The following is a 144,179-nucleotide window of genomic DNA, read 5'->3' on the forward strand; positions in this document are numbered from 1 at the left end:
AAGGCTCTGTGACTCTGAATTAAATAATCTCTTCAGTATGCTCCGCTGTCTTGCCCGGAGGCAAATTCTGTGGAAGAACGAAATGATATTCGTTAGCAGGAGAAATGAGAAATGGTCTTAGCCAACTCCGTGTGTAAAGGAAACATGGGAGATTGACTATAGGCAGCAATGGAGACTGATATTATCCCCATAGATTTACCCATATCACTTGGGAGCCCATTATTTTTCTAGTTGGACTTAGGCAATTTATCTTTTATATACCTAAAAATTTGATATCCTAGTATTTCCCTAAAATAAACAGTGGCTCTTAACCTTGGAATTCTCATGAGCTTTATGGACTGTCTCCCAAGGAAAATGTATATGTGCACATAGGACTCCCCTTTAAAATCACCCAGATCCTCCCCTCCTCTCCCACCCCATCTCTAAGGTCAAGAAATATTTCTCTAGATATGTGACTTTACAAGTTGCCCTGAATTTCTGGGCTGCAGACAATCTGTATAGTCTAGGAGTTGTTCAACCTGTACGCCATCAATTTTTCTATGTTCTAGTCTGTCCGTAGCTGCTTTGATGGTAAATCATTCATTGGAGAGTCATATGGATTTTCCTTCTATCCAACACCAAATATCTGGCTATATGATGCTAACAATTTCTCTGTTTTTCCTATTGCTGTGTCTCTAAAAGTCTAGAATAGTACTTGGCACAATTATATGAGGTAATCTATATATTTTGTTTTTTGCATTCAATATATATTTCTGAAAATTGTTGTGTGTAAAAATGTTTGGAAATTAATCACATAAATGCAGTTGGACAACTTGTTCTTAAAGGGAGTTTATAATTTCTCCATTATATATACCACTATAGATTTTTGGTATATAAACTTTACCAAGCTAAGGAAGCTTTCTTCTAGTCCTAATTTTCTAAGAGTTGTTGTTTTAAAATTACAAATAGATGTTGGATTTTTATCAAGGGTTTAGACATTGACTGAGGTAATTTCATTGTTTTTCTCAAACAGTTTATTAATGTAGTGAATTACATTGATAAAATTTCTAAGAATAAACCATCTTTGCCTTACTATGACAAATCCTACTTTATTATGGTGCATTATTACTGTTATATCATCATCGTACACTATTTCTTAATACACTGTTGAATTCAGCAAACTAATATTTTATTTAGGATTTTTGAATCTATGATCACAAATTAAATGGGCCTGTAATTTTCTTTTTTTTCTTCTTCTTCTTCCTAAAGCCCTCCAGTACATAGTGGTATATTCTAGTTGTGCGTCCTTCTGGTTGTGCTTGGTTAAGGGGACATGGCCAGTGAGTGGCAGAGTCTTGATGGGAGCCCACCTCTCCCATGACTGAGCTAGGCATGATGGATGTGCCTCTGTTTCCAGTGGACACTTCTCGGTGTGGCCTGAGGCCTTGTGACACTGTTACTTGCCAGGCCACTGACAGCATGGGGCCCTCCATGTCCTACGGTCCAGAGGCTTTGGGGTGAGGGCTCATAACCCAGCCAGGATGTTTCTCTGCAAGACCTGCCCTCAAATCAACAACCCATTAGAGACAGTAATTCATGACTTTTTTTGTGTGTGAGTAAGACTGTTGCTGAGCTAACATCTGTTGCCAATCTTCCTCTTTTTGCTCTGAGGAAGACTGTTGCTGAGCTAACATCTGTGCCAATCTTCCTCTTCTTTGTGTGGGATGCTGCCAATGTCCACGCCCGGGATCCAAACCTGCAAACCCAGGGCTGCTGAAGCAGAACGCGCAAACTTGACCGCTACATCACTGGGCCAGCTCCAGTAATTCATTACTTAATTAAATGAACTTTTATTGAGGGTCAGGTATGCTCCAGGTCCTGTATGAGGCACTGGGGAGACAAAGGCTACACCTCCTTGAGGAACCTACAGAGTCATGCAACAATTTACCATCATACAATGAACAAAGTGCTCCAGGAGCTGGGAGAAGGGGACTAATATTTTCTGGGCTAGAAGGTTTGGTGGGTCAGAACATTTTTCACCACAAAAAGGTGCTATTTGAGCTGGATCTTGAAAAATGAAGAGACGATTTTCAGGTGAGGAACTGGGGTAAAGGAACCCAGCAAGAGAAGACAGTAAGGTCAAAGGCAAGGAATTGGGTGGATGTGCAGAGTGGTGCTTAGAACGCATTGAGGAACAAAGGTGAGGGGGCACAGGGGGCGATGAGGCTGGAAAGGTAAGCAAGGACCAGATTGTGAGGGGCTTTCTGTGCTACCAGGTCTGTGGCTGAAGGGAGGAGGGGAAGGCTTTTTAAGGTAGAGAATGGATTTGATCTAGATTGTGTAAGATGGCTCTGAGGCAGTGTGGAGAACAGAGCAGCAAGACTCCAGACCTGCCCCAGGGGGCGTGAATCAGGTGGTCTTGACCCCAAACCGATTGGGTCGTTGGGGCCTGAGCATGTGGATTTCAGATACACAGTGGCAGAAAGCTGCCAAACCTGTAAGAGGTCACTGGCCTAACACCCCATATAATCAGGTGGTGAACCCCATTTCGTTTCCCTTGAGAAGCTTCGTGTTAACAGATGGATGGGCTCTAGGAGAGAGGCCTGTGCGTAAAGTGCCTGCAAGGCCCCTTTGAGTAACTACCTCAGTTGAAGAGCTTGAGTGTCTTCTCCTTTCTTCCCCGACTGAGTTGGCCTCTTCCTCCATGGGTATGTGTACCGTCAGAACCAGAGTCCCCATATTTAAGCATGATTAAGCTGTGCCATTTTGGTAGTAGCTGGGGGGCAAGGGGAGGGGCTAACGTGTTTTAAAATGGAATAAACAGACAAGCAATATTAAAAGAATGAGGAGTTGTTTAGTGAGGCTTGAAGAGACTACAGGTGTTTCCTCCTGTGTTGAGAACCAGTGACCCCTGGGAATCACATTTCCCGTTGAGCGGGGCCCACGGCGGACTGAGTCCTGCTGACACCCTGGTGGTGTAGAAGCCTGAATGGGTGCCATAGAAAACCCAGAGTTTTCCAGGGAGCCTTTTGACTCCTCACTGGTGTGGAGAGGTGCAAGACTTGACCCACATGCTCACACAGTTCACACTCACACACACTTTCACACTCACCATGCATCATATCACACTCTTGTGGCCACGTCCGAATGATTGCGAACTTCTGTGCTATGTTGTTGTTCAGATCCAGCTGGCTGGCTCTGCGAGCGAAGCTGTCTGCAGCCGGTGGGCCTCTGAGGGTGCGCACAGTGGGGTGACAGGCAGACTTGTGAAGAAAAAGTGCACGGGCGCCTGAGGTGGGAGGATGTGATGACGCTGTGCCCCCACACAGCGGGAACTTGGGCCTTTAAAAAGCTGAGGAAACAGCCTCTGAGCAAGCAGTGGCTACACTGGAGGAAAGCACACCCAGGTCTCACATTAAAGAAGCCAAACTGTCTGCTTCAAAGAGAAAAGGCAACATCCTGTCACAGGCCATGCTCTGGCAAAAACGTAAGTGGTTCGGCCGTGGCTGTCAGAGCCATGTAAGCACTGGTAGGGGCTGGGAGTTCACCGCTCAGCCTGTAACCGGGGAGTTGGTGGCAGTGATGGGGGCAACGGGGGCCTGGGTTCCCAGGCAGGAGAGTGAGGAGGGGTGAGGTGGGCGAGATGGAGCCTGGTGGAGAAACCAGCCTGTCAGAGGTGATGCTGATTTTCCAGGCTGGAGGGGAACGAACTAGTGTTCCAAGGTGGGACAGCTCATCGCATCTCCGCTGCAGAGGATGAATCACTGTGGTGAAGAAAAGGCAGTTTATGATTCACAAAACAAAAGCAAATGTGATATTGGTTTTGGGCTGGGAGGGGAAAGGTGTGGAGTTCTTTACATGAGTGGCTTTATTTTTATAAACAGCTACTCTTTAGCCTGTGGTTCAATTCTGTGGGCCTGTTTCTGCCAAAGGTGTGTTTTGTTTCTGTGAATGCGTTGGGACAATGTGGAAACTTGGCTTCATCAAGCATGTCTTCACTTGCTTCACTGTCTTTCCTCTTGTCATTCTTTTTCCCATTCCGTGGCAAGGCTTGTGTGTCCCAGGGCAGGGGGGCAGTGGGTTTACTTTTAACCTTAATGTGTATCCCTGGGCTTGGATGGAACTACTGTGTACTTTATTTTCCACTATGTGGGACCGGAGACTCGTGTTATTAATAATTGAAGTCATACAGAGATTATCTACAACATTCCTTTCTTGAAATAACAAAGTCAACTTAATGGTCTCATGAGAGTTGAACCTTATTGGGGCTCAGTTCTGTACTTCCTCAAGAAAGAAGCATTACCAAAAAATTGCTCTGTCTGTCTTTTTAAAGGTGCTTAGGTCTTTAAAACGCCTTTTAATTAATTCCGGCACCCCCGACTTCAAGCAAATGTAATATAAGAGAATCTAGATTTACAGTAAATGACAAATTAGGGAGTGTTTATTTTACAGAAGGATATTCTATTGGAGCCCTTAAAGTTCTGAAAGTATACCTTCATTAATTACAACAAACTTACAATCACTTTATCACCAATTCATTGTTTCCTTTAGTTCTTGTGTAAATTCTCTGGAACCGAGCTTGTTAATGTGTAATGTGGAGAAGTGATTTCAAAATTTCTCAGATTGTGGAGTCTCACCATTGCTTGACGTTGACAAGATGCAACTTTTTTTCAATAAGAAGAAATAAACTTTAATCCAGTCTTGGGAGTTATGGAGTCCTTCCAAGATAATTAAGGACAGTCCAGTATGGGTGGTGTGCAATGCTACCTGAAGGAGAATAGAGCAAGACCCCCACCTGTGGGAGACAATGGCGCCAGCCCTGTGGGAGTGCTATGTGGCTGAGGGCAGGTGGGCATTCATGTCTTTACTGGAAGCTGTTGAGCGTTCATATGCTCTTACACTTAGAGCTAAATCAGTGGGTTTTATATGAGTCCCTGGAGGGATTTATACCTTGGTTCCTACCTGTTCAGAGCAAGTCACTTAACTTTTTAAAAAATCTTTAGGTTTCTGATATGTAAAAGGAGTAAAAATAATGCCCACTCCACCCAGCTACCCTTAGTAAGCCGAGATGCCACTGAAATGATGTTGATTGCCCTGGTTTTGCTTTGGTGTCTGAGAAATGGGTTGCTTCCCTGAATTCATGAGCCGCCATATTTCCCCTTCTTGGTTTTGCACTACAATTTTTCCTTCTTTAATTCCTCCTAAGAGATTAGCAGTTTCTTTAAAGGACATGCTGGAGGCATGTTTCCTGCTCATACCCTGGAGGTCAGTTAGGTGCAGCAAAACTCCATCCTTGGGGAAACCACACTGTAAGTCCATCAATGGAATAACTGGGGTTAACTGGTTCTACATATTCAGATGCACACAATCAAAATTCTCTTTAATTGTCCTTTAGTACCTTAAAGGAATTTAGGAAAAGCCCCAGGCACTGGACCCATCCCTTTACCCTGGATCCAAGTAAAGGCCCATGTCTAGGGCACAGAGGGCACTCGAGTGACTAAACTCTGTGGGAAAACTAGTAAAAACAGGGCAGCATCGTCAGCCCACTTAGAAGCACCTGATGGAAGGGCAGGGTTTGAAATCAGACACCAAGAGTGCTGAGAAGGCACTTTCTTTTTTCAGAAAACACCCTCGAGGCATGAGCTGAAATGACTGTACTCTGGGGTTCTGGAAAGGGTTAAGAAAACATTCACTTTGTAAATGTTGCCTCCTCCCTCCCTGGCCCATGACCCCTGTTTGTGGACTAAATGTGAACATGGGCTTTGGCTCAGATCAGCTCAGAACTGCCGGCACATGAAAGTGGGAATCTTCAAGCCCCAACCACGGATTCCAGATTTGCTTGAACGGCTGATCAGATAGAGAAGCCACTTCACCTGCAGATTGTCTCCCTGGGTTCTGCCCTTAGTCCTGCAGGTCCCACGTGGATGTAAAGAACTAACATCCACCCCAACAAGAGAAAGCCTTGTTAAGGTTAACGGTGCAGTAGAAACAGCAGGAGCGATGGAGTAAGATAGATCTGAGTTTGAAAGTTGGCTTTGCAACTTAATTATTTAATCTTATCATGCTCTTAAAAATCTAGAAAATGGGGGTTCTAATGCCTGTCTTACAATGTTTTTGTCAGAGCCAAAGTAGAGAACGTAGGTGGTGTCAATAAGTCTCCTGATAGCGGTAAAAGAGTACCTTCCCTCCTGTAACACCTCCCGTGGGCCCACCTTGAGGGATCAGGGTTATGTGAAATTCCTTCCTGTTTATCCTTTCCCACACTTTGATTAGAATAGTTAAAAAGACACAATCAAGATATTATCGAGTGACAGGATCTTACCAACAGTTTTCCAAGGGTCTAAATCAGGGGTCTTTAAACTATAACTTAAGTGCCAAATCAGTCCTGTCACCTGTTTTTATAAGTAAAATTTTATTGGAGCATAGCCATGTCTGTTTGTTTACAATTGTCTGGGGCTGCTTTTGCTACAGCGGAAGAGTTGAGTAGGTGCCACAGAAACCATATGGCCTGCAGAGCCTGAAATATTTACTAACCAGCCCTTTATGGAAAAAGTTTGCTGATCTCTGGTCTAAAATGATTTGATTTGTACTTTAGGTGTTCATTTCTTAGGTTACTCAGTATCCTGGGGGTCCACAATACCAACACCAAAGGGAGATAAAGCTTGCAGTCAATTGATTAAATGATATACACAAGGCAAAAATTTGATTTGACTTCTTCCTTAAAAGCAATGAGAATGTGTGTAATAAACTCAACACGACTTGTTAGAAAATGAATGAACAACTGCTTTTTATTGTTATTTGTGTTAGGGAAAGATCAGCATGACAACCAAAGGCAGGCTTGACTGATTTTCTTTGAATGGCTAGTTGCCTTGATGTCCCATAGACTTGGCCTTGGTGTGTCTTTGCTGTTGTGCCTAAGGCGGCACCTTAGGAACAGGAAATAGTTATTATCAAGTTATTGCTTTCAGATAACTGGAAGAGAGCAGAGATTCACCAAACAGATAAATTAGGTTCTCAAAATTCTCATTAACACAGAACTCTGGATTTACTCCAGGGTTCCACTATATAGTCAAGCTTTTTAGAGCAGTCAAAAATGCACTTAAAGATAAGGAAAACTTGTAACATACATATTATTTTTGGAACTCTATCTCCTACCTAAATTCAGGGAAACTTATAACAAGAAGTAACTTAGCTCTGTGGACTGCCTCTAATGTTCTCTTCTGTGTTATAACCTTTGCTTACTTAATAAGCACCTTTAATTCTTACCAAGTTTGTCTATAGGATAAGTGGTTCTTGTTGATAAGGACCAGTAGAATCCAAAAGAAAGACACAAATTCATGTGCACAGAAGGAGGTGAAAGAAGTGACACACATCTACTAAGCCACAGGTTCATTGGTAAAAGAGCAGATGATTTTCAAGGTGGACACTTCCTTCTCCCTAAAGAGAAATGCCAACTTTGTCTCCCTTTATACCCAAAAAGTTTCTGAGTCAGAGGTTTTGAAATCCCTCTTCCAGTTCAGATCTGCAAATGTGTTCTGTTGTGAGGAACAAAAAGAACCAAGATAGTCTGCACTTAGTAGCTAAATATCTGGACATTTCATTCACTTAGAAGTTCTTTAAATTTTTGCTTTTAAACTTTCCCATTACAAAGTAAAGGTATTAGGGTTTTTTCCCCCTCTGACTTCTTTCTAAAGAAGTTTATTTTCCTACTAATAAAGATGTCCACAAATTTCTCACTTTGAGCCAACCAAACCAAAGTTGGCTAATGGATTATGATCATTAACATGGTTTTCACTTTTATGAAATACTTAGCAATATTCTAGTTTTCTCATTTTTGCAGAATAACTGCTTGATAAAAGTGGCCTGCCTGGGATGGAGAGGCCTTCCCTGAAACCTTGTTGTCCTGGTTGTATGACGCTATGGACAGAGCATTGTTCTTGCAGGCAAGAGACATGGATTCTACTTTCCAATTTACGGGTAATTAGGTATGGGGCCTAAGGCAAGCCACCTAACCACTCTGGGTCTTAAGTGTTTTGGCTGTAAAATGGGACTTGCCTTTTCCTGGCTAAGGACAAGGAGACTGAACTTGACTGAAGTCCTTTTCCAGCTCTAATTGCTGAGCTTTCATGAGTGCTTATAAAACATAAATACATGTTTTCAGACATGAGTCCTTAATTTAACAGAAGAGATTTTTGCATCTGCCTTGAGCAGTGCTTTTCAACCTTGGCTACACATTGGAACACTCTGGGAGATTTAAGAAATGCTGATGCCTAGGTTCCAACCCAGAGGTTGGTTGTCATTAAATTGCCCTGGGTATTAGACTTTCAAATGCTTCCCAGGTGATTCTAATGCGCAGTGAAGGTGAAAACTTGGAGATTGAAAGGTATATTTGAAATTGAAGGTATATTGAAATCCCAACATGCCTTGGGATATTACATTATTATGAACAGAACATGTTTAATCCTTTTCATAGGGATAAATATCAACTATGGGGTATTGGGTACATGTTTGGTGCCATGCATTGAACCAAATGTTCTGTTGAATTAGTTTGGATTAAATTTGGTTGCTAGTGAAGAGATCTGAAACAACATGGATTTAAATAAGACTGTTATATGTTCTCTCATGTACAGGAAGTCCATAGTAGGCTGTGCAGGACTGTGTGGATGTTCTACAGAGCCACAACATTCTAGGCTACTTCTGTCTTTCTGGTCTGCTGTCCTTGGCATATGGCTTTTGTCCTCAAGGCTGCTTCATAGTTGTCACTGTAGCTGCAGCCATCACATCTGTGTTTTGGACAGGGAAGAAGAAGAAAAGGAACAGGCAAAAAGAACGTGCCTCTCTGTCATTGCCCCTCCCCGCAACACACAACTTCTGACGACATCTAATGGCCACTCCTATCTGCAAGGCAGAATAGTGTGATTGTTGGGCACGTTGCCATGGCCCCATAGCGTAGGGATTGTTAGTAAAGAAGGAGAGGGCAGCTGTTGGGCATGGCAACCACCAGTCTGCCATACTTTGAATGTATTATCTCATTTAATCCTCATAAAAACTCCATGAGGTAGATTCTGTGTTAAGCTCCATATCAGAGATGAGAAAACTGAAGCTTAAAGATTAGGTTATTAATTCAGCCACACAGCTAACGCCATCTGAACCAGACTTTGAATATTGTCTTGCTAAGCTGTCTTGTTCTTGTCTCCCTGCCACAGGGCTTGTCTCACTCACAGGGCTTCGGAGGATGCTCTTGGTGAAAGCACAGGCCTTCCATGTTAGATGAAGGACCGGTGGCAAAACGAAATGCACCAGCTGGCAGATGTTTATTCAAACCTTGAAAACTCATGTTTGATGCATGTGTTTCAGCTTACTGATTGAAAACAAGGTCTTTGCTTTCTTGCTATTCCTCCTCCACTGGGCTCTTTGAAGATATTTTAGCTGCAATGGAAGGCTCAAAGGGGAGAGAGGGACCTAGAATCTCCCCAAAATAACCAGCCTATCTGTTTTCTGGGCAGTACTAATCGAGAGCTCTGTATGTCAGCCTGTGCTGGGGGCCAAGGCTTCTGCCTCCTCGGCACTTCCTTCGTTCTGAACTGTCGAGACTTTGGAAGAGTCAGGCTATCCCTTCACCTGTGTGTGTTTGTGTGTGTGTGTATGTGTGTAGGTAAGTAGGTAGGGGTGTGGAAGGCAAGATATGGAGAGCAGGGTTTTATTTTGAATTAGAGTGACATCTCTATTCTTTCTTTGCCTTTAGTGGTTTAAAGCTTAGCCTCTGGGGCAGGCAGATCTGAATTTGAATCCTATATTTCTACTTCCCTGGCTGTATGATGCTAGCAATTCTCTTTGCCTTGCTCTGCTGCCATTTCCTTATGCATACGATGGGAACGTAGTTCTTACTTCACAGAGTTGTGGAATGTGTTTACTACTGTGCTTGACATTAACTCAACACTCAGTAAATATTAGTTACTATTATTATTTTCCCGCTCTGTCTCACTCTACCTCTGAGGACAAAGGTTATGCAGCTAATTTTAGATTACAAATGGTATGGCCTCTGAGTTCTGCATTTCTGGTGAAATAGCAGGACATACATTTCCAGTCACGTAACTCATGGTTGGTTTGTGATCGGGGCTAATGCTGATGGTTAAGCTGGCCATTCTATGACCAAACTTGGAGCTTGGGCTACAATTTCCTACCAACCTCCTAAGGTGGGATGGCAGCAGCCTTGTAGTGACGGGCAAGCTTGTATTTGTTTTTTTAATTCACAAGATTGGATTGAGATGTTTATAACCTAGCTGTGGGGAATGACACTTGAGTATGCAAGAAATAGCGCAAATGATACCGAAAACTGAAACAGCAATGTGCTGCCTCCTTTTCTTAGTAATGGTTTCATTGGTATCACTTTCTGGGAAGAGCAGGTAGCCAAAGAATTATAAACCAGAGTCATTCTAAGACCAGGTGTGGGGACCAAAATGGATTTGACCATACTTAAGAAAAGCTGAATTACTTTTTAATCCTCTAGAAAGAACCGTAAATTTAATTGGAAGAGAGAAGAGTACAAAGATTGTTATAATTTTCCAGGACTGAGAAATACTGGGGAGATAGAAAAGAAAGGAAAAAAGAGAGACAAGCGAGTTGAAAATAGGAGCAAATTTTAAGGCTAGATGAAAGCAACACTAATTCAAGAAAGAAAGGTATAGAAGAAAAATCAACCATCCATTTATCATCTCACGCATGCATGCATTCATCCAGTTATGGAATTATTTACAGCTAGGGAAATCAACCAATGAAATCAATTATCTCCAGTAGGAGGGAGGAGAAGATGGAATCAGAGAAGCTGTCATGGAACATATGGCATTAGCTGTGGATCCTCAAGAATAAATTACAATCAGACTTTTTGCTTAGATCCTGGGGGATGAAGATGCATCTAAAGAAATAAAATGAGTACTTGGAGGAAAATCCAAGGATATCTAGGCTTATGTCTACAACATTTTTGTTAAAAATTCCTTTATTCAAACCAAATCTACTGCAGAACTGCAATACAAAAATAAAAATGGAGCAGTTCGGGAAGGCTATCCATAGCTCTGATTGCTCATTCACCCCCAGAACCTTGACTTCCTTCCCTTTATTGGTAGCTACAGATGCCTTCATTGTATTTCATGGTTCTTTAGATCACAGCTTGACAACTCTGACTTGTACAAATCCTCTACTCCTTCAGCAAGATCCCTGATTGCTAGTCAGAGGTCCTTGGTTTAAATACTTCCAGGGTAAGGGACCTCACTCCTAGAGAAAAGTGAGTCATTGTGTAGCATGTCGTATTGGACCCCATGAAGATCTGAAGCTGTGAAGGTCATGTTTTCAGCCTACGTGGGTATCTTGTGAATAAGAAAGAGGGTACATTTCTCAAAGATTGACCTAATAGTGACTTCTTTCCTTTGCTTGATATTCTAACAACTTCTCTAGTGTCCGTCACAAGGGGCTCCCCCCACATCTTGAGGCCATTGATTAGTAAACCAGAGACTTAGCGAAAAAAAGCTCATCTTGACTGGCAGTTATATCTCACATCACAAATCAATTATCAGGGCTACTTTCACTCATGTAGGCTGTACCGCAGACCACTGTGAGCACTGGGGCTTCGAAAGTTGGATTTGACTCCAAAAGCACACTGATGTTGGGTCTAAAGAGTACTTCCTCCAAGGAAGTGGTCCACACCTGAGGGTCTCAGGAAAAGTTTATTTCTTTTATAAGAATCTCTTTGGTCTTGAAAATCTTAAACTAGATATTGCTTAAGTAAACTAAAAACAGATTTTCTCTCCTCCAGCTGCCTAACCATAGGCTTTCCCTGTTCTAAATCAGACTGGCAATTCTAGATTCAGGCTATGGGTTTTGATCTAATAAGGAAAGATGTCTCCTCACTCAGGTGCTGCCTTCCTATAGAATTTGGATGGGCACCTTGGGTTGGTTCATCCCCTGATATGTTCTTGTGCTCTCACATTTCCATCCTATATGCAATAGGTGCTCCTAGGTTCCCAGCCCTTTGAAGAAATATCCATGACTATGGCCTTAGTCGTGGCTGTGTCCCTGTCCTTTTGAGGGGCCACATCTGAGCTCAGGACAAGGCCATGCCATCCTACTCTGCCTGCCACTCAAAAATCTTCAAGGTGCTCTTTCCTGGGGTTATCCTTTAAAAACTCAAGTCTGCCACAAACCTAATCCTCTGATGGCTTCTGAAGAAAGAAGCTCTTCTGCTTAGCTGATGGTATCTCTCTATACAAGGCCAATACCAGGATTTTGATGTCTCTTGTCCAGGCTTGTTCTGTTTGCAAGTGAGGTCTTTGATCAGTCCCTGCAGCACGATTGGTTTCCCTGTCTATTAGACAGGGCTGTCCCGACACTTGGGGACACCGTGGGATGACTTCCAGCAGCACAAGGAAGGCAGATTGAGATGGTCCTTGCCAGCAGCAGAGGGTCCTGAGTGTATTGAGGATAGAGAGGATAGAGACATTCAGTATTAGGATGCAGCAGGACAGGGAGAAAGAAGGACCAAGGGCTACTTCTCTGATGAGTGACAGGCTATGGATTGTTGGCTGAGATCAAAGCAGAGACAGCCAATTGTTGAGCATCTATTACATACTAGATGCTTAACTGTGTTAATTTCATATGTTCTTCACGATAATCCCATGAAATGGATATTATTATTCTCATATTGCAAATGGGGAAACTCAGGCACACACAGGTTAAGTGATTTGCCACAGTGATAACCTACATAGTAGGCTTTCCAAACTAGGTCTGTTTGAGTTCCAAAGTACACCACACGACTTCTCAATGCCAAGGATTTTAGGATTCAGATTGCATCTGAAGCCTCAGGTAATCCTGAGGCTTCAGAGCGGGAACACTTCAGGCTGGAGCTTGGTGGGTGAGAGTGGGCTGTGGTAAATGGGTTCTGAGGGTAGTTGTAGCCTGACTCAAAAGCACCTGAATCTCAGGAAGGTAGATTTGAGATTCAGTATAGAAACTATGAAGCCAGCTGATTTCCATCTTAGAATCAGAGTTCCTAGAACTAGTCTTCCCCTGGTGGGCTAATAAGCCAAAATAGGATAGATGAAACATCTTTGAGGTTCATCCAGGGTCCCTAGGCTGGGGAAGAACCCGGAACATCTGGGGCTACTTTGTATGTCTTGGGCAAGGCTTACATTCATGGTGTGGGCTGAGCCTGACCCTAGAGCCGTCTCTGCCTTGGGGACAGAACAATCATGGCTCTGGCCACTGTCCTCTTTATACAGCCCCTATAGACTGGGGCCCCAGCTCGCTGCTCATTCAAGCCCTGCTGAATCCAGCAGAGGTGGAAATCAGCCAAATAAGCCAGAACACATCAACTATGAGGCAGATGCTGCTCTGTCACAGTTTGTAATTCTACATTTGCTTGTTCAATTATTTGATTAAGTCTATATTCCCTACTAGACTAGACAGGAAGCTGCATGGTGGCAGCAACCTGGTTTACTCTGTTCAGCAAGTACTTGTTCAATGAATGCTCTGTTTGGGGTCTCCTAGTCTTGTCCCCTATGCTGTGACATGGTGTATCTGAGCTGGAAGCTCTTTCTGCTCTGGTGACCCCAGTTTCTGTAAAAGGCGGGCAGATGCAGCTGGTTTCTCAGGTGGACCTATCCACTGTCATTTCAGCCGAAAATACCAAAAATAAAACTTTGCGGGGAATTGTTTAGGTCTCTCAGTTCTCGTCACTCCTCATGTGAGCAGACTGCTGGTAAACTTCTCATGGACTTCTCTCCTCTCTCGGTTGGGAAACACCATTTCTTGGGGGAATTGGCAGTCAAGAGAGATGGGACCAGGGTGCTCCAAGCCCAAACTCCAACTGGAGGAAGGAGAGTTAGAACTGGGCAGTCATTTGATGCCTGACCTCCAGTGTTACCAAGAGAAATAAACAGGACTTGCCCAGGCAAGGAGGAGACAGATGGTGAGGCAGAAATGGACTGCATTTGGAATCAGAGGTCCCGGGTTTAGTTTAGTTTAGTTTAGTTGATGGGTTTAGTTGATGACACTGATATTTATAAGAACAGTCCTTGGGCAAGTCACTTCACTTCTTTGAGCATCACCTTCCTCATCAGTGAAAAGGAGGTGAACTTCTGTCTGTTTCAGAAGTTGTTGTGAAGCCTCACATGAAATCATTTGTGTCAAAGGCTTTGTGAGTCACAGAACATCATGCAAAGGTGACCTTAGTTATTTCTGAGTTCCTGGGGGTTAAGGTTGTGACCAGGAAAGACATGGATCTTTGGCACACATTCAATCAATACACCTGAGTCTCCACAAAGAAGAGGCATTACACTGACACTGTCTCTGGGAGTAGAGAGTGGAATCCGAGAACCGTCCACACTCGGCTTGTTCTGCAGGAGGTTTGGAGGGAGGATGGATGTGTGGTAGGAAAGGTGCTGAGAGCATCTGTGGGAAGGATCCCTCAGCAGTAGGGCTTGCGAGGGAAGAGTCTGAAGGCTCTGGTTCTAGAGGCCTTCTAGCTGACCCTGCCCAAGGTCATGGGGCAGGACATACAGAACTTTTGGGACAGTCCAGGTAATCCTGAGGCTTCAGAGCGGGAACACTTCAGGCTGGAGCTTGGTGGGTGAGAGTGGGCTGTGGTAAATGGGTTCTTTATTTAACCTTATGTAATTTGAGAGGAGTGTGATTGCCCTGGGTATGCATGCCAGGCTGGCTGGAGCTTCCTTTAAGTAGGGATCACTCAGCTCCTAGACCCCTTTGGTCTGGGGCTTCGTGGTTCTAAGGACTGAACAACCCTCTGCAGTCACCCTAAATGTACTTGAGGAGTTCCCCTGGCTCTTCTTGATCAGGATGTTCCCTCCTGGTCCCTTTGGCCTGCCTAGGTCTGGGGAAATTCTAAGTGACTGTGGCCCTCCTTTGATCTTTCCCTGTGGACATGCCTATGGTTGATGAGTGAGCTCTGTGGGGACTGATGGGAATATGCCTCTTAGAATGGAGACAGGGAGGAGAAATGTCACTGATTGTTCCCTTGCCTTCTCTAACCGGACCAGAGAACATGGGGTCAGCCGCCATCTTTGAGATCTCTTGGTAGAGACATCCCAATCTATATATGAAGACATCATGACTTATTCCTTTTTGGCTGCCCCCAGCAGCCTTACAAGCAACATCAAATTGTAATTCAGTTGAGATTCCACTTTCTCATAACTTCTGAACACCTTCTTTAAAGTCAATTTTTTGTCTATTTATCTGTTTCTCCTCTGCCCTGGATGTTATCCAAATTGCTAGAATATATGAGTGATGTGTTGATATTTCCTGGCTACAAGATCCTCTCCGTTCAAACATTAGTGAATAGAAAGCCCACATTTACATGCATATGAAATCTCTTTGTTGGCGTACATCAAAAAAAAAAAAAAAAAAGTAAACTACAATCTAGTGTAAATTGGGCCGGGAAAGCCTTTCCATAGCGTGTCAAGTCCAATCTTTGGCCAAAGCCCAAGTTCTTTCTTCCTGTTTGGAAAAAAATCAACCATTGTCCATGAATGGAAAGAACAAATTTGAAAACTTTGACTCAGACCTTCACCGTAAGAAGAACACTCGCATCAGTGTTTAGGTTAAGGATGTGAATAATCCTTTAGCCAACCTGAGCTAAACTTTCCCAGGAGTCCTCAGCTGTCTTAGGCCGAGAAGGCAAACAACCTTCTTTACATTAAAGTAGAAAGTGTCAGCAACTTTTGTGACTTTGTTTTCAGTTAGAAGCTAGGGTAAGTTTATTGGCCCTAGGCTTGAATTCCTATTGTTGAATTATTTGTTTTTGGTTTTGCTACAAGTAAGGAGAAAATTATTTGTATTTCTCCTTAGTGGGGTTTTCTTTTTCAATAATGTCAAAGATTCAGCAGCCAAAGAGAATCACTTACTGTGGTTTTGTGGAGTAATCAATAGTGTGTCACATGTCCTTCTGGGCTAGGAAGGTTTTATTTTTCAAAATGGCCTTGCATGGCTGCAGCTTCTAGGTCCAACGAGTCAGTGGTAAATGGAAAGCACTCTCAGAGAGTTTCGACTGTCAGGATGGGTGGGCTGAGTTCTTATTCCTGGCTCCCTGGTGATGGAAGTGTGGGCTCATCCGGGATCCCATCTGGCCCTTAGAGCAGCAATCCCAACTTTTGTCCAACTTACTGCCTGGCCCTGGAGGCTCATGGGAGATCTGTAATAGGACAGTGGCTGGGAGAAGAGTCTTCATTCAAGAACATCTTGGAGAGCGTTCCAGGGAACAGTCATCTGGAGAGACCTCTCTTAAAGTTGCCCAGAGGAGAAGTTACAGTGACCACTGCCCGGGTGTTGGTTAGGAGGGACCTACCTCCTTGGCTGAGTAGCTTTCTCACTGTGGCGTGAATGTGGTTTGCATGGGGTTATTAAATAAACAAGTGATGACAATTTTGCATATTTCCTCGGTGATGCTTATTATACCTTTATCAAGGAATTGGAGGGCCATGTTTATTTAAATCAGTAGACTCCATGTGTTCCCTAAGCTTGGGGCAAAGCAAGCACAATGCCCACATGCGGCCAGAGCACTGTCTGAGGTGACCAGACGGCTTGAATCTGTCATGGTCTGTGCTCTCCAGCAGAACAGCAGCTGCGCGACTCTTATTTTTGTGATGCGGAGCATGTCTGGTTGTGTGGCAGGCGGAACTGAAATGTCCTCTGCTGACTTTTTATACCTTCAGATTTTTTCATTGCTCATTTTGGAAAAGGGAAGCCCTCACTGGGGCCAAATTTGTAGGTTTTTCTGTAAGTGAGTTTTGTTTTTTCCCAACCCCATTGGTGACTGACTTCCAGGGGTATGGAAAAACAATATGGCTGAACTTCTCAGTCTGAAAAAGGAGATTCCAATGAAGGCCAAGAGGCTGGTGTTTAGGTCGAAAGATTTTTCTCAGTGACGGACACTTGGATGCCCACAGGAGACGAAAAGGGCCTTCAGACCACAGGATAAATGGTGAGAAAGCTTCGGGCTTTGAGGGCATGCTGCCCGGAGCTGCAATTTGATCAAGGGGTTATTAAAATCTCTGGCCAAAGGGTGTAGTGGTTAAGTTCATGTGCTCTGCTTCAGCAGCCCAGGGTTGGTGGGTTTGGGTTCTGGGTGCAGGCCCACATACTGCTCATCAAGCCATGCTGTGGCGGCATCCCACATATAAAATAGAGGAAGATTGGCACAGATGTTAGCTCAGGGACAATCTTGCTGAAGCAAAAAGAGGAAGATTGGCAACAGATGTTAGCTCAGGGCCAACCTTCCTCACTAAAAAAAAAAAAAATCTCTGACCAACTCTACTTTGGGAAATGGGGCTTTCATCTTCTCTGCTTGTGTATTATTATTTCCTTCAACTGTTTTGTTTTCTTTGGTTATTCTTCTATTTATTATTCTTTTAAGAAATTATTTTAATAATTTAAAATTTTTTCTTTTAAATATTCCAGTTCAGTCACTTTAAAGCTAGCTCATTTTAGGGATCCAGGAGCCCCAAGGTGAAACAGTCAGGATTTCAGACAAACTTCTTTTCCTCTTCCAGATTTGTATGTGTGGGCTCTTTTCCCATGCTGGTGGCAGGAGGGAGTACAGTGTTTACTGTGGGATTAGTAATGTTTATTGTTGCTTCACAAAGGTTGGTGTGAAAGGCACCAAGTGCAAGTGCTCACCTTGCAAGTGCACTTGGCCGTTAGGCTCCTTTGGGAATTGTCCTGAGGCTTCAGAGTCTGATATTTCACGGGCACTTTGCAAAGACACTATCAGAAGCACCCTCACTCTCGCTTAGTCACCTGGAGTCAGTTACAGGATTCCTTGGCAGCTGGTTGTGGACTGGACTCGTGGGTGGGCAGTCAGGAGATCCTTGGGAGATTTGGGAGTTTTGTGACTGCAAGAGGAAGAGGTGGGGACTTAGAAACTGCTTTCCATATGGTCGTTGTGCCAGGGCACACCTATTGACACTGTGAGTTCCGAGGAAGTCCAGACAGTGGAGGGTGATACCCTCTGCTCACAGCACCTCCCCCAGCCCTCTGTTCACTGATTCGAAAACAACAGGAGGCAGGAAGCCCTCGCTTGACAAGACCCTGGAAATGCCCAGCTGGCCTCTTTGCAGTCAAGTGTTCGATGTGTCCACTTCCCGAGGATGGGGAGTCCTCTGGGCCCTTCCCCAGAAATGCACATGCACATCAGAGCAGGATTAGCCATATACAGGTCTTTGATCTGGTCTGAGACGTGTGCATGTGGGATTAAGCCTTTCTTGTCCCCAACTTATTTAAAACTGTGACCAAAGTGCTTACACCCCCAAATAACTCTGTCCCCCGAGTTTCTGCCAAGTGCACAATGCCTCAGGCTGCTCTTTGTGCCTAAAAATAGCTGGAAACCCAACCGAAGAAAAGCGTAGGCTGAGTAATATGGGTGTGAACTAAGCTGATGTGGCCATGGGTGACCCTGAGAACGAGGGAGCAGAGTGTGAGAGGACAGGTGCCCTTGTTTCTCTGCCATATCAGGTCACCCCTGGGGTCTGTGGTCAACACTGGACATCGTCCATTATAAGGGGAAGTGGCAAATGGAACTTGTGCAGGAGTGAGTCTCTTAGAAGGAAGGTTAGAGGGATTCAAACATGTCATTAAGAAGTGGCTGAAGGAACAGGATGTTCATTCACTCTACAGGGGACCTGGTATCTGTCTTCAGACGCTAAAAAGGGATGCTACTGCTAGTACTACTAATAACATTACTTCACATTTATTCACTGCTTATCAGTGCAAGCTCTGTTTTAAGCATTTACATGTAATTCTCAAATTACCCTACCAGGTACCTACCATTATGATCATCATTTTTTAGATGAGAAAGATGTAAGTGGACTATGAATTGTGAGTTTCATTAGAAGGAAATGCAAGGAAAAATGGTGCTTATAACCATGAGGTAGGTCCAGTAGGAGGAAGAGCTTTCTGACATTACAGCTCTCCAGAGAAAGGTGGAAGTGGGTGGAAAATAACATGTATTGAACATCTACCATATGCTGGATGTGGCTTTGGGAGCTTCTCATGTATTATCTCAGTTAATCCTCACAACAATTGTGTGAGACAGGAATTATTATCCCCATTTTACAGATGAGGAAATTGAGGCCCAGGAATGTTAGATAAAGCGTCTGAGAGCTTTCCACCAGTAAGTGACAGCCCAGACTTGAATACAGGTATTTTGGCTCTCAAGTCCATTGTCATTGTTGCTTAAGCAAAGGTGATGTGCACAGGTGGTCCTGGGGCACAGGTACCTGGCTGGATCTCTGCTGTATACTTCTGTTTCAGCCTGAATTTCACAAGTTGTAACTGTTTTATTGCTTGTCTCTCCCCCAAGGCTGCAAGACGCACACGGGCAGGGGCCACATCTATCTCGTTCAGTGCTGTATTCCTAGGGCCCGGGGATATTTGAAAGAATGAATGAATACCAGTAGAGATCTCTTGTTATGACAGCAGAAGTTAAAAAGAGGATAATTAATCTCCTATTGGGATTTTAGAGGGAGATTCTTATATTAGATCTGGGATGAATTATCAGTGGTTCTAATCCCAATGGAGCTTCAGAATCACCTGAGGGATTTTTATAAACATAGATTCCTAGGCCTCCATCAGACCCCCAGAATCAGCTGGGAGCAGGGCCTGGGTATCTGTATTTGCATCACTCCCTGGTCCATTTTGCTACTTGGCCAGGCCAGGAAGCCCCTGCGGGTGCATCTGAGTCTGGGGTTCTCTGACTCTGCGGCATGTCTTCCTGGGGCTCTTGGATACCTTCTCCCTCTTCCTGCTCCTCTCTCTGCCTGATGGTCTTCGAGGGCAGGCTGTGTGTTTGCCCGGAGCATGGATGGAGGTCTGGTGCAGAGTGAGGCATAGGTTCTTATCAGCTGGGTATTTGCTGAGCAAAGTCCAGCCAGGGCAGCACTGCAGATCCGGGTTTAATAGATACCCAGGCTTCCAGGCTTTTGATTCAGAGCCCAGGTCCCTGGGGCCCTTATCGGTGGATGACAATGGACTCCCTGTGTGAGTCCTAAGGGCCAGTGCTACTCGCCTCTCTTGGCTGACCCTGACCTGCCCTTCAGGGGCCCAGGGCCCCAGGCCATGAGCTGTCTGGGTGGGCAGATTGTCTGCCCGGTCATGGCTGCTTTTGGCTTGCTCTCCTGGCCAGGAAGAGCCCTGTGTTCCAGCTTGGTGCTTTGGTTTCCTGGCTTTGATGACAAAAGGCAGAGGGAACCTTCTCTCAGCAGCAAGCCTGGACACCCTCTGGCCCCAGGGCACATGGATCACGCTAGGTATTTGCCTGTGTCTTGGGAGCCACAAAGAACCTGGGAACCATTCTCTGCAGCCCATTCTAAAGGTCCGGGAGAGGTAAAGGGAAGATGGATGGCAGCGCATTTTAAACAATCATCCAACCAATTAATCAACAAATAACTTACTGAGCTTATTATGAACATGCTATGTGGGAAGATACAGAGAAATAGGGTACAATATCTCACCTTGAGAAGTTTGTAATCCAATTAGGGGCATATGAAATTTACTCCAAAAAGGATTACTAGTTATTATATAGCAGACTACACAATTTTTGAATGCTTACTCTGTAGCTGATTTTATACTAAGCATATACTGCACTTCCTATTTACCACGTCAGCGACTCCTTACAACATGCCTTTGATAACAAGATGCAGGTTAAGAGGCACAGAGAGGTTTAGTAACTTGCCCAGAATTGCACAGCAAGAGTGTGGCAGGGGCAGGTTTTGAGGCCTGTGCCATCTGACTCAGAGTGCACGCTCTTACGCCATTCTCTACTGCCCCCTGTGATGAACACTAACCAGATGTGGAAGTGTTTGAGATGTTGTAGGAGGAATCAAATGCTGTGGCTGCAGTGGTCAAGGCCCAGGAGGGTTGCACTAGTCTCGGATCAGGAAGAATCAAGAGGTTGAGAATAGTGAGAGGGAAGCCTGACTATGGGAAATCTCAAATGAGATGAGAAGGTCAGACATGCAAGGAACATGGAGGGAAGTCTAGATAGAGCTTCTGGCCAGAGTCAGGATGTTCATAGCGGTTAGTGTGCAAAGTGGTTGGAAAAATGGGTTGAGATCACAGTGTGGGGGACTTTCACTTCTAGACTAGATGTGGGTATTAACCGTCTGGGTGAAGGGGAGCCATAGAAGGTTTGAGGCAGGAAGAGTGGCAATACTGGGAGAAATAGTTTAGGAAGTCTCATGTGTTCCTCCGTGTCCAGGCACAGCTTAGGTGAGTAGGCAGACCCCTAAGGAGACGGGGTTCATTGGGGTGGGGGCTTGTCTGAGAAGGGAAATGAGCACCAGTGACATTGCTTTTCACAGCTACAGCTCCAGAGCAAGCCCCGGCCCAACCCCGGCCGTACCAGGGTGTCCGTGTGAAGGAGCCAGTGAAGGAGCTGCTGAGGAGGAAACGTGGTCATGCCAGCAGTGGGACGGCGGTTGCACCTACTGCGGTGAGGGGGCCACTGTGGCCAGAGAGTGTGTGCGTGTGTGGCAGGGAGGGTGGCCCAAGGGGTCAGATAGGATGTACTTCCTTGCTCCATGGGATACCTATTGAGGGTATGAAGGCAACACGTTGCCATGGTGTGGCTGCTGGGGAATGGACCTAGGGTAGAGCAAGTCAATGGTCCGGTGAAGTGGGGTGAGTGATATGGGCTGGCCGGCTTGGCCCACTGAACAAAGCTATGGCCAGGGCCTGGGAAGCAAGTGACTCACACATTCTGGTGTGAGTTGGGGGTTCCCCATGGGAAGAGGACAATGCCAGTTCCCCAAGTGCACAGCCTCCTTGCTAAATGGAAACACGAATCCCTCAAAAATGTAGGTGGTGATAGTTGGGACCTGGGCTGGGTGTTTCGTTCTAACAAGGGAGATTCCCACTATGCTCTCCTGCCCTGGGGCCCTCTGGGCTAGTTTCCTACAGAGGGCTAGTTGGACATGGCTGAACACTGATCCTGGTCTTCTCTTCTCCCCTCTAGGTGGTGCTGCCCCACCAGCCTCTGGCGACCTACACCACAGTGGGTAAGAGCCCCCACAGCCCTGGCCTCCTCCAGGCCCCTCATCTGGGTGACACTCACAGCTCTGTGATTCCCTTCTTCCCACAGGTCCTTCCTGCCTTGACATGGAGGTCTCTGCTTCCACAGTGACAGAGGAGGGGGCCCTGTGTACCGGTTGGCTCTCCCAGCCTGCCCCGGCCACCCTCCAGCCCCTAGCCCCATGGACGCCCTACACTGAGTATGTGTCCCATGAAGCTGTCAGCTGCCCCTACTCAGCTGACATGTATGTGCAGCCCGTGTGCCCAAGCTACACGGTTGTGGGACCCTCCTCCGTGCTGACCTATGCCTCCCAGCCGCTCATCACTAATGTCACGGTATGTCACACAAAGGCAATGCTGCGCCATCCCACGCTGAGGGCACCCTGTAGACTCTGGGCTGACTTCCTGACCCCTGACCCTCCTTGCTATCGCTATTCCCGGGATAATTGGGTCATCTAAACCCACCCCGTCCTCCAGGGAGGCCCGCTTTTTTCCCATTGACCTAAAATATCTTCCACAAAGAAGGCCTCGGGACTCCCTTGTCCTGCCTCATGCTCCTCAGGCTTGGGATGTTTTCCTGCCTCTCTCCCCCACCACCCTAAAAGCAGTGAGTCCTGGTTACGAGTCTGAGTTTTTAGTGAATGGGTTACCAGGTGAGATCTGCGTGGAGTTTTGGGCCAGAGACTGTTTCCTTTCTATTCAGATAACTTAGGGGTTGATCGTTCACTAAACAATGGGATATTCCAGAAGATTTTTAGGCTGAGAAACAGGCGACACAACTTTTCAGAAAACTACTTTTGATAGGGTCACACCCACCTGCAGGGCAACTTTTTGAGTTCTGCCTCTAGTGTCAGATTGCCTGCGTTCAAATCCCCACCCTTTCATTTACTAGCTGTGTGACCCTGGGATGAATGACTTAATTTCTCTGAGCCTCAGTGTCCTCATCTATAAAACGAGAATATTAACGAGGGAGCTGATGTCAGGAACAAATGGGGTGATGCATGTAGAGGGCTTAGTATAGTTCCTGGCATACAGAAACCACTCAATAAACATTAGTTATATTGTCTCAAAGTCAACCAACGACATTAACCAAGGGCTGCCTTCAAGTGTCAGATGGGAGAGGAAGGGTCTGCTCCCTCAGGAATGGAGGAAGGAGGAGAAATAGTTTCATGTGAATGGCACTTGTTTGACCAAAGGAGTGGGAATCCTCCAAGTGTTCAGAGGAGAAAAGGCACAGCTGATCCAGCTCCGTCCAAGGAAAACTGTGCAAGGTAGGGTTAGCGTCTCATGAGTTGCTGCAGAGCCGACCCTTGATGCCGACCCTTGATGGTGGAGCTTGCGTTGGCTCCCCATGTCCCCTCCGTTTCCATCAAGGGTCCAGTGTCATCATGATGCACCTGCCCTTCAAGCACCATTCAGGCATGGCCTGCAGGAGCCCTCCCACCCGGTGCCCACCCGGCTACCCGGGCAAACCAGCTGTAGGGCCTGGATGATGGTAGATAGGAAGGAGTTAATGCAACACCTCTCCCAGGCAACTCATTTCCATATCAGGGAGCCTGGGGTGGGGGTGGGGGTGGGGTGAGGGTGGACACAATGGTTCCCAACCATTTCAATCCCAAGAATTCCTTTTGTTATTTATCCTTACATCATTCCCACCTTCTGCTTTGAAAGGTTCTGTGTATCAAACAAACTGTATTTATTAAGAAATAATTTATTTGTTTTGCCATTTTGTAAATTAACTCATCAAAGCTGGCTAGAGCCACCAATCGGCACTCCTGATCAGCAGGAGATAAGATTATGGCTGGGCTCATACAATTCTACCCCTGAGCAAAGAAACCTGCAGTTGCACTTGACCTGCACAGGTGTAGGACTTGAGAAAGTAAGATTTCCACTTGGAGTTTTGAAGTATTAGAGATGATAAGGCTTTGTTGGGAGGCTGAAAGGCCTCTGAGACCCTTTCCACCTCCATCATTCGGTAGAAAAATGCTCTGAAGCCTTGCTACTCCAACTGTGGTCCCTGGATTAGCCACACTGGCATCACCTGGGATCTGATCTGACATGCAGAATCCCAGGCCCCAGCCCAGACCCCCTGTCCCAGAATCTGCCCTGCAACAAGATCCTCAGGAGATTGAAATAAACCCTTACCTAAACGACTCTAATGGTTTACTCTCAAGACACAGTGGCAACTGGAGAAAGATATGATGGGGGAGGTAGGGGCCGTAGGGGAAGATTTTTGTCCACTCTTACATCATTCCATTCAAGGAAGAGTCTTCCTCTTCCACCTGCTTCCTCTGCTGTGGAATATAGTAAGAATCCAGGCCCTGCCTCTTTTGTAGGCTTGACCTCAGGTTTGTAGGGGGGTCACTGCGCAGGTGTGTATTGTTTGAAGAGCACCTGAGAGAATGGCCCTGATCTTTGGAGGTCCCTGGGACGCCCTTGGGGACCCAACTCAGAGACAGGAGGATGAGGACCTGGAAGGTTCCGGGCAGCTGTAGGAAAAGCCAAGTTCACTAACAAAGCAGGGCTTCCCCAGCCTCCAGGTGTGGCCTAGCCTCCCTGTGCTGATCACCAGCAGGGCAGGAGGCAGGTGAGTGGAGCTATGTTGGCCCAAGTGGACCTCAGGATTTTGAAGCTGCTGTGTGGAGCCAGGACTCTCTTTGTGTCTGGGCAGGAAGCGGCCACATTTCTGATCCAGCTACTGTGCTATGAGACAGGCTTGCTGTCAGTCCTATTTGTAGCCTATGTTATAGGTGAGACAATGGAGGCTTGGGGAAGCAGCTTGAGCAAGGACATATAGCTAGTGAGTGACAGAGTCAGGGATACAGCTGAAGTGTGTCTGGGTTCTCCCTTGGGGAAGACTTTGAGCAGGTGGTCGGGGAGCCCTCTGGCATGAGACAGCAGGAAAGGGCCAAGTTGAGGGGGGAATAGAGGTTCCCACGAGGACACAGATGGGCAGTGGATACCGCAGGGATGCTAACGCTCGATCCTGTGTCTTCCCCATCACAGACGAGAAGTGCTGGCACGCCCACAGTGGGACCCCAACTGGAGGGCCCAGAGCACCAGGCACCCCTCACCTATTTCCCGTGGCCTCAGCCTCTGTCCACATTGCCCACCTCCACTCTGCAGTACCAGCCTCCGGCCCCAGCCCTGCCTGGACCCCAGTTTGTCCAGCTGCCCATCTCTATCCCTGAGCCAGTCCTTCCGGACATGGAAGACCCCAGGAGAGCCATCAGTTCCCTGACCATCGACAAGCTGCTTTTGGAGGAGGAGGATAGCGATGCCTACGCGCTCAACCACACGCTTTCCGTGGAAGGCTTTTAGGGCTGGCTCCCACCACAGAATCCTGTTCCCTGAAACTGGGGTTTAAAAATGAGCCTGGATTGAGCCTCTGGTTCATGTTTGTTTGGAGTAGCCATTTCATAACTACACTTTCTATGCAAAACTAGAATTGTAGACTTTCCTTCCTTCCTTCCTCCTTTGACCCCTCCCTCCCTCCCGCTCCCTCCTTTCTTTCCTCCCTTCCTTCCTCTTCCTTTCTCGTTTCTTGTTTAATTTCTGTTCTTTTGGGGAGGGAATTATAGGGATATTAGAAATAATATTGATACCAAGTGGTGACAAATCTGTGGCCCAGGTGCTTTCATTTCTGCCACGTTTCGTTCCTGGAGAAGGTCCCTTCTCTCCAGAGCCCACTGCTTCGTGGGAGCCAGTGGTCCTGCTGAGCCATCTTCAGGCCAGTGATGCCCTGCCCTCTGTCATTTAGAGATGTGTAGGGTGCCCTGCGGGAAGACTGGCCCTGCCAGCACCTCCAAGGGCAGACTTAGTGCCAGAGTCCTTGAGCTGTCAGTTCTCACAGTTTCTCCTTTGTTTGCTGTTCTCAGAGCCAGCCAGATTTACAGTCTAGGCAGCTGAGTCTCAAGGCCTGGGGCTCAGCAAGGTGGTGGGTGGGGGAGAAAAAGGAACATCAGAGAGGGCAATGGTGGGGTCAGAGGGACAGAGGAGCAATGGGAACACGGCATGTGTATATATGGTGGGGATGGGGTGGGAAAGTTTGGGTTTTCTGGGGAGAGCAGGAAGGCTGAGGAATGGTGGAATGGTTTAGCTCCAGATCACTTGGTTACTAAAGAGGAGAATAAACTTAAGAAAAATATGACTTTAATAGGTGGTTTTGCTGCTCTCCTTGAGGATACTTGCAAGGAAAGACGAACTTTTGTAAATAGGATCATTGCTGTGTCTGACCGCTTCTTCCCATGTCTGGATCCTCTGTGATGCTGTGTGTAGGCCAAGATCTTCAGAAGCCCAGTGGTGACTGGGTCCTTGCTTAGTGCTGTCACATGTACTTCTTTAGTGTCTTAAAAACCTCCATAAGCCATGATTATGTGGAACCAATTCCTCTTCCTCAAGCGCCATCCATGCTGGAGGCTTCTAGAGCCTCAGACAAAAGTACCATTAGCTTTCATTTCAATGTTTATTTTTTTGCTGGAGAAACTTCAGATTTGCAGGAGCCTGAGCACAGTGGTCACCATCAGTGCTTAGCTCCTGACAGTGGTGTGTGCTTTGAGAACTGGCACATCTGTCTGCTAATGACACCACTGCCACTAGTAGGCAGACACAGTAGTTGATGGAATCCACCTAGATGTCATGGACTTTTCTGGGAAATGATCATTTCTTTGACATTGATGGTCAAATAATGGTTTCTTAGCCATTATAAATAAAAACTGGAGAAAGTTGCCTTTTTTGGATTTTTTCTGCTTTGGATTTATTTTGACTCAAATTTCTCAGTATCTGTCTAAAATCCCAATACAAATATCTTATTTTTATTGACTTAATTTTTAGATTTAAAATCTTAAGAAAAGATTTTAGGTATAAATTTACATCTTCGTTGGTGGCAGTGATGAAGAGGCAAGGGTGAGGAGATCTCAGACTTGTTTGATTAAAAGCCCTGGTTTCCTATAAGAAATACTATGCAAGAGTTTCAGCTTACTATATGAAGATATGAGAGAATGCAAAAGCCACCTCCATAAGGGAGTTTAAGCTGGCAACACCCAGCAAATAAATAAAGTACTTTAAGTATTTGCTAAGATTTAAATGGTGTCTTTTCTTCTTATCTTGAGACAAAATGTCTTGGTATTCCCTCTAGAGATCTTCCTGTTTTTTTCTGCTAAGATGGAAACATTTTCAATAAAGATTTGCCCAGACTTTTCTGTGCCGAAGTGTTTTATTTCTTATCAAATTAATCCCCACCAGCTTGCATCCCATGTCAGGCAGTGTCCTTATAGGAAGGGCTTACACTGGTCTTGTTGATTTTGCAACTTGATCTGCTGCAGGAGAAGATAAAACCAGCCCCACTAGGCCTGCATCCAGTTCTCCTAAGCAGAACACATGAGGCCAGTAGGCTTGGTCTCCAGGAGAGCAGGGAGCTGAGGAGAGAAAGGAATTCTTTTTAACCCTATTGCTCATCCAGTTATTCTTGTTACGTGAGTAAATTTTTATGATGCTAGGTGTCCAGAGATGAGTTCAACCATTGGCGTTTCTATCAGTCAGAACCCAGCGATACGTAACACGATGCCGAACACTATGCCCACAAGAAGCCATCTCTTAGACATCACAATGAAATGGAAATTCAAGAAGTCAGCTGGTCACCTTTAACCCCAGTCCCTGGAGGGAGTAACAGTTTGGAGGGGTCTCCTCTTCCTAGTGGTTTTCTGAGTTACTGAGAGTGTCTGAGCCCACTGCCTTCCTTGTTGATCTTTACTGGGATAATTGTTTTTTTATGCTCCACCCTGTTCTGCCATATGTCTTGCTTCCATATTTTTGGAGATAATAGTATGCTCAATTATTTAGCTCACCTTAGATTATCACCACCCTTGTTTTTTTTTTTAAAAAAAATTGTCTATGTAGATCATAATCCAGAAAAAAGACACGGAAAGAAAGGGATTTAAGGGTTTTTCCCCCCAGCTTTATTGATACTCAACTGTAGGGGAAGATCTTTTAAAAATGTACTTTGCATGACTCACCCTTTTTTGTGATGGAATTGTGAACCACTTGATCAGCAATGTGAAGAGTGTGGCCAGCTCAGTGTAGATTGGTTCTTTACAAGATTCTGATCCATGAGGCTGTCCATTTCCAGTATGAAACAGGGGAGCAAGGAGAAGATGAGCTATGTGGCAAGATGAAGAAGGTGGGCATCTATAAAATGATGAAATCACCGACCAAGTGGCTCAAATCCTTTGAATATTTGTCTACACTCATCTCTAGTAGAGGTTTGAAGACATATTCTAAAGCTAAACATGAATTTCTTGAAATCAGAAATCATAGATAACTTATTTTGTAGTAACTTACTTTATTTGTGAGTCAAATACATGGCACTCGACAATTCCTTATTGAATTGAATTAATTTGGGAGATTCTTTTATTACGTTCCATTTAGGAAATATTGATACAGATAATTGCTGCTGATTATAGTGAAGTCTCCTTTATTAGACTTATAGACACATGACGCTTCTTGTTTTTTCTGAACGCTTGGGTACAAATTTCCATAAGCTAGTGTTCTTAATCTGTTTGTCAGTTTTTCCATGTACAGCCATGGCTAATGTGGAAGGGTTAAAAAATTTTTTAATTAAGATTTAAAAAAAATTTTGGTAAGAACACTTAACATGAGGTCTTCCCTCTTAACGTATCCTTAAATACAGAGTACATTACTGTTGTCTATAGGTACAGTGTTGTATATCAGATCTCTAGACTTCTTCTTATGTAACTTAAATGTCATACCCATTGAGTGGCAGGTTCCTCTAGCCCCTGGCAACCGCCATTCTATCCTTTGCTTCTATGACCTTGACTATTTTAGATACCTGGACTATTTTAGATACCTGGAAAATTTTTAAACAAGCTAAAAAATCCTGCTTCTACTTAAAAAAAAAAAGGTGTGAAGACAAGAGAGTTTTTATAGGTGACATGCATTTCAACATTGTCATTAGCAACAGTATCGCATGATGACAGAAACATTCCTAAACATCTAGATGAGGTATCTAAGTGGATCTAAGTGGAATCATGCAGCACTTGTTCTTCTGTGAATGGCTTATTTCACTTAGCATAATGTCCTCATCGGATAAAGAAAATATGTTATATATGTACAATGGAATATTATTCAGCCTTTAAAAAGGAAATCCTGCAATTTGTGACAACATCGATGAACATTGAGAAGGGTTCATTCATTCAGAGAATATGTGTTATTGAGTGCCAACTCTGGGCTAGGCAGGCATCGTGAATTATTACAGATTTCTGCTTTGAAACAGTTTTCTAGCTCAGTGATCTCCTTTCAGTATGATTGTCCATTCTTATGCATGTATATTTAGTTATTTATAAATTGTATCCCTGAGCTGTTCTATGAATACAACATCTGTTATTAAACAATCACAATAACAGAAACTTAAAAGATGTAGTAAACATAAAATAGATAATATTTAACCATTTATTAATGATATAAAAGGGCTTTTGACCTCATTAACTATAAATAATATTTAGAAGGAGAAACGTTATTGAACATGTCTAAGTGCTTTTAAAAATCTTTGTGATATACAGTTAGATGTGGGTCTAAATTCAGTTGGTTTCAGTACTTGGTTTGAATGGATGTCACGGCTGAAAAAGATACCACATAAAGATATTTAGATCCAAATAAAAATAGTATACCATTGGCAGTGCCAAGTAAATTACAAAAATCCTTTCAGAAGTCCTTCTGTCAATCACACAAAGGTTTTATTTTTAAATTTGGCTAGTAAATTTCCATCTTAGCTGATGTCAACTAGTCTTGCAAACTCATTGAAAGTCTTGCCTTTTTATATTTTTAACACACTGAGTTAAAACCACTCAAATTCTTTATTTGGAAAATTTTTAAACAAGCTAAAAAATCCTACTTCTACTTAAAAAAAAGGTGTGAAGACAAGAGAGTTTTTATAGGTGGCATACATTTAAACATTGCCATTAGCAACAGTATCGTATAATGACAGAAACATTCCTAAACATCTACTAAACTTCCTCTTTCTAAATGGTTTCCCCATTTCATGAGTTTCTAAAAGCATCATCAAAATGTCATCTTTACCTTGATGGGCCAGATTAAATGTAAATTGTGTTTGTTATTAAAAAAATTCTTCAGGGGTGCCGGCCCCAGGGCCAAGTGGTTAAGTTCACGCGCTCTGCTTTGGCGGCCCAGGGTTTTGACGGTTTGGATCCTGGGCGTGGACACGGCACCGCTCATCAAGCCATGCTGAGGCCACATGCCACAACTAGGAGGACCTACAACTAAAATACACAACTATGTAGTGGGGGAATTTAGGGAGTAAATAAAGCAGAGAAAAAAAAGATTGGCAACAGTTGTTAGCTCAGGTGTCAATCTAAAAAAAAAAAAATTTGCAGGTAGCATATTTTGGATAGTCAACTTATCAACTAAAAAAAATCAGCAAGTTTACTATTTTAAAAAATCTATAATTCATTTTTAAATCTTTTTTTTTTCTTCTTTTCCTCAAAGCCCCCCCGCCCCCCCCCAGTACACAGTTGTATATTCTAGTTGTAGGTCCTTCTGGTTGTGCTCTGTGGGACACTGCCTCAACACGACCTGATGAGCAGTGCTGGGTCTGCGCCCAGGATCCGAAACAGTGAAACTCTGGGCCAACAAAGCAGAGCACACAAACATAACCACTTGGTCACTGGGCCGGCCCCTATAATTCATTTTTTTTAAAAATATTTTTTATTTTTCCTTTTTCTCCCCAAAGCCCCCAGGCACATAGTTGTATATTATTCGTTTTAGTTGTGGGTCCTTCCAGTTGTGGCATGCGGGACACTGCCCGGGCACAGCCTGGTGAGCGGTGCCATGTCCACCCCCAGGATCCAAATCAGCGAAACCCTGGGCTGCTGAAGTGGACCGCAGGAACCCAAACCCTCGGCCACGGGGCCCGCCCCTATAATTCATTTTTAAGTTTGACAGTTCTTTGTAGCCTTTGCCATGAGACAATCAGTGATTCTCTCTGTGGTGTAAAAGAGTCTAATATCGATATAAAGATTGTATCACTGAAAGGTGTTGCGTCCATAATGTCAATCACACTGTAATCATCCGTAAACCTCAGTATGTTACAATATGATGAAAGTGAATGAACTGAGCGAGGGCACCACCATCATCCCTCCTCCCATGCATAACTTCCTCTTGTCCCTGGGGACACTCTCAGAACCATGGGTCCCACATACTGAGTGGGGCCCCAACATTAGTCCACATTGGGGTGACAATTCATCCTGGTTTGCCTGGGATGGTCCTGGATTTAGCATTGAAAGTCCTGAGTTCCAGGAAATCCTCCAGTCTGCGGCAAACTGGGACATTTGGTCACCCCAGTCCACTTATTAAATACAAGTAGCTCTTCTGTTCTTTTTGTCTCGTTTTTTCCTTATAAATTAGTAGTTTCTTTCTGTACCCTACAGGATCGTTTCATGCGAAACCTAGGATACATGCACCCCACTTTGGAGCTTGTATTGGAGATGTTTGCTTGCTGGAGTTCTCACTAAAAGCTCCTTTGGGGACCACAGGAGGGAAGCTGGCTCTGGTCTGAAGAACCCTGCCACAAGGTGTGTGAGGTCTAGGAATATCAGTGGTCCTTCCAGGGAGTGATCCTGGTCTTTCCCATTGAAATAAGAGACGGAGCAGCGTGGGACACATCGTCATTACGCGCTCCCTTAAAACTAAAATCAAGTTCTGGCAAACGGTTTTTTTTTTTTTATTCAGCCTGGTCCTAAAGGGACACTTGGATTAACATGACAATGTCAAATCAGCTGGGAAAATCCTAAGAGGAAGCACATTTTTCATAAGGTCAAGGTGCCAGCTTCTTCCACTCAGTTCAGTTAGGTGGGAAACCATCTAACAGCTGTTCTCCAACTAGACTGCACGTTAGAATCACTTGGGGAATTAAAAAATTCCTGTGTTCAGATGGAGACTTAGACCAACTAAAATAGAATTGCTGATAGAGGGAACTAGGGGTCAGGAGTTTTTAAAGCTTTGCTCCAAGTGATTCCAATGTGCAGCCACAGCTGAGAGCCAGGTCTCATGTACCCTTCTGCCTCCAGTGGCTTTGGGATTATTGTCATGTCTGAATGCTGAAAAAGAGGTCTCAGATGTAACTTGTGTGTGGCACATAGAACTGATGCTGTTCTATTTAATTTGAGTTGTTTTCCAATCGAACCAGGCAGCGTTACAGTATTGCATAATCTTTTCCTTAGAGAGGGAAAGCCCAGTGGTCTTAGCTTTAGGAGGACTATAGGAGGACTCTATAGGAGGACTCTAGAGTGGATAGACTCAGTTGAGAAATAGCAGCTTAAGTCATTTTAAATGTCTATTATCTGACACCCAAGAATTTTCTTTTAATGTGTGTAGACCCACAAGCAAATGCAGGAACAAAACATAAAGGGAATAGCAGGGCATTTGGAGTCTTCTCCTCCTTGTCTCACCTGTGTACTTTAAACTTCAGTAATGGATTGACATATTCAAATATTGCATGGGTTGCGCCAGTGGAAAAGATAATGGAGCCAGCAGCTATGGTAGAATCCCACGTTTAAGCCTTTGCTTCTGATCAGCTCGGGGACCTCCCTGAGCAGAGGGCTTCATGACATTCAAGCCACACCAAACTGTAAAGAATGAACCATGTAGGACTAAAAAATCTGCTTATCCCAATGATAAGGTATAACTAAGCTTTGACTAATGTCCCTTTTTGATGTCTTAGAATTCTACCTATTTCAGTGGAGACAGATTTTGGCATCTGCAGTGACTCAGGAGGACCTGAGAAAGCAGAGGACTCAGAGCCTGGGAGCCTAAGGAAGGTTGTCACTAACTTCTGGTAAACGAGAATGGAGACTTTGCTTCATTTACCACAGGCAATAAATAGCATTTATGTGCTGGGTACTGTGCTACCAGTATTCAAAGAAAAGTCAGGCATAGCCCTTATCACAAGAAACTCAGAGTTAGTGGAGCAAATGAAGGTTATAATATGGTTAAATAAGAAGAGTGGTAAATACAGACACAGGTGCTTTATGTATCTCACATTGACTAATGAAGATGTTACCAGTATCTCATTTAATCCTCACAAAAAGCAGACAAGGAATGTGCCATTTTAATTCCCATTTATAGAGAGGTGAAACAGACTTAAAGAGGTTAAATAACCTGTCCAAATTCACATAGTCAGTAAATGGCCATGCGGGGTTCAAACCCAGCATGTTCAATGTCCTCTCTTTTAATCATTTTGTCGTACAGCCAACGTTATTGGTGACATCTGGATGGCTTCTACTTTTATTTTAAAAGGCTTAACCCCAGTTCACATCAATTCATCATGCAAGTATTTATTGTCTACCCTGTGCCAGACACTATTGCTGAAGATAACTGGATGGCTGGAATGTCCCCACCTGGAGTACCCTAGATTGCAGTAACTCAAGGGTGTACATATTGGGAGAATCCATTCCAAAGGGAGCAGAGAGGGAGAGGTGGATGTGAAGGTTTCATGGCTGTGCCCGAGGATACCCAGTCAGCCCTGGATCCAGAACGAATGTTCAGAGAGAAGGGTGACATTTTAGACCAGCCTGCTGGTTGCTCTGTGACCCTGAGATCTAGAATCTAGATGGTTAGAGTATTTCCCTTCAAAGTCATGTATGCTCTCTGGAAGCCCCATGGTATCCTAAACTTTCATCTCACAGTGCTGATTATCGATATGCTAATTTCAAACACTGTGGTTTTTGCTACTAAATGAGGTAATGTCATTTTGGACCTGCAGTATACACACAGTATAGATAGATAAATGAGTGGACATCCATATACATAACTAGATATATTTAACGGATTACACAGATTGTAGCTGGGATCTTGCCTTGTTGTAGTTTTGTGTTCTCCATGAAACTTAGTCCTTCAATTGATCTATATCCAGTGGGTGGCTCCACAGAGGCAGCAACATGGCTGTGTGCAGAGGCTGTTTTTCAGGTGTCTGGATCTTGAAAGTTGCCCTTAAGATTATGAGCCTGCCATGCCACCTGTGGGCCAGAATTTTTTTTTCTTTATCAGTCAAAGGGAGTATCATTTGGCTATTTCTTAAGGGTGAGAAATTTTGAAGATTGGTAGATTGTGGTTGCAAAGTACTCCATGCAAGCTGAAGCCTGGGTGCTTTCAGAAATCAAGGGACACAATGGTGGTATCTTTATGTCCGTGGTGCTCCTTTTTGCATTTCTTTTAATATATTGTTCACCCATTCAACAAATGCTTCAGTGAGGCCAGCTCTACAACGCAATTCGGACACCATCTACCCCGATAACGTCAGATTCCACAGGATAAGGGCTTAATCCCACGAGACTGCTCCACCTACTTCAGATGCCAATCACAAAGCCAGGTTGTCATCTGTGCTTCTGACCAGCTGGCTATAGATTGGAGGTTTCAAGGATGTCGTCCTTGGGTTCAATTAATTTGCTAGAGCAGCTCTCAGAACTCAGAGAAATATTTTACTTAGCCAGGTGGAAGAGACTCAGGACAAAGTACGGGGAAAGGGTGCAGAGCTTCCATGCTCTCTCCCAGTGAACCAGTCTCCCCAAATCTCCACATGTACACCAATCAGAAAGCTCTCTGAAGCCCATTCTTTCGGGGTTTTATGGAGGCTTTAGTACATAGGCATGGTTGGTTAAACCATTGGCCATTGGCAGTGGAATCAACCTCTAGCCCCTCCCCACCCCCAGAAAGTTTCGGGGTACTTGGGTGAGGGGGGCTGAAAGTTCCAACCCTCCAATCAAATGGTTGGTTCCCCTGGCAACCAGCCCCCATCCTTTGGTTACCTAGGGGCTTTCCTAAATCACCTTATTAACATAACAAAAGACATCTTTACCATTCTCAACACTTAGGAAATTCCAAAGGTTTTAGGAGTTCTTTGCCAGGAACTGGATGAAGACCAAACATATATTTCTTATAAATCACAGTAGCACATTGAGCAGCTACTATGTCCCGCCATGGTGCTGGGACATCTTACAAATAAAAAATTGTTGTCTTACTTCTTTGTTTCCTGACATATTTAACGTAAATCAGAATATTTAAGGGGCTGAAATTAAATGTATTACATATTTTTGTCAATTTCAACACAAAATTCTGTTCTGCTAAATTATTCATTAGAGCCTCCTAATTTGTAGATTTGGTTAAAAATGTCTGTCAGAGGGAAAGGAAGATGTGATCAATATGAAGTTTTTGCAGAGAGAATTCAAAATAGGTATTTCTCTTTATTCTGAAAGGGATTCTCTTTTGTCTTTCCAAATGACTTAGACTTTCATATCCATGTTCCCTGCCCCCTCTCTTTTTTTTTTGGTGGGGAAGATTCCCCTTGAGCTAACATCTGTGGCCAATGTTCCTCTTTTTTTTTTTTGTGCTTGAGGAAGACTAGCCCTGAGCTAATATCCATGCCAGTCTTCCTGTATTTTGTATGTGGGACACTTCCACAGCATGGCTGATGAGTGGAGTAAGTCCATGCTGGGATTGGAACTCACGAACCCCGAGACTTGGGGTGCACCGAACTTGAACCATTTGGCCACTGGGTCAGCCCCCTCTATGTTTCCCCTTTTACACAGAAGTCTGAAAGCCATTTTACTAAACAGAAATAGCATAATCCTTTCTGCAGAAGCCGATAAAGGGTCCAAGGGCTTTGAGGGGTAAAGATGCACTAAAAATGCCTAAGTGCTGTGGCAGACTTGGATTTCTAGAGGTGCGCTTTCTTTCCTCCTAGGGAAGTAAGTCAGGATGAAGATTTTTCAGGGTTGCAGAATTTGGCCCCGTTCACCTCTGGGAACAGTGACTCTGGTCTATCTACTTGCGGACAAAGAGGCAGACAGGAGATCCTCGTGATACTAAAGGGGCTTTTCAGCTGACCTGCCAGCTCACCGCAGTGACTCAGTATCAACTCACAGGGACGAGTTCAGACCGCTATGCCTTCACTGCTGTGTTCTATGTCCAAGTCTTGATTAGACGCACTTTTGAAATGGAATAACAAGCTCATCCACATATCAAAACGATTGCTACCTCATCTGAGGCAGTGGAGCGTAGTGGAAAGAAGGGTTTGGAGCAGGCAAAACCAGGCTTGAATATAGTTGATATTAAAATAAAATCTCCTGGCTGCAAAATAATTTACCTTCCTATTTACAGTAGTCATTTTTTTCTAATCAGTTTTAGGTCTAAAATAAGAGTGTCTTTTATATACTTAAATAATGTAGTTGTCATAAACGTTATCATACTAGTAACCACAATTATTAAAATTAGCATGTACACAAAGACTTACTGAAAGCCCTGCGTGTCGTTCTTCTGGGAAACTTCAGTGCAATGACGTGGGTTTATGAGAAGCCCGTGTGGTGGATAACCCACCCGTGGCGCAGGTGGGCTGGTGGGCTGGAAGAAAGAGGCACATCGACCAGGGGCTGAATTCCTCGGGGTTATGCCCTGAGCTTACCAGGGAGAGGTTTGATATTTCATATCAGTGTGATTTTTGTTTTTCTCTTCATCATTTTATTATTAAAATTTTAAAACGCACAAATTTAAATTTTAAAAAATTTAAAAAATTTAAAAATTTAAAATTCCACAAAAATTTAAAGAATTAGACAGCAAATTGTAGCATAGACTCACCACCTGGGTACTACTATTAACATTTATCTCTAGTTTATCATAAACTTATCTAATCTGTCTATTTCTCCCTCAATCTGTCTTATATTTAGATACATTTCAAAGTGAGCTGCAGACAATAGTACATTCAACTCTAGATACTTCAGGATGCGTATATTAAATTGCTATTAGATTAGGTTTCTTGTTTTTTATTGTCAAGTCAAATTTACATACAGTGAAACAGAAATTCAATGAGTACACCTATGTAGCTCAAATCTATATCAAGATACAAAATGTTGCTATCGACCCCCAGATTTCACCATGCCCTTTCTCAGTCAATCTCCACCTTCACCTCCTTAGAGGGAACCACCAATTTTTTTTTTCACCATAGATGAGGGTTGCCTGTTGTAGAGTTAGCATGAATGGAATCACACAGTGTGCACCTGCTTGTGTAACTCTTCTTTCACTCAGCATAATTTTTTTTAATATTCATCCATATTGTTGCATACGTAGGTAGTTTGTTGCTTTTGATTGCTGAGTAGTATGTCATTGCATGAATATACCACAGTTTGTGTATCCATTTTCTTTCTTTCTTTCTTTTTTTGAGGAAGACTAGCCCTGAGCTAACATCTGCCACCAATCCTCCTCTTTTTGCTTTATATGTGGAGTGCCTACCACAGCCATGTCCGAATCAGCGAACCCCGGGCCACCGAAGCGGAACATGTGAACTTAACCACTGTGCCACCAGGGCCGCCCCTCCATTTTCTTGTTGATTGACACCTGGGCTATTTCCAGTTTTGGGCTATTATGAATACAGTTGCTAAGAACATTCTTGTACTGGTTGGTTTACTTTGTGAGTGTGTACCTATGTTTTTATTTATCTTGAGTAAATACTTAAGAATGAAACTACTGGATCATACAGTAGGTATATATTTAGTTTTATAAGAAAACTGCTAGATCTTTTTCCAAAGTGGTTGTGTCATTTTACACTCCCATCAAAAAACATTGAGAGTTCCTGTTACTCCACATCCTTGCCAACATTTGGTGTATCTCACTTTGATGTTAATTTGCATTTCTTTGATGACTAATGATGTTGGGCACTTTGACCTACACTTATTTATTGTTCATTTATCTTCCTTTGTGAAATATCTGTTCAAATCTCTTGCCCATTTTTCATAGAGTAATTTGTCTCTTTTTTATTGAATTATAGGAGTTCTTTATATATTCTGAATACAATTTTTTTGGTCGGATATATGTTTTGTGATTGTTTTTCTCCAGGTTGCAGCTTGTCTGTTCACTTTTCTAATAGTGTCTTATGATGAAGATTAGCTTTTAAATTTGATGCAGAACAATTCATCATTTTTTTTTCTTTTATAGGTGTTTATATCTGTGTCCTAGCTAAGAAATCTTTGCCTACCACTCAAGTTGTGAAGACATTATCCTATTTTCTTCCAGAAGCTTGGTAGTTTTATGTTTTCCATTGAAATCTAAGATTATTTTTTGGTGTGGTATGAGATAGGAGTCAAGGTTCTTTGTTCTTTTTTCCTACATGGACATTCAGTTTTTCTAATACATTTGTTGAAAAGCCTTTCCTTTTGCCATTAGATTGGATTTCTCCCAATTAAATGATTATATAAGTATAGTTCTATTTCTGGACTTTCTTTTCTGATCTGTTGATACGTTTATCTATTCGTATGCCAGTACCATACTGCTTTAATTAATGTAGTTTTATAGTAAACCTTGAAATCAAATATCTAAGTCCTCCAAGTTTGTTCTCCTTTTTTCAAGAGTGTTTGTAAATTTAGGTCCTTATCATTTCCAGGTAAATTTTAGAATCAGCTTGTCAATTCCTATAAAAAAGACCTGGTGAAATTATGATTGGGATTGCACTAAATTTGTGGATCAATTTGTAGATAATTGGCATCTTAAAACATTGCATTTCAAATCCATGAGCATGATATATTTCTTCATATATTTAGATCTTTTAAAATTTTTCTTGGTAATGCTTTGTAGTTTTCAGTGTACAAGTCCTACATGTTTTAAAAGTTTATTCAGAAGTATTTTATGTTTTTGATGTTATTATGAAAGAAATATTTTAAAATTTCACTTTTTCTTTTCTTTTTTTTGCTGAAGAAGATTTGCCCTGAGCTAATATTTGTTGCCAATCTTCCTCTATTTTGTATGTGAGCCACTGTCACAGCATGGCCACTGATAGATGAGTGGTGTTAAGTCTGCTCCTGGGAACTGAACCTGGGCCGCTGAAGCAGAGCACGCCAAACTTAACCACTAGGCCACCAGGGCTGGCCCTAAATTTCGTTTTATAATTGCTGCTAGTATATAAAAATACAACTAATATTTGTGGATTGACCTTGCATCCTGCAATCTCGCTAAACTCATTTATTTGTCCAAGTAGTTATTTTTTTGTAAATTCCTTAGGATTTCCTACGTAAGCATTCATGTCTACACAGAAGTTTTACTCCTTCCCTTTCAATCTGTTTGGATTATTTCTATTTCTTGTTTTTTCTTGCATTGGTTAGGACCCAGTAAAATGTTGAATAAAATTGGTGAGAGGCGGCAGCTTCCTTGCTTCATACCCCATCTTTAGGCAGAAACCATTCAATATTTCACCATTATGTGTGGTATTAGTCTAGGTTTTTTTTCTATGGATGCCCTTTATCAGGTTGAGGAAATACGCTTTTATTTCTAATTTTCTGAGTTAAAAAAAAATCACAGTCATGCTTAGCTCGTCATTTCATTTTTTTTTTGATCCTTGGAGATAATCTTGCAGTTTTTCTCCTTCATTCTGTCAATATGGTGAACTACACTCATAGGCATTTTTTTGAAAGTTAGATTAACCTTGTATTTCTGGGATAAATCTCACTTGGCTATGATGTAACTTTTTTTGATAAAAACTGTTCCTCTATATTCATGAGGGCTATTTGTAAATTTCTTTTCATGTAGTGTCTTCATTAGGTTTTGGTATCAGGTTATGTTAGTCTCACAAAGTGAATTGGAAAGGGTTTTCTTTCCATTTTCTATAGTAGTTTGTGTAGGATTGGTATTAATTTTTCCCTGAAATGTTTGATATAATTTACCAGTGACGTTATCTGCACCTATAGCTTTCTTTGTGGAAATGTTTTTGATGACATATTTAATTAGGGTTTCTCAACTGTGGCACTATTGACGTTTTAACTGGACAGTTCTTTGCTGTGGGAGGCTGTCCTACGCATCGCAGGCTGTTTAGGATCAGCCCTGGCCTCCAGCCCCCAGACGCTAGTCGTTTTCCCTCATGTTGCTGTGACATCCAAAATTGCCAAACGTCCCCTGGGGAACAAAATCACTCCTGGCTGAGAATTATATTTGATATATACTTAATATATGTCCTAAGGTCATGATTTTTCTTTTAATACCTTTTCTAATATACATATTTAAATCTATAAATTTCCTTTTGACACTATCTTAGCTGCATTCCACAAATTTTGATATATTGTATTTTCATTATCATTTGCCTAGGAATATTTTCTAATTTCCCATGTGACTTCTTCTTTGGCCCATGGGTTATTTAAATGCGTTTTTAAAAAATTTCCAAATATTTTGGCATTTTCTAGATATTATAGTATTACTGGTTTGCAATTTAATTCCATTGTGAGAGAATATACTCTGTAAGATTACCATCTTTTGATGCATATTGAGTCTCATTTTATGGACCAACATTTGGTTTTTCTTGGTGGACATACCATGTTCTCTTGGGGAAAAAAAGCAAATTTGATAACTGTTGGATGTAGTGTTCCATAAACATTAATTTGGTTAAGGTGGTTGATAGTGTTGTTAAGGTCTTCTATGTATTTACTTATTATTTTTCTCTAGTTATTCTATTAATTTCTGAAAGAGGGGTAATAAAATCTAACAAAGATTGTGAGTTTATTTCTCCATTTAATCCTCTTGACTTTTGATTCATGTGTTTTGAATCTCTGTTATTAGGTACATATACATTTATAATTCTTACGCCTTCCTTATAAATAGATCCTTTTATCACTGTGAAATGTCCCTCTTTATCTCTGACCCTACTGTTTGTTTTGAAGTCTACTTTATTTGTTAACGTAGCCGTTATATATAGCTTATGCTTACTGTTTGCTCGGCGGTATTGGTGTTCCTTTGTAAGTAGAAATAATACTATAATATTTTATATTTATAGTGCATTATTTATGAAGAGATTTAGCTTCTGTGCTCTCCTCTGATCTCCACAGCGATCTTAAAGGAAAATGATGCTATTATCTCCATTTTATAGAGATGAAACTGAGCCGCAGGACTTACGTGACATTTCCAAGAGCACAGTGGTTAGTGAGGACCAGAGCCTGGTTTCTGTCTTACCTCAGTGCTTGGCTCTTGGCCATTAGGATATACCGTTCTTCATAGATTAGGTGGAAGAAGAATTGGAGGGATCCAGCATGGTCTGTCAAGGGAAAAGTGAGGACAAATGTAGGAAGCGTATGTGGAGAAGGTGGTTCATTTTCTATCATCTAAAGACACGGATGCTCACAGTTCCTTTCCAGGGCTCAAGATTGACTCTAGAGAAAAATCTTTTGCTTATAAAGATGGTGAGACATTGTCACCATAGGGCAAATGGAATCATCAAGATCTCTGAGTATCACAGGAGAGGCTGGGCTGTGAACATCACTATCACGACACACACCTGATGAACAGCAGTTATTAGTCTTCATTATGTTATATGTAGTACAATTCAGCCTGGAGGCAGAGGGATGAATAAGATGATCACTGTTTGGCTGCCAGCCCTAAGGTTCCATGAGTCCTTCTCATGGAAGCCACAAAGAAGCTGATGTCTCAAGATGCCACTCACCTGGGGAAACTGATCTTGCCTGAAGGAGCCCTACTTTGCTTCTCATCGGGCAGTCTAAGCCCCAGGTGGCTAAGCTGTTGGTCCTCCTGGGGCTTGGCCACTCCAGCTGGATCCGGGAGCTCCACTATGCAAATACCAATTACGAGTTTGTATTTGTGCTGACCTCATCTTTTGCTTTTAAACCTCCAATGCCCCCCAGAAGGGAATCTGTCTAGGGAATTTGGATAATAGTTTTTGGTTGGTTGGTTGTTTTTTATTTGTTTTTTGTTCAAGTGGTGAATTTTATAACTCATAGACATGAACTTGTGATTGTATTAAATGTTCCCAGCTTTGTTACAGTGATTTTTCTAACAAAAAATACTCTTTCGGGGCTGGCCCAGTGGTGCAGTGGTTAAGTGCGCATGTTCAGCTTCAGCAGCCCGGGGTTTGCCGATTCGGATCCTGGGTGCGGACATGGCACCGCTTGGTAATGGCCATGCTGTGGCAGGCATCCCACATATAAAGTAGAGGAAGATGGGCACGATGTTAGCTCAGGGCCAGTCTTCCTCAGCAAAAAGGAGGATTGGCAGCAGTTAGCTCAGGGCTAATCTTCCTCAAAAAAAAACCAAAAACAACTCTTTGCCTTTGTTTGCCACCTAGTCCATGTTGCTTCAATCACTTGCTGTTTCTGAAAGAAGCTGTGAACCATCCTGCCTCTGTGTCCTTGACATTCCCTTCCTCTCCTGTGGACTCACCTCCAATGCTCAGTTCCAATACCACCTTCTCTGAGAGACTCTCACCATCTGGTCAGAGGTAGTCAATGACTCTGAGCTCCCAAGGCCCACTGAAGGAATTCTCCTACCTCTAATGAGCCCCAAGGATCCCCTGGAGGAAATGCATTCCCCTTCAGGAGGTATGAGGACACTGGGATTGGACTTCAAACTCACTGTAAAGACAAATCCGCCGGATGAGTTTTGTGCCTGTAACACCAGCCCTGAGCTGTCACCCTCTGCTCATCAAGTGGTCATGTCCTGAGAAACGAAAGTCTTTGAACTGATCAGCGGTGTCTATTTTCACTCTATAGCTGGATGGAAAGGGTTAAGCAGTTAGGCAATCCCCCTGTGGCTTGGTAATTTCTGGAGAATCCTGGCACAAGTAATTTGCATAATGCAGACTTATCTCTTGGATAATACAGTGCCCTGCAATCCCAATGCAAATGAACTCCAGTTGTATTAACCTCTCAGGCTTGGGGGCTGTTTTTGACCATTCCTGGGAGCCCTTGCAGGAGATCACCCTTGCCCTCTCTAGCCACAAGGACAGCAATAGTGCAGACAGCACTTCCTATGTCTGGGGTGAGAATTCTCCTGGAGGTGACTCTCACCAACGTCTCACAGTAACTTCAGCAGTCTGGCTCTGTGACTTACCGAGAGCATGACCTAAGAGGTCAGACAGATCTACTTTCAAATTCTGGTTCTATCACTTAGTGGCCATGTGACTAAGGACAACTTGCTTGGTAGACCTCTACCCTAACTTCTCCACCTATAAAATGGGTCCTCAAAGGGTTGCCATGGAGATTAGATAAGATAATATAGTATATGCCAAGCACTTAGCCTAGAGCCTGGCGTCTTGAGTGATTGGTGGCTGGGGTGACAATGAAGAAGACAACGTGATCTCTCAGAGATTCCTCTCTGAAGCCTATGGGATCTGATGCCAAAACATTCTCCTTTGAACAGAAGACCATCTGCAGTCTTCTAGAGACATGTGGTCCCCTCTCAGTGAACTCTGGAATTCCATCAGGGGGTGACCAGTGGCCCCTCCCTTATGGGAATCCCCATCCCCTTAGGTAGTCTGCCACTTGTCGAGAGGTGGAAGTGATGACACTGAATCAGAGATCCTACCAGAAAAGTCTAAGGACACTGTGCACGCAGGAAACTGAGTCCTGTGCATTTGTGTTCTGATCAGATTCACATCTCTGCTAGGGGGAGCAGAAACCTCTGGCTCACATCTGCAGAGCAGGGCCCCCACCTGAGGCAGTTACAAGAGCCAACCTTCTGAGTACCTACCCCTCCATATCTGTTGTGATCCTGCCATCAGAAGCCCTCCTTGCGAGGAAGACCCTGACTGCCTCTGTCAACAAGGAGACTTAGAGTGTGGGGTCACCCTCTCTTCATCTCCAGGGAGATAGTCATATTCTAATCCTGTCCCTTTAGCTGGGGGAGTGGAGAGGACAGGGGTCTTGAGCAGGGACCCAGGATGTTCCCAGAGAAGACACACTGAAGAGGCCAGGGTCCTGGATAGCACAGAACAGTCTGAAGGACCCATGTGATGAGGAGAACTGGGCAAGCTGGGCTGGAGGATAACATCTGCCCCTTCACAACTTCACTTCGGCTGGTCTTTCCTCTAGGTCACGGACTCTTAGGTCCCCCCAGACCAGCAGACCCCACTGAGCCCTGGGTTTGAAGGGCCTGGATTTGGTCAGCAGCCTCAGGCACAGGGATCAGCTCCCAGCCTCCTATCCCTCCCAATCCCCATTCCCCCCACCCCTGCAAGGTAACCTGCTGGTGGAAAGTTAATGAGTGATCTATTGAATCCCACAGGTGACATGCCTGCTCTTTACTCCCAAAACGCAGATGGCTGAAGGAGACTTTATTTTAGGGCTTAACTATTTGAAAAACTTATTTTGCTGAGGAGTATGGGTCTGGATTTTATGTATCTTAGAGCAGTTTCTTTGCAGAGATGACTCATGAGGGACTCTCGGGCATGTGGGGTGGGAGATCGATTCGGCCTTGCGCAGCTTCTCAGGGACCAGGCTTCCCAGGAGTCAAGATAAGGCAGGTAGAGCTCTTGTCAATATTTAATCAGGATACACAGGAGTCGGCTCTGTAAAGGCAACACTCAGGGCTGTGTTTGTAAACTCTGACTAGTTGCCAAGGGAAGTATTAGTTCCTGCCACGTTTGAAGGGCAAGATTACAGAGTTCTTTTTTTCCAAAGTCAGTCGCAGGAATTCAGATGAATACACTGTGCTGTGTGACACCCCCCAGACCCTTACATCTTTAATAGCCCTGCTGGGGTTCTGTGTCTGTGCTGGTAGGGCCAGAGCCTGCAGCTCTAGCCCTCACTTTTTGTGAAAAGGCCCCCTGTCCTCCTGACTGGACCTTCCCAGGCCCCCTCCTCATTGCCCTGACCTACTCTGTCCACCTTCTCTGCTCAGCCAGTGCTGAGCAGGTCACCTGAGCAATGGCCTTACAGGAAGGAAGAAATTCTGTCTTTAAGTCTTTGTATTTGCCCTTTATTATTTCCAGATGACTCATCCTAGGGATTTGGTCTCCCTAGGGTGAATTCCTGCCCTCAGAGCTAAGGGGCTCCTCTACGTTGGGGGTGTTAGTTGCTTTGGGGCTGAGCTGTGTGTCCTGGCCTGGCTTCCATAACATTCTCTGATCTCAACAGACAAGTCCTACCCACCTTGTCCTCTACCCAGCTCTCCTTTGGATATCACTTGCCCTTTCATTTCTTCTCCCAGTGTGTGTGTGTGTGTGTGTGTGTGCATATGTGTAGGGTTTGGGGCAGTGCATGAGCTCTTGATATTTTCCTGATGGAAATCCTGGAGTTGCGATGGGATATTTAGTACTCCCCAACAGATCTCTTCCAGCTCCATGGCATAAATCACAGTTTCTCACAGCTCTTTAGGAGCAATAAAAGTTGCCAACAGTTATTGATTGCTATTCACGCTCTAGATAGAGGGTTAAGCACTTTATCCATTAGCTCATTTAATTCCTCGCTACATCCTCTGAGCTAAGTGTTATTATCAACTTCATTTTATAGATGAGGCGAAAGAGACACAGAGAGGTTAAATAACTTATTTAAAGCCACACAGATATAAAGTGATCAAGCCAAGATGGAAGCCAAGATCTGCCTGAGTCTACACTGCATTCTTTGCCACCATATGCTAGCATTTCTCTAATGTAAAGAAATAAAACAACCTTATTTTAAATTTATTATAATTGCACAAGTAACACATGAATACACTATTCTTGTGAAAAAATTAAAACTGTTCAGACAAAGTTGGAATGCCCTTTGATCAACATCCTCTTTTTTTGCCCCTTTTCCTCATTCAATGGGTAATTATTCTCAGTTTGGTTAATATACTTTCAGACCTTTTCCTACATATTTACATATCTGTAAATACATGCGTAGAAAATGTGAGAATCATTTGCTGTTCAGCAATACATGGAATCATGCTGATAAGCATCATTCTGTAGCTGCTTCTTTCACTTCACAATATATCTTGACTCTCTTTCCATGTACGTGTAAACAGATTCATTCATTCCTGTCTACCACTGCCTAGAATTTCATATTATGGGTATATACTATAGTTTTCTGGATTTTATTTTTCATTCTCCAATTGGTGAACATTTGAGATGTTATCAAATTTCCATTATCACAATGTTTCCACCAAGATCCTTGAACATAGCTCCCTGTGCACTTTTGTGAGTGTTTTTCTAGAGCAGAGGAAGTAGAATTGCTGTGTGATAGAGTATGCAAATTTTAATAGATATGGACAAATGATCCTTCAAAGTGGCCATGCCAATAAAAAACTTTTTAACAATTGTTACACACATGTTGGGGAAAGATGCCATCTCTCTAGGAAGGATGGCACAAGAGAAAATGGGCTTAATCAGCAGTAGGACACACACACAGGCAGCAGGCAGCGAGTAATGGGAGCTGTGGCTTCACAGCCTTCTGGCTGGGCAGGTGCCAATCTCTCTGAGCCTCAGTGTTCACATCAGCAAAGTGGAGACAACAATCTCACTAACTCAGAGGGCTATCGTGAGGATTAACTGAGATGATACAGGAAAGGCTCACAGCATGTGACCATGTGCATACAAAGCACTTGATGACAGTTATCATTAGCTACACGGGAAGGAAGTCAAGACAGGGAATGTTCAGGGCTGCCTTTCCTGGAAAATCTTTAGGGACAGTAAGTCCACATCTGGGTTGGACCCGGATGCTGTCCTCTAGAAGCAGAAGACTGGATGACAGGGCACTGATGTCCAGCCAAGATAAAAGCAGAGCTAGAAGTCGAAAGCCAGGACCTGGATTTTGACAGGCCAGCCTAGGAGAGGTGGAAGGCTATACAGCATGCACGTTCATTACCTTTTAATGAAAATTAAAAATTCACAAGAAATGCTTTTGATATTTTTGCTTTTGAAATAGCCTAACTTTTTAGCTCTAACGTCTTTAACATTCTGTGTGGCAATTTCGCAGGATTTTAGGCCATCAAGGCAATGCCAGTACAGTAGCAGTGCTTTCATTTGGTTTTATTTTCCTATCAGCATAGCATAGCCATCTTGGCTTTGATCTTCACTTGATGTGAGGAACCTTGAAAAAATTGTGGAACTGGTTTAAGTCCCAAACCTTGTAAAAACTGGATGATATAATATCAATAAGAAAGGCTAATGCTGAGGCTGGCCCTGTGGCCAGGTGGTTAAGTTCGTCTGCTCTGCTTTGGTGCCCCGGGGCTCACCGCCTCGGATCCTGGGTGCAGACCTACACATAGCTCATCAAGCCATGCCGTGGCAGTGTCCCACATAGCAGAACTAGAATGACTTACAATGAGGATATACAACTGTGTACTGGGGCTTTAGGGAAAAAAAAATAAAAAGAGGAAGATTAGCAACAGACGTTAGCTCAGGGCTCATCTTCCTCACCAAAAAGTATACCTTAAAAAGAAAAAAAAGAAAAGAAAAGCTAACACTTATGGAACATTTAAAATGTACCAGATATTGTGCTAATTAATCACTTTAGGTATGCTACTAGGTTAGTATCTAATTTAATGTGCACAATAAGTAGAAGTAGGTGGTAGTCCTCGGAGGCAAATCTGGGTTCAGATCCACTAGCAGTGTGGTCTTGGGCAAGAGACCTAGTGTCTCTATTGCTCAGAAAGTTTTGTTGAGAAGGGTAATGGACTGATATACAAGACTCTAGAAACAGCCCATGGGCTCTCGGCATGAGAGGGCCCCTCCCTGACCATGATGGGAGGAAGGAGGGGAACAAGTACTAGACTCAGGGTAGAATGCCCCCCACTGGGTACCACTCTAGTTGTAGGACTGAGGTGGGCCTGGAAGCTGGGGAGGCAGAGCCCTCGTGTCAACCTAGGCAAATATAACCGTGAAAGTGGCAACTGACGCCAAGTGCCAGGCTGGGCCCAGCTCTCCTGAGGAGTGGCCTTCTTTTGGGCCTGGTAGATGAGACCAGTGTTGGCAATCCTTGGCTTGAGAGGAAGCAAAGGGGGTCATACATTCCTGACCTGCTTCTTGGAAGTCTTCATGGTGATCTGATACTGGCATGGCAGATTGGGTCTGGAATCAGAGCTCTTGAATCCTTACGAACTTCTTAAAACCACCATCTCCCCATCTCCATCCTTCCCCACGCCCAACTCCATTGTGCCAAAAGATTGCCCAAGGCCTAGTCCATCTTTTTCTAGCTTCTAAACCCTGCTGAAACCCAAGATGGGAATTCCACAGGAGGGACAGTACATTAACATTTTGGCATCTTGGAGCTCATCAGAGCTGGTTTTCTGTCACATGGGAATGCTGAGAACAGGGCAGTGAGAGAGTGGGACACCAGAGAGGCAAGTTTTGATGGTAGAGAGGTTTGGAGACTTGCCCTGGGAGGGCAGGCCTAAGCATGGTGCAAAAGAGAGAGGGAGACAGAGACAGAGAGAGGAGAAGTAAAGAGGTTCTGAAGAAAATCTTTGCACTTGTGACCATCTCTGTCTTGGTGACCTGGTTGTCTCCCCCTTCACCTTGGGACTATGAAGTTTGTTCTCCCTTCTTGGGACGTGACAACTGTCATTCTGTGCTCACCAGGCAGCCTGGAAGGTGGGATGGGAGCACTGTCCTCTCAAGTACCTCTTGGAAACTCTTGTTTCCTGAGAGGGCAGGGTATGGGGAGAGTTGGTCACAGGAAGACAGGTCTCTCTGGGCATCAGATACTCTTTACCTGCAGGAACCTGCTGTCCCCAGTGCCCTTCGACTAGCAGTTGGCACATCACCATCTTTAAAGGGAAACCATTTCTTGTGGGATTTGCTTGGGCCTCAGCTTCCCTCTCCAAAATCAACACAGACAGTTTTCTAGCCAGGGTGTGGGTGATGGAGTGCAGGACGGGGAGCCCTGAGTCTGGAGTGAAGTAGTTGGGTGACCTTGGGCAAGTCTCTGTGCCTGTGGAGTGACAGGCTTGCCAGCTGTAAGGGTGGGAAGTGTCAGCTCGCAGTGCAGGAGGTCGAAGAGCACGGAGCAGTTTTGGCAGAGAAGGTTTGCCTCTTCCTTGGTGAAATTAACAAACATCCTCTTTACACGAAATTGCATCCCTAACAGGTCCTAAAGCAAAGCTAGTGAGTTGGAGGGTCCCATGCAGTGTGAAGAGCTTCTGAGTTTCCAGGTCTCCGTTTTTCCAGGAGTACTCTTTCTAGGGGGAACAACTGTCCCAGTTTGCCCAGGGAGAAGGGAGGGCAAACCAGGACAAGTGGGTGATCTTAACTATTCCCCAAACTCTTTTTCCTGAGGCCTAGGGCAAGACCCTTCTGCCACTTGGTCTCAGGCTGAGTCCAAACCCTGATGTCCTTGGCTTTGACCTACTGGAGTCCAGCAATGGACCCGAGCAATTTGCTTTTCTTTCCCATGATGTCTTACCCTTGGTGTCATTCTCTCCTCTGTGTTTCAGCAATCCCATCCCCCTTACCCACTCTGAGAGTCAGGCAGTCTTGGATTTCAACACTTGGGTGGGTTATTCGACCAATTATTCACATCTGATCAGCACAAAATGACACATATTGCATTCTTATCAGGCGCCAGGCAATATGCTAAGAACTTTACATGTCATAACTCATTATTCCTCACAGCAACTCCATGAGATATCCTTGTTAACTGTATTATCAGGCATTATTATTATCTGTATTAGAGTTCTCCAGAGAAACAGAATCAATAGGATTTGCATATATATATATATATATATATATATATATATATATAAAGAGAGAAATATTTTAAGAAATTGGCTCATATGATAAAGCAGGCTGGGAAACCCAAAATCTGCAAAGTGGGCCTGCAGACTGGAGACCAGGAAAGAACTGATGAGTATGGATACTGAGGCACAGAGGGGTGAAGTAACTTGCCCAAGGGCACATAGCAGGAAGAAGAGGAGACAAAATTTGAACCCGGGCAATCTTTTCTTCAGAACCCGTGTCCCAAACTACCATAGTAAATGGTCTTTATAATATAAGGATATTACTGCACTTATTACCTTGCTGAGTTCTTGGAGGATAAAAAGAGATGTGTTCTATTCACAGTGACAGTGACTGGCAAAGAGGAGACACTCAGTATTTGCTGATTCCCTTCTCCCTTTTCCCTTGTTATTAAAAATGAGGCACGTGGCCACAGACAGGCTGGTGACTGTTACTATTAGACTCAGATCCTTCAGCACTCCTGAGGAAAGGATTTTTAGCCAGGGGAGCATGTGTCATAGGTGTGTATGCAATGTTGAATGGCTCGCGGAGGTGGAGATGCTGGCCAGGCCGCCTGCATTCCTCTGTGTGTGTTCAAGCCAGACTGGGGCCAAGCCCTCAACAGGCCAGGAGCCTGGAGAGAGATAACAGGGCCTGGAGATGACCTGTAAAGTCCAGAGCCCTGCAGCCAGTAGGGAGATAGGGGTTGGCTGGCTTCAGGGCCCTTTATGAGCCTGCCCTTTGTCCTGGACTGAGGTCTTGGCACGCACCCTGCCCCTGTGTCTGCTGCTAGGCGCCAAGTGTTGTTGTAAGGACATGGAACCCGTCTGATGGTGATCCCTGAGGCCACCTCACCTGGTCCTCCACCCAGTTATCGTTCCGTCTGACCTGAGACCCAGCGATTGAGCTGCCCGGCTGTGGTATGTGCAGGAGATGCTTTTGCTGCGGGTCGCTCGTGCTGGCCCCTGTTGGCTTTCGAGGGGAAGCCACCAAGGGCAATGAGGTGAGCTCTGGGCTCAGCAGGCCTAGGCTTAAATCCTGACTCCATTCACTAACTGTGGCATTGGTCAAATCCCATTACCTCTCTACACCTCAGTTTCTTCATCTATAGATTGGGGATAATACGACTGATCTCTGAGCTGGTGGTTCAGTTCAAGGTGCTCACATATTTCAAAGGGCTTGACATAAAACAAGAGCTCCTTTCTTCTTGTTTCTCCCTGGAATCACTCTTTGTCTGATTAAGACGTTGGTCCTGAGGCCACCTGACAATCTGCTCTGTCTTCCTTGAGTCTACAAGTGTCAAGGAGAGTCCAAAGCACCTTGGGTTGGCCCCATGCTTGGAGCCTGGGCTTAGAGTGACTGACAAAGCCAGGCCAGGCTCCCCGTCCAGCAGTCTTGGGTGGGGAGGCCAGACTTGGCTGAGACCCAGATGGTGGCGACAGTCTCCCTGCAGGAAAAGCACCCCAAACGACTGGGGTGGATTTCTTCTACGGTTATATCTCCTGGGAACGAGTCCTGGCTGGCTTCGATTGATTTTTTTTGGCTTTTAAGTTATAGCACATGGATTTCTGGATTTCACAGCCCTCTAGCCAATATGCAAATAGTTTTAATTTGAGGTGTAACAGACAGGTGGAATTAACACTCAAAAGCCGGCAGTTTCTTGGTAGTTTCTGCCATAAAGCTGATCACTAAAAGCAAAATTATTCTTTCCTGTAGAAATAGTCTGGGTGTCTTTCATCTTGTGGTCCTTTTAGGCTGTGGTATTGAAGAGGAAAACATTTAAGCAGAAAGCTCTAAGAAGAAGGAATTTTTTTCACTCCTTTTGGATATGACACGTTGTTTTCTTCGTGTGGGTTTAGCAGGAGTAGGTTGGGGGCTGTTGTCTGAGTGACAGTTGGGTCAATCTTGGATCAGAGAGGCAGAGGCCAGGTAACTCTGGGCAGCCCCCCAGAACTTTTTTCCATCCTTCCTTGTCTATTAGTTCTCTTTTCTTTAACTCCTTGTGGGTTTTTTTTTTCTAATGGGACACTCTGGTCCAGTAGAAGAGACATTGACTAAATAACTGGGATTAAGATAATGGTTAAAAGCATGAGCTTTAGAGTGGGACTGATGTGGACTCAAATCCTGATTTTTTTCCACTTCCTGTCCTGTGACTATGGGTTCTTCATTTTACCACACTAAGACTTGGTTACCTGTAAAATGGAAATGAAAATAGCACCTGCTTCATTTTGCCAGGATGAAGTACATAATTATGTAAATCATACAGTACAGCCAGCAGAAGGTTTAAGTCTTTGTTTAATGTATTATCAGCAAACTTAGGAGCTCTAACCCACCAGCAACTGATGAGTCACATTGTGGTTCCAAGCCGTGTGAAGTGCTCCGTGGGGAGGCGAGAGAAAGATGGGTCTTATTTCTTGGCTCTGAGGAACTCTGGGAGGAACAAGACTTACACATGATGAGTTAAACAGATCTAAGCCAGAGTTTCATAAAATGCTCAGTTGAATGAGGCAAATGATAAGAGGAACTGAAATACAGGGAAGAGAGGCCATCATGAGAAGTGAGAAGTTGCCTAGCCTTTACTGAGCACTTACCGTGTACTGGCTTCCGAGGAGTGGACCCTCAATCCTTGCCATGGGAGGTGGACATATTTACCCCTGTTTTATTCACAAAAGGACACAGATGCTCAGAGACATGTAATAACCAGTCCAAGGTCATATAGCTAGAATTGGCTAGAGCTGGCACTGGAATCTGTAGGATGGAGAGCAGGCTCAAGCTGCCCTTGAAAGGGTACAGAGAGGCAGAAGTCAAAGGGGAGCACTGTTCCTAGGTTTGCTGCCTTATGGAGCTATGGAACTGAACCATGCTAGGACAACACTAGGAGTACTGTCTGGGGCAAGAGGAGGCCCCCTTGGGCACCCCACTGGGCTTGTCATGCTTGGCAGGCTGTGGGCATCAGCGTCAGCCAGTCCTGGCAGGTAGAGACCACATACGGCTTCTGCCTTGCCACAGCCCAGCAATGAAACCCGACACGTGTCTTGGCCACACAAGGTGCCAGGTATTTGACTTCTTATCGGGCTGGGCACATTCCATGGCCAAGTGGTCACCTGGGTTGCCTCTGTCAGGGTAGATCCACTTGGGGCCGTGTGTGCATTTGCATTGCTGCCTGCCTTGAGAGTTTTGCATTTTTGAGAGTCCGGCCTGGCTACTGGGGGGCGGGCGTGCTGGGTGTGCTGCCCTGGTTGCTGTCCTTAGCAGCAGGGAGACGGATGGCATCCTGGGACAAGCATGGTTCTGGTGTAAGAGGACCTGGATTTGAATCCCGCCCACCTTTCTTCGTTGTATGACCTTGGGCAGGTCACTTCACCTCTCTAGGCCTCAATTCCTTTTCCATAAATAGGAATGGTAAAAAATGCTTACCTTCAGTTTCATTTTGAATATCAAATATGATAAAGAGCCTGAATCACCTTGCTAGGTGCTCCATAAAATTAATAATCATTATTTTTAATGACCTTAGCTGCTTCTGAAACATAGAGTTCTGAGCTCTAGACTAGTACTCAGAGGAGAGTGGGCAGCGATGAGTACGAGAATGGATCTGAGGCTGCCATGGTATCTTGCTTGTTCAGACTTGGAGGAGCCCTATCTTCAAATCCTAAGCTGTGCGAAGGAATTAGAGCTGAGTTTGAGCTTGTGGAAATGCTGCACTTCACCAGATGCTCAGAAAGGGCTGTGTGGTTGTGATAAAACTTTGCCCCTAAAATGTCTCTCCTGGGCTGAAACTGGGCTTGAGGAGAGTTTCGCTCAAATCTGTTGTCCAGTTAGGAACAATAGCAATCGCGATGTGCAAATGCATGTGTGCGTTTCTCGTCCACGGTAGCCAGGGCTTAGTGGAAAGAGAACACTATGTGTCAGATGCACTCTGCGTTTAAACTGCAGCTTGCTACCGTGTGATGTGGGGCAAGTTCCTTTACTTCGCTCTGCCCCTTTTTCATGTCAGGAGGGCTGTGTTCTTTTACTCCTTTCTTTCCCTTGGCATCTACAAGAGCCCTGTGAAGTTGACGTTATTATGATTATTATTATGGTGAGCAAACAACCCCAGATCACTGAGTGATTTTCCCAAGATCACTTGTCTAAGAAACCTAGAGTGAGAATGAGGTATTACACCAGGATCGAGCCTCATGTGTTGAAAATCTCATCCAGACCCACCCTGGGACCCTCTCAAAGAAGTTCTGGGCCAGGGGTCCAGTTTGAGACCTTGAACTCTTCTTCTGGCTTCCTAACCACTGTGCTTTTCCAGACTAAATTTCTGTTCTCTGGTGATACCAACTGGATATTTGCATAGTGTATCTCTGAGAACAATCTCAGGACAGAACTCTGACGTTTTATGAGAAGTTGGCTGATTATATGAGGCACCATTAGTCTGCAGCCATGGAGCAGATAGGGTAGACTGACTCTTTCAGGGGGTTGTAAAAATTCTTTGGATGGTTATTGCCAAAAAAGGTCTAAAATGGACTGCAAGGTGTTTCTCCAGAGACATTTTTTGGGAGGGTAGGTCCGGCTTTATGGAGAGTCACTAAAGAATAGTCTAGATGGTCCTGGGGTTTTGATTTTGATCAATTCAGTCTGAAGTCAACTTTAGTCTCAAAAATCAGGTCAACCAGCCTACAGCTCCAACGCCCCAGTCAGGTGAACACAATGAGGGGTCAGGTGAGAGGGTGGAGGGTAGCTCTGGTTAATTCAGGGTTCCCTTCTGAGTTTCAAGAAGTGGAATGACCCCTTAGGGGTGGCAGACCTGTGGATCAAACAAGAATTTTATTTTCCTCCAGCAAATGAAGGAAAATTCACAGTGGTTGGAAAAAAAAGCCACAGAAGCTGTGGCTTTTGTGGATGCAACCTTAGCACTGTTTTCTCCACTTGGCCTTGTCCTTGTTAGCAGGAGCACGTGGAAGCTGATTGCCACAAGGCGCCAGGGAGGAAGAGGGGTTGCACGAGGAACTGCACTAGGCCAGGAGGCACAGATTTCTGCAAATCAGGTTGCGGGTGAGTCAGAGACTTCCACTTAATCTTAGCCTGCCCAGCTCCCAGCTTGGAGAGTCAGGTACAATCGCTGATCCACTTGGGACATGAGGTTGGAGAAAGAGAAGCAGGTAATCGTTGCATGAGTCAGGCCCAGAACTGGGGATACAGTGGTTCCATTGGCAGTTCTGGAGACATCTGACTGGGGCTCCGGAGCTGACTGACCCCTTAGTGTCAACCCTCTACCTCCTGCTGGATACCATTCCCCCAGCACTACAGCTATAAGTGAAAGGACTAGAGGACAAAGAGAACTTATCAAAGTCTTCCTGGCAGAGAAGTTAACCCAATTCTGCCCTTCCCAGTATGACAAGCTGCTAAAATCCATCAGATTTCTCTTTGGGTGTTTCTCTCTTCTTCTTGGCTTATGTGGTAAGATGCTTCCTTTTCCTGGAGGAGTCAGGAAGCATCCCACTGTGGATGTTCTAGCATCCTCACGCTTGTTCTCTTTCTTCTGGATCAGCATTTGTGACATATTCCTGGAATAGAATCCTTACTTTGTTCCTTCTTTTCCTTTCCTCCCCTCATTTTCCTCTTGCTGTCTCTCTTCTTTCCTATAACTTCCTCAGCTCCTTCACTTTCCTCTTCTTCTTCCATCTCTTTCTCCTTCCTTTATTTATATACATTAATTTTGCTCCCTACCTCTGACAACCTTGCTCCCTTAACAGAACTGTGGGCTCCCTGAGGCCAGGGACCGTATCCTAAACTTGCATCCCACCTGTCATATGCAGGGATTTTCTTGAAACATTTGTCAGTGTGGTTCTCAGTGAGGCTGTGTGCCCCCTGGCCTGTTACAATGCTGCAGAGACCACGGCTGGAGCACTGCCCTTCCTCCCCAAGCCCTCCTGGGCCACTTTCTTTGGCTGTGGCTCTAGCTACTGCTCGGGCAGCTTTGGTAGCTGATGGTTGCCTGTCTCTGCCCTGGATGTCTCATCCTATCCTCAGCCCAGTGTCATATCCTCAGCTCCTTGTTTCTGCCACACAGACTCTTTTTCAGCAGAAGATGAGGTCTTGGACATCAACTAGGCAAGTCTGGAGCTCCCCCTTCTCTGCATTTCTTTATGCCTCTGCTGGCAACAAGAATTCTTAGTGGCTGGAAAAGCTAAAAAATATCTGAGCCTTAAGTTTCTGACTCAGCCTGTCTGAAAAAATAATGCAAACAAAATCAAAAACAAATTTGCTGAACTCTATTCATAGGATTTTATTGCAGACAAGTGTATATCATTATCCAGATGAGAAGGGTGAAATTTTGGCTTTTCGTTACTAGGGACTGTGACCACAAGCAGAGATGCTTGAGAGTGGGCGGTCAAGACGTCTCTACGGAAGGGTTAATTGAAACCTTAAGGTTAAATAATTAATGCCGATGGTGCCCTTGCTACTGGCCAGGCACCAGGTTAGCTGCTGCGTAGACATTCTCATTGAGTCGTCAACCAACCATAGGAGGCCTGCAAGTGTTATTTTTATGCCCATTTTACTCATAAGAAAACTGAGGCTTAGGAAAGGTTAAGTAGTTCAGCCAAGCTAGTGAGCCTCGGGATTCAAACCTGGGATGACTCTGGGGCTCTTAACCCCTGTATTACACTACCTCCCAAAAGAAAAATATAGTGGCAAAGATTAGAAAGCTCTCAGGAATCAGGTCCTGGAATGAGGCAATCCAATTTAGAATGAACTCTCAGATTAACAAATCATCACAAGAGGATTATGATGTTTGTTTTGCACGTTTGAGTCCATTAGACTAGCCCTATAAAATTATACTGTTTACTTCTGGACACCATCGTTACAATTTGCGCAACTGCCACCCGGTGAACAAGCATCTTAGTCTTGTGCTACTCAGAGTGTGGTCCAGAGACGGGGCAGTGTCAGCATCAGCTGGCAGCCTGTTAGAAATGCAGGCTCTCAGGCCACACCCCTGACCTGCCCTATCAGAATCTCCACTCTAATGAGAGCCCCCAGTGACTCCAGCGCACATGAGAGTAAGCCGTGCTCACCATCTTGGCCTGTGGCTGTGTGGCCTAAGCAGCTGGATTTTTCTCAAGAGTAGAAAGCAGAGATAACTGATTCCCATTTCAGCCTGTCCTTTTTTCTATAGGAACAAAACTTTTTATTACTTAAAAAATATTTAACCACTCATGACATAACTGATAACAACGACCAGCTCATAAGAACTTTAATCATTTAAAAACACTTCTGTTTAACAGTGAAGTCTACCTGAAACCAAATACCTGGGCGCGCTACAAGTATCCTGTCCGCTGAACATCACCTGTTTCCATTCTCACACTTCAAGATTTTCCTAGTCACTCTACAGGATGAGGTCCTTGAAATAGCTCAACAGAAGCATTTAGTCACCTGTGTGCACTATTTAGAGGAACAAAGATAGCAACCACTTTTTAAGTACTTAGAGTCAATAGCACTTTACTTGTATTTCTATTATTTTTTTGTTTGGTAGTTTAATTTTTGCATCTCTTTTGATTTATTTTATAGAAGAGAATTCTACATTGGATTATGAGATTTTGTCAACAGAGACCTTTCCACTTTCAGAATGCCTGGTGCAGTGTTTCATATATAAGAGCTGCGTGATAAGCGTTTTTTGAATGTGGGACAGCCTAGCAACTCCAAGCTCTTCCCAAGAATGCTTCTTAAACGGGTCTTGCTGTATTTCTTTAGGACGTTTAAAATAGTAGTTCCACGGCATCATTGGCAGCAGAGCTGTACTGGAGCAGTTTCCTCGGAGAGGCCGTGGTGATCTCGGATCAAAGTCTCTCAGTTCCTTTTCTGTTCTGCACAGTGTTTTACTGCATAGCTTTTCAATTCAGCATTTTATTGTCAGTCAAAGATGCCCTTGTTCTGCTGATGGACAACGCTGAGAATGGATGAAGAGTGGGTCAGTAGGGTGAAATACCCACTTCAGGACAATTCTGTTCTAGAAGCCTCTAGGACCTTTCCTAGGAGAAGAAGTTCATATGCTTTGAGATTAGACAGATTTAGGTTTGAATTGTGGTCCTTTAAACTGTTGCCTTGGGCGTTTGACTCAATTTCTCTAAATTTCAGTTTTCTCATCTATAAAACGGGATAATAATACTCACCCCATTGGTTGGGGACCAATGACATAGGTAGGTGGTCTAGCAGACACAAAATAACTGGGGAACTCCATCTGCAGAAGTGACCAGCTGAAGTGGGCAAAGCCCTTATTTTCGCCTAAAGTGAAGAGAGAGCATAAAAACCAGAGAGGAAGGGAAGTTTTTCCGACGGGAATGAATTGACTCTTCTCAGACATCTGTGCCATTGATGATGCTCTCACAATCCCCAATCACTCCAAGACAGGATGGCCTCTTGTCTCAATGTCTTAAAGAATTTGGAAACGTCTTGGATGATCTGGCCATGGGATGTGACCTGGCTTCCTGGGATGACACCTGATATGAACTCCTTTTGATCAATAAAGAAAAAAAATAGCATCCCACAACTTGCTCCCAGGACAAAACCAATTTCGAAGACTGTCTGAATGAGTAGTTTTTCTCCTATTGATTTGAATGCTTTGGTCACTCAATTGTAGGCCAGAGAGGTGAAGGTGCTGGTTCAACATTCCAGAGCAAATAAGTGGAAGAACCACGAACCAAACCCAGGTCGGTCTGGTTCCAGAGCTCTTAAGTCTGGGCTGTAGCGCTTTGTGTGGAAATGATGGACTCAGTGTCTGGGCAGCTGGGTCCCACTCCCCTCTTGTGCTGCAGGAAGGAGAAGTACATAAGTGAGTGCACCTTTCTCCGGTAGCGAGAGGAGGAGGGAACACCGAGGCCCAGGCTCCGCATGGCTAACCAGATCAGAAGGCTCAGTTATATCCTCCACAGACAGCCTCCTCCAGTTTGTCATCAAGTTCTTGCTCCCCAGCCAAGGGGAGGCAACATGCCAGCATGGCCACAAATGGTTTCTCACCAAGCAGGGTGTCCTCCTGCAGACTTTCCCGCAGGAGGGGGCATGAAACTTTTGGAGAGGGCAGCCAAGCCCGCTGTCACTTTGATCCTTCCTTTACCCCCTGTGAAATGTTGGAGACAAGAGAAAATTTCAGCCTTTGTATTTTCTTATTCACAAAGCTTGGCTGTGAATGAGTGCTTAAAATTCTTGAAAGAGAAATTTAAAGAAGGTACAGGGAGATCCTCCAGCAGTCTGTGTCTCGTTCTGCTCACTAAGCCCATGGCAGAGAGACAAGCAGCTCAGGAATAGTTTGGCTCCTCAAACCCAACTCAAACTGGCTGCAGCTGGTGGAGTGATGTGGCAGGAGCACAGTCAGAGGAGGAGAGCCAGAGTCAGGACCTCCGGAGCTCTGGTCTACCGCATCCATCTCTGGAGACCCTCCATCTACTGCAGTTGCCCTGAGCCCAGACTCTAGTTCAAGTTTAGATGGATGTCCTTGCTGTGTTTTTCTGTTTCACATGAAGAGTGGTACGCAAAAAGATTTACTGAGACAGGTGAGGTGCTCAGGCTGAGAAGGGCTTGGGCAGGAGCCAGCTTGCCCTCAGAGCGCCATCTTCCATGCACTCCCCTGGGTGTGCCGTGTTCCCCAGAGAGAGCAGATTCAGGCTTGCTGTGTAGGAGCAGGCGGCTGTAGAAGGAGGAAACATTTCTGTGGCTTACTCAGGCCAAAAAGCACATAAAATGAAGACACTGAGCCCCACAGAAAGCACGTGAGCTCTCCTACCTGCCTGCTTCAGTGTCTGAAGTGGTGATGGGAAGAACGTTCTCCAGATAGAGCATGGCAGGAGGTCATATGAACAAGTCTGACTATGGGTTTCCAGTCACTGAAAGTCACTTTGCAACATGAAGCAAGCAAAAGGAGTCACACAGAGAGGAAGTCAAAGAATAAGAGAATTTCCACAAGATGCCATGATCCCTCAAGGCCAGTATTCTCTCATAGTAATAATGAGCACGGGGGGATATTTGCTATTGGCCAGGGCCCACACTTTTTATGAATCTTTAAAAAATATCTTTCAATAACCCTATGGGCTTGGAAAGGCTACCAAAAGTTGTGTTTTGTGTTTGTCCCTAAGATGACCTCAAAAATTAGGCACATGCCCCTTCTGCCTCTTGTTCCAATCCTCAGATAATCGGTTCTTTTTCAGTAGCGCATTGTTGACCCGTCACAATTTTATGCACAGGAAAGAACACTGAACTAAGAGAGTCCACTGCTTCCCTACTGAAACATGGTGGTGTCCTTAGACACTTTGCCACTCTGGACTTAATTTCCTCGCCTGTGGAATGTGGGGTCATGGACAAAACCGCTAGTTTTCATCTCTGAGATGAGAACATTAGGCTCTTCAGGGGGCTTTTAAGAAATGCTAATACTGGTTTCATTAAAAACCCCCACACACCTACAACACATAAATGCATGCATGTAAAAAATGCTGAAAACGGAATAAGATCTATAGTCTAGTTAATAGCATTGTACCAATGTCCACTTCTTGATTTTGATATTGTACTATAGTTGATTAAGATGTCAGTCACCATCAAGGAAAGCTTGGGTGAAGGGTCCATAGGGCTCTCTGTTTTATTTTTGCAACTCCCTGTGATTTCAAAATAAAGAGTTAAAAAAAATCCTAATGCCAAAATCCCACCCTAGAGATTGTGACTCATTGGTCTGGGGCTTGGATGGCACTATTTTTTAAAACCTCCTCAGGTGATTGTAATGTGCAGCCGGGGTTGAGAACTACTAAACTAAAAGACGTCTGGGTCCCTTTCCAGCACTCAAATGTTATCAGTCAAATTAATCTCAACCCTTCTTGAAACTATTTAAATGTTCCAGTTGTACAGTTTTTTAAGTTTATTGCCCACTGTGTAGAAACTTTCTTTTATTTGCCCTGAAGTTCCCCCTTGTTTGAGTAACCCAAGCTCCAGCCTCTTTCATTTTCAAGCGTTATGATCTTGGAGTTGCTGCTTCTCAATTGATGCCCTTTCCCATGATCTTGCCTCCACCATGGCCACCGCTCACTGGCTGCAGATCGCTTCCTGATCACCCTGGACCATAAGCCCCTACAACAGCAGCTACCAGCTCTGCGTAGGTCTCAGCAGAGAGGGGTGAATCGGGCAGGCTTCCCTTTAAAGTCTCTTTACTTGATTCTCTGTACTTGTGCCCAAAGCTCTCTGGGGAACCAGACTTTCCTGAACAGCTTGGGTTAACCAATAGGAATGATAATATGAGAGGAGAAAAATTCAAACATAGTGCTGAATGGGACTGTGCTCACAGTCTGAAAGAAAAGCACCCAAAAATCAAGCCTCTCATACGGAGCCAACTTAAGGATGCACGCCAGTTCTTATTCTAAATCCTCTGTCTTCTGATAAGCCCTCTTTTTGGAGAACTCCTCCTTCTTTGCACAATCACAGTGAAATTCTTACCCTAGCCCCCTTTAGTTTGAGTGTCACGCCTGCGCACAAAGTGACCTCTACCCGGGATTTACCCATTCCCTTCATCAGGGCAATCCTAGGACTTGAGTGACCTGCAGCAGAGCTATTCTGGAAATCTGGCTTATTCGACCAAGAATTACACAACAAGAGAGGGAGGTGGTGGCTTCAGTAGGACAGTCTCAGGTGAGCTTTGGCATTCCAGGGCCAATCCTGACAAGTTCAAAGGCAGATGTCTCTTCTTCCCTCTGGATTATCCAGGTGGCAACAAATGGATCACACGCAGACACACAGACACATACACACACATAAACACACTCTTCCACATTTCCCAAGAACCAACAGCGTGTTCTCTATCCACGTTAAGCAAGAGAAACTGTTTTCTAAGCAGATGCATTTTCCTGCCTTCAATGATTTTGATGCTTTGTTATTATGCCGGGCTGTGTCCTTTCAAATTTGTTCATCCTCCAGCCCCTACATCTTGCCCAGAGGCCTATTGGAGCATAAGAATTGGGGCCACTCACTCTGCCTTTTAAAGCACAGAGCCACGGAGCACTGAATGGCCCCCTCTGGCCATACTAAAATCTAGCTCCTAGGGCTTTGAGATACTGGGCGCTCCCCCACCCCCTCAACCACTGCAGACCAAATCTCAATTTTTTTAGGCCAGGCATCTCCATTCCTTTCTCTGTGAGATGAAGGGAGGTAGTACGAGGACTAATGACTCTCCTGAGCAGCTCTGCCAGGGATTGGGCTGGGGGTTGCATAGAGTTTGAGGATTTAGAAATGATGGCAAATCCATGTCAATTTTAATCTATATTATTCACAATTTTCATTGGTTTTGATTCTAATTCTTTTTAGCCTTCATCTTTCTCAACTGCCTAATGATTTGAAAAAACAATTTCTATCAAAAGGTGGTACCCCACCTCCACCTCCTCTTCATCCCCCGCCCCTGGCTCCATCATTCCAGTTACCCTTATCTCTTCCTTGCTGTCTGATGTCCACCTGCAGGCCTAGGCCCACTGCCCAGATGCCACTGCTCTGGGCCATTGCTTGAAGTCATAGTTTCCAAATGTTTACTACTCTCAAGATTGTCTCATCTTATCTCTCTCAGCCTTCAAGGGTTGACTCCTAACTTAAATTTCCCAAGAATTTGAAAATCAGTCCATGCCCATCCTAACTGAAATTCTCCAGTTTTAAATTTTTAAAATCATATCCTCTTTTAACCTTTGACTGCATTTTGAAAGCACGTAATCAGTCTTGCACACAGTAAGCACTTAATTAATATTTTGTTGTATTAATCTCTCTACTGGTTCTGAATAACAAAATTATTTATTCATCTGAACTTCCATTTATAACCTTATTAAATGCCTCGGTGGTATGAGGAACTGGCTACAGATATACATGTGACTTTTAAGACAAGAGATCAAATTCCAAAGAGATTTTTCCTCCAGGTATGATGCATGGAAAGTATACTGAGGGTACTGGAAGTTTAGACCGTGACCTCAGACAACTTCAATTGGAGAATTCTTACTCTGATTTTTAGGTTGTGTGACCTTTGGCAAGTTACTTCATTTTTCCAAGCTGCAGTTTCATCATTGATAAAAATTAGGAAAATAATAGTATCTATCTTGTGTGGTTATTTGAGGATTAAATGAGATAATGCCCGCTGCACTGGCCTGTAGAAATGGCTTAGTCTCTGTAAGCTATTAGTATTGTGCTTGTAGGTCCTACAAGTGAACAATTCAGACAACTGAATATGTCAGTGTTTTTCAAATGTAGACAGAGGACCATCTATATCAGAATCAACTTACGTACGTAAGAAAATGCAGATGCCTGGACCCACCACAGGCTTACTGCTCATGCTTTCTCACTGAGGTGTAGGCGTCTGTATTTTATCCAGCTTCCCAAGTATATGCTGATGAGAGGCATTCTAAGTTGTCCCAGTGCTGCTGTAGGGGTCCTGAGCTGTTCGGTGTGAGCTGTAGTGGTTAAGAGACTGGTGGGCAGCATTCATCCACTTCATAGTGTGCCAGGTGACCTGTTGGCCCAAATTTCTGGAAATGTCTTAAAGGCCATTTTAAGGTGGAGTTATTCATTATGATGCACAGTAGCTATATAAGCCCTTGTCTCACCTTCCTTTATGAATCTTTTTCCATACTAGATTTAGGCAAAAACTAAGGCAATGTGAAGAAAGAACAAGAAACAAACAAGGAGATGGGAAAATGTTCTCTCTTAGAGCTGCAAGAGATCTGATTCAGAAAGCGGAGGATGGAAGTAGGGGATAAAAAAAGAAAGAAAGAAAGAACGGCATCCAGGCCAGGAAAGGGATATTTTGGTGCCAAAGACTGGACATCTTTGCGTTCTTTGCTCTTTGTCCTTTTGAGACAGCTGCTGAGGGTGGGGTGGAGGGTAAGCAGAAGCTTTGGTTTGTGTGAACAGATATTTGTTGACACCAGGCCAGTTTCAATTTAGTTAGAAACTATTAAAAACGTAGTTTTATTGGCATCTCAGAAAGGTAGTAATTGTTCTGTGTCCCTGGCACATCTATTCTATGAGGCAGGTTGCAACTCGTCCTGTTTGCCCAAGCTTTAGTGGAGTCCCCAGGGAGGGGACAATCAGATGGCGTCTTTTTGAAAGCATATCTGTCTCCTGATAGAAGGGGGCCTGTTGAAGTGGCAGATAGTCAATTTCTTCCCCTCGGCCCCCAAATGGGGGACTACGGCAGCTCTTGTGCTTGGCATCTTTATGTCCTGTGGACAGTTCAGCCCTTCTGGCGAGTTCTGACTAGTTGAGTTGAGGACACAGCTTTGTGTGTATGAGGAAGTTGGCATTTAATGGGAGATGATTCCTCAGGTTCCTGAGCAATCTTTCACAAGTGGTGGCTCAGACTTTTCACCCCCAGAGAGTGAGGAAAAAGCATAGCTTTGGTGTCCTTCAGACCCAAGCTCTGGGGCTTATTGGCTGAGTGACATTGAGCAGGTGACTTAACTTCTCTGAGCCTCAGACTCCTCATTTTGTTGGCAAGGTTGTTGTGAGGATTAGATGAGATGTGTGAGAAGCCCTGAGACAATTCTGGCACACAGGAAGGGCTCAGAAAATGGTAGCAGTGTACAGTGCCAAAGGCACCGGTATTGCTGCTATTGTGTTGAATCTTGGGACATGGGAAATGCCCCCTAGACTTTACTGCAGGCACTAAGTCCTGTGCCTTGATGCCCTCCGCAAACAGGGTTTGACAGTATAGTCTAGCATAGGTAGCTTAAGTAACTCCTTTTTCATCTTGAAAGATGGTTGGGCTCGTTTAAATAGATTAATCAGAGGAAGTAAATGCTGAAATTCAGTTGTAAACAACATGGTCGATTCTATAAATCAATCTGTAAGTACGAGGGATGCATATTTAAGGACCTAATGCAGAAATTCACATACAAGGTAACAACGAATTCCAAACATCGCCTGCATGGCAGCTCTCAAGAGAAGGAAGATCAAGTATTTGCCCAGAAAGTTTACAAAACAATACTTTGGAAATGAAAAAGAGTTATCTACAAGTTAACATTGCTGTAGGTAAGATGTGCTTTTTGGTCATATTAACATTTCATTGACTAATGCTAGGTATGAGAGACTGATGATTCATAAATATCATTCTGTGATGTTGCTCCAAGATGTACGCCCTTCTTTAGAGGTGAGGCTGGCTTTCATTTTTCAGCCATCACAGCTATGTCTACTCCGTCGCCATGGGACCTAAGGCATCCCATCTCATTAAAATAATTTTAAATTCATGAATAAGTGAGATCAAACTACCGCAGAGTAATTAGTGATTTCTAGAATTAACGGATATTAAAACCAATTGGAAACTACCACTAGAAAATTTAAAAAATAAATCAACATTTAATAATATAAAATTATTTATTAGTAAAAAAATTAGAATTTGTTCGTTACACAGAAAAGTAAAACAATTGAGTATTCCCTACAAAAATTTTAACTATCAGCATACAAAGTAGGAGTGGAATCATGACCAGGTCTGAGGACTTCATGTTAATGCCTAAGTTAGCATCAGAAAATTGAAAATGGTGACACGTAAGCTGTGCTTGGATATTTTGTTAACAGGTCGCACATCTCGGTTGTCATTTGGTGTGGTAGAAAAATAGATAGACACATGCCATGTTCCAAATGAATGTAATCTCTATTAACTATAGCAGATGTCACAGTTTGTTTCCCTCTTATAGAAATCACTGGTTCCTGCTGCTGAGGGAGCAAAGTTCACACAGTCTGTGCTGGGATAGGAAAAATACTCTGACGCTCTGATGGTGTCCAAGTGTTCTGCCTCACAGGACGCACAGTAGCAGACCGAAGTGGCGGCCGAGGAAAAGCAGTCGTACTGGGCATGTGAGGGCAAGAGAGGGTAGGAATAGTCTTCTGAAGGATAGCCACAGTTTCTGGTGTCCAGAGAAGGGGGGCAATTGTAATTCTCTGGAGCATATGAAGGTAGCTGAGCCGGCGAGTAACTGTAGTCTAAGGAACCAGAGAGAGTGGAGGAATCCGAAGGCGATTCTGGGGTCTAGAGAAATAAAAACCAAGGAACAAAGAGCTTGATAACTTAGGATTAAAAGAACTGAATAGAGTGGATTTATTAACTCAGGGTAAGAATACTAGGGATAAAAAAAACCACAACAAAACCCAAGCCAACCCAAGTCTGCAGAAGTAATTTTCTTTGCTTACTACGTGATTGCATGGCACCACATTCTCTATTTACCTATTTCTTTCCCAACAATAAATTGCCTTGCTCTGCTGGCTTCCTTTGTTATAACCATACTTAATAGGATGCTTTGTCCTTAAACCACAAAATCCCATTGTGCTGCAAGTCACCTGCACATCAAATCCTGCTGTGTGCCACAATATAAGCTGCAGGTGGCACCGTGGATGTTTCTCCACACCCTTGACTGTGGAGGACGAAGGGAACACACTCAGGTAGAACTGGGATCCTCAGTGATCCAGTGTCTAGGAGACTCCAGGATGCGAAACTACTCTTATTGTCACTAAAGTCTTGTCCCCTGAAGAGAAAGGTGCCTTCTGCTTTCTTTTAAGTTGGTGGGTCTACAATTATTCCTGAGAGAGCCTAACTTGGAAGCTGGAAGAGAACTGGATGATTGGGGCCCTGTATGCATACTCTTGTGCAGTTAATTTCTTATCCCCTTAAAATTTAGTCTGGTACCTACACAGACTTTTGACAAACAAAGAGAAAAAAGAATTTACATTTTTTTTAAATTTACTTTTTAAGGTTAAAATAAATTATGTGACTATCTAAGACAACTGACTTCTGCTACTGGAACCCTTACTCCATTTTAAAGGATAACACACTTTCAAACATTTGAGGTCCATCAGGAACAGACAAGCCAAATTCTTTCAAGTACTTGGGCTTCATTTTTTACCAACCATCTCAGACCCAAATGAGTTCTTGTGCCTGTAGCAGATAAAACAACCGGTTAGTCGAACCAGTTCAGTGTTAGAATAAAACAAAAACCCCTTATCAGAATGACAGTTTGCTACTGTGTAGAAACAGCCTTAATTCCATTTTCAAGAACTCAAAAATGCAAGAGCCATTGTTTAAATTAGTGATTTCCAAATAAGTAGATGTCTTAACTTTACAACTTTATACACATTAAATGACTATTGCCAGGAAGCCTTTTTATTGCCACACACCAACTTACTTGGGCGTAGCTGACTTGGGAAATCATAATTACTGCACGTGTGTATCCAAAGGTTTGTGCCCTGCAATGTGTGGCTATTTCTACCTCCACTGAGTTCTAAATAGCTGTCTGCTTGTGTCCTAGATAATTTCCTTGTTGATAGTATTTCTGTGATTTCTCATGAGATGATGCAAACTCTCTTACAAAGCATTAAGCAATAATCAGGTTTTGTAAAGAACTGAGATACATTACCAGGCTCTGGTTGAAGCAGAAAGGGGCAGCTTGGAAGCTGTCTGGGAAATAGTGTGGAGTACTTTGCATGGAATTGAGCGAAGGGTCCGAGTGTGTCTCCGTCTGAAGGTAGGAATCAAAGATCTGGTCGAGGCAGCTCGGGTTTTCTTCACAAGAAACACAACTGGAAAATTCTCGGGGTTGAAAATAATTAGGCGTGGAAGAAATCGGCTCAGGCTCAAAACACAGTCCTAGCAGAGAAAGGAAACAACAGATTTTTTGTTTATAAATGGCACTTATGGATTTGAATGGAGTTCTAGCCTACACTCTGAATATTTACTACATCTAGGGGAAAGGGGGGCTTAAGAAGTTCTCAAAAAGTAAACAGGCAAACAATTCCGAGTTTTTAGTTGCCTCAGCTAATTCAAGTCTCAAGGAAATGAATCTGGTTAATAATGTGGAAATTGGCTGTAAATTTGGCCCAGGGCAAAAACAAAAGAACAGCGATCCAACCTGTGTCCAACTGTCACAGTCAAATAAAGGCTCAAGTCTCCACTTTCTTGGACTATAAAGCATCTACATCTAATGCTTATCTTGGAGTTCAAGTGAATCTCTCAGAAACAGCTGATAGAGTTTGAAGCTTTAGGAAAAGTTCTGCTGCCAAGGGAAAGAATTCTCTTGATTAAGGGTTATTGCTTACCTAAACTTTTCACGTTTAGTTACTTAAAATTTGAGGATTGATACAAATGGCAACACAAATTATAAAAATGGAAACCAGGAATGTAGACTATATATAAGTATTACTTGTTTTAAATTTCAAAAAGCAAAAATATTTTCTTAGTAAACATGTTAACATGATAATAAAATTAATATGAGTTAAATACTAAACAAGAATAATTCTGAAAGCAAGATTCCTTTTCCATTTTGGTATTAATAGGCCTGATTTGTGATTATTATCCGTAAGTGCTCAAAGAAGATAGGTTTAGAGTGTGTCCATCAGAGGGACGCCAGAACACTAGATTATTTGAAGTCTCAGGTTTCCGTTAAGGCTAAGTTAAAGTGGCACATTCAGTGGGGAGCTCCCACAAGCACAGGTTTCCTTACATATGACCTCCTTAAACTCTTAGCTGCTGAGTGGCATAGGTGGGAGTGTTTATGTAATAGAGTTATTCGTATTGGGCTGAGAAAATTTACACTTGTTTGAACTGCTTTCAGGGAAGAGAGAAAAGAAGGAGAAGGAAGCCTCTGTCGGTTAGAAACTAAATGAACAAGAGGAAAGGCATTATTCTAGGATCTCAGAATGTTCTGTATTCCATCTCATAATACACTAAAAAAGATAACAAGTTTCTGAAAACAATTCTGATCTTTTAATCAAGCTTAGGTACTTGGAGATGAGGACCTGGAATAAACGTGAAGAACGGACTCTTGGGGTAGAGTAGAGAGCAGAGAATAGACAGTTCAGAAAGGAGGACAAAATTTTGCATTTGTTTCCTTGCTGGGTTTGCATCTGGAGTGACTATGCCTTTTTCACCTTCTGATTGGTTGGATTCCAATTAAATGGTGGTGCCTCTCTTAAGCCCTAAATCAAGCACTGAGAGACTGTCGAGATGGACCTTTGAGAGTTTTTGAGGGAATTGTAACACTGGCTGTACTGACCTGCAGGAGATGGTGCAACTGGGTCTGAAAGCTGGACACTGTTGCCTCCAGACAGCTGCCAAAGCAAGAATAGGACCATAAAGCAAAGTGAATTAAAAGTTCCATAAAGGGAAACTTAAGACATCTTGACGTGAACTATGTTGCCTTCTACTCTAAGGTAAGCCAGGTTCTTTCTTCTAAAAAGACTTACTGTTGTTAAATACAACCAATGTTATATTTTATTTAGATGCAATTTTTATGTTTGCTTGGGGGTTTTTTCCTAATGTCAGATTCTCCCATTTAAATTTTAAAGGTTATTAATTTTGATAAAAAATTAACTTAAATGATTTTTATATTACATAGAAATGTGACAGTTTGAGAAAACTCAGTAAAGAGCCTTTCTAGTAAGCAATTTAATTTAAAATTAATAAGAACTAACACTTTAATTCCAACTATCTATAACTTAGTCAATTATTTTCCTCAAAATTTTCACATAAAGTCTGGCTGCTTAGCTCCAGGAGTTTGTTTTCCTAAAAGGACACAATTCCTAACATTATGAATCCTGGAGAGCTCAAAATATTCACATGTTCTTACTAGCCATGAAATACTAAAGTGAAAAATATTTTCTTAAAGCTGTGACCAGTAAGCTGGAGCCTATCTACATTCTAGTTAAAGGTCAGGAAATATTTCAACTCTTTGTATTTATTTTTTTTTACTATTTTCTATAAAAGTTGCTTTTTTCACTACTATATTTAAATACTTGAAGTTTATGAGACCGTTCCTTATAACTATTTAAAGTCAGGCAGCCTTTATCTTCCAGTTGAATTGATAATTGTACTAACGGAGTAATTGAGGAATTTTTTTCCCCCTTAGGTTGGAGGTGGTGGCTTTAAAGTTTAAAGGACCAGCAGTGCTCTGTGATTCTGTGCTGGGAAGCCCAGCTCCCGGCACCTCTCCTGGGTTACAGGGTCTACTTACTCCTGTACACCTAGCCACTGGGAGACCGCACAGTCAGCCACTGCTGAAACAGGAGGTGGTAATTTTGAAAATGATCCATGCAGTAATGTCATGAACCAGGAAGCTGGAATCCTTCACCAGCTCTTTATGCAAATATCTGGCTGCAGCTTGAGCTAAAGTACTTGGACGGAGTGGGTTTTAAAAAATCTGCTTCATTGTAGAGCGCTCATTAACCCCATTCCTCCCCCGAATGGACTGTTTGTCTGCCTCCCCACGTTATCTCCCTCAGGTATGTTTACGATATTCTACTAGATATGATCTTTCTAGTCATGGGTTCACTTTCTGCTTTGCTCCAAGAATACAAAGAAAGGCACCTCTTTCTTAGATTTCAAACAGCACAAAAATCCACAATCTATAATTTATAAAAACACATCAAGACTGTTGAAAAAAATTAATAATAAAAAAGGGTAAATTATATCTTTTGATAAGTACTAACTCAAGTTTCCTTTCATCCTAAAGGTAAAAGAATTGTGTGTATGTGTGTATATGTGTGTGTGTGTGTGTGTAGCACTGTTTGCAAGGTGATCTGGCCGAAATAAGTTTTTCAATCAAATTTACAAATCTGGCACGCATGTGTTTCTCCTGGCACTGTTTAAGACCCTGATATTTGTCTCAATCTATAACTTCCATTCACGATTGCCTTCTTAAAATTTCAGATTGTGGATACTTACTCTGACTTTATAACAGGCTAAGATAAATTTCTTCTCACTTTGTATATTTGATAAAATTAACTCTCTCCTTGGCTTAAAGCTTCCCAGAGGGGTCCTTCAACCATCGAACAAATTGGAGATCCTCTCTGTTAAACCAGAAAGGTCTACACCAAGAAGCAGGCAGACATCATACCCTGGGATCTGCCATCCTTGCCTATGACTGTACCCTCACAGCTTTCCTAGAATCCAGATCCTTCTGATTGTTCCCAGTGAGGGATTGTACATCTGGCTCTTGTAATTAAATCATCTGTGTTACTCCTACATGCCTGTGAGGGCATGGGCAGACAGAATCTTCCAGGAAGCCAAGCAGAGCAGGCTTTGCTCTGCATGTTCCTGCAAGGCACTGGTTCATAAGCGCTGCTTTATTATTTCTCAGGGGGAAATTTGGAAAAACTTAGATAAGTTAAACTGCTCTAGGGAACAGATACTGGTCAGATCCACGAGTGAAATGTTTGACCCTTGCTCTTCATTCCTGCAGCTAGCTAGCAAGGGAACAGTAGCCAAACCACCCTGGAAGAGGCCAACAGCAATAAAATCGCCATGCCCAAATGAGACTTCTCCAGGTGCAGCTGAAGCAGAATTCTACCATGTACCAAAGCTCCTTAACGAAAGATTACATTCTGTTATGAACATCTTGATGTTTTGCTTTTGCTCCAGAAGCATTCCCCAGTTCCCTTGTTCCTGGTTTTATTACTTTTATAACCATCTCTGAATTGAAGAGGTCGATGGTTGAGGCTACCAGACTCCTGCTCAGCACAGCTGGATCTGCAGAAAGATAAATTTAGGGGACCAATAGGTGGGAAGTTTTTTTCTATTAAGAATGAAAAGACCTTGGTCCTACTTTTAGCTCTACCACGAGTAACTGCAAGACTTTGAACTTTACCTGTAATAGATCTCTGATCTGCTTACCACCCCTGGTTGTTGTAAGACCTAAATGAAATAGAGTGTGTGCAAGCACTTTAAAAGGACCACTGTAAAACCCTCTACAAAAGGAAGGAAGTTTATTGTGTTAACTGAAATTCTGCATACAGAAGTAATCACTTCTCCAGCAAATGTACAATTTGTGCGGGTACATGCCCTATCATGGCAAACTCACACCTGATCTCAACTCTACACTCTGTGCAAAGGCTGTGAATGAACATTACTGAAGAGCTGGCTTTCAATCCTTGGCTGTAATTTTATTTTAGTTGCTTTTCAGAAATAATAATAATGATAGCTTACATTTTTGGGGCACTTACTAAGTGGAAATCTTCTGAGCGCTTTCTATGCAATAACTCATTTAACCCTCACAGAATCCTATTATCTCCAGTTTAAAGATGAAGAAACCGTGGCAAGTGAGACTGAGTAATTTGAGGATATACACCACAGAGGAGCCGAGAACTGGCCCACTGGTTCTAGAACTTGTGCTCACTGCCCCTACATCAGTAGCCTCTTCCCACAAAGGCCCATTTCATGAAGTCATGCATTGCACATAAACAGCATCAGGTACAAAAACCGTTGTGGGGCAGATGCCAATAAGCTGGAGACAAAACCAATCCTAACACTGGCAATATGGGCCCCATGTGTCATATCCTACATCCACACCCAAACCAAGCCACAAGTAATTGTATGATGAATTGCCCTCTATCAGAGGATAACCTTACCTAGTTTGTTTGGTTCTGCTGCTGCCCTGAGCGATCTTGGCAGTACTATCTGCTTTAGCACATATATAAAGTGACAGGTACCCTTGTGACTGCCCAGATCCATCTCGTCATAACTGAAACTGCTTAAGGCTTCATTACATCATAAGGAGGTGGTTCTATATCCTGAGCTGTCTCCTCTGCAGATACATGGCTCTTTCTGCTGGGAATTTCAATGCCTGGTGATTTACAGATAAATGACCTCAGAGGCTGGGTTCCTGAAGAATGAGGAGGGAAGGGGGAGGGTGTTCCACAGAGATTCCTTCCTTGAAGGGCTCCCTAAAATGAAATGGGTTTCTGGGAGGATTTTCTTTGGCTATATGAGGGCACACACACTGTCTTCCTAACAGAAGAACAACCTCCTTACCTGCTGGCTGCTCCTCACCCTGCACAGGACCAACAAACTCTTGATACTCAACTATGATCATATGAGGACTGGGCTCTCCCAAATTCTGAGCCCCACAACATGCCCCAGTTGTTCTTTGAGGCTTCCTATGACGAAGTGGGATGAAGCTGGGCACAGAAGTCATAAGAACAGCTGAGGAAGGCCAGGTCTGGAGATGGTGACTGGGTTCTCAGGTGGGCTCCTGTACCTTCCCAGACCCAGGGCTAAATGAGGCTGAAGGAGTTGAGTAGTAAGAGAAGGGTTTATGCTTACGGTTCCCCCTGAGGCTGCCTGGTGCGCCCTTCTCTGCTGCAGCAGCTCCTTCACCGTGATCTTCACCCGGACACCTTGGTACACTTTTGGTTTTTCTGGGGAAAAGCAACTGAGTCAGTGGTCAAGTGCAAGTTTTGGGAGTTGGAGGTCCTCTTTATAGACTATAGCACCTGAGGCCAGGTTCCTAGGTTTGGCGAATGCAAAGAGAACGCCAAAAGACAAGTGGGAAAGAAACTCAAATTTCTCAAACTTGAAACGATGAAGCTCCAGAGGCAGGGCAGGTTTCAGGGCCCCAGTGGGAACAGAACCTCTGGAAATCTGTGGGGCCACACATGTGCAAGCTTGGAGCCTCTTCTTTATCCACCAGATCAGGTGTGGCTTCTGGGGAGGCTCCGACCTCTACTTGCCCTTGGTCTGAAAGCCAGCCCTGGGGCTGGCAGCAGACAGGTGCAGTTTGGCGAGCCTTGTCCTTGGGCCGGTGAGGGACCTGCTAGACGAAACCCAGTAAAGGGACCAGGCCCGGGGACATCCCTCCCTCCATCCCGTCTATCTTTGCCTTCTGCCTTCTCTCCCTCGCCTCTTTTCTCCGCCTTTCTCGCTCTCCATCTTTTCCTCCTCCCGCCTTCGGCCCGGCTCCTGCTCTCCCTGCTTCTCTTCCCTTCCCACCCCCTCCTTTCTGGGGCAGGCATCTCTCCGCCGCGCAGGGAGCCTCCGAGGCGAGTCCGCGCAGCGCGAGCTCCGGGGAGGCCGGGCCGGGCTCCCGAGGATCTCGCCTCCGTCTGGGGGCCGCCCTCCGAAAGGGGCCTCCCCCGGGGCTGGCGGGCCGGGTGGAACCGGCCTGGCTTGCTAGAGAGTCCAGGCGCGGGCCGGAGGGGCGGCGGGGAGGGACGCCCCGCGCCGGCAGCGGGGGCAGCGCAGCCTCGGGCGGGCCCGCGGAGCCACAGTGAGTAGGTTGGGCCGGGCCGCCAGGCCACGCCGGAACGGGCGGGCGAGCTTCCCAGGTCGGGGGTGGCCGGAGGAGTCCAGTGCGACTCCGGCCCTGACCTCGACCCTGGAGTGAGCGCTGGGGGTATGGCGCGGGGCGGGGCCGGGCCCCGCGCCTTGGGGCGGCCGCGCGATCAGCCTGGTGGCTTGGGGACAGTGCCAGGCCGCCAGCGCCTCGCCTGGTCACTGCGGAGACCGCAGCTGGACAGGAGGGAGCCCCCCTGGCCAGGTTCCGGGAGCTAGGGGTCTCCCCAGGAATGGAGGTTGCTCTAGGCGTCGCCCAGACACAGGGAATCCCGTGCCGGCCCTCAGGGCCAGGGCCCCGCACCCTCTCCGCGGTCCAGTCCCCCGACTTGCCGCCTCGTTAGCGGCTCTGCAGACAGCGGGCGCGGCTCGGGGTCCCACAGGGACCGCCAGCGCTCAGCCGTGTGCTGCCGGCCCGCCCTGCTCGCGTCCGGGGCTCACCGTGAGCCTCTAGCTCCCCCCGCCGCCGCCTCTGGGTGCGCAGAGTCCGCGCCGCAAAGCCCCAGGGTCACCCCTCTGGCAAAGGGGGAGGGCGGGTGGGGGGACCGAGGTACAAGGACGTTTGCAGTGGCCAACTGGGCCTCTGGACCTCTGCCCTTGGGAGCAGGTGCCGAATGGAAGCGGCCACAGAGTGGCCCGGGCCCTCTCAGGATCCCCGGCTCATCCTTGCATGCCCTGACTTTGTGCCTCTCTGTTCTGTGCAGGAGAAGCTGTGGAAATACGCCGGGATCGAAACGCCCCTGGCCCACATGACCCCACCCCGGGAGAAGCAGCCGAGAGTTACCGGACATCGTGGTCAGCAGAAGCTGGGCCGGTGGCTGGGTGCTGCAGCTGCAGGGACTCAGTGCCTAGGAGGGCTCCTGTGCAAGGAGAGAAGCAGAGATGCAACATTTTTAAAGTTTCACAAAGCATCCAGCTGCACTCAGGTTCCTGGAGCAGGAGACAAACAGAATTAAAGTTTTATACCTTCGGGTATAGGTTTGAGTTTTTTCCCCCTCATGCCAAGTATTTAAAACCTCTAGAAACCCATGATTTGACAATCAATGATTGCGCGATACTTTCAATTTGAATATTCAAAGGCTTAACAAAATGGACTATCTTCTGCAGAAATCCTGCACACAGGCACCCCACAGAGAGTCCAGAGAAACAGGGAGTGAGACCCCTTTGGGTCCTGGCCCTTGCTTTTACTGTATTTTGAGCATTTTTCCCACCTTCCCACAGGCAGAGCAGGAGTCCTCAAAGATGCTCTGTATTTCTGCCTCAAAGGCAACTCCGAGGGCCCTGAGGGACTTCGGCTGCCCTTCATGACCACTTGAGCCAGGCTGGCCAGTCACACTGATTCCCACATCCCCAATCTCCATTTTAAGGGCAAATCTCAGGTTTTGGGGTGTGAACATGGCAGCCAGTAGGTATGGCATGTCAGAAAGTTATGTGGGCCCAGGTTGCAGGCCGGAGGCCCGGCAGGGGCCTTAGCTCTGCACCTCGTCTCCTTCTGGCCCCGCCTGGCCACGTGCCAGCTTCCCTGCCCTTTGTGCCACTTTCTGTCTGGACCCCAGACGCTGGGGTTTCTACAGAGAATACCTGCCCATTAAGACCCTTTGCTCCTCCCCAAGGAGCTGGGGATGCCCGTGGGGCCTAGCCTTTCGCAGATTTTCTGAGGCTGGTGTTTCTTCGCTGGGAAGTTCCCTCTTCTTTCCTCCTCCTCTCTCTAGAGCCATCCCTGCCTTTTTGTTGCAGGAGCGTGTGTCTAGAAACAGTGGTAAGCTTGCCTCCTACTCATTTTAGCTGAAAGGACATGGATTTGTGTTCCAGCCTTCATGCTTGGAGGGGAGGTCAGGCTGCCCCCTTGGTCCAGGCCCGAGCCTGTCACAAGTGACCGGGACTGTACTGGGTTATGTTCTCTAAGCACTTGCTCTGCCTCTCTCGTGCTTGAGAAGACAGGAGTGGTCTAGAGAGGGAGCAAGTACCAGGCCAAATCCTCTCCTAGCCCCCGAGGGGCTGGGGCAGCCCTGGAAGGCAGAGAGATAGGGTGGGGTTCCCTTTGCAAATAAGCCAAGACAGTCCCATGATGCCAGGCCAGGTGATGGTTAGAGGCCTCTGCTCTATGTTCCCTAAGTTCTCTGAAATGCAGAAAGTGGAGTTGAGCCCCATGGGCCACCAGAAAAATACCTGAATGCCCTCCAATGTGTCCCATGCAGGGTGGAGCATTCGGAGATGGGAGAACAGGGGTCTCTGAGAGTGACAAGACACCAGAGTCTGTGATGGATAAGACTTGCTTGGCCCCTGAAGCCATGTCTCTGAGGGAGGGGATGAGAGCTGGTAACACCTGAGTGGCACCTGCCATTGGACGGCAGGATGGGGTGTGTTTGTCTCCAGCCCAGCTGGAATCTGTCAGCTTCTGGAGCCTTTTCCCCCAAAGGTCCCTGAGCCTGTGTCCTGAGTTTTCTTGGTGGACGTCAGGCCTGAGGCAGAGTTGGGAGGAGGGGAAGGACATTGGGAGTTGTCCTTCCTCCCTGCCCTCCCCTGCCTGGGCACTGCTCCTCCTGAAGGGACAGTGAGCAAAGCAACGTGGAACTGGGGACATCTCTTGTCCTCCTAGCTTCTTCCATTACTTCTTTTCTCTTTTGTCCTCCTTTTTGTTTTACACTTACTTTGGGGTTTGCTTTTTAAAATCTCCCTCTTTGTCCTTTCTGTTTATTTTTTTTCCGAGATTCTTTTTCTTTGTTTCTCTTCCTGTCACTGCTTTCCTCCATCTCTTGTCTGCATTGTTTTTTTTCTCCCTGGCCCCTTCTGCGTCTCTTTCCCCCTGTTCTGGGGTGCCATCTCATTTTTTCAGGCTTAATCTCCTTCCAAGCCTCTCCTTTTGCGTGGAGATGGGCAGGGACAGAGGGAGGCCACTGAGGTCCCTTGGCAACATCGTTGAGGTTGATGCTGATGACTGGCTGCCCTGTAGGAAGGGCAGGCAGGGGTTGGGTCAGCTCCCTAGAAGTCTTTAGGGACAGCGAAGAATTCTTTGTCCCTTCCTCCAGGAGCCTCTGCCTGAACCTTGCAGCAGTTCTGGGGGCTTCTATGTTGGTCCCTGCTGCTGGGATGGATGTTCTAGAGTGGTTGCTGGCCAGCAACTATAGAAAACTGGGTTTCCCATGGCCTGAGCCCTATTTTGAGAAAGAACTTCCTATTTTTTAGCCCAACATTAAGGAGTTTGGGTTCCTGCTGTTCCTGTAATTGCAAAACCCCAGCAGAGTCATAAGAGCCAAATGCCATGCTGGTGGGGGTAAGGGAGAATCCTTTCTGAATGCGGCCTGTGAATCCTCCTTACAGGTCTGTGTGTGTCAGGAGGCCTGGAGCAACCAGGGCTACACTGAGACCCCACAGAGTTGGATGTTCCTCTTAGGAGACTGGTAAAAGTTGTCATTTATTGAGAGGTTATTGGATGTCAGGCACTGTATTGTATTGTATAGCTTCCCCATTTTGCAGATGAGGAAACAAGCCTGGAGGGGTCAGCAGGATGCCCAAGATTATCGAACACAGAAATGGCAGGAGTGGGAATCAAACTTTGATAACTCTGACGCTAAAACCCTTGTTCTTAAGTAGTGTTGTCTTCCTGATGTCTTAGAGCAGAGGCTTTCAAACTCACTGGGCTTCAACCCACAGTAGGAAATTCATTGTATATGTTCACATACTGTCTCTATAACTATATTTTATATTTATAAAACAAACTTTTCATGAATAATCCACACCTATGTATATGAGGCACTCTGATATATTCTGTTCTATTCCATCTTTTCCGTTTCATTGTATTTATGAAAAGTATATGTTGCTTGGGAGTCACTAAGATAATTTGATGACTCACTGGTGAGTTGTGACTACCATTAGAAAACTACTGCCTGGAAGCTATGCAGACAGACTTGTCGATGTTGTGCCTGTGAAAGCATTGTGGTGAGCTGTTAGTCTGGCTCTCAGGGTATGTGAGGATGTGACGGCAGTGCAGCCCATTGACTTGAGAGTATTCTGGAGACACCAGAACCCTGAGGAAGAGGCTGGCTAGAGGTGAGGGTGACCTGTGAATTTATGATGCTAATTCCAGTTTGTGCTTCACAGCCTGGGAATTCTTTCCTCTTGCTGGGGACATTGTCATCTCCAGGGTGTCTGCCCTGAAGTCCTGATAATCATTTTGGGGATTTAATAAAAGTGAAAAAAATGTTGTGGGCTTTCCAACAGGCTTTAACAGGCCCACTTGCTTAAAAACATGACCTATGGTCCTGGTGTGTGGATACTGGAAGGGATCTTTGAGGTGCTGAGAGAGACTTGGGGTCTTTTTACAACATCCCTGCTGGTGGTCGTTCAGCCTCTGGCTTCCTCCACTGCTTAGCTGAGCTCCTGGCCCGTAGTACATTTGTGTTGAGGAAATGGGAGCTCTCTATTTGTAAGGCAGCCTGTTCTCCTGTTGGACTGCTTTAAATATAATGATCACTGATTGCGCCCAAATACAATTGTGTATTAATTGAGCACCAACTATGTACCAGTTATGGTATGGAGCACTAAGAATACTAAGATAAGTCTTGGTTTGTGCCATCAACTGCTCTGTGATGAACACAGAATAGCTGTTTTCCCACTTCCACACTACTGTTTCTCCATTATCTGTTTGTTTGGTTCATTCATTCATTTATTCATTCAAGCATATACTGATTATCTCCTCTGAGCGGGCCCAGCGCTGAGCCTGAAGAGGTCATGCCCATCCCTGTCCTCCACCTCAAGCCTTCTCCTTTTGAGGCTCACCGTCTGTAATTTCTCTAGTTCCTCATAGGTTATAGTTTTTCAGATCTCTGAGCCACTGAGCTCAGAAACCCTTTAGTTTGTCATTGACCTTCTTAAAGTCACTGAGCACCCAGAATAAAGGGAATAGAATAGGTTTCTTTTTAAAGTTTTAAACTGAATATTTAACTGAAGATTTTTGGCAGGCTTTTGTATGCAAATGACACTGCAGAACACTATATTTTTCTCCCAAAGTAGGAGATTTTGTTAAACTTAGACACATGAATATGAAAAGACTTTCAGTAGAAAGAAAAGGGAGTTTATTCCCTCCAGATTTGACTACTGCTCTAAATTCTCTTTATTAATGCAAAGTTCTTTTGTCACTCTGGCTTTGGGACACTGTTACCAAGCCTTGTGGGAAATATCAAGTTCCAAAAACACAGAGGAAACAAGTAGTTACTGGGTCCCAGAGTGAATGTTTGGTCCGTATGAAAATGACCAGGACGACTGTTAGATGGAGATTATTTAATGAGTTGTGCTAAGTAAGTCTCTTCCCATAAAACATATTCAAAGTTTTAAATTTTCCTTAAGAGGCTTCTATGGGGGAACAGGCATTTGATAATTTCTCATCTAAATAAAGAAAATACCATCAGACGCTGCTTGAAAAGTTCATCCTTTACTGAAAACATTTTTATTATGCAATATTAAGGCATACAAAAACATATAAAGAATACCATGATAAAAATCTATGAATATATTATCACGGTTGGAAATAAAACAGTCGAGTGATCTTTAATTTATGACTAAATTGATTTATTACACATTGAACTTTTGGATTATTCTACTCAAGAGGTTTGGTTAGGGAGAAGGTTAGCAGGGACATCTATCAATTTTCGTAATGCAAAAGACCTAATTCTTAGACATTATTTGTTTTGTCCACATTTTTTCCCTTTTGGAACTTATAAAATTTTTTTACTCTTCTTTCCTTTTAGCTTATAATGTACTGATAATGACAGTGCATATTGCAAACCCATAATTTGTCAGAGGTTATGATTATAGGACACTTTTATATCAAAGATCAGAGGTAACTTAGTGTCATCACTTACAAATAATTATAGAAGATTTTAATTATGATTTACTTAGGCTGATTTTTTGGGATTCTAGTTCCTGATCTACTCATCATCTTTGTTTTAATCACACCAGGGATACCACCACACATTGAATAACTTTTATTTATAAGACTTAGCAATATATTATAGTACATGTAGATACTAAATGAAACATTTTTCGGTGCTACTTCAAAGGTTCAGTAATTTTCCTTCTTAAAGAAATTTAAAGACACTAAATCAATCATTTTAAATATATTATCACTAAAGCTCAATATCTACTACTGTCAGAATTTGCAGAGTGTGGTTACTGTTAAATACTAAACATGGTGAGGATTTTCTCATTCATTAGTTTCCAAGAGTGGTCACACACAGTGTCAGGGTCTAAATAGTTATTCGTCTTTGTGGTATAATTTTAGTTTGATTTCACAAAGGTTTTACTGAGCACCTACAGCATCCTGGGCACGAAGCCAGGTGCTGGGGATGTGTTGCTGAGCCATTCATGAGTCCTGCCCTTGATCAGTCTAGTTAGAGCCTCACTCGTTAGCTAGAGTGTATGATTTTTTTTTTTTAAAGATTGGCACCTGAGCTAACATCTGTTGCCAATCTTCCTTTTTTTCTTCTTCTTCCCAAAGCCCCCCAGTACATAGCTGTATATTCTAGTTGTAGGTCCTTCTGGTTGTGCTATGTGGGATGCTGCCTCAGCATGGCTTGATGAGCGGTGCCATGTCCATGCCCAGGGTCCGAACTAGGGAAACCCTGGGCCACCGAAGCAGAATGCATGATCTTTTTTTTGAGGAAGATTAGCCCTGAGCTAACTACTGCCAATCCTCCTCTTTTTGCTGAGGAAGACTGGGCCTGAGCTAACATCCATGCCCATCTTCCTCTACTTTATACGTGGGACGCCTACCACAGCATGGCTTTTTGCCAAGCAGTGCCATATCCGCAGCCGGAATCCAAACCAGCAAACCCCGGGCCACCGAGAAGCGGAACGTGCGAACTTAACTGCTGCGCCACCAGGCCGGCCCTGAAAGCATGATCTTAACCACTTGGCCATGGGGCTGGCCCCATAGAGTGTATGATTTTGTATGTAACCTCTCTAGAGTCAATAGTTATTGAACGTGGTGTGTAAGAGGAACAGTGTAATATTATTTTGAACAGAGAGGATACTGTGGACAGAACCTAATGAAAGAGTATAATTTTGGTGTGAAGTTGGTAGAATCACTATAATGTAATGTGACTTAAATCTTGGTCATCATTTGTTATTTTGGTTCTTTTAAATATAACTGATATTTTATTATGAATGTATTATTTAGATTTACATATTGACAAATGGATCACAAAAATTCTAGCAATACTTTTCTATGTATGTATATATGTATGTAAATATATGTTTTACTTTTGGGGTTAGTAGTTCTTCTCCCCTCGTAGAATTTCTTTTAGAGTACTCCAGCACGTCAGTACTAAAGTGCTTCTTCCCTTACCACCATAGTACCATCATACTGTATTATTAACTGAGCTGTAGCAGGCCATAATGTTTATTTAAAAGCATTTATTAAGTGAATGAGGTAAAAATGTGGTTTTCTTCTCTCACTTGGAGTTTGTGTAACAGCGTAAGAGAAACACAAACACTTTCAACTACATACTGCAATATCCATTTCAAGTGATTTATGAGAGAATTGCCCATATTCAGCTTTTGCATGGACAAATTTTGCTTTCCACTTCTTTTTGACGTTACCCTCTAGTCAGCTTTCTTAGTAGCTTGAACTCGACATCACCATCTCTGCTTATATTGAATCTTAAGGGACCTGAAAGAGATGGCATTTTGACCCTGAGCTCTTTAATTTTCTCTAGTATTCCCAGGAAAGCTGTGAGTCCTCGAACAGCAGGTTTAAGGAAGGAGAGGGAGAGAAGAATGTGCATTTGTTTCTTATGCTGGCCTTGTGCATTATTATGAAAAGTTGCAGTTAGTTCCTGGCATGCAGTAGGAAATAGAGAGTGCTTAGAGGGGAAATGGGATAGGGAAATATAATTAATTTCCCTGTCGTGATTTTGTGGCTTGGTTTCACTTTTTAACAAAGTATTGTAAATTCCAAAAACGCTAAAACCGAACTAAATCAAAATATGTGTAATATAGCAACACATTGTCAAGCTAATAGAATTCTGAAAAATCATGTACTATTTGGAATCATTAGCACCACTCCCCACCCCCCAGCTGCTGTAGACGAGGTAACTGAAATGGATGGTAGATGTAGTATGGGCCTGTGTAGGTCTCCTTTTTATAAATTAATTTTCCAACAGTATGAAAGGGCTTGGCTGCTTTAAGAAGGATGTGGACACCCCTGCACTCACTGCATTTACTGCCATTTCCAAGTCTGGTTGCTGAGCTCTGCTTATCTGAGAGTCGACGTATCCTCAGATCGTGAGGAGATGAACATTATACGTGAGTAGATAACAGCGAACTAAGAAAAATGAGCACGGCTAACATTAGTGTTAAAATCAAACAAAAGTCAAGGTGATGTGGACCCGTATTTATCACTTACACAACCGTTATTGTGTTGTGTGCTATTTAGTAAGAGGGAGTAAGCAGTAGATAACTGTGATTATTATAAATTTTATACAACCAATCTTGAAAAATGACTTTGAGACCCTTGTGAAGACCCCTAAATCTATAGAGAGGGCCAGATCTCTTTGTTCTGATGCATAGGCCTGCTGTCCAGGTATGAGTGACACTGGATGACAGGTGCCTCTGCCAAGGATATTGGGAACCAGGACTGAGGTCCCAACTTTCATCAGACTTTAGAAAGAGCAGCTCTCTCTCCCACAGTGAAGTTGCCTCCTTCCATTGAAGAGCGAATAGTGGGCAAAGTAAAGATCAGGCTGTGAAACGAAGTGGTAGGAGGGAAGGAGTGAGGCAGGGGGCCCAGCAGGGTGCAGCCCGGAGCTGAGGACCACTAGTGCTCCTCCTTATCTGCTCCTGTGGGGATGCTCTCCCAGGAGGGAGCTGAGGGGTGTGAGGCAAAGGAAGGCTCCCTATGCAGGCATTTCTGCAGGCACTCCATAAATTAGGAATGTGCTTGCTTAACCAGAAAATACCCTTAAAGGTCTGTAGAAGGAAGAATATCAATTATTCACTTCTAAGTGAGAATGTCCTTATTAGATTTTTTTGGACTCCTATCTAGCTGAGGCAGAGCATGGGACACTGGCATAGAGGATGTGATGGAGACTGTATTGAGGGGCTTTGGGCAACAAGGTAGAAAATGAGACCATTGGGACCCCAGGAGATGGACGGAAAAGGCATTGGGTCAGGAGGCACCAGGGGGATCAGAAAAATGGGATAAAAAAAGGAAGGTGGTAGGGAGTTGGGAGGAAGAGTATGGATGCAACCTGCGGGCCTCAACTCATGCAGTGCAAAGTCAAAGTGTGTGCAGGGCATTTCTGATGGGCTTTGTCTGCATATGGGCACACTGCTTGGTGGGAATTACTCTGGGAACTTAATTGCAAAGGAATCCACACCAGTCGAACTTTCGCGAGACAGATGAATGCTTCAGATGTCAGTTTCGTCATTTATACATAGTAAGAGCTGCACGTTCTGATGGATGAGCCTGCAACAAGGTCTTCCTTTAAATGGGAGACGATGTGTGTAAAGCTACTGGTGCACACCTGACAGTACATCCCTCTCCAAAGACCTTTTGCTTCTTGGTGTTCTGTGGTCTGTTGTTTCTTGCTGGCAACCCAGTCCTGCTCTCTGTATTTTCTTTACAATGCGTGCATTCTTATTTGATCCCACAATGCCCATGTTACTGATCCACTCTGAACTGTAGGTTTATTCCATCCAAGACACAAGGTCTAGCTTATTTAAGGCTACTATTGATCAAAGAATGTTTTTGGCCTTTATTATTTTTTGGATTAGCCTAATTTTTGGACATCCTGGGCTTTAGGGCAGAGTCAAAACTATGTGGTTATGAAGCCATAGCCTCCTGACCTCATCCTATTTTAATGACAAGAAAGCATCCATATGTGGTGCCATATTTATTACTGGGGCTTTACAAGTCACTGTAAGGAGAGAAATCTATATAATGCTTCGCACTTTAAAGCCACATGGTATAAAATGAGTGTTGTTTCATATGCCCCAATCTATATTATATTCTATGCATTCTCGCTTACTAAAGAACACTCATGGTTCACAACTAAGAAAAATTGGATAGGAAAATCAGTATGTTTTATGATTTGCATAAACTTTTTAATGTAATTTAAGAAAAAATTATCAGTGTCAAAAATGATACTTCCAAGGTAACAGAAGATTCAGAATATAATGGATTACTAAAGTTCCCAAAAGACCTCACTGTCAGGTTGTCTCACTAGAATATGGTCCCTGATATCCTGAATTAACATTGTGTTCTATTTCAGTGGGATTGTGGTAGGGAGGATTACAAATAAAATAGATGTCACCGTCCATTAACAAAGGGTGGCATGATGGTTTATCCCGAAAATCCAGTTCTGAATGAGCTGCCACACTGAAAACAATCTGTGGAATACAGACCCAAGTTAAAGAAAGGCATAGCAGAAGTCCTCTGGTGCGTCCCTCAGTAAGCTCTGCGGCATTCGTACGACCCCCACGCTGTGCTCCCGTCTTCTTTTGCCCATGCAGAAGAGTCCTGAAGGGCAGAGGTGTCTGCCCCCTCGTCGGGGGAGAGGGACACCACCTTGGGCGGCAGGTCATTCGACATCGTCATGAAAGGAGTGAAGGGGTAGGGGGGCGGGGTGGGGTACCCTGGCGTGTGGTACAGATCCTCCAGCGCATGCAGCGAGTAGGACTGAGCCCCAGCTAGGGGGGCCCCCCAGCTAGAGCTCCTGTGCTGGGCGGAGCTCCCCAGCTCCAGCTGGGAGAGGCAACTTGTGCTGGGCGGCAAGGTCTGCAGGGCCTCGGCGGGGACGGGGTCTGGCTGGCTGAGACCATCGGGCACCGTCTGCTCCCACGAGTCCCTCTGACGAGAACGGAAAGGGCACTGGGGTTAGTCATTAGGTGATACTCTGATGGGGAGAGATTTCCTCCCCGACAGGGGGCGCTGCTGGACCAAGGCTTCCAGAGCCGACCTGGCGTCCTCGCTCTGCTCTCCGAAACCTCCTTCCCACGCAGCGTTCCCTCTGGTGACTGACAGCAGCAGCGGAGATTTGAGTTCCCTTCTTACTCTAGAATTAGATTCCCTATATATACGAAGATTCTTTTCCCCACAAAACAGCGTTAAATGAGTGAAGTGCGAGAATAATCAAATGAACATTTATAGAGCATTTTACCATTTACAACACACTATGTCTTGGGTTCTTTTTGAGCTGCACCATGCCGGGGTCCTAGACAGCCCTTTCCACAGCGCGGTAGTCAGTGCCGGCTGCTCCTGGAAGGCGTAGGTCTCTAAACCACAGAGTGAGTTTCTGGGTGGGCTAAGAAGACCACCCTGCCCTCCGGGAGCAAAGAGCTAGGAACCTCATAGGCTTGGAGCTGGAAAGATTGGGATTCCACTCATAGCTGTGCCACTTACTGCCTTCATGACTCTGAGCACCTCACTTTGTTCATTTGTAAAATGGGACTTTAATAACTATATCTCAAGTCGTTGCAAGTATTAAATAAACAAAGACACATAAAAGTTCCTGGCATAGAGCAGGTACTCAATAATGCTAATCCCCACCCTCTTTCGTCTAAAATCCCATCTTGAGAGATTCATTCCTTTGTGGTTGAAGGCTTTACAGTTTTCTATAAGAAGGGTGTTAGTATTCTTCAGATCATTATGAACTCCTCTTTTTGAAGGATTGCGTGAGAACAAGGTTCTATAGGGTAGAAATATTGTGGGGGAGGGGAGGCACCGGACTGGGAGGGAAGGGAAGCCCCGGCCAGGCTTGCCCTGGGAGATTACAGCCTAGCTGTGCCTGAGATGTAACTCCAGGGCTCCTTTCCTTACGTGCTAGAGGAATGATGAGGGGACATTTGGCAAAATCAGTAAAGCATTAACAAAAAGGATAAAAATCCTGCCATATTAATCGTCTCGGCCTAAACCCTGGAATACATCCTTTTTGCTGTCGTAGTTGGCATGGATCTTCGAGGAAGGCTCCTGGAGCGTATCCTGGCAGAGCGGCCTGGTTTCATCCTGGTTGCCAAGTGCACGCACTGGCCAGACGCGCGTGACCTTACCTTACACGCGAAACGTGAAATATCTGTATACTCACCAGCACGAAGTGTGTGGGGTCGCTGGGGAACGGCGGCGGCAGGAGCGGCGGCAGGGGCGAGGGGCTGAACAGAGAGCCGGTGTTGGGGGTCAGGGCCGGGGGGCGGTGGTCTCCGTAGGGCTCCGTGAAGTAGGGATCCAGGAGGGCTGGGTGGCCCTGCCCTGCGGAGGCCTCGCAGGGAAAGGGCTTCGCCGCGCCCGAGGTGCAGACGTCATTTGCAAACTGCTTAGTGTTGTGGAAGTCTGAGTCAGATAGGAAAGATCTTCTGACCCCATAGTAACCTGACATCACTGGTGAACCTGTTGCCAAATGAAAAACAAATGGGCAAAAATTTCCTCATGGGAAAGTCAAGGCGTCTCTTGTTGCAGCTGAGTTTCTCCACGTGTGAAATGGTGTTTCTAATGTATGCCCGACACCAAGGCTAATATTTCAATAGATAAATGTCTTGAAAAGCGTTAAATATTGTTGTATTATCTCTTTTAACTGGTCCAGCCCAAATAACTATTATGTTTCAAGTTCACTCTGCCTTTGGGGATGAGTTCGCTTTAGATGGTGCAATAACTGGTTGATCATTCACTCACTCAACATACATTTATTCTGTATCTTCTATGTGCCAGGCACTGCTAGGAAGGGGTTGGGCTTAAAGAGATAAGAATAAGAATCCCTTAGCATTTACATTTTATCGAATGAAGCATCTTTGTCACGGCTTCTGAGCTCTATCCCCATATACACAGGACCGTCAACAAGGGGCTGCTTCTGGGTATGTTGTCTGAGATGCAATATTTCTAGGTAAGGTGATACTGTAACCCCATGCTAAATCAGAGGCAGGTTGTACTTGTCTTCTAATTCTTTGTATACTGACCTTTAACCTGGTGTCTTGCACCCAGCAGGCATGGAGAAATGGCTTGCTTGCTTTGGGATGATATGGCTTTTGTGCAGTCAAATTAGAGGACCATACACAAAAAAAGTTTTCTGGCTTTGATGAGTCTCATGTTATTTGCTGCCCTCTTGTGGCCATACTGAGTCCCTCCCTCAGCTGCCCCGGGCACTGCAAGTTTGGGAAGAGAATGTCTGGCACAGAAAGTTTCCTTTGGTGAAAACAGGGGGGAAGAAGCTGAAACTGAGGAGTCTCATTTAAGGGAAGGCCAGCAAAATGATCCCAGAAGTGAAGGGATGTGTTTGCTAAAGACGGTCTGACGCCAGAGCTCAGGTGTAGCAGGAAACATGCTATCATTTAGTACATACAGTTCAGGGGCATAGACTCAAGGGCTGTAAAACTGATTGTTTCCAGCTGTCGTGGGTGTGGTCTAATTAGCTAAGACCTTCACCTTGAGGTCACAGGAGGCCTGAGCTGGGAGGGAGATGCAGGTGCCTGTCTTTCTTACCTTCCCCCAACCACAGTGGACTGCTTCTGAGCTTTGTCCCTGTCCACCCTGCCCACTCTTCCTCAGGGAGAGGAGACAGACTCATCAAGACCCTCTTCCTTTGGTATCATGGCTCAGTCATACATTTCTCTGCATACACAGCACCCTGGTGTTCGCCATGTGAAGTGGCACTTCAGATTATGCTCATATTCTCTCACCTGAGTTACAACCCTCTTTCCAATTGACCTGCAAGCTCCATGGGGGCAGAACTTATGTCTCACACATTTTCTGTAAACCCAGGAGTGTAACACTGTGTTCAACAATTATACGTAAATTTATTCATTCATTCAGAGGAAATCAAAATTCCTTGTAGAAACTTACAGCACCATTCTGCTCACTCCACTTTCATCCTAAATTCTATGGCCCCAAATTTCTAATCTGTTCATGAATTTGAAAGCAGCATTGGGGGTTTCATCATAAGCATACTTCCTTGGAAAGAAATTTGTGCAAGTGAAAATTAATATCAATAAATAAAGTTCTGTTTCACACCATGAATTTATCTCCACTGGAGTGGTTAAGGCTGAGAACAGAATGAAGAATCTGGAAACTAGCTGTCTAGGGTCTCATGTCTATATTTCCAATTTCCAAATAAAAACAATCACAAAGAAAAACCTCTTTGCTCTCTTAAGCATATATCTTTCTCCGTGAAAAGGAAGAATAATTCTAGAAGGTCAGAGAAGCTGCAGAAATTTTCTTCTATAGAAGGGAGCAGACGCAACCGGATTCCAGTGACTGTAAATATGATTGGGAAACACAACTCGGAGACATTCAGATATGTGAGATCTTCTACTGCTTTTATTCCTTTCCCTTATCCAGCTCTGAAGGCGACTAAAACTACTGAGAAAGCCTATGCCACTTCTGAGTTTGAGATCTGGAAGGAGTGTGTGTGTGTGTGCATGCGAGTGTGTGCACAGATCTGGGCGTGCGTAACCCTATTATTAAGAACTCCCTTTTCCATCCTCACAGGAGTCTTTTACGAGACATATGTACTGAAATGAATATAAAATGCTGAACTAAGTGCCTGACCTATAGAGAGCACCCAATAAATGGCAGTTCCTCCATCTGTCTGCAGGCCTCTCTCTTTCTGTCCTAAAGCAGATGCATAATCTGTTGGATCATGGTGCCAGAAAATTTCAGACATTTTTAGATTGTATCAAGGGCCTATTGCTGTTTGCTATTGCTTTTGCCCAATAAACTTCCGCTAGGCAAGGGATTAAAAGGCTGCCTTCAAGACAGAATGAATTTTAAATTCAGGGATGACTGAATGAGGTCTGTCTTCACTGATTTTGTATTTAAAAAATAACTATTTTAAAGCAGCAAAATTTTGAAAATGTTGTAAAGTGGTTGTAAAAGAGTGGAAGCCCAAATGCCCGATTTAAACTCAAAAAGGAATGAATGACTTGCTCATTGAACTGAAGAACTCACCTGGCATCTGGACGAATGGTGACGGAGAGGAACTGACGCTGCCCTGGAAGGCAAAGAGATCAAGTGTTTTCTTCTTTAGTTGCAAGTTTGAATCTTAGAAAATAGTTTCGGAATATATCTTACAAGCTTTATTTTCTGATACTAAGAACCACTATTTGAGGGGTTAGTTTGAGGGGGTTCACTGAGAGTAAGAATGAAAGTACAAGAGAGCAAAGTTTCACAAGGGACTGAGAGAAACCAAAGTTTTAGATTCTGGTAAATGTGCCAAAAAGTATGGACTAGATGAAATGGAATAATTTATCCTTTGTTTTTTGCTCTTTGCATTAATATCCTTCATCAAATATATATTAAGTGATTTATATCTATTCATACATGCATACATGTGCTTGGCGTTTGGCTTCAACATTGAATGGGCACTTTTTTTTTTTTTTAAAGATTTTATTTTTTCCTTTTTCTCCCCAAAGCCCCCCGGTACATAGTTGTGTATTCTTCGTTGTGGGTTCCTCTAGTTGTGGCATGTGGGACGCTGCCTCAGCGTGGTCTGACGAGCAGTGCCATGTCCGCGCCCAGGATTCGAACCGACGAAACACTGGGCCGCCTGCAGCGGAGCGCGCGAACTTAACCACTCGGCCACGGGGCCAGCCCCTGAATGGGCACTTTTTAACTGTCTATCTTCATGTAGAGGTGAAGCTCCACCAAGGGTAGGGACCTTGACTGTGACTTGTCCTCAGTGCCCAGAACAGAGCGTGGTTCATAGTAGACACAATAAAAATATGTGGAATAAAGATACAGTTCTCAAAGAACTGTGGTCTAGTGAGCATGGGAGTTTGGGGAATTTTGTTCGTTGAATTATATCCCCCCAAAAGATACACTGAAGTCCTAACTCCTGGTTTCTGTGCACATGACCTTATTTGGAAATCGGATCTTTAAAGATGTAACTAGTTAAATTAAGATGTGGTCATACTGGATTAAGGTGGGCCCTAAATCCAATATGACTGGTGTCCTTAGAAGAGGAGAGACACCCAGAGACGCAGTCATGGGGAGAAGGCCATGTGAAGACAGAGGCTGAAATTTGAGTGATACAGCCTCAAGCTAAAGGACACCAAGGATTGCCAGCAGCCACCAGAAGCCAGGAAGAGGCAAAAAAGGATGCTCCCCTGGAGTCTTCAGAGGGAGCCCGGGCCTGTGGACACCTTGATTTTGGTGTTCTAGCCTTCAGAACTCTGAGGCAATAACTTTCTATTGTTTTAAGCTACCCCATTTGTAGTAATTTGTTATACAGCTCTAGGAAACGAATACAGGGAATGATGGACTGAGACAGACAATTCACTATAGTGTAAGAAGTGGCATGGCTGGGGAACAATGGGGTGAGGTGGGCACCTAAGCTGGCATCAGGCATGGGGTGGGGAACACATCCTGGAGGAGGTGATGCCAAAGCTGACCTTTGAAGGAAGGGGATTCAGGTGTGTAGAGTCTTAAAATATACAAATGCAAATTGTGGCTTCAAGATGACCAGGAACAAAGGTAAGTGGAAAATGACACTGTTGTAAAAGTTGAGTCCTCAATATCCAGTTCTTTGGATCTGAGCTCTTAGCTCTGACCCTCAAGGTCCTATAGACTCTTAAGAGTTGGAAGAGATTTTATAGAGAGTCTCATTCAGCTATCTACTCAATGCTGAAATCCTCCCCATATTATTCATACTTGGTGCCTTTAGCCTCCAGTGTTGGAAAAATCAGCGCCATCTGAGAAAACTCATTTCTTCTCTTGGGACCGCTGACTCCTACAAAGTAGGCTGAAAAGAACCACTTTCTTAATTCTAATCTCTTTGGTCCATACAGAATAAGTTTAATCCTTCAAATATTTGAAGACAACCCTCCATTTCCCAAGTGCCTTAATCAGCTCGGGCTGCTATAAGAAATACCATAGACTAGGTGGCTTTAACAACAAACATTTCTTCTATTTCTGGTGGCTGGAAGTTTGAGATCAGGGTGCCAATGTGGTTGGGTTCTTGGTGAGGACCCTCGTCCTGCTTTGCAGATGGCTGACCTCTTACAATGTCTTCACGTGGCAGAAAGAGATCATCTGTTTCACATGTCTCTTCCTATAAGGATAGGAATTCCACTCATGAGGGCTCCACCCTCATGACCTAATCACCTCCCTGAGGCCCAGTCTCCAAATACCATCACATTAGGGATTGGGGCTTCAACATTTGAATTCTGGGAGGATACAAACTTGCAGTCCATAGCACCAAGCTGGAATTCTATCTTCTCCAGGTAAAACATCCTCCAACCACTCAGAAGTAGCATAGTATTTAAAGTGAAGACTCTGGAACCAGAGTGTCTCTGTTTGAATCCCAGCTCTGCCTCTTATTAGCTGTGTGATCTTGGGCACATGAAGATTTAATGGGATCATGTATGTCAAGCACTTAGAATGTTCCTGGGATAATCAGGATATAAATGTTAGCTATTATCACTCAGATGCATTTTTATGCCCTTTATTTTTATGGTATATTCTTCTAAACATGTTCTGATTTGTATTTTCCCATTTAAGAAGTTAACACTTTTAAGTAGCAGAGGGGAACTCTGGGCATGCATGGTCAGAGGTGGGTGTAGATTGGGGTGCCCTAACATCTTATTTGGGAAGGCAAGGAGGCAGTGATTTAACATAGAAGCACCTGTGTTTGGGCACATTTTCCCATATTGCCAGAGCCCATGTTATCCAGCGTTTCCCTCCAGTTTCCAGCTCTGTCTGTCTGTCTAGGTCTTTCCTGGAATGCCTGTGCCAAGGCCTACACCCTCTGGCTTCTGCCTCAGCCTCCCTGTGTGTATAAGTAGGGTGTGGCAGGGTGGTAGCTGTCCTGGGTGCTGCCTGGGGAGATGTCTCCCTGTTCTTCTCCTACCTTCTCTCCCTGCTCACTCCCCTTAAATTGCTCTGGCCAAGGCTGGGATCAGGAGAAAAGCTTCTGTGAGACATGGTACATGTGCCTAACGTGGTAGTATTAGCACCCTGTTCTCTCAGTATCTGTCAGCCATTCGTTCATTGACTGGCATGGCTCTACCTCTGGCCTCTGCCCAAGGCCGGGATAAAGCTCAGTCTATGTAACACAGCCCCTTCAGCTTTTGACATCTCTGCTGTAAATGCTTTCCTATCTTTCTCTTCTACCAGCAACAATCTCTAGAATCTTCTTATACTCCTTCTCTTTCTTCTAGTTAGGTTTAATTATTACAGAGGAATTGCCAGCATTGTCCCTCCCTCAACCCAATTTCAATACTTGAAGACTCTACAAAGGTTTCACAACTACAAGTGTAGTTGATTTTATTTATTATTTGATGAAAAGAACCTTCTTGTGTTCACTTCTTCTATGTAATTTTGCCCTCTACCTGCTGTGGAAATTGAACTCTCTACTTCCATTCTTTCCGGTTACCCGTAAAATTTTACCTTGCATTTTTAACAAACTACAAACAATATCCTAAAACTCCCACTGACAGCCAAGATCTTTAGAATGTTAACTCTTTCTACTCCTCTCCTAATTTACATGTGTATATTTCCTTGCATTTTAGCTTGTTTCTTTTGTTAAACCTCCACAAATTAGACATCATAATTATTAGATTTATTTACATGTTCACAATTTTCCTTGCTTACTCTTCTTTCAGACTTTTTTTTCTAGATTCATTTTCCTTCTTCTAAACTAATCCTTTAGAAAATTCCTTTCATGGAGGTGGCGTTGGTGGTAAACTGTTCTGGCTTTTATTTATCTGAAAATATCATTTCTCTTGCCCTTGTACTTGAAAGATAATATTGCTGGACTCACAACTGTAACTTTATGGGTATTCTTCTCTCAGCACTTTAAAGATGTCACGCCACAGTCTTTGGCTTCCATGACTGCTATTAAGAAGTTTGCTATGAACCTTATAGTTATTCTTTGTGACATTCTTTCCTTCCTTTCTGACTGCTTTTTGATATACTCCCTTTGTCTTTATGGTTCTTAAAGTTCATCTCATTTTGCCTAGAGGTAGATTTTTAAAATTTATCCTGCTTGGTATAAGATATGCTTCATGTGTCTGGGGATTTGTGTCTTTCATAAGTTCTGGAAAAGTTTCAACCATCCTCTCTTTAAAGATTGCTTTGTCTGTATTATCTCTGTTCTCTCCTTCTGGGACTCTGTTCAGATGCATGTTAAACCTTTTACTTTTGTCCTCTATATCCCTTAACTTCATGTTATTTTCTTTATCTCCATGATTTTCTGTTCTATATTTTGGTATAGAATGGTATAGATTTCTTCAGATCTATATCCAGTTCACTAATTCTTTCTTCAACTGTAGTTAATTTGCTGTTTAACTCATACATTGAGTTATTTTATTATCAATAATTACTTATTTTTTCATTTCCATAAATTCCATTTGATTTTTACAAAACCTGCTTGGTAATTTTTGATAGTCTCTTGTTGAGTGTTCTTTATTTATTAAGTTATTGTATATTTGGTATTTGGTAATTTTAATATCTGGAAGTTCTGGAAACTTATTGCCTATTGTTTATGCTGACTTTCATTCATAGTGGTTTGCTTTTTTAAGCATTTGGTAATCTTTGATTGAAATTTATATCTGGTTAACCTTAAACTGCGAAAAGCTGGGGTCCTAATTTGAGGTTGCTTTCCTCCAGAAGATTTATGTTTATATTCTTAGGATCCAGCTCTCTTCCAGGTTCCCAGATTAATGGAGTCCCGGGTTCAGCCCCTCAACCTTGACAACATCTCAAGGATCAGTCTTCACATGTAAAGCTAATTTGAAGACCTGTCCTCAGGGGAGCCCACCTTTTTGGTGTGTTCACCTTCTCATCATTCAATGTCTTAATTTCTGCTCAAAACTTTCCCCAACCTCCCATGTCAACCCTCCCTCCCATCCCAGCTTTGGAGATTTTCCTTACTTCTTGCCAGCTCAACAACTCATTAAAATGTGTTTTATTCAGGCTCCGGTTTTGTTGTGGGTGAGATTTCCCCCCTCTCTGACCATCTAGTCTCCCTGAAACAGAAATGAATCCCTAAATATTGAAACTGGATGTAGATACCTTCCTGTTTCTTACACAGCACAAAATATGTTATTTTACCATCATTTCCAACATTTTCCAGCAGAGATTTAAATTATAATGGAAGTAATTCATAAGCATATATTCATAGTAATTTTATAAGCACACTGTTAGGCAAACGGCCAAATGTCTTAAATGTATTACCTCATTTAGTTCTCACAACCACCCCAGAAGACAAGCAATATTATTCTCATCTTAATAATGAGGAAACTGAAGCACAGAGAGAATAACCTAGGTTCCCCTGCAGGATGAGGTGGTCGTGGTGGTGGATGGGATCGAACAAGGACTTTTCTGATTTCAGAGCCTGTTTCTTAACTACCACACGTGATACTGCCTTCCAAGCATTTTAATAATTCAAAAACAAAAATAGGAAATCTTCATAATTAAAAAAAGAATTTTAGTATAAAAGAAATTTATGGACATCCAGAGAGATGATATAATTATATAAAAGCTCACAAGAGGATCAAGTGGGATTTATACTTCATATATATCTCTCTATATATATCTGTAGTACTTCAAAATATATTCTATTTTTAGGGGGTCAGCTTTGTCGAGGTATAATTTAAAATTAATAAAATTCACGAATTTTAAGTATGCAATTTGGTGAATTTTGACAAACTCTTGTGACTCACTCACTATCATAATCATGACATAAAACATTTCCATCAAATTGATTATTTTATCGCTATAATTAGTCCTGCCCCATGGCCTGGGAAATATTTGGATGGATAAATACGGAAAGGAATGATAGTGCACCACTTCAGTTCATCTCACAGCACGTAGAAGAGTTCTAAAGGGGCTGTATTGGGACTGGGAAGGATTTCACTGGACAGATTTCAGAGCTGGCCCTTACTCCCCCAGCCCATTCCCAGATTTTATAGGTTAACAAAGAACAGCCTAAAAACATGAGCCTTCAGCATGAGCGCTAGTTGTTATTACAAATGTGAAGGGAAAACTCACATTCCTTTCTTCTTTGTTCAAGATATTATATTCACACAGTTGCCTCTCACCATACGAATCCTCCAGAAATAGTATTGAAATTAATATTGAAGCGCCCATAACTTTTGACCAAGCGAGATGGTATATAATTTTTATTTTGCATACTGCAAACAACAGGATCCTGCAATGCCAGGTAGCCAAATTTAGAGGTTTATATTTGAATGAAATTTGCCAGTCTGCAACTTCCTGTAGCTAACACAGCAGCCTCACAGCTGCCCCAAAGCCCCTCCATGAAAATGAGTTAATTTGAACTAATAGGTTACCAAGGTAGTAAAGCGATAAGATTAGAAGTTTCCCTTGGATACTTTTATAGTCATTTTTATGACCCTATAATATTTTTAGGGCCAACCTAGTTGAAGGAATATATTGAAATGTACTAAGGAGGAGATCAACTAGCGTTAAGATTTTTCATACAGCAGTATGAAATATATATATATATTTAATTCTGATGGTATAGTTTAGAAAGTGTCTCTTTAAACTTAAAGATGTTGATACTAAGGCTTAAATAATAATTATCATAGCCACTTGTGAATAGCTTGGATCCCTTTTCAAGGAATTCACAGTACTTTATATATTTAATTTCTCTTTATCATAATATCTGTGTTTGGGAGAGGTGGTGCTGATGCTATTATACTGAACATTCTAAAACCACGTTTTAATATCTAAAATTTAGACCCATCATAGGTCGTATGATTTTCCTCCAACTTTGAGATGAATATTAAGTTAATGCCAGATGTAACCCAGTTAGCCTTTAAATGGGTACCTGTGTTAGGTCTGAATACCTTCTTCCTCCAGAAGGAAATGGGCATAGAGAATTAGATGGCTTAATTAATGTGATAAATATGCAGTAGAACTGGGGGCATTCTGATTGGTGAGAAATCTTATACAGTGCTAAACTATACCAAACCTGTTTTAATAAATCTTATTAGTTTTGCAAAGTTTGAAATGGGTTTTGATTTATGGCCCACTTATCTAAGTTACATAGTAATTTAATCGTAAATGAGAAAAATACTCCATAATAAATAGGAACTACAGCTACAAGCATCTACTACCTGCCAGGTGCTTTATATAATATTATCTTACTATAAAGTAGATATTATCACCTGAGGTTTAGAAAAGAGGAAACTAAACATCAGAGCAATTAAGTAATGTGCCCCAAATCACCCATCTTGTCAATTACAGAGCTAAGGTTTAAACCCAAACTCTGACTCCCAAATTTATGCTCCCTCAACCTCTCAAGGACATAACAAGCAAGTTCTCTGCACTAGCCCTTACACCAACCGCATATATTTACTGAGCTCCTCTGATGTGAAAGGCACAATGCTGAATGTTGCAGGCACTAGAAAGAATGCAATCAAAGGGCTTAGATTTGTATCTACTTAGGGACACAAGCCATTTGTGGTAAATTAAATCTGACCACAATTTCTTTGCAGCTCCTCCCATCAAGAAGTGAAGTCTATTCCTCTCCCCCTTGAATTGGGGATGGGTTTGTCACTTGCTTGGACTAACAGAATGAGGCAGAAGTCATTGTGTGACCTTCAGAGTCTAGGCGTCAAGAGGATTTGCAGCTTTCACCTTTGCTTGCTTGAAATGCTGCCTTATGATTTCCTCTTCAGAAAGTCAGTCTAGCCTCCTTGTGGATGAGTGACCACGTGGAAGAGAATCTAGGCACTCCTCCTGACAGCCAGCACCAACTGCCAGACATGTGAGGGAGCTATCTTGAACTTTCCAGCATGGCTGAACCTCCAGCTAAATGCAACTGCATAGGTGAGCCCTGGTGAAACTAGCAGAGGAACTTCCAGCCACCCACAGAATCGTGAGACTTAACAAATCATTACTATCAATTTCAAAGGTTCAGGTGGGTTCTTATGCAGCAATAAGTACCCAATACAGATCTACCCAGGAAAAAGTAGCTCATGGTACAGAACAGTATGTATCTGGCTTCCAGGTGCATGGTCCATGCTCTACGTGCTCTGGAAGTCAGAAAAGGGGGAAATCAATGTGCTGAGGATTTGAATTGGGCTCTGAAGTATGAGAGGATGGATAGAGGAGACAGGAAACTTCCAGGTGCAAGGAATTTTGTGAACAAAGCACAGAGGTGGGAAAGCACAGCTCTTCTTCAAGGAATAATAAGCAAGTGGGTTTGTTGAGAGCAGGAATTTCACCTAATTGATTAAATAAAAATGCATTGTGTGCCTACTATGCATCAGAATTGTGATAATTTCCAGAAATACAAAGAGGAATAGGCATGGTCTTAGGCAGCATACTCCCTAAGAAACTTAAGGCGTGTCATAAAGAAGATAGTTGTTTAAATATATATGTAATGGGTGCAATAATAAAAACAAGGATTGAGAAGACGAGCATTTCATGAATACCTACTTCATGCCAAACTCTGTCAGGCACTTTACATGTATTAGTATGTGTTTCATTGTTTTTAGTAACAACTAATATTTGTGTGCTTTATGTACTCCGCACTGTGCTACACGATTTACATGCATTATCTCATTAAATCTTCACCATTAACCAATGAAATAGATGCTGTAAGTACTATCTCTAGATTATAGATTGTAAGACTAATAGTCAGTGTAAAGGACTTGTCCAAGGTCACAAAGCTAGTAAGTGACATAGGCTGGATTCTGACATAGATCTAGTCTAACCATGGTTTAGAGCAGGTAGGTGGGAGGTGTGGGTGAGTGGTGGAGGTGAGTTGCTGTCTTAGGGGAAGGTGACTGAACATGTCACACTACAGGTGATATATGGGTCCAGTTTTGAAGGATGAAAGGCAATCAGGGAGCAGATAGGACAAGGGGTGTGGTTGTTGGGGAGCAAATCCAAGGCTTAAATGTGTGGACAGCATGTGAGACATGAAATGTGTGCAGACAGGAAAGCTGAAGAGGAGCTGGAGGAGGGCGCAGGAGCCAGGCTATGAAGGATTTTTTTGAGCCATGCTAAGGAGCTTGGACTTTGTCCGCTAGCAGGCAATGGTCCTTTAGAGGTTTCTCAGCAGTGTAGATATGATGATGGTGGCATTTGAGGAAATTTAACCTTGTGCTGAAAATGATGGGTTGGAAATGGTTGAGTGTACGGGCTACAGTATTGAGCTGAGTTCAGTGATGGGGGTCTGATGGGCTCTCAGTAGGGGCGAAGTTTCAGGAGGCCAGCAGGTGACACTTGTATCCACTTCCACTTGGCTCTGTTTTAGAGCCCAGCAAGGGCTGGTACTCGCCCTGCAGGTGCTGAGGGCTGCTGGCCATCTGTGCCAGTTGTACCAATTCTCAGGGCTCTTTCTCTCTTTTCTTCTTTTTCATCAACTTCCCTCCTTACAAGTGTATACAAAGAGGGGGCTGGCACATCCCCCTCATACTGCCCTATTTGCAAAGAAAAAAAAAATCCCTACATTCTTAAATGATTTATTACTACATTGCATAGGTCCAATCCTAAGGCCAATAAGAATTTCTGAGGAAGGAATATTGTAACATATTTCCTTAAGAACATTTGTCTTGTGTCTACAAAGCCTAGATTATAGAGGATTTATCTCACAAAGAAAGAGCTCATCTGGTTTTGAGCTCCTTGTTTCCATTATTACCAGCCTTGAGTGACAGTAGGTACTAAGTAATTGACATAGAATGGAGACATAAAAGGATTAAGTGATTTGCTTAAGGCCTTCAAATGTATAGAGGTTAAATGAAGACTAAAAGATGTGTTTAAATTCTCTCTTGGGGGAAGGGAATTTACCATGAAAATGTTAATTTATAACAGTGCATATAAATATCTAACATAGATTTTTATGTTGAACATAGATTTTTATGTTAAACATAGACATTAAATGCTAAGCATAATGTTTAAAAAGATGTTCCTTAACTTGTTGGTGCAACAACTTAATTTCTTTCTGCTAAAATGTCAGCAAATTTCTGGAAGATTGTATGTGAAACTCAGTGTGGAGACCCCTGGAAATTAGAAGGAGAGGATGAGGGGACAGGGGAGATAAGTAGACTACTTTTTACTTTATACTCTTTTATGCTGTTTGAAATTTTACATGTATTACTTTTGTAATTAAAACGGCTAGTTAATAAAAGTTAAAAAATAGAATTTAGGAATTTAAAAAAAACTATGACTCCAAGTGTCTTAAATTTCTGTTATATGAACTATTTTCTGTCCTTTGGAAAGTTTGTACTGTTACAGAATTTCAGTTTTCTAACAGTTTCTTGAAATTTTACTGTAAAAACTCTCTTACTTGGCACAAAATTATGTCCAGGCTGTCTCTGGGAGAAAGTGTTTTCTGTTGCCTACATTACAAAGCGAAACCCATTTTTTTACCCCTGGGTCTTGGTGTGCTTTTGGAATGCTATTTGTGTTTATGTAGCTAAGTTAGAGCAACAGGAGCCACTGGGACACACGTTGATAAATCACCCTGCACACTTTGGCCGGAACAGATCTGCAGAACTTCAGCTCTGCCAGATGGGCTTGCGATGGCTGATTTTGCTGCAAAATCTGATTATTTTTGCAAGCTGTGTGAAAGAATTCACCACCAGGAAATATTTTAAGTTTCATGACATTTGAAAAAAACTACATAACCAACAGAACAGCTGAAAAAATAAGTTGCTTGCAAAAGGTTCACCTTTGTTATTATTATCTTTAAAAATTTCTGCAATTGTGAAGGAGCAGGTGGTTGGGTGGGGAACATGGAAAGTCCTGGAAATGTGGTTTAGTTCTCTAAACAGAGCAGGACAGTGGGCTAATTAAGTCAGACAATGAACCATTTTCAACGCCCTGGATAAAATGAATGCCAAAGATATAATATGTACCTCTGTATTCAAACATTGGCAATTTGAGTGTACAAGGCATTGCCTACTGAGAAAATGTTTTTTTCTTTTTAAATTCTTTCTGGGCTCATGAAGCGGGTTAGTTGGCAAAGTTAACAAGCAATATGCAAAGCACTGTGCTATGAGAGTGAGCAAAATGTGTAGGGGACGTCACTCCCGGGGTAGACACTGATTTCCTTTATCAATAATCTCTCCAACGTTGCAAATAAACTGATCCTTCTGCTGGCAATTCAGAAAAAAGTAGCAAGGGCAAATGAGATGTACTTATTAAAGAAAACTTACAGTTTTCCTAAGAGATTTAGTAATCAAACACAAAGAAAATAGGTATTTCTAAAAAATAAGAAAGAAAAATAATATAAGAAAAATAAAACACTAGCAAAGCAGGAAGACACACATTGGGCCATCTGAGGATCCTTTTCTGTGCCCAGGCAAGTGTAAAAATCTTACTAAAGCCGGAACACATTGTAGGATGGGTTCAGTTTATGAGAGTTGAAGAGACGAAAAATAAATTTTATGGTAAATTTGAAGAAATCGGAGAAGGGCAGGAGTCTGTCTTGTTATAGCAGTGCTACAGACTTTTTTGCACTCACGTGTCTTCAGAGCTTGGGGTGCCTCTGTCCAAAGCTTGTCTTTCTTCTAACTACAGATTCAATATAACATACATGTGCTTTGCTCTTAGATTTGATAATACAGTGATAGCTGCAATGGCCATACGTAAATCCAAGAAAGAATTTGTGTATGGCCAGCTCCCTAAATTTAGGGCCCAGGTAATTCGTTTGTAGTCTTATTTCCATTCTACTTCTTTCTTCTTTTGATGTTTTTATTGTTGTCTAGGACTACCGTTAGAATACCCAAGAGAAGTAGCACAATATGTAAATTGTCTAAGTTTTAGCATGTTTTGGAGGTTACACCTTGATTAAAATTAGATTTTGATATCAGTGAAAGCTTCCATCTGCCTTGAGCATGAAAGACTAAAGCTTGGCTTCGACCTCGGAAATGAGTCCGTTGGTTGTCCCTCCTCCCCATCTCTTCCTAGGCTTTTATAAGAAGGTGGGAGGATCAGGAAGTTACCTTCCCCTTTCCTTAGTAGCTGCTATATTTGTTAAGAATATGCATTTGATTCTTTATTATGTGAAACTCTGAGAGAACGCTGGGCACCATGGAGGTAGGGAGAGCATCTAAGCGGTAGGTCACCAGAGACAGCAGGTCAACTGAGCTGGTAAGCTCTACATTTCACTGGACTCAGGGATCTCTTCTAGCCTTCAGAAGGGAGTGGATATGGTCTCTGACTTCAGGTGGGAGAAATGGCATTCTACATCCAGTTCCAGGAGCCAGCCATAGGATACCAGCCTCTCAGATCAGCTCAGCAATATTCAGAAAAGAGATCACACTTCACCAAACGGCATAGCAGGAGAGTAAGCTTCAGGCAAGAAGAAAAGTTCAGAGCGAAATGGATTGGGTGAGGTAGGTCCTAGAGATCTCTAGGAGAGCGGTAGAGAGGCTTCTATGAAGTCACTGTGGTATGTTTTGACTCTGGTGCAGGAAACATTTCCTCGTTTACAGAGAGAGCCAGGTGCCATGCGGGGCCCAAATGGGGAATGACAGAGAGGAACTATATTCTGGAACCAGGTTTTGGGACAGAACTAGAGTCAGGTTCTAGAAAGAAATTAAGAACTTCTTCTGTCTAGTTTCTTCTAAGATGTCTGGGTATCACAGGAAAGGAAGGTCCTGGCTCTGGAGGTGGCATCGTCTGAGAAGTCTAGAGAATTTTTGCAGGGACAGGAAGGGAGACAAACTGTGATTTAAAGGAAGCAAAAGTCATGATGGTGATCCAACATCAGGTACGGAATGTGAAGGGTGAGATGAACTCTGAGCAGAGGACCTGAAGCAGAGTGGTTATTCCAAAGCTAGTCCTTCCTTGGACCAGAAATGTAAATTTAAGAAGGCAATACGTTAGGTAAAATAAAGACCATGCAGTCCAACAAACCTGGGTCCAAATCTGAGCTCCACTGCTTTCCACCTGATTCTTAATTTCCTCATCTGAAAAATAGACATGAGTGGCACCCTCTTAAGGCTACTGTGCTTTTCAATAAATGAAATATATTTTGGAGTGGATAAATGAAAATAATTGTAAAGTCCCTATATCAGAGCCTAGTAGTAAATGATAGTTATCATTATTAACAATTTTTATTTGTCCCACAGAGAACTGAGGTGATAGAAGGGGACCCAGGCCTGGAAGTCACCTCTACTGTCCCACCCATGCCCATCTTTGACCAAATATTAAAGTCAGAATGTTTGCACTCCACATAATTGCTCTCGTGCTTTATGTGATTGTTCTGTTCTCTATTTCCCTTGCAAACTCAATTTGCAAAACTCTAGTTGAACTAGAGGAAAGGGGATGTATCTTTCTCAGAATAAAGAGGGAGTTCAACTTGGCCTTGGAGTTTGGGGGTAGGGGTACCTATGGGTGGAACATGTTCTGAGGTTGGGAGAAGCTATCGTCAGTAAGAGAAACAGCTGTACTCAGTAGGGAGGAGAAGACATGTTAAAAACACTGAGTTCTGGTCCCCTCCCATCTGTACTACTCATAAGCTTATATGATCCTTTGTAATTGAGGAAATGTAGGCCTAAAAAGGTAACATTACTTGGTAGGTCAGTAAATTGGTAACAAATCCAGTCAAAATGTTGACTTATTTCCTTCTTCCTGCCATTTGAAGTTGGAGTTTTCATAAAACAATAGTCCATGATGGGAAGTATAATATTTGGTTTGTTATCCAAGACTGGTTAAGTCTTTGGATATTTAGGACTGCAGAATGGGAGCAGTTGAATTTATCTTAATGAAATGCACTAAATTGGAGTTTCAACTCTAGCCATCTTGTCCTGTGGAATGGAGGAGGGTGGCATTGCTGAGTCAGAATAAAAATAAGTTTGCTAACTGTTGCTTCTACTACTTTGTTGTTTCATTTGCTCATAGAGAATCAATTTTTCAAACCTACGAAAGTCACCCAGAGGCCTTTCTAATGGGTTGACTTATTTAAACTATCTTAGAATTTGTCGTAATAAAGACAGAAGTATCTAACTCCCAAGGCTGCTGTCCAGAGCTTGCCACAATCTCGAGGGTATCTCCCTTTGTGTGGCACGCTTTCGCTGGAACATTGATCAAATGCTACAATGTTCCAGGTACTTTAAAAACCATAAAAGTTGCCATGTGATGAGAACTTACAAGGTGCCATGTACCAGCTGTACCAGGTGCTTTATATGCATTGTCTAACTTCATTTTCATGACACCTCTATGGTCGCTATCTCCATTTACGTAAGAGGAAACTGAGGCCCAGAGAAGTTGGATCCCCTTCACATGCTAGAGTCAGATCTTCAGTCCATCTGACTCTGAGACACAAGCTCATTCTATCGTACTACTGAGCTGCAGGCTCCAAAAGGAACAAACAGAAATAGTAAGACATTACCCAGTTGGAGTAGAGATTTAAGAAAACAAGTAGTTAGAGTGCAGTGTAATAAATATTTTAGCAGATAAATATGCTGGAGGCTCTGGAGCAGAAGGGAGTGTTTGGGAGAACTTAGCAGACAAGACTAGAACTGAATTTTGAAGGGTCAGGTGCTAGGCCGGGCCTCCCAATCTGCTCTTTCACTTCTCCACCTGCAGACCAAGTTGGTCCACCCACTGAACATCAGTGTCTCCTCTTCCTCTGGACCTTTGCCCCCTCCAGGTGTTCTGCTTGGCCTCGACCTCTCCTCACTGCTTACCTGCATTATCTTCTTCCTTCAAAGCTTAGCTTAAGGCTCACCTTCCACCCAGAACCTGTCTACCTCTTACCCTCAAAGCCCATGCTTTGCTCACACTCTTCTCAACCTCCATAGTGTTCACTGATGGTCACTATCGTGTGTTTGGCCCTTGGAGCAAAGCCGTCTTTTTATTTTTAATCACTTATTTCTTGTGTAATTCCTTCTCCCACAACTGGACTGTATATTTCTCCAGGTCAATGAATTTCTCCTGTCACTTTGAATTCTAAGGTTTCTCGCATGGACTAAAGTGTTTACTAGCAATAGCATTGATTGAGCACATACCATGTGCCAAGCCCTTGACAAATATTAAATCTAACCCTTATGATAACCTTGCAAGGTGGATATTCTCTTCTCTTGACAGCAAGATTAAGTAACTTTACCATCACCATACAGTTAGCCAATGGCAGAGCTGGAATTTGAGTTCATGTATCTGGGTCCAGCGCCCAAACTCTTCACCATGCTATGCTGCCTGTACCTTAGATAATGAGCCTCAGCCAACCTAAGTGCTGTAGGTTCCAAGATGGCAGAGTGATCTGAAACATCAGCTCAAAGATGCTTCAGTTTGGGTGTGAGCTAGTTCTCAGAGATTCAGATCTGTTTTAAATCCTCAACAGTGAGATGGAAACATTTGAAATATGAATAACAAAGACAAGAAAGACAAGGAAGTGAGATAAACTTATAAAAGTTTGGGTATTAAAATCGAATATTGAAGTGGGAGTAACCCAACTCTCTACGTTTATTGATAAGGACACGGAAGCCCAGCAAGGAGAAAGGAATTGTCTGAGGCCACTGATAGCCAGAAGGAGGGATTCAAATAGACTAAGAAGGAAAATTTCTCTTTTGGTGTAGAAGAGATGTCTCGGGTGTGTTTTCCAAAGTTTCAGGGAAAACAAAGAAATTTTGAGGTGCTTTAATATACCGTTCCCAATCGCATATTTTCTTTTTCTAATACTTCACAAGAAATCCAAATGCAAATCACAGATATGGACATCACAATGTTTACACTCGGTGGTAACTGAAGTGTGCATGTGATTGGTGCTACAAAACAGCAGCTGGAGATAGGACTAAACAAACCTGGAGCTAGCACTCCTGCTAGAAAGACAGACAGTTATTATGGATGGAGCCAGGCAATGCACAGATGTTCCACAGTTAGAGCTTACCCACCTCTTTGCGAAGATCAAAACACTTTCAATTACTCTGTGCCATAAATGCACGATATGGCACCCATTTACCTTCTGTTCCTCTGCATTTTTTCATCAATGTGTACTATTGTCATGCTTCTTTCTGTGCTTAAAATGTTTTCCTTCCGAAAATGATTAGGAAAGATTATTAACCAAGACACCCAGCTGGCAGTATAGCCTTATCCTATATGCTCTTGACGTAGAGATTTTAACAGCTAATTTAAATGTAAGGATTTAGGAAAATATATAAAGGGAAAATAATTGTAAGTCATTATGATTTGAAAAGCAAATACTTGAGGCTGGTATAAAAAGAATCATGCCAAGTGAAAATAGTTAAATTTTGGTTTGTGGATGTATCAATATGTATAATTCGAGGCTGATATAATCCAGATATATTTCCCACTTGGAATAGACCTCCTCAACATTTTCCTCAGTTTAGAGCTTCTAAAAACAACCAGATCTTCACTTATTTTTCCTCGTGTTTATGTAGAATATTAACTTAAAGTGACTTTCGTATCTATTTCCTTATTGTTCCTCACTATAGCGTTTTGATGAATGAGCAGAGCTGGATAGCTATTAGTGTGCCCGTAAACCAATAAAATAGATTGAACGTCAGACCCTGATTCCCGTTCTTAATTTCCCTCATACTGCATTGTATTCCCCCATTCCACTACACAATTTTAATTCCAAACTGATCTCCAACTCCCACTCAGCAAGTTAAAAAACTTTTTTTCTCATGCCAGCTGTTGCATGTTCAATGATTTTAAATGAATCTTTATGATAGCTTCAGAAAAACTCGGTTAGAAAGCTCAATAGCCTGTAAATCATTCATTGACTTTCAGAACAAAAAGGAAAAATTGTGGTTGTTAGGCTTACTGCTGCTGCTGCTTCTTTATTTTACTATACATAACTGAGAGTTCGCTGAATTTTGTGATGTTATTAAAAATTTTCAATGATCAGCTTTTATGGAACTCAATTGAAACAGTGCAATAGAAAAAATACAAGATAAACCTACATGAAAAGTCTAATTGTACAGTCTTTGGTACTAGATGCTGGTGAATAGCTCATATTTTCAATATTCTGGTAGGAGATCTAGTAGTATAATAAAGAATAACAGAAAAACTCAAGAAAGAAACAGAAAAGCCAGTATTTAAAAACAGATATCCATGACAATAGTTGTGAAACCAACGGATTATGGCTAAAATGTACAGAAGTGGTTTTAAGTCCAGCCATTGGTGAAAGTCCCTTTTGATGCAAGGGATTTTTTTTGTCTTTGGTTCTTGCTGCAAAGATGTAAAACACATTTCATGGTATCAGAAACAGATGTTCTTAAGGGAAATTGTGGTAAAGATGGATCAACACAGTCTGTGTAAACTTATCAATGTGTAGTCACAAAGAGAAGAGCAGCAATTTGGGCATCAGATGGACGCTTCCTAAAGGATCCTTACCCAGAGGGACATGGTTTTCATAATATATGCATATTAGTTTCTTGGGGCTGCGGTAACAAATTACCATGGTCTGGTTTAGAAAGACCAAAATTTATTCTTGCACAATTCTGGAGGCCAGTAGGCCAAATCAAGGTGTTGGCAGGGCTGTGTTTCCTGTGGGACCCTAGAGAGGAATCTATTCTTTGCTTCTTCCAGCTGCCTGCATCCCTTGACTTGTGGCTGCATGACTCCAATCTCTGCCTCTGTAGTCGCATTGCCTCTTCCTCTTTTGTGTGTCTTAGTGTGTGTGTCTCTCTCAAAACTCCCTCTTATGAGGATACATGTCATTGCTTTCAGGGCTCACTTAACAAGGTAAGTGCCTCCTTTCAAGATCCTTAAGTTAATCACATATTTTGCCATACAAGGCAACATTCACAAGTTCCAGAGATTTGATGTGGGATCTTTGGGGGGTCCATTTTTTTGGCCCAGCACAACGTGTATGGTAAAACCACATGGTAGGGGCTTCCATATCCTCAAGTTAGCCCGTGACTGATTATTGTCCGTGTCATCTGCAGCAAATTTTAAACACATCCAAGGATGGATTCCCTATCTGAACTTAATAAAAGATATTAAACTTACTGTCACCAGTTCATTGGTATAAAAAAGAGGAGGTAGTTTCCACCCATGCAAGTAGAGCCCCACAGTTGCCTGCCAGTAATGTGGTTCTCCATAGTGCTCCATGATTTCCGCTCATTGAGTTGCATTTGCAACAGGGCCAGAAATATGTCCTTGAGAGTGGATAGTTAATTAATATGATATCCTTCTTGGGACATACAAATATTCTAGAGTAGTGGCTAAGAAGATGAAACATGAGCAAGTGGACAGCAAACTCAATTCATGGGGATCCCCAAAGTCTGAATAACTACATTTTGGGACTACATGCATTTAATTAACCAAATTTAAAAGGTCATTGAAATAAGGATGAGAGTACGATATTAGCAATGAGATGTTGGGTAATATATGTGAACACAAAGCTAAGGTTGAGTTCATACTGCCCACGTACTTGATGCCTGAGAAAAACTACCACAGTTAGAGCTGGTTTGTGCCTTTCCAGTCCTAGAAGTCCTTTCTACCTGATATATTATCTTATATTTTGATTTTCTTTGTTTGCATGTGCTACGGCGTGAATGTGTGTGTCCTCCCAAAATTCATGTGTCAAAATTCTAATGGCCAGTGTGATTGTATTAGGAGATGGGGCCTTTGGGAGGTGATCAGGTCATGAGAGTGGACACCTCGTGAATGGGATTAGTACCTTTAGAAAAGAGACCCCAGAGAGCTCCCTAGGCCCTTCCACCATGTGAAGATACAACAAAAAGTCCGCTCCTTGGAAGAGGAATTTCAGCAAAACTGGACTATGCTGGCGCCCTGATCTTGGACTTCTTGCCCCCAGAACTGTGAAAAATTCTTGAGCTACCCAGTCTGTGGAATTTTTTTATAGCAGCCCAAATGGACAAAGAGAGCACAAGTCAGAGATTATTCTACTCCAGTCCACACTGCTCTTTCCCTTTAAAAGGAATATGGAATTAAGAGTCAGAAGACCTCCCACTTGCTAACTGTGCAGCTTGGAAACAATTACTTCTCTTCTTTTGTTCTCAACTTTTTCGTCTGTAAAATGGGGAGCCATGCAAATATCACTCTCACAGGATTAGTGTGTTTATCAATGAAACAACACACAAGGAAATGCGCTTTAAACTGTGCTTATGAGGGGAGTATTACAGTCTTCATGTCACATGGCCATGCTGCCTGGCCTTTTGTCTTTAGCGTTCAGCATGGTGGTTGGTTTACGGTTTTGTATTTATTAAAGGTATAAGTATTCTTCCTTTCCACCAGGTCATTTAGTGTTTAATGGCACAGACTGTGTATTGCAAGTTTCTTGTACCCACTTGGACTAGAACACTTTCAGTGTCACTGGGCCGACAGCAGTTGCTCAACAAGATCTCATCTGGGTGGAGACGAGACCCTTGGCTGTGGTGTGGATGCTCTGACACTTGCCCTTCGCTCTGTGGTAAAGTTCTCCAACTATCATGTGCAAAGGAATCACCCGAGGAGCTTGTTTCAAATGACCATTCCCTGGCCCCAGCCCCGTACCTCTATGTCAGTAGACAAGGGACTGGGACCAAGAATCTGCATGTTAAAATTAAATCAAATAATCTGGCTTATTATTAGTTATGTTTACATTGTTATAGCTTTTAAAAAGTAAAAACATCAAAAATAGAGAAAGCACACTATTTGATAGTCACAGATCTTGAGCAAGACGTCATGTTACATAATTTTCAAAAGAAAAATATGTTTACAAACACCATTTGGATAATTGCCTCCTTGTCTTTTTATGTAACCTGTCTTTTTGTGTAACTGTCTGGTATAGTGCCTTATCATTTGAATATGCATATTGGTGATGATGCCAAGGAGTGTGTGATATCCTCACTCACATAGGGCGGATACAGTTCTGCTCTTTGACTATGACATTATCCTCATTGTGACTCTTGTTTTCCCAATTGACAGTTTGCCTGAAACTTTCATCAAGTTTCACAATTCTAGCTATAGTTGTGGCCCAGAAATCCAGATTACTTCCATGAAGCTGCGGTTCATTTAGAGTAGACTCCGTATTCTCTCTGTCTCTCTTCCTCTCTCTACCAAGAGACCAGATTGGCATGATTTAAAAGAAAGGAAGAAAGAAAATGTGCAATAAAAGGTGTTCTTGGATGGCAGGAAATCGAATCTGGAGTTGAGTCACTTGAAACATGTCCCAGAAGTTTGATTTTGGAGCAATGTTGAACATGATGCCGACATTCTGAGCAGACGTCCCTATCTAGGTGTTGTACATGGTTGCCTCATTCATTCTGTGTCATCTGCTCTCATGTCCTGCACCCAGCAATGCCTGACAGATGCCTGACATTCATGTTGTTATAGTTCACCTCATAGAATAAGTGATTATTTACCCATCTTGATAGCCAACTGCTATTTCCCTTCTAAAATCATTTTTTTTATAATACCTTTATATATGGATTTAGGTAATGTAATAGAATTACAGACAGAGCAAAATTCTGGATGCATCAGCATCAAGACACTCACAGGGCTCATTTCCAGGTGAGACAATTAGAGGTGGTACAATGTAGGTGATATTCTAAAATCATTTTTTTTGAGATCTGGATGCAACTACTTAAACATTTTAGACACAGAGTGGAGCTATTTGTGAAGACATGATGGCAGATAGAGGTTTTAGACTTAAAGACATCCTCTACTAGGAATTTAAAATATGGTTTTGTGTGTTTCAGAGAGGATTTTTCTAAGTTGTTGCTATCAGGTTTAGAATAATATGTGAATGAAGGTCAGCATTATTCCCATCAACTGAGCCTTTGTCAATTCACCACTGGGGGAAATGAGAAAGTCAAGACATCATCTTTACATTGCCACTAGCTGAAGGAGCCAGCCAATAAGTTCATAGAGCTCTTGGAATCCTTGCTCATAGCTTATAATGTTAATAATGGTTATTATATAGCATGTGCCAGCTAAAGGAGGGCTTTGCTATCAAGAATATCAGACTCCAGAGGCCAGACATTGATGTATAGATAGAGGGAGAAGGGAGATAACTGATCTTAACAGAGGACTTAAGCCCCCAAAGACTTCAGAATGTATTAAATTGAGACTTACATTAAATCTTGCGTTACTTGTCTGCCTGGACCGTTTTTCTGCCAGTAGATCTTTGACTGTGTGCTTCACTCTCACGCCTTGATACACGCGTTTGCTGTAGTCTCCTGGGACTTAAGCAAATGAAATAGTAACCATCAAATGCAGATGGAGTAATTAGGTTAACCCTGCAAGGGGCATATTCAAGAGCTGATAATTTTGATGCTATTTTCTTCTTAGAATGATACACTTGAATTTGAAGTGGTTTCAATAGAGGTCATTTAGTCTTGTCTCTTGGTTTCTGATAGAAACTCATCCGATCTCTGCTTAAGTGAAAGAAGCACTGTTCCATCCTCTACACAAGAGCTCTTCAAAATGTCCTCTTTTTGCTACTCTTATTTATCAAGATTTGTTCCAGGAAGATTTACAATTTATTCTTTAATCACAAGATCAGGGTTCGGATGCAACTTGAAACAGTGCTTCATACTACATGATGCGACACTTAGATTTGCATGATTCAGGTTACAGAGTGACTATGCCTGCCACATCATATTTCTGCCCAATGTGGGTGAGCAGGTCAACAGGACTCTTTCAAGAAGATTATGTTCCTAAGGAGAAAGTCACTGGTTTACTGCACTAAATTAAGTATTTTTTATTTTTGAAAATACAGTGATTCAACATGAGGAGTTCTTCTTCAAAACTATGCCAAGGATAAAAGAAAAATTCATTCATTCAACAAATATTTATTGAGCACTTACTGAATGCACTTACTGAACATATTATAGTGCGTGGCAATTTACATGTATTATTTCATTTGATCCATTTTACAGATGTAGAAACTGAGGTCCATGGCTAAGTTATTTGTCAAGGACTCAAGGCTGCTAATTAGCAATAGTGCTGGGATCCAGACTTAGGTCAGATTTTAGAGCTAACAAGCAGAAAAATTTGTTATTTTCACCATGAGGAAATTACAGAGAGATAACAGACTATAAAGAATAATGTTTCTCCAAGATTCTTAAATTGACAACACTGCTTCTAAGGATAGTGAGTTCCTTGTCACTGAGGATGGTCAAGCAATGACAGGAGAACATTTTCTTTGGACTATTATAGAAAGCATTTAAGCACTGAATTAGTAGGTGAACTGGAGGAATTATAAGATATTTTCTAACTCAGAAATCATTGATCTGCAGTAGGTTGGATGGTTTCAATTCATTTTAATTGAAGCGTTGCAGGCTTACCGGCAATTTTAGCTGGAACAGAATTCAGCATCAGTATGTATGGCAGAAATACCACCATATATGTGTGTGTGTGTGTGTGTGTGTGTGTGTGTATGTGCATTTGGCATATAACCAAAAATATTCTCTAATCTAGTCGAACATGTAGATAGTCTAGGATATATTTGATTTATGAGTCAAATATCATTACGAAAAGAATAAAAGGGAGGCAGAAAGGAAGAAACCAAAACCAAAACCAGAGACAGAGAAGCGCATTAGAAAATAGAGGCAGCTGGCTTTGGAGTCAGTGTCACATGACCACGTTAGCACATATTTGTCATTGACTTGGGAAAATCACAATCTCTCAGCCCTATCTTCTTCATCCTAAAAATGGGTATAATAATCTCTCCATAGCTGACTTCAGAGTTTTATAAGATACGCATGTGCAAATACTTTGAAAACTAGTAACAAGTTTTATACAAAATGTTGGTACAAAAAGAAGGAGAACAAAAAATCTGAGTTCCAAGACAATTTATTATTTAATTCAAATAAAGCCACATGCAACCTGACTTTAGCAAAACATAGTTGTTTGAATGGTTCTTTGGGTCTAATTTCGACAGAATCTAATTTTGGTCTATATAGCTTTTAATTAAAGAAGCTTGAAGTACTCTTCTCAAATCAGCCTCAAATTTAAAGCTTAATGACCTTATGTTTGTTCCAAAGGAATCTAAGCATTGCTCCTAGAATTGCGTGTGATGTCTTATTTTTTAGAAAAGCCTGGGGTTACAGTTATTCATTGGTGATTTAGTGAGTACTTTTTATGTGTCCGGCATTGTGTCAGAACACAATACAAAAGGACATGCTATCTAGTGGGAGGAGAGAAATGCTTAAAGCATAATCATAATGCAATGTGCTAAGTGCGACAACAGAAATATGCCTAGGATATTCAGAAAAACACAGAGTGTGTCAATTCCTTGTGGTGGTGGGGAGGCAGTTAGGGAAGGTAAGGTCACACCCGAGGTGAGGTAAGGGGTGTGTGGTGATGGCAAAATGGGCAAGAAGATTCCAGCTATGGAGCACAGCATGGGCAAAGGCCTGGAGGCAAGAACAGAAATCGGTATGTGAGGGAGGAAGTGGCAGGAAGTGAGCCTGGGCAAACGAAATGAGTAGGGCTCAGTCATGAAGTTTCTTGTGGGCGAAGGCGTTTGGACTTCATCCTGTCGGCTGTGAGCCACTGGAGGCTTTTAAGCATAGGAGTAGTGTGGTTAGATTTGCATTTTAGACAGACTTTTCTGGCAGCTGTGTCGAGGGTGGATTTAAGAATCGCAAAGCCACAGGGAGATCGGTCAGGAGGATTCTAGAATAATTCAGGCAAGAGGTAATGGGGTCTCAGTCATGGTAGATAGGAGGGCAAGGAGCACACAGGTCTGAACATTATTTACATGTGGGAGAGAAAGGAGTGGGAAGATTCAAGGGTGATGCTCAAGTTTCCACCATGGGATTGGTCTGGATATGTAAGTTTCAAAGCCATCATGATGTTGATAGTAATGAAACCAGGAAGAGGACAACATCTCTTGGGGAGTATTTGAAAGGTAGAGTCAAATGACGGCACATATAGAAACAATATGTGTCTGGAACACTGGGCTAAACAGGCCAGGCTACTCCCAAGGGCTGAGAGGATCAATGTCTTGGAACTCTTATAATCCTGATTCCTGACACACTGGTTGGGAAGCTCTGGACTAAATGGTTACAGATGGAGTCCTGGAGATCATTGACATTTGAAGGGATGTCAGAGGAGGAGGAGAGAAACCGATGAAGAAGAAATTGTTGGAGAAGAACCAGGAAAAACCAGAGGAATAAGACATCACAGAATTTAGGAGAAGAGACTTCAAGAAAGAAGGAAAAAGTATGAGACGTAGCAGAAGGGTCCAGGAAAATAAGGAGAGCAAAGCATCCTTTGCTTTCCATTCAGTGGTTAGCGTTGACCTTAGCAATGGCAATTTGAGAAGTGTGGGGCAACCAGTAGCCAGATAATAATGTCAAGAGAGGAGGTAGAGACAGGGAGACTTCAAGACTGCTCATTCTTGAAGTTTGAATGAGAAACGGAAGCAAGAGATTAGATCCTAACTGAAGAGAACTACAGGGTCAAGGAGAAGTTTGCTTATATTTTTATGTCTATTTATGTATTTATGGGTAGGAGAGGTTTGAGGATATTTGAACAGGACAGAGGGAGAGACAAAAGATTTAGGATAGAAGGAGAAAATGATGGAAGGAGGTCTTGAAGAGGATGCAAGGAAGTGGGGTCAGGGACACAAGTTGGCTTTCAGCCTCTGAGACTGGAATAAAGACAGGTGGGGCAGGAGTGGCAGTAGGGAGGTAGGGTTGGTAACTAAGACAGCTCTAGTGCTCAAAGGGCAGCCTGGAGTAGGAATAGTGACTCAAGTTCTAAAGGCCAAAACAAGGCAGGGGTCAAAGCCAGACAGATGAGTCAAAGTGAGAATATACACCAGCGACCCTCAAAGTGTGATCCTGGGCCAGCAGCAATGGCATCAGCTAGGAACTTGTTAGAAATGCAGATTCTAAGGCCCTACTCCAGATATACCAAATCAGAAACTTTAGGAATGGGGCCCAGCCATCGTGTTTTAACAAGCCCTCCAGGTGATTCTGATGTTCTCTGAAGTTTGAGAACCACAGATATACGTAAGAGTAAGGACTTTATAAGTTTCCCATGGAGGTGTGAGCCAACTCTAACCTAGGCATTACTAGCTGAGCAAAAAGGGGAACATCTGGCTGATTGATGGTGGGTGTGGGCTTAGGTCTGAGAAGGAGGAGGGGGTGGAAGTTGAAGAGGTCCGGGCTGGATCCTTTGTGTGTTTGCATACAGTCTTGGCTTCAATTTTTTCCGAAGGGCTTTTTAATTGATGATTTCAATCTGAATTACCAATTTATGCTTTATGTGTATGCCAAAAAGCCTAGAGGAAATACATCTATTCTAAATAAATTTAACAAATAACCACAAGATGACTAATAGAGGGATAAAGTTCATGAGATGGCAAATAACCAGATCAAAACTTCTGAAGTTTTGTCAAACAAAACAATCAGCCTTATGTACCAGTTGGCATCCACTTAGTGCAAAGTATGGGGCTACGTGCCACAGGGGATGCAAAATAAGTTTAGAACATACAACAGATGTCCTCAGAGAGATTCTGTTGTAGTGAGAGAAATAAGACATTCACATGTGAAAGAGCAGGGGAGGGGAAGAGCACACTTTGGTTTGTTGGTGGAAGTTCTGTGGGAAGGACTGGGACTTAGGTTGGACTTGGAAGGATGTGGATAGGTTAGGAGGAGGGAAAAAGGCCTTGTAGACATCAGGCATGGCATGAGCAAAAGCAGAGGCAGGAAGGAGCAAGGCATGTGTAAAAAGGGTAAGGAACTAGGGTAATTGGAGTTAATGGATTTAAGTGCCATCAATATCTAGATGAAGTTCAAATACATGCCCCTAGCCCAGATCTGTCGTGGACCTTAGACTTGCATGTCCATCTTCACTTGGATGTTTAGCAGACATTTCAAACTTCACATGTCCAAATCTAAACTCCATTCTTCCCTTCCATGTTTGCTTTATCTAAAACCTTCCTATCTTGGTTGATGGCAGCTTCATCCTTCTAGTAGCTGAGTCCTGGAGCTATAGAGTCATCCTTAATTCCTCTCTGTCTCTCATGCTTCACAACCCATCCTATAGGAATTCCTGACAGTGCTACTTACAAAATAGATCCAGAATCTGCTGACTTTTCTCCACCTCCTCTGCTAATATCAAGGTACACTCTACTGTCATCTTTCATGTACGTTACTACAGTAGACTTCCAGCTGGTCTCCTTGCTCCCACTCTTCACCCCTGTCCCCAGTCTATCTTAACATGGCAGTCAAAGCGATTCTTTAAAAAAAGAAAATCCAATTGCACTACTCCTCTTCTCAAAACCATACAGTGGCTCCCCATTTCACTCAAAGTAAAAGCCAAAGTCCTCGCAATGCCCTACATAACCTTGTTCGGTGGTACTTCTGATCTCATCTCCTAACACCCTCTCTGCTCACTGTACTTCAGCCAGTTTCTGAAATGTACCAAACACACCACTCTGTCTTAGGACCTTTGCATTGGTTGTCCAGTCTATCTGGAATATTCTTCCCCCAGTTATCCACGTGGCTAAATGCCCTTGTCTCCTTCAAGTTTTAGATCAAATGTCATCTTCTCAGTGAGAACATATTTAAAGTTGCACCTTCTCTGTAAAACATTCCTAACCCCCCTTAACCTACTCTACTTTTTCTTTCGATGTAACACTTGTCCCTTTACAATGTCCTATATAATTTCCTTAATTATTAAGTTTATTTTTTATTGTCTGTCTGGTCCTTACTAGAATGTAAGCTCCATGAGGGTGGGGTCTTTGCTTGTTTTTCTCGTTGAAAGATCTCAAGTGCCAATGCCTAGAACAGTGCCTGACACGTAGTAGGCTTTTATGATATATTTGTTGACAGCATCTTTTTTTTTTGGTTGAGAATAATTGAAGTATTAAAGGTCTTGAAAACTAGGCTCTAAAAATTTATTTTTTATATTGCAGGAGATAGAAACCACTGAACTCTTTGAACAGAAGAGTACTAAGACTTTGTCGTATTTTGGGGAAGATTTGGGATAACTTTTTGGAAGACTAACCGAAGGTAGATCCTAGGATGGGTTGAGGGTGAGAAAGCAAGGAGGATGGAAGATAGTGAAATAGCGGCCAACCAGAAACAGTGGAAATGACAAGGAAAGGACAGATTGAAGGGACCTTTCCAAAGAGAATACATGCATGTGTGCACACACACTCACACACACACTAAAAAAAGACTACTATGATTAAGAAATCAAGAAAGCAGGGAAAAGAGTTGGTTTTGATGAGGAAAGAAGAGTTCAGTTTTGAATACATTTACTTTGAGGTTGTGGTGGCTTAACCAAATCCAAATATCCTAGAGAAGGCACGAGAACGTTGACCAGGGTTAGAACTGTACATCTAAGATACAACTTTAAAACTATGGTAGTTAATTCTATGAAAACAAAGTTCTCCAAGGAAGACTTTGTAGCAAGAGAAGAGTAGAAATCCAAGCTGTGAGCCTTGGTAAATGGCTCCAGTTCCGATGCGATGCACGGGGGAAGGCAGGGGTCAGGGAAAGACTGGGTGGGGGAGGAGAGGTCAGCAATGTAACAGAGTGGTAGCCTCAGGGAAGTGAAAGAAGAGGGAGTGTAGAGAAAGAGGAATAACCAGGAGTGTCAAGTATTTGGCACCTGGTAGGTGGTCAATAAATACTTGTAGAGTAAATAAAATGCCATAAAGAAGTTGAGGAAAATGAAGGCTCAGAAACCACAGGGTTTGGAAAGGTGCAGATCCTTGGAACACGGGAGAGAGCAATTTCACAAGAGGTGGGCATGAAACCCTTTCTCGAGGGCTCCGTGAGAGCCTGGTGGAAAGAAATAGGAGCAGTGGGGCTAAACCATGCTCTGAAACAGTGCTACAAAAAAGCAAATACCGACACTTTATACAACACATGAGGTGAATTAAAATAAAATAAAACTAAGCAATGGAACCTAGTACAAATTCTTTAAACTATCACCTGGAGTATTCTTCATATTTTTGAGAATTCTGAAAGTTCCTTAATCGACCCTGTCTCTCTTTTTTGGGGAGGAGAGACATTGAGAGTTTAAAATGTTCCCAGTATTCCTACTCCAAACATTTTTTTCATGTGCATTGTGTCTATTTAAAGACTCCACACCTGCATAAACCAGGGGACGCTTAAGAGTTTTTATTCAAATATTCTAGATACAAACTTGCATTCAGATCAGTTGTTGAGAAAACAGAGACGTGTGTTTCCGGAGAGAAAGCACAAGCAAATTTATTACTAGGAATCAATTTATCCTTAGAATTCGGAAAAAAAATTCTTTACTTTAGTATTGTGATTATGTAAATGCAGCAAATTGTCTAAGTCATCTCATTGCTGTTTACTTTGATGAAGAATTTGGCCCATAGTAGATTTAATGGTGGTGTTGCTTTAATAGCATTTTTGAAAATTAAACATTTTCTCTATCAAATCAAGCTCATACATTCTGGATTGAGTATTTAAAATGTAAGTGATTTCTAAACTGTTCTCAGTTACTGAATATCAAATACGTTTGTGGTTTGAGCACCTCTTCTTTTCCTATTTTTGATGATGTTCTCTGGAATACATTTCTTGCTTTTAAATTCTTTAAGCAGATGCTTGTTGCATAAGGTAAGGGAAGAAAGAGATAGTTCAAAACAAAAAAAGAATAAAACGAAAACCATGCCGTAACTTCAGAAAAGAACAATTCACACTTTGAGTTATATCATTAGACAATGGCAAAGTTAAGATAACAGATGATGCCTCTCTGAATTGTAGTCCCCCAAGGTATGGAATATAGGCACGCTCTCACTCAAGACAGAGCAGAATAAAAATCCTGAATGGTGGATTATTGGCGGATAGGATCCATGTTTGTTCCATTTCTCTGCCTGTGAGGGAAGTTCCAGCAAAGAGGTCCCAGGCAGTCCCATGGCAATACAGTGTGCTGGCCCACGGTCTGGCTCAGATTCTGGCCCTGGCACTGTGGGGACCCCTCTCCTCACCCCACGAACCCAGCTCAGCCTTCCTTGCTGAGGATCAGAGCGCCCCCATTGAGGGAAGGCGATACCCACCTAGAATAAATAGTTCTAGCTCTACACCCACTAGAGGCTCAGCGTTTGTGGTTCCACTTCTGATCTGGGGACATGACCTCATATTAGTTTTATTATGGGTAACCTCCAGCAGAGTATAAGAAAGGCAAGTTCAAATATTATTAAGCAGAAAATAGTATATCCTACTTATGAAATCTTAAACTGGAAATAAAGACTGAAGCTTTTAAAGAAATGAGGCCAAATTAGTTAACAGGTTAGGATTTTGTAGACATTTGGTTTGCCTACACCATAGGCATCCAGACACCCCTCCCAATGGCCACCCTGTTTCCTATCTTTCAAGCCTCATAGCTGGATCCAAAGACTTAGCACTTCTGTCAATAACCAATTCCACGCTGCAGAACATAGATCGAGATCGTCTTATGGCTCTTGCTATCCTCTTACCTTTTGACATCTGACTTTGAAGAATCGTGGTATTTTAAAAAATATTAATTTTTCTTTCAAGATACCTTTGTAAGGTATTTTTGAAATATTTCTTCCGTCATTATTTATTAACATTTAAAATGCTAACATTTTCATCTCAATTTCTACCTAAACAGATGGGTTTTACTCTCTGTTGACTCTGACATTTGTATCCTCAGAGTGAACAAACTGGGAAAGATCCACGTATGGTTTGAATTCGTTAAACGACAGCTCAGGTTCTTCCTTATCACAAATCCGTGGAAAGTCCTTCATCCTTAGCCTAAGAGCCTAAAGCGAGATGCATGAATAAAAGGTATTTCAAGTTCTAGATAAATGTGGATTCTTCTCCTGCACTTTCCTTACGGTAATTGACGGCTTACTGAAAGCTGTTACGTTTGACACAAAATTCACTATATTGGAAAAGAATGCTTCAATACCCAAGTCCTCATTTTATAAAAATAACGTTCAACAAAGTTGATCTTTCAGAATAAATACATACCTAAACTCTGTGCAGCAAATGTAAGTCTAAGAATTATAATTGTGATTAGAATTATGAAAATATTACCAAGAATTCTAAATTGTTGATCTCTGGTCTATGTTTTTACATAGCCAGAGTTAGGAATATTTCTTCTTGTCCTTAGCTTCATAAGTTTGTGATATCAAAAATAAACATTAGGCTTATTAAAAATTTTTTTTAAATTTTAATAATCAACATTGACTCACCACTTTCCATTCTGGATCGTTCTGGTGAATTTCCTTCTTAATGCCAATACAGGATTTCTGGTGAATGGCGTATTTTCCCTGATAAGGAGTCCTGGTCTCCTGGAAAGTTCAGTCTGATCCTGATGGGAAAGACTTCTGTACACGGTAGTGATGCTTCTAAAATGACTTGCTTTAGATTTGATTAAATGCAAATCCTCTGGTGTCTGTTTCTTTACAATTTGCATCCCCAATGTAGATTATATATGAAGATACTTTTTTCCTCCCCAAGAAGATTTTTATTCAATAACAATGAGTTTCCATTAGGAGCAAGCGCTCTTAAAACTTTGTTATGGAAACAAGGAATCTATTATTTGTTTTATGAATAGCAGTGGCATTTTCTATCCCTTTAACTTAGAGTTAGGTTTTAAAAAATAGTATGTATGAAAAAGCCCATACTTCCCAGCTGGAAATACAGCTACTAAGCCTGTGATACTTAGATTATGGGTACGTGATTTTTAAAAGTTAGGCATCTTTCAGATATAGAGAGAATTCCAGTGAGTTATTGTTATTTAGGAATAAAAATAAAAATGAATGTCACTTTAATGCAATTGGGTAGCCTTTTTATTATGTAAAACACAAATGTCTGATCTATAGCAAAGCTTCCTAAACTTGGCAGTGCATCAGAATCACCAGTGGAGCTCATTAAAAATACTGTTGCTCAGCCTCCATTCAACTCTAATTCAGAATCTTTTGAAGTAGGAGCCAGATAACTATATTTTAAAACAAACTTTCTGATTTTTTTAAAAAGGTCTTTTTTGATACATAGTCAGCATTGTGAACTTCTCTAGAGCAAAATGTAAAGAAACCAGATTTTAGGTACTGTCTGACATTTCTCTCATTCATCTGCCCACCTACCTTTGTGCTTAACCTGAGTCTGGCTCTGTCTCCCAGTCCTGTTAGTTTATGGACATCTTCCTAGTTGTTCTGGATTTGTGTTATATTTGGTATTCCACGACTTCAAATAGGTGTCATCTAGTGACCCTCCAACCTGACTGGAGCCCGTACCCCTACTCACTTCAGACAAATGGAATAGAGGACAGCGGTTCTCTAAGCGGGTTCTGCAGATTCCCAGAGGTCCCGGAGACTGGTTCAGGAGATCTACAAAGTCCAAACTAATTTCACAATAAAACTATTAAGTTATTGGCCTTTTACTCGCTCATTCTCTCATGAATGTACAGAGGAGTTTTCTAGAGGTTACATGATGTGCGATATTGTAACAGTTGAATGGAGAAGCAGATTTGAGAATTCAGTTGTGTTTAAAGAAGCCAGACATTCAGAAGATTTGCAAAATTGTGAAACAGTGCCACCCTTCTCAATAAACTTTTCGAGGATTTGGAAAACATAGTCATTTTTTATTTAAAAAGTTATTTATGTCAATATGTAATGGTTTATTATAGTTATTTTAAATGAATAATAAATATCTTAAAAATTCCTCATTTTAATTTCCAATATAATAAATATATGTGGATATAAGTCATATGAAAAAGATTTTTGTGGTCCTCAATAATTTATAAGAGAGTAAAGGGGTTCTGACACCAAACAGTTTGAGAACTGCTCCTCTGGAAGAAGATCTGTAGCTTAAATGAGTTTCTAGAGTGTTCCAATACATAGTAAATTTGAGAACTTTCTGTCTATGCTTCTCTTACTGATAGAATTCACATTTTATGGTCTCTAGCTTTCTAAAAGAAAACAAAAAAGACAAAATTTGTCTCAGTTTCCAGCACCTTTTTCTTCTACCCCTTCAAGCAAATGAGAAGAAAGAGGAAAAACATAATCACACTGATCCCACAGCCCTTGTGACTTGTACCATTTTTCAAAGAGGGGGTGCCCTGGTGGTCATCCCAATTCATTCTTGCTTACTCTTCCAACCAAGAGCTCTATATTAAAATAAAATATAAACTTATTTAGTGAACTTTACTATTTCTGTAGTAAATTCCCCAAGCATGTAGATTCTTCTCAATACTGTACTTTTAAAAGAGACTGGAACATTATAAACCTTTCAAGCAGAATGGAACCATTTAAAAACACAAATACAGCATCCCACTGCTGATAGAATGAAGTCCAAGCTCCTTAGGATGGCATTCGAGGTTCTCTACGATCTGAGCCTGGCCTACATTTCCTCTTGTCTCTCATTTCTTCCCTTCACATAGCCTCTATCCCAGCACAAAGTGTGGTTTTGGGCCACCTACCTCAATATCATCAGCAATCCTTATAAAATGTGGTCTATCCTAGATTTACTGAATCAGAATATCCGGTTATGATGCCAGATAATCTGCATTTTAAACAAGCTCCCTGCCCCCATGTGATTCTTAATAAATACTGAACGTTGAGGGTCTCTGCTCTAGCTACAACTGATAACTCAAAGGTTTTCAAGATTCAGCACAAATGCTACCTTCTCCACGTGTTTGCTTGTATATTCACCAAGATGGACTTAATGGCCCATTTCATGGTGCTTCTTGCTTGAATCGCTGTCATGGCACTGATTTCATGCTGCTTTCCATTCTGGTCAGTGGTTTGCATATCCATCCCCCAGCCCCAACCAGATTGTCTCTCTCTTCTTCTCCCTATTCCCACAGTAACACTTAACTGTGTTTATGGTGCTGTGCACACAGTAGGTCTCTAGTGAGTGCTGGCCATGCTGGACTCTGCCATTGAATTCATCAGGGATGATAGTTTCTGAGCATGAGCAGCAATACATAAAAGATAAAGGATAGCAGAGGGAATTCCGTTATTTTTCATGGTAAAGAAACGTTGCCCTGCGTATAATCTTTCTCTTTCCACAAACTGAACACAACACTGAAGGGTTTGTAACCATCTCCTTGTAGGCAGGTTCTGTATCCAAAAGATGTAATAATTTTCTAGAGAAAGTTTAGTGTAGACACGTCCAGTCCCCTGCAGAAGCGTTTCAGATACTCGATGTCATTGGAAGAGCTGAAATGCATTGAAGCTGAGAAATTGATTTGCAATAGATGTGTGCTTGTGCTTGAAAACACTCTCTAGTACACTTGCTGCGTTTGCATAGAACTCTAGAATTGCTTACATAGACTTAAATACATTTTAAAAAATCCCAGAAAATGTTGTTGTCTTATACCAGGGAAACAAGTCTTCTGCAGATTTGAGTGGACGGTTGTTGCTGGGAGGATGTGGCTTGGTGATTGGTTTTGTCTGTTTGCTTCAGCTGCTGGTGGGTCCCGAACATGGCACGTCCGCAGTCAGGCAGGTTGTTCGGTCACAGTAAGGTCTGATGATGGCCTGGGCAGCCAGTTAGGGAGGGGAAAACAAGGGCAGGTTTGGGTAGAATAAACACAAATCCACAGAGCACAGGCACAATTTGTATTTGTCTCCTTTATCTCATACGGGGAACACCCCTCAGATACTCCCAACCACAACGTTTCTGTATCAGCTTGCTTATTCATTCCAGAACTGGGCACCTGCTGCGTGGGTTGGTAGCTCCTGACAACTTGGCAGGGGCTTTGTTGACAAATGTGTTATAAGGCAGACACGGTGGAGGCGAGGGTGTGGAGGGCAGGTGTGAGGGACCCTGGAGCTGACATGCCAAGGTGGGAACCATGGCACCTTCTATTTCTCCCATCCAGGCTTTTTTCCAGGGTTTCCTATTTCTGAGGCCTATCTATGAGGCAGCGGTGGAGGGAGCAGTGAAGGCTGCTCGGTGGTTTGAGCTGATGTCATGCTCTATGGCACAGTGCATAGGGGTTTAGGGGCATCTTTACTACAGAGTGCAGGAGCAGGAGCATGAGGATTCTACTGGGAGGCAGAGGGGAAATATGCTAGAAACATAAGAGATGCCTCTTTAATGGAAAGAAGAATTTGCATTGTGGCATAATAAGAAATGTATATTGGGTCTCTGCCCTCGGTTCTTGACACAGAGATCCTAAACCCCTTTTTATTTCCTGAGTGATGGGGGGCTGGGAGCATTATTTTCTAATATTTGGTCTTTGACTCTGGTTCCTGGCACAGCGCTCTAAATCCCTTGGAATTTCCTGGGTGACAGAAATACATTTTGTTCTAATGGAGTGACTCTTGGTGGGCTCCGGGATAACTTCAGGATGCGGCTGGTTGCCAGAAAGATCAAACCATGATTAGAAACTTGGAACTTTCGGCCTCTGTCTCTAATGAGGAGAGGGGGCTGGAGATTGAGTTAATAACTGATCAGGCCCACATAATGAAGCCTCCAGAAAAGTCCCTAAACTATGGGGTTCGGGGAGCTTTAAGATTGGTGACCACCTTGGGGTGCTGGGAGGAGGGAGCCCCCAGAGAGGGTGTGGAAGCTCTCCACCTCTGCATCTGTCCCATTTGTCTGTTCCTAAGTGGTGTCCTTTATAATAAATCAGTAGTAGCAAGTAAACTTTTCATTGGGTTCTGTGAACCATTCTAGCCAATTATTGAACCCAAGGAGAGTGTCATGGGAACTCCCAACTTATAGCCAGTTGGTCAGAAGTACAGGTGAGAACCTGAGACTTGTGATTGGCATCTGAAGTGGGTGGCAGTCTTATGGGACTGAGCTCTTAACCTGTGGGGTCTGCACAAACTCTAGGCAGTCAGTGTCAGAAGTGAGTTAGATTTTAGGATATCCAGTTGGCATCAGCCGAGAACTGGAGAAATGTGTGTGAAAATCCACACATTTGGTGTCAGAAGTGTTGTGAGTAGAGAAAGGATAAAGTTTTTTTCTTTTTAGGTGTGAACGAGCACACGCCCAGTGGGCCCAGTGGGATTCTCACATGCAGACAGAACTTTCTTTCCTGTCCACACGTGGATAGGTGTGAAGATCTGTGTGGCTCAGGCAGTCCTGAGGGGGTGACTGTGTTTGCTTCTGTGGCACGAACTCAAATTTCTGGGTCTGCTCTGTTGGCTTCATGCTTCTTTGCAGGGGTAATAGTGATCCTGATGAAGACCGAGCAGAGAGGAGGGGCTTAGCCATCAGAGCTTGTCAAGTAATGGTACGGATGGCTTGAGAATAGAGCCAGTGGCTGACCTGGAGTACAGTAGGGGGCAAGGGAGGTACCAGGTGTGGCCAGTCTAGGGCACCCGAATTGTCCTTTAGAAGGACCTGCCTGCAATTTGTAGTGGGATGACCTGGCCACTTATCTGACCCTCCCACACGCGGCCAGTTTCATGGCCACAAGCTTTCCCTTGAATCTAGAAACAGCTGTCTTGCAAATACTCTGGCAGTGGTGATATGGAAGCTCAGTTGGAGAATGAAAAGTGCATGACAGCCTGTTTCCACTGGAAGAGACATTGGAGATTGGGCAGCCTATATTCCTCAATTTGCATGGGAGAAAATGCGGTCCTTGACCTGCTGGATCAGAATGAATCATCACTCCTAGAAAAATGATTAAATTGATCCTGGTGTTTCGGTTGGTAAAGCAGACACACTGGGGTTACAGACATGAGAGGTCAGGAAACCTTGCCCTAGGGGGCTGCTTCCCTGGCAGGACATGCTTCAGGGAGGGGTTGACCCGTAGCCAGGGGAAAGGACGAATAAGATGGCTTAAGGAGGCCTTTGAGGAAGCAGTTACTTTATTTCTCAGACTACGTCATTCTGTGACACCCACTGGCCCCTCAAGAAAGCAATGAGGCAGCTCGAAGTATCTTTTCGGGTAGGAGTGGTGGATGGGTGTATTTGCTGAGCAGTGCATAGGGCCTGAGGAGAGTCTCTGATCCCGAGCCTTACACTTAAATAAACCAGTCAATTCCTTAAGCCCATTCCCGGAATCCACTAAAGAATGGAATTTTAGGGATTGAAAAAGCTAAGCAAGTGCGCATGGCGGTGCTGAAGGTAAATGCCTGCTCATTCCCAATGCCAACTCTCAGAACTTTTTACTCGGTGAAGGATCTTGCCTCCGAGTCCCGTAACTATGATGTCGCGAGGGGAAGGGGCAGTGATGGAAGGGGTGAAAATAAACCCTCTTTCTAACCATGAGCCTTGAACAGCAAAAATGCCAGGATTTTAGAATCTTAAGGCTCCCGCATAATTAGTTCTCCTGAATGTGACAGTTGAAGTGGAGATCTTGACTCTATAAGTGAGGAAGTTAACTCAGCAGATTTCACTTGACTAGAGATTTTATTTCCCATTTTTAAATTCAAGAGGTAGGTAAGCCACTGAGAGATTCTTGCTTTCTGGCTGGAGCGGGGCCTGAAGCTTGGCCTGAGCACACTTCTGGGAGCAGCTGAGGAGGCTTGATGAACCATTCTAATAGACAGCTTCTAGTCAGATATAGCCAGGTATGCGATGATGAGAAGGCCTTTGCATCTATTTGGACTTATATTGTATCTCTTTGAGGCTAAGGAGACATTGACTGTAAGACACCTCATGATTTTGTGCATCACTAAGAAAGAGCCAAAGCTGCCATTTGAACTACAGCCTAGTGCCTAACAACAGTCCTATGCATGAGTTGATCAGAGCCTCTCCTCGCTTTGAAATCTTTTATATCGGTTTTGAGGGATGTGACCATTTTTCCCCTCTTTAGTTGCATCGCTTGGCATTTAAAAATATTTGTTAAAAAATAAAAACATGCTTTTGCATATTTTCTGCCAAAAAAATGTAACACATCTCTGTGGATTTTTAAGTATCTACTTTGCTTAGATTCCAGGGACCCTGGGTTTTTACTTTCTAAGAAAACATGGAATTGTGGTCATTTCTCTAAAAATGACTGTTTGTTTTATGAATATCAAATTTACGTCCCACTGCTGTTTCTATGCTTTTTTGTGGGCATGACATTTTTAATTTCAATGCTTATCACGGGGTACTCTTATTTTAGGGCATTTTGAATGATATTTGAAACCAACATACATGGTACTAACAAGATGCATCACCCAGGGGAACTTTTGTCCACATCTGCCTGGGATGGTCCCCATTACACATATCGTGGCATCCATCTGGTTAGTGTCTCCTTTCACTTTCAAAGATTCTTGGTTTGGAGGATGGAATCTGTGGTCATCTTACACACACCTCAATTGAGGTGACAGCGTGAACAGCTATGACCACATTGCAGGGGCAGGGGCAGCGATGACTAGCCGTAGCTGATGACTGGATGGCAGAGATTGTGAGGTGCGACCTATTTTCAGAGATGCTGAATCATGGAAACATACGTATCTTAGAATCCGAAAAATAAGGAAGAACTCTTATAAGACTTAAGTGTCTGAGTGTTCATCTTCCCAAGCTGCCAATCTTTTCCTCCAGTAAAGAATGCAAATTAACTCTCACTCAGTCCTTCAAGTGGATCACCTACTGTAGACAAAATCCATCTCCTTAAGGGCTGGTTCCCTGAAGGGTGTTCTCTTTAGAGGAAGACAGAGGTAAATGACTGATTAGCACTCAGTCTGGTAAGTGCTATTTGGAGATATCATCGCTGCCCTCAAAGCATTTATAGTGCAGTGTTTCCAAACCATTTAAAAATTCATGTTTCTTCTCGATAAAACTTTAAAAATCCCCTCCTCCTAGAGATTCAGACAGCGGCAACTTCCTCTCAATCTTTTCTCCTCCTTCTCCTCTTTCACCTCCTCCCCCTCCTCCTTTTCCTCTTCTTGTCCGTGGAAAAAAGAATTCTGCACAAATTAAGGTAATTCGAAGAAGAGCATAGGTGCTCTAATACTGGCACAAAATGTCTACGAATGGCTTAGAGAAGGTGTTCAGGAGGCAGAAAAGCCTCTTAAACCAGGAGGCATTTGAGCTGATTCTTGAAAATGTGTATAAGTTGGTATATAATTAAGAGTCTCCTACCTACCCATTCCTTCTACCCTATAGATAATCATTATTATTAGTTTCTTGTGTATTTTCCCATGGGTTCTTTATGCACTTACCAGTAAATACAAATGTAAGTTCTATCTGGCTCCTAGCTTCTACAAAAAAAAGTTAGCACACTAGACACATTATTCTTCCACCTTCCCTAACTTATTTTGAAGATTATTCTTTTAAATTTTTGCGTAGTATTCTTTTGTACGGATGTGCCATCATTGATTCAAGCAGTTTTCTACTGATAAACACTGAGTTGTTTCCAATCTTCTATCCCAAACATTGCTACAATAAATAATCTTAGACATCCATCATTCCATCTATACACAAGTATATCTGTAGAATAGATGCTCAAAGTGGAATTGCTAGATGGAAGATTATGTGCATTTTATTTATTTATTTAATTTTAATTAAAAAAATTTTTTGCCCAGTTTTATCGAGATATAATTGACATATAACATTGTATAACTATAAGGTATACAACGTAATGATTTGATATATGTATGTATTTTGAAGGTTATGTGCATTTTAAATCTTGATAGATGCTTCCAAATTACCTTACATAGTCCTTGCAACCTATTTCTCTCCTCCAGTAATGACAAGAGGGCCTGTTTCCCACCACCTCACCGGTAGTGCGTGAGGTGGGGAGAATAATGGCCCCCAAAGATGTCTGAGTCCTAATCGCTGGAACCTGTGAATATGTTAGGTAACATGGGAAAAAGGAATTAAGGTTGCTAATCATTTGACTTCAAGATAGAGCTATTTTTCTGGATTATCTAGATGGGTCCAATGTAATTACAAAGGTCCTTAAAAGTAGAAAAGGAGCAAAGGAGTGTGAGTGGCCCCAAAGCTGGGAAGAGCAAGGACACAGGTTCTCCCCTAGGTCTCTGGGAAGGAACGCAGCCCTGCCAACACCTTGACTTTGGCCCAAAGAGACCCACTTCGGACTCTAACCTGGAAAACCGTAAAATAATTTGTGTTGTTTAAGCCTTTAAGTTTGTGGTAATTTGTTACAGAAGCAACAGAAAATGAGTACACTGTTATCAAATTTATAGATCTTTGCCCACCTCAGGTAATAAATGTTATCTCAGTGTAGTTTTAATTTACATTTCTCTTATTATCAGTGAGACTCAACTTCTCTTTATACATTTGTTTCCTTTTCTGTGACCTACCTACTTTTATATTGGGTTGAGTGCTTTTCATTTTATCAAATTCTAGGAATATTCCATAAATTGAAATCAGCTCTTTCTGTGATATGAGTTGCAAATAATTTTCCCCAGTTTGTCATTTATCTTTTGACTTTGCTATGGCTTTAATTTTAGTAGGGTTTTTTGGGCACAGTTTTTATTTTTATTTAGCAGAATGCATCAATCTTTTCTTTAAGGCTTCTAGCTTTTGTGTTAGAGTGGGAAAGGTCTTTCCCATCCCAGGTGTATAAAGGAATTCTCCCATGTTTTCCTTCAGTATTTTTATTATTTATTTATTTAACATATTTAAGTCTTGGATCCAATTGGAATCCAGATGGCAAAACTTTCTTTCTGAATAGTTAATCTTTCCTTCACGGATTCGAGATGACTCTTTTATCATGATCTAAACTTCTGTATATATTTTAGTGTATTTTTTGGCTTTCTATTCTGTCCCATTAGTCTATTTATGTACCAAAACAACACCTTTTGAATAATTGAGAGTTTATGTTTTAATATCTTATAGGGATGGTCACTCCTCTTTGTCCATCTTTTCACAGAGTTTTCCTAGCTATTCTAACTTGTCTCTTTTTTCCATATGATCTTTAGAATTAGCCTTAGTAAAACAAAAAATGTCAAAAAAATCCTTCTGGTATATTTACTTATTGGGTTCAAATAAATGTTTTTTTATTTGATCAATAGAAAATGTCTTGTTTAGGGGCCAGCATGGTGGCATAGTGGTTAAGTTCTGCCCTCCACTTTGGTGGCCTGGGGTTCGCAGGTTCGATTCCTGGGCATGGAGCTAGCACCGCTCGCCAAGCCACACTGTGGCATCCCACATAAAATGGAGGAAGATTGGCACAGATGTTAGCTCAGTGACATCTTTCTCAAGCAAAAGAGGGAGATTGGCAACAGATGTTAGCTCAGGGCCAATCTTCCTCACAAAAAGGAAAGAAAGAAAGAAAGAAAAATAGTAGACCTAAATACAAAATGCAAAACATAGAGTTTCTAGAAGAAAATACAGTAGAAAATCTAGGTGATCTTCAGTTTAACAATGAATTTTTAATACAACATCAAAAGCAAAATCTATGAAGGAAAAAACTGATGATAAATTGAAATTTACTAAAATTAAGAATGTCTGCTCTGTGAAAGACACTGTTGAGAGAATGAAAAGACAAATCACACACTGGGAAAAAATCTTTGCAAAACACTTATCTAATAATAAACAGCTTGTATTCAAAAATAGGAAAAAAACCTCTTAAAACTCAACAATAAAAAAACAAATAACCTAAATAAAAAGTGAGCAGGGGCCGGCCCAGTGGCATAGTGGTTAAGTTCCCATGCTTCGGCGGCCAGGGGTTCACTGGTTCAGATCCCGAGCGCAGACATGTGCACCGCTCATCAAGCCATGCTGTGGCAGGTGTCCCACATACAAAATACAGGAAGATGGGCACAGATGTTAGCTCAGGGCCAGTCTTCCTCAAAAACAAAAAAGTCTCAGTTGGTATCTATCTGTACGGTTTAAATTTTGTATATATGTTCTGCCCATTTCTTGAGTTTATTCCAGTTACTCTATCTATTTTGTTGCTATTGAAAGTAGAGTCTTTTTCTTCCATGATATTCCAACTTATTATTGTTTGTATTTATGAAAGCTGTTGATATCTGTATATTAATTTGACAGCTCTCTGTTACCGAATTTCTTATTGTTTCTAGTAATTCCACAGTGGTTTGTATCATGTTTTTCAAATATACAACTATATCATCGGGGGATGTTTTAGGTAAATTACATGTCCATAGACAATTATCCGTTTAATCTAAATTTTCAAATTTATCTGTGTAGAGTTGAGCAAAGGAGACTATTATGATTCTTTCAATTTTTTCTTTAGGTATGGTGGTTTCTTATTTCTGTTTATGTATATTAGTGCTTTATCTTTTTCTTAACGAGATTAGCTAGCAGTTTGTTATTTTTTTTAAGATGCACATTTTGCATTTATCAGTTCTCTCTCCTAACATTAATTTCTGGTTTATTAATTCTTTACTTCTACCTCCCTTTGGTTTATCTTCTTGTTCCTTTCCTAACGTCTGTGTTCTTCTCCTAACTTTCCTAACTCCCTGATTAATGCATTTGTTTTTATCCTTCTCAGTTTACTCAAACACTATCTTGAAAGTTATGACTCACACACTAATGATCCGATTCAATGGCTTTCTCCATCTATGTGATCCTGTAGTTCTCTGTTTTCGACATGGTCAGCCCTTGTTGAAGATCCTTCCTTTTCTCTCCTAGGACACTGCACACTTCTGCTTTTTCAACTTTTCATGTAAGTCTTCTTTTTCTTTTTTCCTGAAGATTCTTCCTTGTACTATTAGTGTGAGTGGATTTTCTAAAGTCCCACTAGCCCCTGGTTTAAGCTCAAGTTGGCAGTCCTGTGTGATCTTAACCTTGAGGGTCTTTTTCCCTACAGACTACCTTAAATTCGCATTGTATACTAGTCATAGCTCTGTCTCCTCAGCTTCAGGCTTACATTTTGACCTGCTCCTCCATCTGGGCCTGCTAGAATTTAAACCTAATATTTGAAAGGGACCCCTTCACCCTTCTCTCCTCAACCAGTCTTGCCACACTCTGGCTTCCGTAGCTTGACAGCGTCACCATTTTTTGAAGAGCTAAACCTCGACAGTTTGCAGTTGTGTTTTATTTCTCCTTTTCACTTCCAGCATTCAACCAATTATCAAATCTCATCAGTCCTGCCTCCATCGCGGGTTTCCCTTCCAGCTCCTTTCCTGTGCCTATACCTGATTCTGGCCCATGTTTTCTCCTCCTTGACTATTATGGTGGTTTTCTATTAGTTTCTCTATCTCCAGCCTTACCCTTCAGTCCATCTGTCTCAACCAGTTTCAAAGCTCTGACCTTTCACTTCCCAAGTGGAAATCCCAAACGATACCTCACGGTCCACCAAGTGAAGGATTGGGTCCTCATCTGGTTTTCTATACTGAGGCTCTGACCTTCCCTCTGAGCCTGGTTCTGCAAAAACCCTACATGCTTATGTTCATTGCTTCCTGGATTGCCTACGTTTTATCATCTTCAAGCTTCAGCTCATACTGTTTTTTCCACTGGAAACATTTTATTCTCCTCTTCTTTATCTACTGAAATTTTATTTATCCTTCAGATCCCATCTCTTATACCACTTCCTCTGTGAAGGCTTTCCTGTTGCCCCCGAAGTGAAGGCCATCCCTCCCTGATTTCATACCTACAGACTCTCTATTATGCTTGTTTTGCTTCTCTGAACTTATTTATTCATTTCCCTGCTTTGTCTTCCTGTTAGCTCAGGATTTCTGAGAAGGCTGGGACTGCATCTCCTGTGGAATGCAACCCAGCACCTTTTAAGTACTAAGTGTTCAAATATTTACTAAACATAGGCAAAGTCTCTAAAACATGGTGAGGAAATAAAGTAGAAGAGTCCTTGAATGACTTTGCCCAGCAAACAGCTTGCTACTTTTCAAAGCCGCAACATGGCAGAGAAATACACTTTACTTTTAAGCCACTGTAATTCAAGGTGTCTTTGTCACAGCAGTTTATTTAGCCTTTCAAACACATACAATGGGGAACATACATAAGTAGGCATGCCGTTAACAGAGGAAGGCTCGTGCACTCATTGATCTCAGGATGCAAATCAGCTCTGTATGACAAATAGAGAAAGACCTAAGGGGGCCCCCTCTAGTTGGAATGAGTTTAGGGAGCTCTTCTGTGGTCTGAGGGCTTGCAATAGGGAGAGAGAGCGATCTGGCAGCTGTGGCAGGGATTAGACATAGCTTGGAGAGGCTTCCGATATGATGACCCTGACCAGCAAGGCCATATGACCACTGGTGAGACTAAGCCCTGAGCTCAGCTTAGAACAATAGGTGAGGAGGCCACACTTCACCCAGGGAGAGAACCAACCCTGAATAGGGAAAATAAACGTGACCAACGTGGACAAGAGAGAATGGGGTCGGGGAGCTGGAGCTTTAGGGACTTGAGTACAGAGACTAACAGGAAGCTGAAGGAGTGGACTGCAATGCCAGAACAGATGTTCCTGAAGGGCAAGGAACCGCTCTAATTCCTGAGGCTCAAATAGGAGAAATACCATCCTCTGCCTTGGTCTGAATACTGGGGCTTTGCGGGGCATGGGGTGCTTGCAGAACAGATGTAACAAAGCCTAGGGACAGAAGGCAATATCTGGAAGCTCATTCTTAGAAAACATACTAGAATCCTGGTTCCTGCAGGGTCAAGGCTCTCTCACACCTACCATGATGCCAACCTGAGTTGACTTGGGACCAAGTCTGTGTAGAGTGACTAACACTCAACCTGGCATTGGTTGACACTACATTTGGCCATTTCCTGCATCATGTGTGTGTTTAGACCGCTTCTGTCTGATCCTTTGAGTGTGATGGTGTTCAGGGTAGGCCGCCCCAAGATGCACTACTCTGGTATGCAGATTATTTTGAACTGAAGACAATAAAGGCTCAGAAGACTCAGGAAGAGCATCGGACCTTAACCCCTGCAAACTGCCTAAAACACTTTAACATAGAAGGCTTGTTCCAGGAAGGAGCTCATACCGTATGATGTAAAATAGGGGTGATAAAATGACACCAACAAATTCATTTTGTGGCCCAGCAAAACCTGTTTCACAAACATTTGCATTCCATCTCTATGTAAATTGTCTTCCTCCCCTTTGAAGCCCCAAATCACTACCCCCAAAATCCTCCTTGTCTGTAGCTGAAGATATTTGAACAGGCAGCCTCGGCCAGGTGGCTGATTTACTCAGTTTCTCCTGGGTTTCTCCCATGTATGCATGCTATTAAACTTTGATTTTCTCCTGCTAACCTTCCTCTTTAATTATTTGACCAGCCATAAGAACCTTAAGGGAAAGCAAGGAGAAATTCTCCTACTTCCTCAACAAGTGCTTGGAATTTCTCTATCTCCCCAGGTTCCTGGAGATGGGGTAGGGGAGCCCAGTCAGGCTCTGCCTGGTTTTCTGGGGTTTGGGCCCCCTAAAACCCTTCTTCCCAACCACTCTGAATTGACACCACCAGTTAACACCCTCATCCGCACCTGACTCCAGAGCATGACCACTGCTCAGAATTCTAGAAGCTGTGCTTACGTCCTTATCCCTCACACTGCACCTCCCAGCTGTCCCCCTATCCTATAACTCTCCATCGTCACACGCCTGATCTAGACTAAAGTTCTGCTGGAGGTGTCGACCTGCCCTGCCAACCTCTCTGTCACAGAAGTCTCAGGTGGACTGCCTGGCTCTTGCTTGGTCTGGTTCCCTCGGGCGGCTCCTTAACATGTGCCATGTAACAGACAAGGGATAGACACTCACTGACAACTCATGAAATCACGAAGAAGGTGGGGTATACCCTGCAAATAATGCATTCTGCAGCCCTGCCCTCTGTTACGCTGAAGTTTTTGCATAAGCTCGGCGGAAACTGTTCTTTGAGAAGAAAGAAGCTTCTCTTTCCAATTTTCCCTGTCTTTTCCTGCTCCTTCTTTGCTAGTAACCTCTCCTGAGTTACCTCTAGATGTTGAGTAAGGTTCACAGCTGTCCAGGATGCTTCTCAGTCCTGGGGAAGGATTTTAAGAGACACAAAGAGTAAGCGACTGGGGTATGGAGTTTAGGTCTCCTGGTATTCTGTGTAAACCCTTGAACAGGCTGGCATAAAAAAAGACATCTTTTAATGTCTTTTAGGCTACAGGGGAATTCAGCAAGGCTTTGAGCGTGGGCAGTTCTCGCTTTCAGTTTCCGTTTCCTGCCTTGGACAGATAAATTTCTTTCCTGCCTCTGATTCTCCAGGACATCCTTTGGGAGTATTTTCAGTTTAGCCACGAGGTGGCGCCTCAACCCTATCAGTTGCTCACTCTGACAGCTGGGTTAAGAACAAGGAATTTTTGGGGAACTGCAATGACATGGAAGGAATGTACTCTTTTTTCTTGAAACTCCTAGAAGTCAATCTAAATATTCTTTCCACAACTGCCTGTGGATAAGGAGGCCATTTCTCCAACTTCTCTGCCCATTCTTCTGACTCTTTCCCCCTGCCCTTTGCTGCTAGCCGCTGGACGGTGGAGCCTCTTTCTTAGGGTGGTCCTGGTTGGGAGCTCCTCTCTGGTTCACAAGGGGCAGCAAGGCCAAGTGGTTAAGGGCACAGGCTCTAGACCTATTGGTCAGGTTTGAACTGGCTCCACTTACGTACTATGTAACATGGGCAAGTCACGTGACTTCCCCATGTCTCAGTTTCCTCATCCATAAAATGGGGATAAGGAAAGTGACCTATCTCAAGATTGTTACATTGTGATAGCATAGTTGTTATTTATTAGCACTGTCCAGGTTAGATACTAGATCAAACCAGGCAAACTTTAGTCCCTGGTAGGATCAATCTGACATCTCACTGGCCCTGGTGAGATAATATTGGTCTGACTTTTCTAGTCTTTTCTCTAAGAAGGAGCCTCGGTATGCCTCCTGTTTCCAGGATTGGAAGAGCTCTACCTCTGACCACAAAGCTGGTACAAGACTGTTAGCCTGCTTTTCTGGTCTTGAACTTCTTCCTGTTGACCATATCCTTGGAGGCAGAGCCTCCAGATCATACACCAGTGTTCCAACTCAAGGCTGGCTACCTCCTGATCCCCTCCCCGCCGCCTCCTCCTATCCCCCATCACCCTGCTCTTGGCACTTCCTCCCTTTGTAACCATCATGTAACTAACTTGGCATTTTTTCTTTCCATTTCTGGATCCTCTGCTAGACGTAAAACCTTTGAAATCATTTTGGTTTAAAAACATTTATTCTGTGGCTCTTATGGCCAGACACTGTGTTAGTATGTTTTGTATCTGCTGGGGTATTGTTACTGGAGTGTGCATCTTCACTTCCAGCGCCCTAGGAGCAGGACTCAGCTCTCTTCTCTCTATCTTATCAGAGTGAACGGTAGGGACCGCATCATCAGCTCATTGAGTGACTCCTGGGGATGCAGAGCTGCAAAGGGAGAGAACAGAGTCCCCGGGATACAGTAGCCCTCCATTCTCTATATCAAGTAGTAAAATGAAATTCACATCTCCTCAGTGGTCTACTCTGAAAGTCACAGAGGAAATAACCTCTATTCATAACAACTCTCTTTACCTCTTAGAGTTCTCTAAATTGTCCATGCTTTATGTACTTCAGATTTATCCCCCCATGAGTTGCTTATTGACTGACTTTTGGGGTTAAGTGGGGACTAACTAGATGAGGAGAAATTGAATCTCCCATGGGATCAGGAGTTTCAAGCATGATCCTCCTCAGGTATCAGAGGAGCACCGGAGGGTCCTAAAGCCTTGAGGGTCTGTTCCCTGTGACCGGCAGCTGTTTGGTTTCCTCAGCTGAAGAAATAGTCCTTCCTTCTTCATTGGCTGACAAGAGAGATGAACTTTTTGGATAGGAGAGGATTTCTGTGCCTATACAAAAAAGACACACAGTCTCTCTCAGCCCTGACAAACAGATTTGTGCCTTGGATTCTGTGGTGAAAATGTTGTCTTTTTTTTCAAAGCTTGTGCATTTTTCTGTTGAAGTCTGCTAAAGGATGTTGAGTGATCTTCTCCTGATACCCCAAAATGGGCACTAGGCCCACAGCTGGAAATGACAGGCCGGAATTCCCTGCCATTGTAGAGAGAGCCACCAACTCATGGAGGCCCCTGGAAGCCACCTTCTCCAGGCTTATTAGGAAGTAATGAATAGTCCTTTCTACCACCAGCCACTTGGTCCCCACCCTCCCAGTCTACACAAGAAAACTAAGGAGGGGATGAAGAAGGAGAGTAGAGAAGAAAAGCCACAGATGTGCGGTATGTGGGTTAAGAAGTTATTTCCTCTTTTCCCTGGGTGAAGAGTGAGTTATATGCCACATCACCTCCACAAGACCAGTGGAGTAAGCTCCAAGAAGATTACTTGTAGAAATTGGAGAAGGGGAGATGGGCATCTTGGTCTCTAATTGGATGACTTGCTGATCTGCCCTGGACAGAACCCATCTGATCTCGTCTGAGCAGAGGAAAGAAGGAGATGGTGGGGCTGAAAGAGGTGTGGCCATGGTGAGGATACGTGCATCTCCCGTGGGCCTAGAGGACCCTGTGGAAAGTGGCTTGGCCTGTATTGCTTAAGAGACTTCCCACCAAGAGGAGACCTGGTTGATGAGTTGCCATGACACTGTGGCATGGTCCTCTGAAGGTGGAAGCTGTGTGGGGGTGGAAGAGGTAAAATCAGGTTGGGTTCTCCTGACTCAGGAAAGTGTGCTGGGCTCAGGCCCCGGAGCCCCAACAAGAGCTCCCACACAGGCTTTTTGAAGAGCGGGTATTTGAACACCAACCATGTGGGAGGTGTCTATAGCTAGTTAACATTACCCTGAGAAGCAGAGCAGCCAATGGGGAGAGGAACCACAGGGACCATTTACAGAGGAGACACCTCTCTCTGCCTCCTTCCTGCCAACATACTGGAGAGACTAGGCCTTGCGGGAGGGTAAGGGAAACAGTTCAGAGCTTCTCGTGCCCTCTGCCCCCTTCTTCTCTCAATTCCCAGAGTCTCAGGTCAAAACCATGCTATTGGGAGGAGAGGATGTGATATGCAAATCAAGTCTGAGATTAAAAATTTCAATTGGACTGACTTTTAATAATAGAAGATAACCAGAAAAGCTTTGAAGCCTGCCTAGGATGTCACGAAGGAACACAAAGGGCAGATTTGACTGAGCTTGGTTGAAGGCAGTAATTAGAAAAAAATAAAACAACATCATGTTCATACACCACTGAATTGAGACAGAGCAATATACTGGTTACAAGCCTTTTGAAAATGATTTCTTCTAAAAGAGACATAGACATCTCTAAAAGAAGTGTTTACAGGATAAATTGGAGATGCTTTTGTTAGCTGAAAGTTATAAAATTTCTGATATAAACACCAAGTTTTCCCAACACAATATCTTAATCAAAAGCAAATTATAAAAAGCCACTTGGTGTTAGGTCTTAATAGATGTCCGTGCACTTTGAGATCAGCACTGGGGATTAAGATGAAGGATTATTGGCCTAAATTTCCTTTGTTAGCCTTCTTAGAGGAGACTCAAAGTCTACGAAGGATTCTAAAAATCACATCGATTAAAAATTTCTCAGAGCAGGCTTACGTATCGGGCCATCTTTGGAGCTATTCTAGAATCCACATCTATTTTGACTGATTCAGTTCAAATACACAACCTCCAGGGTCTCCAGTTAATTCTCTTAGGACTAATGGATCCCTACATAACTTTAGTAATTATTGCACCCCACCCCCACGGCCCAATGCTCATCAGGGAAAATTCACCTGCCTAGTGTGGTTACCACCTTTGCCTGGAGGGCATGGCTTCTCTCAGCCTATGACTACATTCCTTGCCTGGCCACTGGCCATCATTGTGACCTTAACTCTGCCTAAGATTCCCTTCTCATTGTCCCGACCATGACCTCAACTTAGCCTAACTCACTAAATCCCCTTGTTTGGCCAGGACTTTTGCTCTGTCTATTAAGCTGTGCTGTCTGTCTTGATGAAACCTTTTAAAACTGTGTCACTTTTTGTTTTCAAACCATTTTGCTTTTAAAAAATACATCATGGGGGGGGAATAAGGAGATCAGTTTTTGCAAAGAGGAAAGTATACCAGTTGGAAAGTATTTATGGCGGGGCTATATCTCGTAGCATTAAAGCTGTGTGTTTTCTGCACCCTCTGCTCTCTCACTAGTGCCCCCTCCACAGCCCACCCAGAAGCAGAAACAAAGACTTAAAGGAGCTGCTGGCCTAACCTGGGAGGAGAAGACTGATGCACGCTTATATTTAGCTAGAGTTTTCCATCCCCAAAGGCAAGTTAAGGCTGGAGGAAACGGAGAGGGAAGAGGAAGAAGTGGAGGGACAGCCAGACTGGAGTGTTTGAAGTGGAGAGGGCAAGAAACTCAGGTTTGGTGAGGCTTAGGGATGGAGTAAACACCAGTCCATCCACTACTTGTGCACGACCTGTCATCCTACAGTCCTGGGTCCCTCGAGCCCCTGAACAGAGGGTGAGGAGTTTGGGACACCTTGGGTGAGAAGGGGCTATAAAAGGCAAACTTCATCCCAGGCCAGGAGGAACTGTTCAGAACCAGTTGGATTTCCATTTGACCCAAATGGAAACCACGGGCACGCTCCCATTGTTACATACTTCAATAGGAACTGAGCTGGTTGGCTAGCTTGTGGGTAAAAATGATGCATATCACCTGAATTTTAAATCTGTGCCTGCTAATTTTAGAGTAGCTAATTTCTCAGTTGAAAATGTTAATTTTATAGATTAAATGAATTACAAGCTACAAAATAATAATTTTATCTGGGTGACATGTTATGGTAATGATTGGGATGCTCAGTTTGCTCTGGATGCAACATTGGAAAATTCCATTGATCTTCTGGGTTGACAGTCTGATCGGGATCTTTTTTGGATGATGATAATTGTACTAACCAAAGTCAGCTTTTCAAGTGGCCAACCAGTGATTTAGCTGGGAACTCAGCAGTCTGAGCTCTGGCTCCAGATTATGTGTTCCACCCTCAGATTCATGCTTGATTGCTTTTGTAGAATTAAGTATACACAGATACATCATCAACAAGTCAGCTACTCATATTTGTTGAGTCAATTTGGAGATAGAAAATATGTTTCTTTGTGTGTGTATGTGTATACATTACAAAGAAGTAGAAGATATGACTATAGCACTTGAGGAACTTATAAACTAGTTAGAAAATTAACATATAAAGTTAGTAGGTTTATATTTAGAATTGTCTTATGGCTAAATATTTCTTGGTCCTCAAATACGTACTTATATAAATTTATAACAGGACATTAAAACTGAAGTTTCAGGGGCTGGCCCCATGGCCGAGTGGGTAAGTTCATGCACTCCGCTGTGGCGGCCCAGGGTTCCGCTGGTTCAGATCCTGGGCACGGACATGGCACCGCTCGTCAGGCCACGTTGAGGCGGTGTCCCATATGCCATAACTGAAAGGACCTGCAACTAAGATATACAGCTATGTACCGGGGGGATTTGGGGAGATAAAGCAGGGGAAAAAAAAAAAGATTGGCCACAGTTGTTAGCTCAGGTGCCAATCTTTAAAAAAAAAAATAACAAAAAAATATAACTGAAGTTTCAACTGAGGCATTAAAATATAAAAAATGCTGTTTACCAAAATGAGATGTGAGAAAAAAATGTAGTTGGAATCATGCAGTATGTAGGCTTTTCAGACTGGCTTCTTTCACTTCCCAGTATTCATTGAAGATTCACCCATGGTTTTTTTGTATCTTGATAGCTCAATTCTTTTTATTATTTAATAATATTCCTTGTATGGTTGTTCCAAAGTTTACCCATTCACCTATTAAAGGACATCTTGGTTGCCTTGAGTTTTTGGCAATTATAAATAAAGCTGCTATAAACATTTGTGTGCAGATTTTTGTGTAGATGCAAGTTTTCAAATCAGTTGAGTAAATGCATAAGAATATATGATAAAACTATATTTAGCTTTCTAAGAAACTGCCAAACTGTTTTCCAGTGTGGCTGTAGGATTTTGCATTCCCAGCAACAGTGAATGAGAGTTCTTTTTGTTATGCATCCTTGCCAGCAATTGGTATTGTCAGGTCTTTTGGACTTTAGGTGTAACTCTTTTAATAAGTGTAGGTGATATCTCATTGTTTTAATTTGCATTCCCTAATGACAAATGATGTTGAGCATCTTTTCATAGGCTTATTTGTTATTCACATATCTTCTCTGGTGAGATATCTGTTCAGTATCTTCTTCTTGTTGAGTTTTAAGAATTTTTTATTTTTTATTTTGGATTCAAGTTCCTTATTAGACAAGTGTTTTGCTAAGATCTTGCCCAGTGTGTGACTTGTCTTTTCATTCTCTTAACAGTGTCTTTCACAGAGCAGACATTTTTATTTTAGTAAGTTTCAACTTACCGATTTTTTCCTTCATGGATTTTGCTTTTGATGTATTAAAAGTTCATTATTAAACTGAAGGTCACCTAGATTTTCTATTATATTTTCTTCTAGAAATTCTATGTTTTGCATTTTGTAGTAAGGTCTATTCTTGAGTTAATTTTTGTAAAAGTTATACAATCTGTGTGTAGGTTGATTTTTCTCTTTTTGCCTATGGACAATGGACATTTAATTGTTCCAGCACCATTTGTTGAAAAGATTATTCTTTCTCCATTGAATTGCGCTCCTATTTCAAAGACCAGTTGGCTATATTTGTTTGAGTCTATTTCTGGGCTCTCTATTCTGTTCTGATCTGTTCCAGTGTACATGTCTATTCTTTCACTGATATCCTCCTGTTTTGATTATTGTGGCTTTTCAGGGTTTCTTTGGGTAAAATGCACAGTATAGTATCTGCCCTTAGTAAGGACTACATAAGGTAGTCCTTAAGGATTACATAAAGCAATAACACCTTACATTCATGTGTAAGATTGAGTGGAAATTCAAGTGTTGATTAATGTCCTGAACTGAACTCTTAAGTTTTGAATTGAGACTGTATTTTGTTACTTAAAGTGACTGTGGCAGTGTCTATTACTCTAAAATGAATAGAAAACTCTTGAGACCTGCTGAGTCTTTTATCTAATGCTGGGGCAAAGCTTCATTCACTGAATTGTTTCAAAGGGCGTTGGGGAGACAAAAATGAAGTTAAATTTTAATGAAATCTTACTCAATGGGACTATTCAACATATGTGTTCAACACATAAATATGTTAAAATTCATACAATATTTAAATAGTTATTTTGTAGATTTGGGTTAGTATGGATCAAATCATGTGCCCTCAAATATTATAACTATATCCAACAAGTAAATACTTGATATATATTGTAAAATATAACAGTTAAATCGCAAGTATTAATTCTATCTTCTGGTACCACATTTTGGAAAGAATTATGTTGTATTCCCTTTTCTTATTATTATATTGTTATAACTCAGATAAAATTTAAGTAGGCCAAAATAGCATTTATATTTTCTTTTCTTAGAAAACATAAACTTTAGGTTGCTTTAATAACATTTAAGTCTATTAATTACCAGCCATTTCTCAGCATTTGTAATTTTTCCAAACCGTGGGTCTAATACCATATCAATTATGCCTTACATTGTATAGCACAATTATTATTTAAGGTATTTTCTGTCTCTTATGTAATTTTGTGTCTGAGACAAAATTATAATGGGCTCTCTCCTGTGCACATTTGCTGGAGTCAGAGGATGTCATCATTGGTACTCTTGTGAGGTGTTATGTCAGCTCCACTGCTGCCTATAACTGTCCTTGTCCAATGGGAACAATGGCAGTTGTTAAGAATCGACCAATAACATCAAAGTAGCTCAGAAATTATTAAGCATTTGCTCAGTAATCTGTCTGATTATTTTACATTTTTTTCATGTGTGCGTTTTGAAAAAGAAAGATATTGTTGGAAATCACCTCTTTGTGGAAATAAGCCTATTTAGGTTAGAGTGACTAGTTAACCTAGACCAGAGATAGGCTAACTTTTTCTATAAATATTTTAAGCTTTCTGAGCCATACAGCCTCTTCTCAACCACTCAGCTCTGCCACCGTAGCATAAAAGCAATCATAGATAATATGTGAACTAATGAGCTGAGTTCTTATAAAACTTTTTTTATAAAAATGGCCAGCATTTGGTCTGCAGGCCATAGTTTGCTGACCACTGGCTTAGAGAGTAGAATGTCCACTTCAAACTTTCTTTTTTGAAAGTAAGTGGAATTAAATCAATACTAGTAGGCGACTTATAAAATCTAGCATGGAGTAGTAATTACAATGGATGCTTTTGCTATCTGTCTGTCTGTCAGGAGTTCTTTAAGAAAACTTCCCAGTACCGGAATTTTATCTGAAATTTTTAAAGAATAAGAAAGAACTAGTATCAAATGCCGTCTTGTCCGTCCAGAGGAGGGATAAAAAGACGGGCAATTCCATGATGGTGCAAATTAGCCACTGGAATCGATGTACCTCTGACTTGCCGACAGTGGCCCTATGCTTAGCAATGGCTCACCCTTGCAGAGACAGCCTCTAGTGACTCGATTATCTAGGACATTGCAGAGGAGCAAGAAATAAACACACATGCAGAGCTTAAAAGAAGGTTCATTTATCCAAGCTTACACATTTCTCTCATAAGAAAGACTGTAGCCTATCAGTAACAGCATATTTATTCTTACTTTAGAATAAATTACCTAATTTCCTAGCTCTGGATGGATCATAATCAGCAAATTGGTAAGAGGGAATAAGAAGCTGCTGCTGGAAGCTGACAACCTGAAAGTAAAGGAGGACATAGGCTTAAAAGAGACACAACAGTTCAAACCCCTAGCCTTGCAGTCATTTACTGCTGGGATAAACAGTCCTTACGTACAGATTAATGCTATTGATTTTGGTGAAGACAATTATGAAATATGGACCAGATCTATCAGAAACATTGTGGAAATAAAGGAGTATTGGCATGTGTGTTTATGAATAGATGTTACTCAAGCTCAGTGAAATTGACTGAAGTAATGGCTTAAATGGATATGAAAAAGCAATTTCTAGGGGAACATCCACCAATTGTTCAGCAGCTCAAAGCATGTAGGGAATGACTGCTACCTATATTTCCTGGAGACAAAGGTGAACAAGAGTCCTTAGGAATTATAAAGCAAAATGAGATTAGGAGCCTAACTGGCCTTGACCCCAGGCCAGCATGAAAACCTTGATCATATTCTGTATACTGTCTTAATAAAGGGGAGAAAGACATCCAAATTTGCAATAGCTTTCCAAAAATGCTTCCAATCCAAGTGGTTGAAATTATTAATAAAAAAATGTCTTGGCACTCAAAGGCGTAACATTATTTGAAACACTTCATTTCACAATGATGTTGAATAAATAAAGCATTACTCTCCTTAAGTAAGGCCAGGTGTAGAAACAAATTACTTTTTTTTGCTGCATGTTTTGGAGATTTGTGCTTGCCTAAGATTGTTTCCATATAGTAGAAAGTGTAGTGGGGATTTGACTATTATTTGGTAATTGTGATCAATGTTAAATGCTCAAGAATAATTTATTCCTCTCATGAATTAATTTCATGCAAATTTTTAAGCTTAGATGTCTAATACTGATACAATTAACTGAATAACTGCCAAAGATCCTTGTTTTTTTCCTATGTAGACAACATTTATATTGCTAGGAGATTATCTGAAATGCTCAAATTATCTAAGGTTTCCAATTTTGTTGCCAAGAAGAATTGACTGAATATTTTTTCCTTTTTGGAAAAATTTACCTGTTACTCAGGGTTAGCTCTTTGGTCTTATTTCATATTTTTCTCTCTCCTTTTTAATGTAGTAAATAAAATATAATAGATACAGATGAGGATCCGTTAATACCAGTCCCCAGTCCCACTATCCTCTTTCTTACCCCAGAGATAATCTTTATCCAAATTCATGTTCTTATTTTTTTGTATATGTTTTTTCATTGCTGTGTACTATTCCAGGGTATGAATAAGCCACCATCAATTCTCCTTTCATCTGTTGGTGGATATTTAGGTTGTTATACTGGTACAAACAATAATGAAATCAACTTTGAATTTTCTTGGTGTACATGTATCTAGAATTAGTATTTCTGTGTACGTTCATCTCCAACCAAGCTTTTATTGAAAAATTGCTCTCTACTGTGGCTGCACCAACACACAGTCCAACAGTGTGTGAAAATTCTCATGTATCCACTTCTTCAACAAACTCAGTATTATCAGGCTCATAATTTAAAAAATTTTGCCATATTGATAGTATTGAATCTGATGGATTTTGTTTGAATTTGCATTTGCTCGACTGCTAGTCATGTTGAACATCTTGGTATGTATTTTGCTTCCTTCCTGTGTTTGTTAGAGACCATGTAGACAACAAGGAATGCTAATGAGTTGGGATGCCAAAGGTTTCCATGGCTAGGAGTTGAATTCTTCAAAAAATGAAGGAAGTGATTTCAAGTTGAGGAGATGTCAGCAGTGGGGAGAGGGAGAAGGTGTTAAGAACCTCTCAGGATCAAGAACATGTGAATGATGGTTTGGAAGTGGCACTGAGGACTCAAAAAATGCCTGTCGGAAGAATATGGGGCTGCTTGCAGAAGGCTGACAGGGCGGGGACCAGAGAGTTTCCATAGGAGAGAGCCAGGTTTTAATTTAAGGCATGAGAAGAAGCAGAAGATGCAGGAGAGTTTGCTGATTGCAGATTGGGAGGTCCAAGGACCCAGTTGAAGGATTTGTGAAGGAAGGACTAGGGCAGAATTAGGCAGAGAGGGAGCAGTGTGGAGATGAGATTTTGGGGATAACGGGTGTGAGGTGTGATGGGATTGGCCCCGACATCCTTTCAAAGGAGGGTAGAAACCTGTGTGGTGGGATGGTCCTCCCTTGATGGTAGGATAGCTCCCAGGGAGAGTGACTGGGTTTATTGTTCTCACTGATTAGTGGGGCCTGGGAACCTAATGTGGTGCTTTCATTTACGTCAACAGTTTCCTATGATTCCTGTGCTTTAGGAGGCCCAGCTATCTGCAACC

The 144,179-nt window shown here is 42.8% G+C and overlaps 3 protein-coding genes and 1 long non-coding RNA gene across 4 annotated transcripts; 2 read left to right on the top strand and 2 right to left on the bottom strand.

The window, feature by feature from the left end:
- Positions 1 to 3,224: 3,224 nt before the first annotated feature.
- Positions 3,225 to 27,130, top strand: POU2AF1 (POU class 2 homeobox associating factor 1). Its single transcript, XM_014855419.3, has 5 exons — positions 3,225 to 3,466; positions 21,342 to 21,472; positions 21,995 to 22,037; positions 22,121 to 22,386; positions 25,057 to 27,130. Exons 1-5 carry the CDS (start codon positions 3,451 to 3,453, stop codon positions 25,369 to 25,371), a joined length of 771 nt encoding a protein of 256 aa, XP_014710905.1. The 5' UTR covers positions 3,225 to 3,450; the 3' UTR covers positions 25,372 to 27,130.
- Positions 27,131 to 65,025: 37,895 nt separating this feature from the next.
- POU2AF3 (POU class 2 homeobox associating factor 3) lies at positions 65,026 to 74,466 on the bottom strand. Its single transcript, XM_014855416.3, has 5 exons — positions 74,389 to 74,466; positions 72,597 to 72,691; positions 68,554 to 68,608; positions 66,919 to 67,148; positions 65,026 to 65,537 (listed from the first exon to the last, which is right to left on the bottom strand). The coding sequence occupies exons 1-5, from the start codon at positions 74,393 to 74,395 to the stop codon at positions 65,166 to 65,168; spliced, it is 759 nt and encodes a 252-aa protein (XP_014710902.2). The 5' UTR covers positions 74,396 to 74,466; the 3' UTR covers positions 65,026 to 65,165.
- On the top strand, positions 66,891 to 69,964 carry LOC106840200 (uncharacterized). Its single transcript, XR_001400332.3, has 3 exons — positions 66,891 to 67,026; positions 68,560 to 68,710; positions 69,406 to 69,964. It is a non-coding gene; the product is annotated as an uncharacterized lncRNA (long non-coding RNA).
- Positions 74,467 to 82,052: 7,586 nt separating the features above from the next.
- Positions 82,053 to 118,760, bottom strand: POU2AF2 (POU class 2 homeobox associating factor 2). The gene is made up of 5 exons (XM_014855711.3): positions 118,643 to 118,760; positions 109,561 to 109,670; positions 88,537 to 88,579; positions 85,688 to 85,986; positions 82,053 to 84,453 (listed from the first exon to the last, which is right to left on the bottom strand). Exons 1-5 carry the CDS (start codon positions 118,650 to 118,652, stop codon positions 84,052 to 84,054), a joined length of 864 nt encoding a protein of 287 aa, XP_014711197.2. The 5' UTR covers positions 118,653 to 118,760; the 3' UTR covers positions 82,053 to 84,051.
- Between the last annotated feature and the right edge of the window lie 25,419 nt (positions 118,761 to 144,179).

Source organism: Equus asinus, chromosome 20, assembly GCF_041296235.1.
Source record: "Equus asinus isolate D_3611 breed Donkey chromosome 20, EquAss-T2T_v2, whole genome shotgun sequence".
NCBI classification, from domain to species: domain Eukaryota; kingdom Metazoa; phylum Chordata; class Mammalia; order Perissodactyla; family Equidae; genus Equus; species Equus asinus.

Coding starts and splice junctions, on each gene's coding strand:
- POU2AF3 (XM_014855416.3), bottom strand. Junction 68,609..72,596: donor AGGCAGCCTCAGGGGGAACC/GTAAGCATAAAC, acceptor TTGCTTTGGCAG/CTGTCTGGAGGCAACAGTGT. Junction 67,149..68,553: donor AGTTGCACCATCTCCTGCAG/GTCAGTACAGCC, acceptor TTTCTCTGCTAG/GACTGTGTTTTGAGCCTGAG.
- POU2AF1 (XM_014855419.3), top strand. Junction 21,473..21,994: donor CGGCGGTTGCACCTACTGCG/GTGAGGGGGCCA, acceptor TCTCCCCTCTAG/GTGGTGCTGCCCCACCAGCC. Junction 22,038..22,120: donor GGCGACCTACACCACAGTGG/GTAAGAGCCCCC, acceptor TTCTTCCCACAG/GTCCTTCCTGCCTTGACATG.
- POU2AF2 (XM_014855711.3), bottom strand. Junction 88,580..109,560: donor CAAGTAACGCAAGATTTAAT/GTAAGTCTCAAT, acceptor TTTGCCTTCCAG/GGCAGCGTCAGTTCCTCTCC. Junction 85,987..88,536: donor ACCATTCGTCCAGATGCCAG/GTGAGTTCTTCA, acceptor ATTTGGCAACAG/GTTCACCAGTGATGTCAGGT.